Raw genomic sequence first — 133,403 nt, 5'->3', positions numbered from 1 at the left:
AGAAAAAAAGTAATTTTACTATTACTGCATTATTTTTTATTTTAGTTTTACTGTTTGCTCGTTTTACAAGCAAAATATATGATATTTAACTACTGAGATAAAAACTTTGTATAACGAAGTTAAGATAATAAAACATATAACTCGACTGAAATTAAGCCCAATTTATACATGGTGGCAGTGTCTACTGTACTGATAAGGGGAAGTAACACTGTGTTGGAGTTTGGAGTGTTATGGTTGAGTTATAGTATTAAACTTGTACTCAAAACGATAAAAGTCAATATACCCATATTTAGGCTAAAATTATTCTGCAAGAATATAAAAGGAACTGAATGGAGAATGAATAAAATATTATTACCTTTTAATTTGCTGCTTTCTGTAAGGTTACAACATTTCACAAGAGTGTCGATTTTTGTTTATGTTGTGAAAAATCGTCACTATAACAGCGAAACGAAGAATTATGCAAGAAGAAGCGACATGAACTTTTATTTTTATTTTCTTATTACTTTTTTACTTAAAATGATATGATTTAAAACCGGCTTGTTGAACAATATACCGTTGAAATATTAAAGATGATCATAATATTGCTTAACCCAAATCATGAACTGCAGTTTTCTTGTTGCTGATGGGCTAGGCATGGTCATAAATTCATGAGGAATTATAAAAGTGGTACTTTTTCTATGTTGCATTTAAACACCAATCAGAATATGAAATGATGAATGTATTGGAAGGAATTTATTATATATGAATAAAGGAATATTCTATTATGACTAACAATGCTTTAATGTTATGATGACGTCACGTCAACGTGATATTTAGCGTCATGTACGCATCAAGAAATAGCGCTTTCAAATTTCATGAAATATTTTACTTAATAACATGTTTTAAACGAAATGTCACTTTGCACAAATGTGTTGATTAATTTACAAACATACTGAGTTAGTTATTTGTTTTGCTGAATAATTCGCAATAATTTTCGCCCGAACTGAATTCTGCCGCAAGACGTATTACCATTTCCAGCTCTGGCGTGTATAAACAAAGACCTGCTATTCGCGCCATGCGTGCGCGGAGAAACAGTTCCCATCATATTTGATATAAATTTCACAATAAAGAACATATTAGAATCGAAATAATTTATAGCAAATCAGTGCTTTATCACTATTTCTACACCTGGGCGGTTATACGTCGTCCGAAATTATTACGCCCGACGTATAACCGCCCATCGTGTATAAATAGTGATAAAGCACTGTTTTCCTATAAATTATTTCTTAAATACATGTTTTAAGTGTATCAACGTCTGTAGAATGCCGTGGGATATTTTTTAACGCTGACACGAACCGTGAAAAAGAATAAATTCAACAAAAATGGCAGTATCTGACCTCATATGCCAAATCTAACGACATCTGACGCCTCTAATGATACACCAACTGTAATAAAGTTGAGAATATCACATTTATTTGCTTCAAATACTGCTTACGGAGACATAATTGATGAAAAATTATCGGCAAGGGGTTGGGCCTGGGAATGTAGTTGCTCTTATACATCATAATTTTCGGTCACTTTTTTATCTGCACATTGAGTTTTTGCCTACATATGTACTTTTAACTGTACCGTTTCAATGGAAATAACTGCCTGAATTTATTTCAAGAAGAATGGGACCATGGTTTGGATCCCATCACGGATAAAGAAATTATAATTGAATCATTGTACGCACCAATGGTACAGTGGACCCTAGAAATTTTAGAGTAATTATAATGGAAATATAGTCATGAGGAAAACTTGTATAAGTACTATTTTAAACCGCGCTTTGACCATTGTTTATAACATTTGCATAGTTATATGACAGTTAGCAGACACACAAATGGGCAATGTTTTCAGTTCTGGACTAATACTGACCAAATGCCATTGACTGCATTTACACAAATCTAATAATCCATGGTTATAGAGTGCTGCTAATGAAGTTTCTTCTCTGCATTTCTGGACACTCTTTTGTCGGAGTATTGTTATTGCAAGAATTAAAATGTTTTCCTGCACGTATTATGATTAGATTAGAGCAGGATTATGAGTTTGATTATCGGGTTAGGCGTATGGTCTCCACTATGATGAAAGACATTGAGTCTGAAATTATTTGTCCTCCAACTTCGATTCATGTGGAGAAGTTGGCACTTACAAAAAACAGGTTACTACGGGTACCGTCTCTCTGGCTGAGTTAACTGGCCACCTAAAACGGATCTGAACCCAAAAAGCCAACATCATTTTTCCTGTTCTAATGTCGATTAAGACCATTGAAGTCAAATGTTACATGTGTTTTAGCCTCTATATGAACAGTAAAAATTTAGTGTCTGCGTTGATTGTATCTTTTTGCAAACATTCAAATGGATGATCTTTATGTGTACTTTCAGCCTAGCGTTGGTCGTAAACTGCTAAGGACACTGGCTACAAAACTGGTTTCTTGCCAAAAACTAAATAAACGAAAATAGTATAAGAAGGAAACGAGGACATTGGAAAAATATTGCGATGTAACAAAAAACAGTGAGATCATATAATGTATACCAGCAACTCCATTCCCGCGGCGCAACCCCAATCCCGATTATTTTTTGTCCAAAAGCAACATTTTATTCAAATGTATGAGCCGCACCATGAAAAACCAATATATTTCATTTGCGACCAGCATGGAACCAGACCAGCTTGCGCATTCGCGCAGTCTGGTCAGGATACATACTGTTCGCTTTCAAATTCTATTGCAATTAGAGAAACACTTAGCGAACAGTATGGATCCTGACCAGACTGCGCGGATGCTTTTTTTACTTTTTGACAGTTCGATCAAGCAGAGTTTTCGTAATAACCGGGCAGGTTTTTAAATTAATAAGCTGATATTTCACACATATGTACGGAAGAGCATTAGTGCCAGGTGCGTTTTATTTACTAGTATTAGCTCGAAATTTCGAGGTACTAACTTGAAAGTTCGACTACATAACTCGAAATTTCGAGTTAATAAATAGCATACACCTGGCATTAATGCTCTTCTGATCCGTAGATATGATCTTTATTAATTTTTGTGTCGAATAGCATCTTTCATTTTTAAAAAAAAAAACACTCGTAAATATGTCATTATTTACAAAAACAAATTCCCGCCTACCTCGATATTGTATAATTATATTGATGCACAACACCAGCGCAACCCATATCAAGCGTATTCCCAGTGGGAATTGGATTGCGCTTTTACCACCCGTGAGTAGGCTTCATACAAATAACTTCTGTAAACAAACATACGGACGGAAAACAGATGACGAACAGTATCTCTTCTACGAAACGGGGAGACACAATCTCTTCAGTCACTACTCAAAGAGAAGCATAAATTTTATACTGTAAAATCATTAAATTTTGTGGGCACGAAATTTCGTGATTTTGATCAAAACGGCAATTTCGTGGGGATATAAATTCGTGGATCTCAACTTTTGAACATAAAATGAATGGGAATTTTGCTTGTTCGTTGGGAATAAATTTCGTGGATTGACTTAACCACGGAATCCACGAAAATTAGTCCCCAACGAATATTGGTGATTTCATAGTATTTCTTAGTTTCATTATTATTTACTATTACATCTACTTTCCCGATTCTGTTACAAGTTATAATTAAGTTAGGTCAATTTTGAATACTAAAATATTTGTATGGTATGTGTAAAAGGCATATGACTTGTTCAGACACGTTACTACCAAAACGATTACGTTTTAGAATTAATTATAAAGGCAAATTCTAGATAAATTACATAAATCATCGAGAAAAATGTAAAACTTGTTCTTTCAAGAAGTAATGCGAGAACATAATTATTTTGTATTTGTGTTTAGAACCAGTTTATTTTTATCGAAATGTTTCGTCAAAATACAAATAACAGATATCAAGAATACACACAATTTTAGAATGAGTATGTAATTAAATAATGTCTTCTTCTTTGTTGTCGTCTGATTTCGCTGAGATACTTGGATATTAAAAAAACAATGACAAAACCAAACAAGAAAAGCCATGTTCAAACACGCTTGCTAAGTATTTAAATTTCTGCTTATCTGAAATCTAGACCGTGGCATATCTGAATAAGCTATGCGGAGGATTGAATCATGATATAATTAATTTAAACGCTCCTACTATTTCTGAAAAGGACTTATTAGACGCAATATTACTGTTACTGTTTCAAAGAAAAATGAAATGCATGTCGTTAAAACAGTATATTGTATTGGGCTCTACTGTATTTTGCCATGTCTGGATCCTACGCGGGACTTGCGCCGAATTTGATCCGACCTGCTAAAATCAGCAAGAGCCGAATGCATTATTGCAAATCAATATACTGCTTTAACAATTCTTTTATTATATACATATTTCTACTGTTACATCAGCCAAAATGGATTATAGTTTAACATAAGTAAGGCTGAAAACTTGTTTTATCCCACCTTTATGCAAAATAGAGGGCAAAATCTAGGGGTATAATATCTATTAGGTTAGTGACTAAATTAAATTTGCCGGACTTCGTTCTTTCAATTCTTTTCAAAACGATGCTATCTTGTTTAGGGTGACAACTGCTAAAAGACATATTTATGCAATCATTTTCTATAAACGAGCTTTTATTAGGTACGTGAGACCATGACACTAATGTATCATGTAAACCAACTGTATTTGCAATTACCAAAAAATGTTTTTATAACGGAAACACTCGGAAAATGGAAAACACTCTTCCAAAGCGTTTGGCACATGATCACAGTTATTTCCCCTTGGTTGACCACAATAAAAAAGTGGTTACGCGGAAAATAATTCCTCTGTTTGATTGTGAATATTGATAAAATTTTGAGTGATTTCTTTATTGTGTTTGGTTAAACGTATCGCCGACACAATTGTAGGTCATATGGCGACTTGTTTTGAGTGAAAGACCTGCAATTAATGGCATAATTGAACAGAGGAGATATGAAATAGTAGGTACTCGTACAATTAGACAGAATAAGAATGTCAAGAGTATGCATAACTTGACTTTTTGATAGGGCCAATTTGTCTGTTTGCGGCCTTTTACAATGTAGAAAGTATTCTTCATATGCATGTGATTTGGTTCAAAATAGTGGGAAAAAGAGCCGGTGGCTGGAATTTTCTCTCTTGAATAGTTCTGTTAAGTGTAGCTATTTTAGGGGGTTTATAATGCATGCTAAAGCCTCGCTTTTATATTTTTCTTTCGCCTGATAGAATTTATAAGATTTATAAGACAGTAACCTAATATTCTCTATTGAAACGGTGAACGTTTTGGCGCTTTAGTCGCCGCAACTAAAATGTGTAGTCCCACAACTGAGTATTTTCCATATCCATCAGGAGTTGAATACAGGGTTTTGTATCCGTTTATGTTTTGAGACAGACAATGCGTTAGGAATATATTGAAATATAATAGTGTCGCTTCAATTTACCCGTATTTACACATTTTCGTATGTCTAACATGTTGATGATTTCATCCGCTCGGTCCATCTTCTCTGCAAGTGAAATATGCTCGGGTAATCTTATCATTGCTGTGAACTGAAATATTTTGAGGAAATATAAATCGTCATTTAGATAGTTAAACTGTCCAAACCTTAAATTTTCTCAACTGCTCTTATATAAAATTATATCATACACAGGAAAGCAACAGTTTAATGCTATGTTTCATATTATATAATATTGTCTAAGGTAATCATTGGAAATGATGTTTACATTATTTACATACATGGTTAAAATGCCCCAAAGTCCAGTATATATTAGATAATAATATAAATTTGAATGAGACATAAACTTTTGGAGTAACTGGCACTTACAGACGACAAGATTGGTATTTTCGCATAATTTCCAAAACAATAACTTACATATAGAGTTTCCCAGAGAGTGAGGCGAGAAAAGAAAACATCTTGTTGCAAAACGAACCCTAACCGGCGCCTCAACAGTTTGTCAAAGCTCTTTCCAGATAGAGTGATCTCCCCTGACGATAATGGCTGCCTTCCAGCAATAGCATTCAGCAAGGTTGTTTTTCCAGCACCTTCCAAACGAAATTTAAACAACTTAATAAATATGAAAATATTTCATTTGATGGACACAGCGGTTTAACAATGTGTAATTGGACTTTCACTTCTTTTCGACAATATTGTTTCCAGTGTTTCGACTCTAATTGAGTGTTATTCCCCTATCAATAAACTGAACACAGAAGTATAAAAAATGCATTTTCTTTCTTTCTTTCATATCATTTTCATTTTGATTGTCTCTGACTATAAGAAATGAATGATGAAGTTTGATTTTACGTGCCTTTACTTTGACGGGAGTTCATATTATGATAATAAATTATTTCATATCTTATAATTACATAAGTGCATTTCGGTGAATGTTACTTCGGTTATTTTCGAAATTATAATGTGACTGTATAATGCCGCTCTTTGTGACAATTATGTCCAGCTGTGATACATTCCTTTTAGCATGTTCTGCTATGGTTTTGCGGTCACATACAGTGAAATATATCTAGATCACAACAAAGTAAAAACTCAGTCAGTAATCACATAATACACATGTGTTATAAATTTTTGACGTTGATGCCGTTTCAAGCTATGAAGACGTCGATCGAATGTATTTGTCTATAACACTTTGGTGTTTTTATATTGTCCATAAGATGTTAAGAAAGCGGACATTTGGCTGTTTCAGTAGAAAGTAGTAACAAATGAGCAAATGAATCTTACATTTGTATCTTTCCACGATGAATTTATTAAAATCTTGAATCAAAATAAAAACAAATGCATGATCCAGCCTTGCATTTTATTATTTTCCTTAAATTGCGTGACAAGACACTGATGTAAGCTTCCTGATGCATATATTTCTAAAACAATATACCATGCCAAAAGTTCATATTAGAAAATATATACACTTACTATGCAGTTTCTAAATATTTTACATTGTATAATTTCATATTCATACCTGAAACTTTGGTAGAAAAAAACTCATATTAACCTGAAGGGCCCATTATCGCAACAAAATCTCCACTGCATGATGAAAACGTGATGTTGTTTTGAATCTGTGTCTTCTTGGCAACAACAGATACGTCATTGATACATAAAACTGTGTCGAAGGCAACCGTTTTCATTCTATTTGTAAACATATAAACAATATTACGTAGAAATGTATTTTCTACACGTTTTTCTTATCAAATAATCAAGGCCGACGCCACGTGGTTTGTCGTGTCTAAATTAAACCACATAGACGTTACCAAGTGTCTGCGTCTGAACGATGGGCCAAGGTTAATAAGACGATAAAATAGAAAAATGTGGAAACTTCACAGGTCGCTCAACACGACAAAAACGAAACTGTTGCAGGCGCGGTCTGATTGAACCTGTTCATGGACGGTAGTGGAAACGCATGCTACCGTCCACGCCCTCTAGCCCCGGGTTGAGCAGAACTCAACATTTACACATGTTAAAAGTACAAAAAGCAATTTAGAGACATCCGCAGATGTATTCAAACGGCGGTGAACATGGAACCTTCAATGATACACGTGTTGAGGCGTGTAATTCCATGAAGAGTGGCGTTTGGTCCCCAGATAAAGTAAAGAATTTGCACCAAACGAGAAAACAATGGACAGAACTAAACAAACTGGAATTTAGAAAGGGGATCTGAGATTATGGAGCCTGCGTATCACAGGAACTGTCAAAAGACAAAATTAAAAAGCAGGCACCATATCCAAGGGGTGATTATACAATACCCAAGGCTATGAAAGCGGGAGTATTGGAACCACCCAGGCCGAAACAGTCATGTTGAGAAACTAAACAGTTCCAATTACACGACATAAAAGTCGTGCTGAACGATCTGAGAAGATCCAACAAGCTGATAGAAATACTATGTGAAACGTATGAATAATTCATTTAAGTATTACGAGTATTGGCATCAAAATGTTCTCCAACATGTCCGAGCATCAGTCGTTGTTTATCACAGAGTACACTTGACTTCTTTCTTTGTTTAACTGATAAGCAGTTGAACCAAATTTGAACAAAATATTGTTGATACAAAATTATTAATGTATGAACTCATTGTGCTGCAGAAATGTTGATGACTGCATGGGTTTTACTAATGAAAACACCAAACATAAAATTGTAAAATGTAATTGTAACATGACAACATACCTTTCCAATAATTTTTATGCTTTAGTTCTGCCATATATTAAAGCATGTTAAAAGATATAAATACATACCTCAATTAGAATATTACTAGTTTATATTTTGTTTTATAATCCACTATTGCCTCACAAATAAGCAGTCAAAACTTGTGTAAGTACGTGACTTATATATATAATTGAACTCATTTTACGTGTTGTGGTTGAGTGATTGTAAAACTAAAGGTATGAATGTCATATTTTTTTTGTTTTACACACTTGTAAAAACCCGAAACCTCACACATATATTTACGATAGCGGCCGAAAACCCGAAACCACAGTACACATATCCGATAACGGTCGGAATAGTAGATATGTGTACGAGGTTTGTAGTATGAAGTGTGTAAAACAAAAAAATATGACATTTAGGCCATACCAAATTGATATGTCGTTCGTCGGAACTACCGCATCAATAATTTCATTCCCGAGAAAAAAAAAATAAAAATCACTCGCCCGCACGTACATAAAAATCTCCGAAAAAAATATTTTTTTTCCGATTACGCGGTCCGGAATAATAACAGCAAAACAGGTTTTATCGCAGTTTTAATGCGTCAAAGTGATATTGATCGGATTTCATGCGTCCGTAATAGATGTAGCTGATGACCCAAACTCAAAATGTCAGGAATTATGGTGTTGTTTAACATTTGTTTTAAATCTGGAGTGTCTGTGCTAGTGCCACACATGGCCTTCGATGTGCTGGTAGGTAATGGAGTAGCCATGTTCTACTTTTGTTCGATACAGTAAAAAGAACGAAGCCCGACCTGTAAGACGTGCACGGGGATGCAGTTAAAAATATTTGGATTAAACATAGAAAATATTGTTCAGATATAAAGTTTTCAAACCATTTGTTATCAGTTGTTTAGTTCAGTATGTTAGATCTAGACCCCAACGCTGAGGCCGACTCCTATCTTAAAAAAATGTTTGTTCACAGATCCTGACCGACCCATCACATTGTCTCGGCCCAAATCTATTTGAACGTAACTTCTTTAGTACAACAGTCAGATATTCTATCAAAATGCATTTAGTCAATTTAAAAATTGTTTAGCTTTTCAAATAAGTAGTGAAGATATGAAAAGTATTTCTAACAAAATCTGTCCTTTTGTAACCCCAATGTTGCTTGTTTGTATATTAACTGGCTGTGAATTGATTGAAGGGAAGAAACTGAAAAAACAGACCTCCCCAACTGTAAATTTCTAGATCAATCAAAGCACAGCAAATAACACTTTTAAGGGTGGCCATATTGGGATCATTCTTTGTCCGTCTGTTATCATTTTTGCCTGAAATGAATCTCTAACACAAAAACATAAGCTAGCCTGATCTGTTAAGAAATTATTCCAAAGAGATTCGAGCAATGTCGAAGCATCTGTATGCCCAACTCTGTTTGGTCTCATTGGTCAAGTAGTTTATTACTTCCCCTCACCTCTATGGGTTGGAGTTCCACTAGGGGCACAAAGTTGTTCATGTATCGAAGCCATCTAACTGTGTTTCAGAAGAAATGTTATTCCACACATGTGCCTGTTTTGTCTTAAATATGCCTCATCCTTTGCCGTTAAATAGGCACGCCTTCAGATTAATGTAGAAAATAAAAATTAAAAATAAGACACTCATCCCTTAGTAATTATAAGTACAAAATAAAAAAAAACAAAGTGATTCAGTGAGTTTTGGCAAGAATTTATTTGCAAAATCATTCATGTAGTCTCTAAAACATATAGAAAAGCTATATACTGTGTTACCCACACTGTAAATGTTTGATTTCTGTGTTATTTCTAAAGAAATGTTAACTTCATGTATAATTATAACCGCCTGCTCAAGGGTCCAAGCTGGGGAAAAAAAAACGCCCGCTCGCTCCATGTAAAATGTACCCGCCTCTGAAAAAATCAAAATTGAGAAGAAAAAAAAATAAAATAAAAATTTCGCTCGCTCGCTCCTATTTTTTTTTTTTTGAAAATTTTCCGAAGAACTATTAACCAATTTGGTATGGCCTTATTACTTTTGTTTCTTCTTATAGTCATTCTTACAAATGTAGATCTACAAATTATTTCAAATCTCTGTACTGGCAGTATAAATAAAAAGTGGAAAATGTAGCCCAACATCGGGAGTAGCACAATGTTATCCGAATAAATTTGTTTTTCACACTTGTAAAAAAGTTCTGTTAGCCAATCAAATTGAAGGAAACGGCCCAAAAAAAAAGAAACAAACGTATCCAAACCCAGATATACCCAAAAAGAAAAAGTTAATATACCCATATTTGGGTCAAAATTTTTCAGCAAGAATATAAAAGGAACCGAGTATGGTGCTTTGAACTATTAATTTGATGTGCTCTGTAAGGTTACAGCATTTTACAAGAGTGTCGATTTTTGGTTGCGGGTTTATCCCGCTAAAGTTAAAGTATATTTCTGGCAATCATAGCATCTTTATTTTATTCCGAATCACAACCAAAGGATGTTCATGTGCTACACAAAATAGTCCCATTCATGAACAATGCGGATGAATTATCAATGAACAAGCAGTTCTTATTCAACCTGTATCCACTCACACTGACCATTTAGATTATATATGAAGATCTATGGATGATAAGGTATTCCAGCCCATGGTTACATCACAAGCTGGGTCAGGCAGAGTTCATCTTAGATATGAGGCACATTAAATTTGTATTTGTTGCTCATTCATGTATATTCATAAACTGGCATTTAAACAGAAAATAAATCTACCAAAAACCCGCAACCGTCAGACATTTCAAGGCTTTGATTGTTTACGTTGTGAAGATTCCCGGTCTCACTAAAAAGCGACACGAAGCGACATGAAACGTCAAGAATGTCTAGTTTTATTTTTTATTACCTTTTCACTTATAACAAAAATAGTATGATTAAAGTCAGGCTAATTGAACATAATACAGTTGAAAAAATATCGTCATATTGCTTAACTAAATCATGTCAAACATGGTAATAAACTTTATGAAGAAATATATAAGTCGTTCTCTTTCTATGTTGCATTTAAAAACACCAACCAGAACATGAAATGGTGAACTTGGAAGCAATTTAATATATATGAATATAATGATAATATATTTTTGTGTGTACGAGGGCCCTGCAAAAAGTTCTTTCACTGGTTCGGATTCCTTATATGCTACGTTTTATCAAAACTATTTTTACAACATACCGTCAAAGTATTCCCCCTTTACCGAAACACATTTTGTAGCCTTTTTACCCAGTCCTGAAAAGCAGATAAAGTCTTCATCTGGAATCTGTTGGAGACACTGATAAATGGCGCTACCAATAGAACTTCTGGACTTATAATTCTTTCCAGAAAGCATTTTCTTCAGCTATGGAAATACAAAAGTCACAGAGACTCAGGTCAAGTGAATACGGCGGATGGTTTACAACCTTCACCTTTTCAGAAGCCAGAAAAAGACTTAAAAAGCTCGCACTTGTGAGAGAAGGCGTTGTCGTATAAAAGAAGGCTCCTGACCATCCTTTGCATGGAAGTTTCTTATTGTAAAACTTTTTCACTTTCTTCAGTGCAGAGGTCTTGTGTAATCTTTTCAGTGACTGTATGGCCAGATGGACAAGGCACTTGAACAACTGTCCCACTAGAATTGAAGAAAATGCCCCCAATATCTTCTTCGACCTTATGGTTCTATTGAAAATACAGAGGCGTTTTTTATCTTAATGTAAAATCTATTATATCTTTGAGAAATGGTTTGAAGCTTGTATCCGCACGAGATTTCTATGTTTTAACAACAGTAAGCCATCAAGCTGGCTTTGTGAACAACTCATTGCTATATCCAGGTACCAGTTCATGGCGCTGAATTTCTACCGGAGTCTTCCTCCCAAAATTAAACACTGTTTAAGGCTGGATAGTTCTTTTGAGACACAAACACGAACTTGTAAAATATCACTTAACGTTATAAACGTTTCAGGATTTACCTGAAAATTTTTCATGGCCTTAATACGCTTGCTTTACTTTTATTGTTCGAATGTTTCTACTTAAGTTTGCCACTTGGGATTTGGATTCATGTGAGACATATCTATGCGAAATTTCTTCTATAGAAAACTTTAACCAAGGGATGCTAAAATATACACATGTTTAATCAAGATCATATGACATGGTTATGGTAACCTTTAAAAATTCAATAAAAATATACGATATTTGAAATAATTAATATAAAATTATCGACACCACTTGTTATGTCCTTATGATGTTTGCTCACGTTTTCGCTACTGGTTACAATAATATTGACTTCACTTCTTAAAATGGATGAACATGAAAACAGCAAATTGCAACTATATTATACATAGAAAAACATTATCCGTAAGCTTCAGTCTGTAAAATTGCTTCTTTGTAAGCAGTATATGATTTAGAAAGAAGAAATAGAAATATATAAATAGATGTATCGTTCGAAGATGTTGCACAGTACCAAGTGTGTTCCTTTATCCGTTCGTTGTGTCCTCGCTGTCACTTTGTGCGTGCGTGCGTGCGTACGTGCATGCGTGTGTGTTTCTATTTGTGGCAGGCCTATTTGGCGATATGTGTCTCTTGCTGTGTTTGCCATTACGAACTTTTATAACGTCGACCTAACTGAAAATTAACAATAATTAATAGATTTGTCTGTATAAACAAGAAGGATATAATTACTTTAACTTTAATAAAAAGGGGCTATTTGAAAATTCTAAAAAGGTAACCAACAAATTGAAGACTTTTTTGTAAATATTTTTTAAATTTTGTCTTTACATGCACCAATCTCAGATCATAAGTATAGACTCTGTAGAAAGCCGAACAAAAATTTGATTTCTTCAAATATAACAGATGAAATTAGATATTTTCCGCAAATGATAAAAGAAAACGGTACCCCTTAAATGTAGATAGATTATTAAACTTTTGTTATATATTACTTGTTTTAAAGTTAATAATGGTTTTCTTGGTCCATGCACTCTTAAGCTGTTACGGAAAATATTGTCGTCTGCTAGCATCTGGTTTGCTACAGCTTGTAATACCTCAAAGCCTATTGAGTGTAGGCAATTTTTCATTTATATAAAAAAGATTATAATTAGACTAATTAAAATGAATTAATTATCAAATTAAGTTTTCAATGTCATATCTTTGGAAACGTTGTACAGCCGTTAAAACAGTAACTTCGGAACAGTTTTCCCTGAGTCACATGCTTTTCTTATATGACAAGCTTTAATTTTGATAATGAAATTTGAAAGTTTGAAAATTTCTTTCTGTTGAACTAGGTTACCTAAAATAGTTCTTTAGGGATGTTTGGATATACATAATGCTCATTATTATTTTGCGTAAAGAGTGTAAAATTCTTTTAGAACGATATTTTTACACGGACCAGCTTAAATTTTGTTATATATAATTCCTTAAGTACACAGTATATATATATATATCTTGACGATAGAAAGCGTCATGTGACTGCTTTTATTTACGAATACAGTGTGCTCTATGCTTTGCTTTCAGGAAATCTACTCTCAACTTTTATGTTTTTTTATATTCACGATTATTGAAAATAAGAAACACAAATCAATCTGATATTTAAAAAAAAACTAATTTGAAAATCTCATTAAGCATTTTAAGCCTTTTCATTTTCCCGGTGCCGAATTTGAATAACACGCACAGACGTATAGGCTTATGCCCAGATACGTCCCTGGTATTAATATTGTAAAATACAATAAATATTATGAAAAAATGGGTTATTTTACTTAAAGACCCACCACAACCTAGTGACCTACTTTTTCTTTCCACGTGAACTTTGTGAAAATCATTCTAATGATACTGGTAAAGTACAGCTATATAACAAGATGACAGACGGACAAATTACACCCTCACTGAGTTAATATGTTTCCACAACTTCCCTTCAAGCTTATTCAGCAAGTCTCTTTTTATTATAGTTTTTAAAAATGATGAGACGTTATGCTGGTATATAAGATCGGGAAAAAATTAGATTGCCCATGCTAAATTGTAGGAAACAATTCATTAACGTGAAAATATTGGCTAAAAACAAGGTCTTTCAAAATATATCACGGGAGTTATTGTCACAATATATAAAAAAAGGTGATAATTAATAATTTTTAAAATGCTGTTGGAAAAAATAGTTTCATTAGTATTAAGAAATCGAACAAGAAAATGTATTTTCTGATTTTTAATATGGTTTCTGTGGTGGGGGTATTGTAACTGTTTTATTATTGTAGGGAAAAAAAACGAATTGTTTTTATGATCTCGTGACGCTGAATTTGAGGGGAAATATTATATAATTTAACGTGTTTTTTTTTTTTTCAGAAAAGCTGCCTTTTTCACTGGATCCGGCATGTATTAATTTGCGGGAGAAAAAATTCTGTATTAACACGGAAATTCACGGTCTGTTTATACATGGTTTTTATTTTTGAAATGCTTTATCCGGGCCAGATTCTTAATTTTTCAGCTTTCTTACTATTCATGTTTACTCTCTTTCTTAATTGGTCGTTAAGTTAAAGTTCATCCATAACAGTGAATGTATTGAATCGCACGTAAGTTATGCGATTGTTTGTGTTTATAAATCATATCTACGATTTTAAGAAGTATCGATCGGTATGTTTTATTTAATATCTCACATAATTCATGTAATCTTAGGAAGCAGGTCAGCACATTGGAAACGATAGGTACTCAAATAACTCGTGTGTAAGATTATTATTCTTTAAATTTATGTTCTATTTCTTGTATTTTAAGTGATATGCAAAAATATGGTTAATGCAATGCGTGTAACAAGAAAAATAAATATAATCGTTTAAATAACTTGAAAACATGCGTCAGCTATTAGCGGTGATATGTGCGCCCCGGTTATGGTTATTTAACCATTGACAGTTTCCAAGAACAACAGAATAGGAGTTAAAAAGTGTACTGTTAGTTAAGTCATCACCTGTAAAATATTTTGTGTGTGTTAATATCTTCTGAAGCACTACGGACATCGCCAGTCCCGCGGGCTTCTGCAGACGATGATACACACAAAACAACATGTATTATGCCTATATTCATATATAATAAATTACTTCCAAATTCACCATTTGAGCCGCGCCATGGGAAACCAACATAGTGGGTTTGCGACCAGCATGGATCCAGACCAGACTGCTCATCTGCGCAGTCTGGTCAGGATCTATGCTGTTCGCTTTCAAAGCCTATTGCAACTAGGGAAACCGTTAGCGACCAGCATGGATCCTGACAGGCTGGTCTGGATCCATGCTGGCCGCAAACCCACTATGTTGGTTTTCTCATGGCGCGGCTCGATTTTCATGTTCTAATTGGTAATTAAATGCAACATAGAAATGTACGTTTTTTATAATTCCTCATAAATTTTATGACCATGCCTTGCCTAACAGCAACAAGAAAACTGCAGTTCATGATTTGGGTTAAGCAATATAATGATCATCTTATAATATTTCAACGGTATGATGTTCAACAAGCCAGTCTTAAATGATATCATTTTCTTTATAAGTACAAAACGTAATAAGAAAATAAAAATAAACGGTCATGCCGCTCCTTCTCGCCGCTATTATAGTGACGAGTTTTCACAACGTAAACAAAAATCGACACTCGTTTGAAATGTTGTAACCTTACAGAAAGCAGCAAATTAAAAGGTAGAAACATTTTATTTCATTCCCTATTCAGTTCCTTTTACATTTTTGCAGAATAACTTTGACCCAAATATGGATATATTGACTTTTTTGTTGTGAGTGCATTTTGGTTTGTGCAACTCACGCATAACACTGAACTCCAACACAGTGTTACTTCCCCTTACCAGTGCACATTAGACACTGCCACCACGTTTAAATTGGAATTGGGCTGAATTTCAGCCGAGTTATATTTTTCATGTTATTTTAATTTTTATTGTACAAAGATTTTATCTCAGTAGTTAAATATTATATATTTTGCTTGCAAAACGAGCAAAAATTATTTATACTAAAATTACTTCCTTTTTCTAGTGTTGTGGCGCGCACCTGCTAAAATGTAAACAATGAAATTATTTGATGGTATTTTGAATACAGTAAGAGATTTGACAAATGGCATACTGCAAAATATAGATACATAAAATATTTTCATTATATTCTTAAAGTTTGTGACATAAATGTCAACTAGCCTGTAGATTATGGCAAGCGTTTGATTTACCAGGTGTTGCCAAGCGTGTCATCATTTTAAGATCACATGGTTACCATCGTCACGTGATTTCCTTGAGTTTGACAATAGTCCAACACCAATGGAAATTGAATTTCATTTTTATGTAAGTCACGCAATCACACAAGCTTATTTGTGAAGTGATACTGGATTTGAATTAAAATTAAAAAACGAGTAATATTAGCATTGAGGTATGTATTCATTTCTTAACATGCTCTAATATTTGAATAAAAACTACATTGTCGTTATAGAATCCATTTAGGATGTGCTTCCGAGTTTTTGTTTGTGTTGGGTTTAACGTCACGCCGATATGGCGACTTAACAGCTTTAAGTGGTGCAGGAAGACGTCAAATGCCATTCCGGGCTGTATTTCATCATGGAAGGATACCTAAGTAGAACCAGCGACCTTCCGTAAGCCAGCTTGATGGCTTCCTCACATTTTACGCCCTAAAGGAGGTTCCAAATCGGTGACGGGCATGTGCTTTTGAAGTCAGTGACCTTAACCATTCGGCCACAGACATACACTTTAAGGCGACTGAATTTTTTTTATCATCTTTAATTAACTTGATGCTGTTAAATTAAATGTATGAACAATTAAATTTTTAATAGATCTAGTCAATTTTAATTCACACAAAATCAAGTTGAAAAAGCATGGCGTATCGTATTTTAACTTAGAGATATTTTAAACCATGTTTTAGATAGTTATGTGGTCATGTTACAGTTATTTTTTACAATTTTATCATTGGTATTTTCATGGCCGTAGCAACTATCGAGGCAACCGCGGCACATGCCTCGCCTCGTCTGCCTCGGTTAATTTTTTGCCTGACTATTATTTTTGGTCTCCGAGTTTGGTGTTGCCTCAGCTGTTTAATCTAAAAGCCGTCCTTTAAGTATTTTTCGAATAGATTTGTTGTAAAAAAATTGGAAAAAACTATAGCATATAACTACGACATCACAACTGTGTGGTGTATGCGAGATATGTCAGTATCGTACTTCGGTTGGTGCGCGCATTTCAGATTAGTGTTTTCAATATTGTCAAGCAGCATCTGAAAATACCAGCTAGTAATGTAGAGGCCACTTCCAGGCGCGTAGCGTGGTACTCTCAGTTACTCTGCTGACTGTAACATTTGTAAGGGATAAAAGACCAAAATAAGCAATGAAATAGATCAGGCGAGGGTATGGCTCGTGTCACTGTTTGCGCATATATTAGTGAACTGTATTTTTTGTATATTCTTAAATTTCAGAATAAAATACAGGATCTTAGCTTGGCTAATTTGTTTGATCTTAAACACCACATACCTCCGCCTCCTCCCCTAAAAAACTGTTCTTTGCACAAATTGCACGCGCGGTTTTATTTCATTATAAATGTCCACCGTTCTCAAATGTAAATGATATCATACTGGTTTATTTCAACAAACGTTTTACCACTATTGCAAACAAAAGTGGATGACAGGTAAATATAATTTGATATCCTCTCATGATCCTTTCATGATTCAGAAACGTATGTAAAGAAATTTTAGTAATCTTCAAAAGATTTATCAGATATAATACCGAATAAATTTTAGCGCCGATGTATCTGCTTTTAAATGTAAATAGCAAAATGAATGCCGCAAGTTGCTCAATTGCCTAGGTAAAGTTAAGAGTCTCTCGCTACGGCCATGTAACCTCCCCCCCCCCCCCCCCCCCCCACCGTCACCAAAATCTCTGCACCACAGTTAGTTCATACATAAGTAACTTTATATCAATAATATATTTTTGTTCAAACATGGTACGTTCAATTGTTTATCAGTTGAACAAAGAAAGAAGTGTTGTATAATCTGTGATAAGCAACGATTGACGCTCGGACTGTGTTTTAGAACATTATGAATGCATTTTTAATAAATTTTCACATAGTATTTCAATCAGCTTGTTAGATTTAAAAGTTCCTGCTTGTGGTTTATCGCATAATTAACCACGGTCCATCGTTCAGACGCTTGGTAACGTTTATGTGGTTTAATTCAGACGCATTTTATTACTGAACCCTGGTAAATCAGACGGCCTTGATTATTTGAGAAGAAAAAACGTGTAGAAGATATGTTACATGTAACGTTTTTGTATTTTACAAATAGAATGAAAACGGTTGCCTTGGATACCGTTTTATGTATCAATGATGTATCTGTTGTTGCCAAGACGACGCAGATTCTCAGCAACATCACGTTTTCATCATGCAGTGGGGACTTTCTTGCAATTATGGGACCTTCAGGTATAAATATAATTTTTAAGATGAAATAAATTTTCAGGCTGTATCCTGCATTTTTTTTTTTTTCATTTTGATTCAAGATTTAAAAAAAATCAACGTAGAAAGACACAAATGTTGTCCATTTGTTAATTTTACATAAAATAGACAACATAAGAAACCGAAGTGTTATAGACAACATAAATTCGATCGACGTCTTCTGAACTGGAAACGGCATCAACGTCAAAAACTTATAACACTTGTGTATTGTGTGATTTCTGATTGTGTTTTTACTTTGTTGTGATCTAGATATTTCACTTTATTGTGACTGCAAAACCATAGCAGACCATGTTCAAAGAGAGTTATAGTTAGAAGTAACAATCATCGAACTGCACTATATGTAATATCATAATATGAAATGACTTATTATAATAATATGGTATCCCGTCACAGAAAAAGCACGTAAAATCAAACTTCATCATTCAGTTCTATTAGTCAAAAACAATCAAAATGAATATGATATGAAAGAAAAAATGCATTTTTATAATTCTGTGCTCAGTTTATTGGTAGGGGAATAACACTGAGTCGAAACACCGTAAACAATATTGTCGAAAAGAAGTTGAATTGCACTCTGTTCATCCGCTGTGTCCATCAAATGAAATATCTTCGTATTTACTGTCGTTTAAATTTCGTTTGGAAGGTGCTGGAAAAACAACCTTACTAAATGCTATTGCTGGAAGGCAGCCATTATCTTCAGGGGAGATCACTCTATCTGGGAAGAACTTTGACAAACAGTTGAGGCGCCGGTTAGGGTTCGTTTTGCAACAAGATGTTTTCTTTTCTCGCCTCACTCTCTGGGAAACACTATATGTAAGTTATTGTTTCGGGAAGTACAATTTTGTCGTCTGTAAGTGCCAGCTATTCCGACAACTTGAGTCTCATTCAAATCTATATCATTAGCTTATATATTGGACTTTGGGGCATTTTAACCATATATGCCTTCAACAAAGTTTACATTGAAAACCTTAGAATGCATAGATCTGATTTTTCTGATAAGGAACGCCCTCTTGGATATGTCTCACAAGCTTTCTCCAAAATGGCGGACACACATGATATACAGCTATGACGGATCTTCTATTATTAAGTATCTAAATCTCCTATACATTATTGTAAAATAATCAAAATCCTGCCGGATCACACGCTAAATTAATCATTAAATAATTATACTAAAGGTTACATTAATTCTATAAAGAAAAGTGGTGAAATAGAGCTGTTAAATATCGATGCTCATAAGTTCTTTATAGATACGAAAGTCGTAAGATTTGATAAAATTGTTTGTTTTGGAACCGCAGACTTTTGGTATAAAGTATAATACGCATAATCAAAGAAACTCACTACACAGCTGTGTCTTTGCAAAGAGGGATGTGTCCATAAATACATTAAATTGAAATAGAAATGCATTTTCTGTTTAATAACAGTCCTGTGCATTGTACATTTTGTATGTTTATGCACGATATGTTTGTTTTTACGCAACCTATTATGATTCAAAAGTTCGTTAAACTGTTGCTTTCCCGTATATGATATAATTTTATATATGAGCAGTTGAGAAAATTTAAGGTTCGGACAGTTTAACTATCTAACTGATGGTTTATAGTTCCTCAAATATATTTCAGTTCACAGCAATGATAAGGTTACCTGAGCATATTTCACTTGCAGAGAAGATGGACCGAGTGGATGAAATCATCAACATGTTAGACATACGAAAATGCGTAAACACGAGTAAATTGAACCGACACTATTATATTTTAATATATACCTCACGAATTTTGTCTAAAAACATAAAAGAATATAAAACCCTGTATTCAACGGAAAACTCAGTTGTGGGACTACACGTTTTAGTTACGACGACCAAAGCGCCAGAATGCTCTCCGTTTCAATATAGAATAGTTTGCTGTTTAAACTCCCAAATAATGTTTGGCCAGTGATGCTGCACTGCCCCACTGTGTTTTCTAATTTTGTTGCTTTGTCCCCTATGAAAGTATGTTTGTCTGTCTGTGATGCGTTCGTGCGGGCATGAGCGCGCATAAGTGCGTGTATGTGTGCGTGTGTACGTGTGTACGTACGTGTGCGCGTGTGTGTTTCTGTTCTGGAAGACTGTGTTCATGGAACGTATCTTTTCATCCTGAATATGTATTCGTGTTTATATTTACACGCACTTGTCTTGCTTGCTTTCACTTAAAGCAAAGTAGACCTTCAATATTGCACAGTGGAAATTATTTGCCACATTACGGATGTATAAATGTAAGTGTGCTACCAACCATTGGGATGCATTCTAATGATAACTACATAATATATCATTTCAAACACTATACACATATATACAACTACGCATTTAAGGCATCGCCGCAGTCACAACTCAGTATCAGTTCATATTTTCAGGCCAAATATTTTTCTCTTTGAAAATTGCACTAAAGCCGTAACAGTCGGTCAAATTATCATCAACATAAGAAGCATATGATGATTTATAGTACATATGCCGCTTGTAAAATGTTTGAGTCTCGTTTAGACCGAAAGTTTACCCCAAAGTATTGAAATCTTACGTGCAATCAAACTCCAATATAAAAAATATTACAAAGACAAAATTTAGTTCATTTCAAAGTACAATATGTATACTGCAAACTCTTTTGGATATTTGTCAAAATTGTTCCTGGTTATTGCATTAGACACAAAAAGACAACCCCATGTCAATTTAATTTAAAATGTTGTTTGTACATGCATTACTGACCACAGGTAGCCAGGTAAACCTAAACATAATCCTATAATATCACCTGTTTATATACATGTAAATTATGTGAACAGATAACACAAATTGGATAAATTGATGGTGTTGGGATTTTTGTGTATAATTCAGTAAACAGGTAAAATTTCAAAATAATTTCTTTAGACTTTATTCTTCACAGTCTGCTTTACAATTGGCTATAATTATCTTTTAAGGACTATGCTATTTCGACAATGCAAAATTCCTATGTAAAACTGAGATTGTCGTAACAACGCAAGAAATGCACGGGGATCAAAAAGAAACTAATAATTATAAAAAAATGTATCTCCGAATAAATTATAAAGTATCAATGACACTCAAAAACATGTCCCAACAGTGCACTAGAAGAAAATGCATAAAAATTTTCGGGGTAAGTATTTGGTACCGTAAGTCTCTCATATATATACAATATATATATTCTTCAATCAAGGATATGTCAGTGTAAATGAGCTGAGCGTTAGTTTTCTAAGAAAACGCCGTTAAACTATGTTACACGAATCACACGTGCACCGCTCTTTTACAAAAATATGTCCGCCATGTTTTCTTCAGTGAACGAAATAAAAGGAGTATTTTACCTTAGATTTCCTTATTGTAGAGTACGACTGACTTTCTAATCTAAATAAAACATCACTTTTTTATAACATCCCACTGTCCGAACTTTCTGATCACTTAACGATTACTCACAATTACAAAATAAAACCAACGTGTCATCAAAATTATCACTTTACACGGCTTCATGGACATCACGGCCCACTAACATTAAATTTGTAATCATGCGCCAACCAAACAAATGATGAAAGATCGGTACTTTTTCAAAGATATGTTTTATTTCCTGTAATTTTCTGATATTCTAACCTTTAAACAACCGAATTGTCTGCACAGAAATAACGAAACATTTATACAATATCGCTTTTAGTTTAAATTCTGGATCTATCTTTTTCCAGCCCAACAACAGACATGTATATGTCACAAACCCAGCCTGTCCTCGAAATCAGTGTCAAAGGTTACTAGAACATAAATACAATAAATAAACAACCGCTTACTATGTTCTTGTAAGTCCTGTAAGATGAAACGGCTCGTGTTTATACATTCATATATATTCCGTATCGGGAACATTGACAATCACAAGTCGATCCTTACCGCGAACATGAAAACAGTTACTTTTATGCATTTGTTTACATTACAAAAGTAACTATTCACATATACGTTCAAGAACGTAAATTTCGTGCTTTCCGACCCACATGGTGTGTAAACTTTTGTATTTAAAAGTATGGTGTATTCGGCAAACCATTTGTAATTTCCGACGTGGTAAATGTCATTGAGAGTATCAGTTATGTTTACGAAAAGATTTTAATTGAATATTTATGTTTTATACTTGCAAAAGAAAAACTTGATGGTCATGGTCGCTGGCTTCGAATTCCTCGCCCATCACCGACATGGGATCAAAAACCCACTTGAGGTGTGAAACTTTTTACGTAAGGAAGCCATCCAACTGAGGTTAATGTCTCGATCTAGGTACTAGTCTGAGCCTCAAAAAATGTCTGGAGGGACCCCTGGAGCCTTTCCCCACCAACAAAACCTGGGAAAAGTTCATTGTGTCGTTTCGGTGTTACTCTCAATCAAACAAAATAAACATTGTTCCCGTTTTTGTTTGTTTGTTTTATATAAATGAATATGCAGAAAGGGTTGGTTTGTTTCAGTGTAACGTCAAAATATAATATTACAATTATATATCAACAGTGAACGCCACATGCATTATTTTTCACGAGGGGTTAATGCTTTAATCTTACAGGTAAAACAAACATATTCCTATTGTATAAAGGGTAAAGGTAAATATAATAGGGTTATTATAACAGTAGCTTGATCTGGGATGCAGTATTCGGCTCGAGTGGATTTTGCCAGATCGGATCTCACGAGGCGCGCAAGCGCCGAGTGTGATCCGACTTTGCAAAATCCACGAGAGCCGAATACAAAGTCCCAGATCTAGCTACTGTTATAATGACCCTTTTATTATATACCTTTACCATTTTGATTCTTGTTACGTTCTTGAACGAAATCTTCAATGTTTATCGATATTAAATTGAACATAGTGAAGTTTTTTATGTGCGCATTTCATAGAAATGTGTCTGGTAATGCATATTAATGAAAATAGTCCGGCAGCATACAATACGGAAGGTACAATACGGAATTTAAAAGGTACAATACGGAATTTTTGTCTGTCTGTTCATATTTAATTGTGAAATACAAGCAGATTTTTTACAGAATTTATATAGGTATATAATAAATATGTATATGTGTGTGTACTTGTGGAATTAAATGTTAAGTGTAAAAGATTCAAAGATTCAAAGTTTATTTCTTGTAACGTATACATGAAGTATCTTGTTACAAGCAGATGTAGTAACAAATACAACGTGACACATTCAAATAACACGCACGCGTACGCACGCACGCGCATACACAGTATATATTCACAGTGCAAATCATCCATGCTAAATAATACGTACGATATGTTTGCTTTCTCACTGTCTAGCATGTTCGAAATGATTTATTCGATTTTTATCATAGAGTTCTAGTTTATTTTTCACTTTAAATTAAAGCAAACATCAAATAAAATTAAAGCAATATCATTGTAAACAAACTCTGAAGTTTAGTAGGTTGTAGCATTCTCTAGGGCAATGGTATTTTTATTACCTTCTGTAGTCAGTCATTATCTATTGTAAAAAACTCTTTTTAACCAAAGTGGAAAAGTTCAGGTACTTGAAAATGCAGCTTTCTAAAGTTAGAATTTTCGATGTCATTTGTCAGACATACCTTGTAAATAAATAATATTATTACAAAATTAATACTGCTATTTCTTTTGTTGCACTTTGCGGACTTATGATAAAGTTATTTATGTGCATCTGTTCACAACGAAGCACTGACCCTTAGACTATGTATGGGAAAATATAAGAGTGAACTAAGTGTTGACTGAGAAAGGGCAATATTTATTTTGCCGAACAATACCTTAACAAATATATATTTTCACATATCTGGGCGAAAAATACCGCTTAACAAATATGTATTTTCACATATCTGGGCGAAAAATACCGAATTTGCAAAACAATATTTTAAAAAAAAAAAATTTTCACATGTCTGGGCGGAAAATACCGCCGAAAAATTCCTTAACAAATTTATATTGTCACATATCTGGGCGAAACATACCGTCCTTAACAAATAGATATGTTCTCATATATGAATGGAGTTACAGTCCAATACCATAACAAATATATATATTCACATATTAGGGCGGATGTAACCGCCGAAAAGCATATCAAGAAATGTAGATGAATTTGCATATTAAGAGAAATCTTTCAAAATTAGAAAATTGTCACTTGAAAGAGGAGGTGGAATGGGATGTGGTGGTGAGATAAAACTAAAAATTAGCCAAAATAAAATTAAAGAAAGAAGCGTGCTATTCACTCTTGAATGCTGACGAAGAAGGAAGATGCCGTTTCACGATTGGTTCCAACGGTATAAAAGGAATTCATTGATTGGCTTTTACCGTAGTATATAAATTAACATATTTCAGAATAGGACCGATTTGCTCCAAATGTACAACAATGACATAAATAATTTTATCTACCTATATATATATTTATCTGAGCAGTACAATTCCTGTAAATGACCACTACGTAAGCGCTCAGGCCCCTCTCGCACACCATACCTATAGTTCGGACTTCTTTAATGTGTAAAGGCATGTGCACAAAAATGACAAATTTTGCCAACACCTGGTAAATTGTAATGTGTGTTTTAGAAAAGTAATAAACGGAAATAGAAAAATAGCTCTCAGCTCATTTACACGGATAGTTTAGCTTTATTATGTATGTTATAGTTTTTCGCAGTTATGCACGATGACATAGAATACTTACCCCGAAAATTGTGACACGAACATACTGATAACTTTTCCCACTTTTCTTTTTAAATTAAAGTAAGAGCTCAGCACTTCATGGTTTTGATGTATTGTCACATTGTAATAACGTTTGTTTTACAGTAACTTCGAAATTCATCAGAAATACTATCATGTACCCCACCCACCTAATTCATTATTTCAAAATAACATAGGCCTTAAATGTATTGAAAATATATTGAGTTTGACTGCACGTAAAATTGCAAAATTTTGTCATTTTGGCAAGACAAAAATATCGAATAAAGGCATAATACAGGTAGTGAAATGCACATCCTTCTACTTGCATTCCACATTGATATTTAAAACATAATTATGACAAAATTATTGACTTTATTGTTACCACTTAGTCATCTTTTATTTTTATGAAAATTTGCATGTAAAATTTTGAGTAAAATGGTCGCCACTGTGGGCGATGCCTTAAGACGCATTGAAATTTCAGTGACTGTATACTTCCTGGCGAACGTGAGATTTTATAAATGAATAAATTTATTAAGTAGAACGGACAAATATAACACACACTTCAATATATAAAATATGATGCATCAGTTAATTTGACACAAGAGTAAACATTTGTCATATCTCAATATGACATTATTTTAACTGACATGTATGCTATTGAATTTCCTGCTCTAGTTATTGGAGATATGTTTGAGCGAGGATTGTCCGGAGGAGAGAAGAAAAGACTAAGCATTGCTTGTGAACTGTTGACAGATCCGGATATACTCTTAATTGATGTAAGTTAAAGGTAGTGGTCTCGTCATGACACTCGGCAATTTCTGTATGGTTACGTATTTCTATTCGGCAATTCGGCATTCCTCGGACCTAGATATAGCTCACCACACATTTCTGTATAAACCGTAGAATTCCTCGGACCTAGATATAGCTCACCACACATTTCTGTATAAACCGTAGTATTATTCGGACCTAGATATAGCTCACCACACATTTCTGTATAAACCGTAGAATTCCTCGGACCTAGATATAGCCCACCACACATTTCTGTATAAAACGAAGAATGCCGCAGACTAAGATATAGCTCACCACACATTTCTGTATAAACCGTAGAATTCCTCGGACCTAGATATAGCTCACCACACATTTCTGTAAAAACCGTAGAATTACTCGGACCTAGATATAGCTCACCACACATTTCTGTATAAACCGTAGTATTCCTCGGACCTAGATATAGCTCACCACACATTTCTGTATAAAACGAAGAATGCCGCAGACTTAGATATAGCTCACCACACATTTCTGTATAAAACGTAGAATTCCTCGGACCTAGATATAGCTCACCACACATTTCTGTATAAACCGTAGTATTATTCGGACCTAGATATAGCTCACCACACATTTCTGTATAAACCGTAGTATTCCTCGGACCTAGATATAGCTCACCACACATTTCTGTATAAAACGAAGAATGCCGCAGACTTAGATATAGCTCACCACACATTTCTGTATAAAACGTAGAATTCCTCGGACCTAGATATAGCTCACCACACATGTCTGTATAAACCGTAGAATGCCGCAGAACTAGATATAGCTCACCACACATTTCTGTATAAACCGTAGAATGCCGAAATTTCCCATAGAGAATACGTAATTTGTCAGTGTCTAAAACCAGCAGGTCTCCTGATATTATGCCAGATTTAATCCAATTTAGAAATTGCGTTCTGTTACTGGTAATTATGATAGAAATATAAAAACAAAAATGATATCATATGAATGTATGAAATACTCTTTTAATCAATAAAATATGTAAAATAATTACTCAAAACGTAACTAAAATTGATGTAAAAAAGAACTTTCTTCATTTTGTTGGGTGTAAGTTGCACTGACACAATTATAGGTCATATGGCGACTTTTCAGTTTTGATGGCGGAGGAAGACCCCAGGTGCCCCTCCGTGCATTATTTCATCACCTGGGTAGAACCCCTCCCTACATTATAGCGGACACCTGGGGAGAACCAACGTCCTTCCGTAAGCCAGCTGGATAGCTTCCTCACATGAAGAATTCAAAGCCCAGAGTGAGACTCGAACCCACATCAACGTGGGCAAGATATGAAATAGAAGGAATTTTAAAATATCTAGTTCAAATATATAGGTTTATCATCGTCGATAACTTGTATATAAAAGATTATTGCTTTGTTAATCTTTACATTCTCTTACTATTTTAGGAACCTACATCGGGTCTAGACTCCAGCATAGCGTTAACCCTTATCAAACAGATGAAAATATTTGCCACTAAGTATAATAAAACAATTATTGTGTCTGTACACCAGCCATCAAGCCAGATCTATCATATATTTGATTCTTTACTGCTGTTGGCCAGTGGCAAAGTAATAGTTACTTTTATTTCATACATTTCATTTTTACAATTTCGATTACTTAGGTGAATCATTCGTATCGTTCTTGATTATTATCTTTATAATTTTCAATTTAATGCTTAAAGATATATATTTCCTATTGTAAAAAAAGCGAACTAAATTACCACTTCGAAAAATATTTTTTTTCAAAGAAATTGTACAAAAAGATTAGCCAAAAATAATACACAATAGATCCTGTAGCTGTCTGGTGAGTAACATTTTGTATACTCTTTGTTGTGACATACTTATTGCTGTACAAAGCCGTATATAAACATTGCAGGCTGTATACTTTGGGGGTGCACACACGGAGCCGTTGGAATTCTTTGAACAAATGGGATTAAACTGCGACGAGATGTACAATCCTGCAGATTTCTATCGTACGTTTAGTTTCAATATGATTGAATGAACATAGTTTGCTCGGTATATACGAAGTGTGCTGACTTTTCTTAATGATATTATATATTCTGAATGGAGAAAAGATGCAAAACCTTTTTTCATTTGGAGTTAGAAATTTGAAATTATTTACTTTTTACATTTATGACCTCGTAAACATAACAAAAATTAAGTTAACAGAAACCACTTATTAAAATGAAAAAAAAAACGTGCATTTTATAGATATTTTTCAACGAAACAATTTTAATGACTGTCCCATTTCCTTTTAGTTGAAGTGCTCACAGGTGACCAAGCTAAAATTGACGAGATCGTGTGCGCTTTTAAACAAACGAACACGTAAGATATATTCATAGTCTCAATAAAATGTATACAATGCTCAAGGCTTGCAAGCAACAGACGTTTTGTTTGTGTATAAAACTGTAACAATTTCAACGGAAAAATATTTTAAGGTGCCATGAAATAAGGTGGAATGAAATTAAGTTAATACAAGGAACATAATTATTAACATTTTAGTAAAATGCCTACCAATATGTATGCAAACGTTTTGAATATTAACTTTTGAATTGGAAATATTTAGTCTCCTAGATGACTTAAGTAAAAAATATGTGCACTTCTTTCCACTTGAAACACGGAATATGAATATAGACCAGCTACAAACTTGATACACTTCTATAATAACAGGATGCAAGATCAGCAAACAAAATTACAATAGCAATAGTAATCAAGTGACTATTTAATATTGATGGTCTTAAACTTTTAAGTTTAGGTAAAATTTATCATCAAAATCTCGATTTCACTTTTAACGTTGATGTGAAACGGACCATTTGCTTTTACAAAAAAAAAAAAAAAAAAAAAAAAAAAAAAAAAAAAAACATTATTGTCAGTTAAAATTTGTATGTATTTTGCTTATATAGTTAGGTTTATTATATATGAACAGACCTTTGATGAACAAGTTGTCAGTGAAACAAAATATTGATGGAAATGGAACACTTCCTGCAATTGCCTCCAGTTACAGTGGTTCTTTGAAAAGGAGTGGTCCAACTTCAAGCATAATAAGCAAAAGATGTAAGTAAAACGAATTTGTTGTGTGACTTTTTTACAGCACTGTAGGCTTTTTCACGACAAAATGCGTCGGAATGAGTTGCTTTTATGTATTTAAAATTACAACACGGAGTTCATTTAACAATGTCAACATAATTATATTAGATCTACAATCGTTTTTCTATAAACCCCATGTTGCATTTTAAAGTAACTTGGTGAATAAAAGTTATGTTGTTGATTTTGTTGTTGTTATAAACATTACGAATCGAAGTTGCCTGAAAAGGAGTAGATGGTCTAACTTTAATGTATCTTTTCATATTGAATTTAATAAACGGGTTAGATGGAATGATAATTGCGAGGCTCTATATTTCTGCTGAAACATGCAACTGTTTTTCTTTATCTATTATAGACAAAGCTACATTAGTGTAATAGCAAACTTATGACATGATTTTATATTGACACTTAAGTGCAGCTAAATCTTTCATTGTTTCAAACATATTCTTTTATTTGCCTCCATGGAACTTGCCCTTTATAACGGGATAGTATCGCAAATGTACCGATCAGAAGGATAAATGCTTTATATGCCCCTGAACTAACTAGTCGATTCTACAACTACTTTATTAGTAATGACGCAAATACTAGCTTGCTGAAAACTGCTAACAATGTTTAGGAAACATTTGTGTATGTTTAATACACTGTTTCTCTACAAGCAAAAAGGGCTCATAAATTAGCCGCACTCAAAAATAAGCCCTCCACTTTTTGTATCAAAAACAGTATCAATGACCTTGTTAGGACACCATATAAGATAGCAAAAGTTACCAACCTGTACATAGCAGATTTATTTCCACGTGTTTATCACGTAGTGTGCAGGTTATTCATACCCGTTGGGCGATTAAATTCATGTGTATTTTGTTTGTTAGGCCAGACAAAACTTTTTAATGGGTAATTATCTGTTAGCATCGGATTATTTGTAACGAAACAGGTTTGTCAGAAGTATAAGTATTTACCGATGTCGATTTTTTGATACATAAAGCAAACAATATGACATCCGTATCTGCAGTATTTTGGTACTCGAAAATCTGCTGGGTTTAAACCGTTATTGGATATATGTACTCAAAACGTCGTCGGACTCAAAAATAAGCCGGTCTTGACAATAAGCCACCAAATCCTAATGAAAAGTTAAAATTAGCCGCAGCTTATTTTCGGAATTTCAGGGTACTAATATTTCACAATATTTATAAAATGCCTGTTCTCCATGTTTCAGATACAACAATGTACCTTTTCCGGCATGTTTACCTAATTTAAAGGACATCGTCTAGAATTTAGTCCAAAGATTGAAATTAGCTGGTTTGCCCCTGTCATAAATCTGTGATGCGTGGTTAACATTTTAGACCGCTACTAGACACCACCCAAATGTGAAAATGTTGTATTGACAAATCTAACAGATACCATCCAAGAAAAAGGCAATGCTTCAAATATCAGACCACAAGTACAAGTTTCTTACCTATTTCAGATTCGTGTGGAACAGTTGTTACGCTTGATGAACTTGACATTAGCCACTTGAAATCTAGTCAACAAAGATGGCCGTGCGGGTTTTACACACAGTTTCGTATGTTGTTCTGGCGCAATTTTAAGCAGTCAAGGGGAAGAATCCTACATCTTTATGATGTCATTCATTGCGTTATAATAGCAGCAATTGTAAGCATGGCGTTTTTCAAGATTTCAGCGGATGCCAAAGACTATAGAGACAAGATGGCCGTGGTACGTTTATACGGATTTTAGTTAATTATTTCTGAAAACATATACAAATTAGAAACCTTTGTATAAAACCTTTCAAGAGCATGGAAAATCATTCGTACTTCTGGATAAAAAGGGGTCGATTTGGCTGTGGAAATCAAGTACATTTAGTTTTGAAGTTTATCTATTACTTCAGTTTATCATTCGGAGCTTGTGATCTGGTTGCAGACATCAAAACATTGCTAGGCGCCAAAGCTGCCATTCTCTAATTACCAATTTTTCATTCATTTGATGTCCGTATCATTTTTAAACTTTGGACAATTCATGATCCAAAGAAAGAAAAAATCATTATCTGAAAGCTTTATCATAACTTTAACTTTAGAATATTATTTTTGAATCAGTTATGTTGAACTTAGTCTATACTTTCTTTTTCTTTTACAGTGTTTCTTTTGTGTTGCTTTCTGGACATTTGCGCCCGCGTTAGAGGCAGTTTTAGCATGTAAGTCATGTTTATATAACATTAATTTTGCTGTCGCGGAATAATGCCTATTCTGTTACAAATCCTCCATCAAAAGACAAATCTATTAAATAACATTGATAATTCTCCTAAACTGAAACTGTTTTATTTGATTAAACGCCTATTTTTACGTAAAACATATTCAGTGGCGTTTCTAGTATCCCATTTTTTTCTCGAAATATTCCCTGTATGCCTGTCCACTACCAGTTTTGTTGGTATCATTTTAAATTATGTAACAAAGCGGCTAAAGTCCACATGTCATAGCTATTTTGCACATTTTGTGCATTGTATATATATGGGATGCCCGACGAGTCGTAATTGTATGTCAATTTGCATTTTACATACAAGTATTTGAATATTGAAAGTTATTAGTGTACAAAATTATGATTAAACGAACCTGTGCATAATGTTTGATAAAATATTCGTCCCATCCAAATCTCTTTGATAAGTTCCAGCAGAAATGGATGTTGTTTCTAAGGAGCGAGCGTCAGGTGCCTATAGATTGTCTGCCTACTATTTTGCCAAAGCAGTGAGTGAGCTACCGTTGCTTTTCCTGATGCCGACGTTGTTCTATATTTGCGTTTACTGGGTGGCGGGACTTAATGGCGTGCGAGAATTTTTCATCACGTGGCCAGTACTTATAATGAGTGTCTATAGTTCGCAGGTAGTGGAAAACCTTTTTTACCTAATTAAAATCCAAGATAAAAAAATGTATAGAAATGAAACATTCTTTTGCATTTTGTTTGAACACACAGGAACCATTTTCGTTTGCTTTAGCGTAAATACAAATAAACATACAATCTATTTAGTTCTGGATGTTTCGTTGTTTTTATCAAAAATAAGAAATATCCCAATGGTTATTTAGTAAAATGTCACATGATATATAAGAGGGGTTGCATTATTTGCTTTATTTCGGGGGTGGGGGAGTATTCCTTTGTGTCCGTTCTGGAGAAAGTGACGTATTATGTTGTGACAGTAGTTTGTTAATCTGTCTGCTCGGCCATAATATTTCGTGTCTGCAGCATAATTGAGTAACCATTCAAGGTATTGATTTTAACTTGGCGGATAGGTAATTTGCGATGAGACGATTGCTAGATCGTGTGAACCGGACCGGTACGTAGGTTAAACTTTTAGGTCACATTTAGCTCAAATGTCAAATCTGTCCGTGATATTTCGTGGCAAGAGCAAAAGTTATCACCGTTCAAGGAAATGACTTCAGTCGTGGCATATAAGTAGGTGGCGACGAGTCGATGTGCCGAACGCCTGAACCAGGTCGGGAGGTCAAAGGTCATGGTCAAATGTTGAAAATGTCCTTTTTTGTGTCCGGAAACTATTCAAGGTATCAATTTTAAACTTTGAACTTAGCTGGCTGTTAATTGCGAAGAGCAAAAATCAACATTACACACATAACGCCCCACCACTACACACACACACACACGCACGCACGCACGCATGCGTGCACACCTCAAGCATTAACTTTTCCAGTGAAAAACGCTTAGTTTTTATGCCCTAGTATCCCGTCAATGCCACTGCACATGTTCCCCGACCCTCACCTGTCGCGAGATTTCCCACCCCTACGACACACATTCAGAAATATTTTTCTATCAATGTTACTTCCAGAATTTCTGCCGTATATTGCCCACTTTACAGAGCTCTTGTTTATCATTAGAATGACCCGCAGAAACTGATCTTATAGCAAAAAGTTGTTTCATTTTTTATACAAAGTAGATTTCATTTTCTTCCGCATAGACAGAATCCTTTACCTTAGAAAAATCCGTAATAAAAATTTTTGTTTCTCGTTCTTTTTCTTGGTTATCACTATTTTCAACAGCATTTTAGTTCTGTAACATGTTGTCCGCAAGTAATTGCCAAAGTCTTTACATGAGCCAGAGGCGGTAGACGAATGATTTCTGACGCAAAGTATTCTGTCAAATTGTTACTGAGACGCGTCGCCCAGGGACGGAATTCATAACCATACGCTCCGTATTTCTGGGCTCAAGTAGGCAAGACGGACTAGTAGAAATGTATTTCATAGCAACGCATTTTATCTTTAAATCAGCTATATTATCTATAATTTGATATCGCTTGAATACATGATAGTTTGTTTTTGCTGGGCTTATACAGTTACATCGACATCATTTGTGTCATTTGGCGACTTTGCCGACTCTTGATGGCTGTAAAAGACCTCAGGTGTACCCCATAGCATAAACCAGCTGGATGGCTACCTCGCAATAATAATTCTACGAATCATGCGTGCTTTTGAACACTCATAGATGAGAGTCAAATGGTTTAAAATAAGTGACTTTAAGCCTGCCATCGAGTGCATTATATTGATCTCTTGATAATCGATAATCTGTTGCAGAATGATAAATGACGGTTTTCAATTTCAGGGCATGGGTTTGTTTCTTGGCGCAGCCATATCTGATGTAAAGCTCGCTTTTGCGGCAGGGAATACAGTATTAATCTTTTCCTTTCTATTCAGTGGATTTTTAACTCAGTCCATTCCACAATGGATTTCTTGGATGAAATATCTCTCTCATATTCATTACCCATTAAGTGCAATTTGTCTTGTCGTTTTTGACAATATGGAACCTTTGTCGTAAGTACTATTTGTCATTCGCCTAATTTTATATTGTTCATACATATACGTTTTATAAAATGGGCATGTCATTATAAGTCAGTAAAATTTCGTAGAATTGTTAAGCATAACATTTTGAGTTTTATCAACCATTAAAGGGAATTCCTATAGTTTTTTATGCGCACCTTTCTGCGCAGCCGACACTTTCTATGGAAAACTAAAATGAAGTCAACATTTTGTTGAAACATGTGACAGACAATGTTAAATATGAGGAATCTTGAATGAAATAACATTTTTGATAAGTTTTATCAGTAATCAAATGTTTATATTGGTTTATATTGTATTGACAAGTATCTTGCCATTTTTGTTTTTGCGTTTTCACATCGCATTTTAGTACAAAGACAGTGTTGTTCACATAATGTAAGACAATTGACTTAGTAATGATAAGACAATATCACCTTTCAGATTATTAAGTATTCAATCATAGAAAGAATTAAGAATTTTTAAAACTCTTTTAACTTCTAGCAGATATACATGTAATCAATTTGGTCAGGTCCGCGCCATTTTTGTCCGAACAGCTGCTGTATTCAAGCGGTCTTAACATAAAATTTAGCCTGGTGACCCACACATTTTTAGCCATTTTTATGCTCACAATACAATTATTTATACACAAGAAAAACAGGAAAACATTCTATGAAACAGTTTTTTTCAAAATTAAAAAAAAACATTCTTTACTATGGGTATTTTTCATTGAAAAAAATTCACAAAAGTGAATATGAAACAATACTTTTTTTAATTTGTACCCATTATTGTAAGGTTATATTATTACAAATATGACTATGATATCAAATAAGTATATAATAAAATCTGTAAAAAGAATAAACCTTATTGTGCTGTCTTGATGTATATTTTAGTTGGTATTTATAAAAAAGCAGAAAATTATGAAAATGTTGAAAAATCGCTGGCAGTTTCAGCAACAGTGGGTGTGTTCAAAACAATTTTTCACAAAAACAAGCCTGTTGACCCATTGTTTTTTATTCATTGTTTTCAGCACAAATTTTCCTATCATATATATGAATTTGAAAGAATTCTATGAAAGGAAAAAAACTATAGGAATTCTCTTTAAGTGCTTCACAATGCACATTTTTTAACATTTACCACTTAAAATTTACTTGAAAGATGACTAAAAGATGCACAGTTGGTACATACGTCGGGCCTCTATTTTTTCAGTAATATCTCTTTTTGGCCTGTAGTATAACTTGAGCAAAAGAGCCTCACAACAATATTGAAACTTTTTAATAAGTAAGCTTCCTTTAGCGCTTGTTAGTATTTTGTATGACAATTTCTGGAAGATGCAATTAAGGGAAAGAAATAGACCTACGTTTCGTATAAAACAAAATAAAATAACGAAAAGGAAATCTGTACTATTTTCCTTAACACACTAAATGTAGTTCTGTATTATTTTCAGGTGTAACGATACCAGTGTGAAAGACTTGGCAAAATGTTCACAAAATGAGACAGCAGTGATCACGTCGACGGATATACTATATGAAGCAGGCATGGTACTTCCGGTCTACTGCTACCTCGCCACTTTTGCACTTATTTTTATTTTCTTGAGAGTTGCTGCTTATGTTGCCCTACGTTTTAGAAGTCATATTCCCCAGTAGCTTTTCTAAGAAAGGGGAAATTGAATATTCCTCAATGATACTGGATACATTTCCCCAATAAACAAATATTGAATGTATTGATTCATAGCCAGGATGTTGGATGTTTTCAAACAAGAAGCACTGTTTATTCTAACATAGGTGCAGGAAATCAAATGAATGTGAAAATGTGTAATGATAACCATAAAAGATGTTAATAAGAGGAGAAAAATAAGGACGCCTACAGAAGACTTTAAAATAGTTAGCTATTTACTAAGACATGCAAGAGCCATTCAGTTTCACGCTTGCACACTTACCAAATTGATTAGCTTTGAATCATTTAGAACTGACAATAAGTTAATTTCATATGAAAGCCATCTCCTAGCCTTTCATAACGCTGAAATAATTTTTAAAATCAGACCATTATTGAAAAAGATATTGCAGTTTGTAATTTAAGAAGATTATTGATCGTGGAGGCTGACATTTTGTGTGTTTATGACGTAATTTACACACTGCTGATTTCTTTATTTAGCAAATAACCTTTAAAACATATCAATTTTGTATGTTTCTTGAGTGTACGATGTAAAACATGGTAATTTCTTTCATCATAGCTGGAAATTATAGTGAAATCATTGTACAGAAATAATTAAATACCATTCAAATATGTGTCTAGCAATTAATAAATCCGCCATTTTGTTAAAATGGCCGTTATTTTGTTAAAATATTTAAATGCTCATAGCTATCTTATTTTTAAGTCAATTTTGAAAATTCTTTCACTTCTTAAAATGATTAAAGAAATCCCAGCAGATAGAATTAACATCAAAACAACATTCCTTTCCCTTTAACAGGTTTGTCCATTTGAAATACTTGCCTTGACTGTATTTTACCACAACTTAAATATCAACGTACAGTTTAGAGAAGCTTTATTTATTACAAAATTCAAGTACTCGTTACAAATCAAAGTATACAGTGACACGTAAGAAATGATAATAACGACAAATTTTACAGAGCAATTTAAGTCCGAAAAAGAGGGCGGGAGTCAATGAACTAATTTTCTATTAATATATGTAATGATTTTACCAGTGGTTTCATATCGGCCTTATGGGTTGTTATATTTTCTGGTCCTTCGGGATCCTTGATTTCAACTCTAGATTTGAAAATTTATTACTGCTTAAGCCGGTGCTGGGGGGCAGTATTGTATAAACCGAGTTTCACTGTTTGCCTTGTTTTCGATGCTTCCTAGGGATCTACTTTTCAGATTTTATATACTTCACGACAGCGGGTGTTAAGTGTTGTGTGGCGGCCGTAAAAAGTCGCCCCGACTTCATCTCAGTGTTGTTATATTTTCTGGTCCTTCGGGATCATTGCTTCAACTCATTTAGATTTGAAAATTGAATACTGCTTAAGCCGGTGCTTAGTGGGCGTGTGCAGTGTTGCATTTTCCATTACTGCTTATGAACAGACTCAATCAAACCGAGTCTGCAAGTTTCACTGTTTGCCTTGTTTTTGGTGCTTCCGAGGGATCTACCTTTCAGATTTTATTTATATTTTGTCGAAAGTTTGTCGTATTGGTACAACACATAAGACCGAGGGCTAATTTGACTCACGAGGACAAATACTTAGGCCAATATGAAAACACTTTATTAATGATAATATTATTATCTTTTTATATTGGCTAGAACACCACACGAACTCTTTTAGTTAGCTTACGACAATTATGCATATTCAAATTAAATTAGTTTAGTATTATAAACTAAACCCTGATTTTCAAAAGCATCATCATATAAGTCAGTAAAAAAAATAAAGGTGTGATGAAACAATGTGATGCATCAAAATGTCACATCTATCAGAGCATTATTAGAATAAAGATTAGTCTCAGGTTAAGATCTAAACTAAGTGTTATAAAACGTTCCTTTCAGTAAGAAGTTTATGATTTTTACACCAAAACTGCAAATCTCTATTTACAGAATCTGATGCTTTTCCATAGTCCACAAATGCACAGTATAATTTCTAAGTCATAATAAGTTAAAAGTCAACCAACATTTCTAACGTAAATATATGATCTACAGCTCCATAATTTTTACGTAATTTTTACAGCCTGTTCCTCGCATAATAATCCTTAATTCTCTGGAAAGGTGTCAAGTCTTTAATGAAGAAAACTTGCAAATAATTTTACAAAACCACTTGATTTTGCCATTTTATTTCATAAAAAAAATCTTCGGATACAGATTAAACAGTTACAATGAAAACTTGGTTAGAAAGAACTCGTTTTTTTTTTGGTCCGAAAGCAGTAATTCGTGCAGAAAAGCCAATGGTTATGATAAACAGTTTGTGGTGATCTCTTTTGATCATTTACGGAAATCTTTTAGTGTGAACGAAAGTAGCAACAATAGTAATCAAGTGTTTTATTTCAGAAAGTAAAATTGATGACAAAAATGTTTACCAAATGACATAAATGTAGATATATAATCACGGTTTCTTTGTTGTTATTACATACAATAATGTAAAGCCTAAAACATTATCGACTTACACATTTTTTTATAACAATCTGGTTATTTGAATCATGCATTGGCCCTGAGTTTCTCCTGTTGAGTCATTTTAGTTGGTAAAAACTTAATCTGTTTCATATAATTTGCGTAATCGTGTTCAATGTTTCATTGCTGAATAATAATCACTATTGTTAGGTGGCCTTTATACAAAATCTTTCTGACTAAATAGTCGTCTCCTCATTTACCTATCTAAGTGAAACGGAATGCAACTATATGTTCATTTAAAACAGTTCATGCAACAATGCTTTCGAGTGTTAAAACAGTTTTATATATTTATATTTGTCGATAAAAGAGGCAATATCTGTTTTTAAAAATGTTAACACACTTGTGATGTTGTGAGTAAAGTTCGTAGTGTATATCAATTTTCGGCGCAATGACTACATCTTTAAGGTTCGATTACAAAACATGCTTCCTCTTTAAATGACCTAACTATGAGAGGCGTTCAATAGATACCCGGAAACGATGCATGCATAATGAAAAATCAATGAAACTACTATATAATGTAGATTAGGGAATACATAATTGATTTGTCAAAATCTTATTTTTTATGGACAAATAATAAGTAAATGCTAGTGTCCGTGGCAACGTCATGTAACGTCATCCGGCCCAATTTTGTCTCTTTTTCTATTTTGCATTTGCTAAAACATTCTTTGCCACTTTAATACTTGCTGCATCTGATGTGTACTGAAAAATAAATTCGTGGAATCGGTTTCTCTCACCATACCACGATGTAAACAGGGACTCACACACTTCACGCGAAAATACTCTATAATAAAATATCACTTTTCATATGTGTTACGCCAGACGCACCTGTTGAAATACTTTTCCATACTTGCCCCAGACATTTCCTTAGAAGATGCATTAGATTTACATTTTTTTCCAATATACATTTCAAAAGATATGCAGTTGCATTATTTATTGACCCTCATAGTACAGGCTTTTCATTCTGTTTTCTTTTTTAACTTCATTTTGTGATGTGATGCACTTGTAAAGACATTCCACTTCTGGTGACGACATGTAAAACCTAATATTGATCAAATCTAGCAAAAACATGTTCAGCGAAATATATTATAGAGAAAGACGTATTTATAGCAAATTCTAGTCCAACTGCATCCACTTCGTCCGCAGTTTACTACGTCGTTCATATTTCATCTGGAAGGTGCTTGGAAAAAACCTTGCTGACTGCTATTGCTGGGAGGCAGCCATTATCTTCGATGGAGATTACTTTATTTGGAAAAAATCTTTGACAAGCAGTTGCGACGCCGTCTTGGATTGGTTTTGCAACAAGGCGTTTTCTTTACTCCAATTACGTTGTGGGAAACTCTGTATGTGTGTTATTGTTTGGTCATTAAGTGACACCGTATCGTTCTTGTCTGACCTTTTAAGTGGCAGGGGTCAGTTTCGTATTTGGCCCGTTACGTTTTTTAAATAAAATAGTTAGATGTACCTTATAGGCATTTATATTCAACTCTTTATTGATGTTTATTAAACTAAGGATTCCTGCATACGAGACATTATTGAGTAAAATAAGTTTAGGCTTGTGTAGACGACCTGGTCTAACATCTTACCTGGGGTAACGGAAGTCAGACGAAATGGAAATGTCATCTATCAATCCAGATTCAGCTCAAATTTGCAGAAAAAGTAAACGGTTATAAAACACTTTTCTTCCCAGCATTATTTTTGTATGGTCACATGCTTTAAAAATATACATATGTTTTAGGTCAGTAACATTTGCAGATAATACGGCACAGGTCGTGCAAAGAGTGCATTTGGGACATTTTTGCCTCAAAATCTAAGCAATTTAGTGACCTGAAACCGGAGTTTTACTCATGGTAGATTCCCCTTTTGGACGTACTGATTAATTACATTTGTCTTATCATTGCTTATGTCCTGCTTCGTCGTGCCCTTGTGTTTTCCTCGGTCCTCGGTGCTCTTGCTTCTGCAAAGTCATCGGGTACATGTGTTTACAGTTCCATTGGTTTTTATCTATATAACTTTATATGAGCCTGTTTTGTGTTTTACTATGTGTCCTGTGATTACTTTTACGTGTGTTAGGGATTCACATGGCGGGAAGTAATTATTTACACTGTTATATAGGAACATGGAAGGTCTTAAAGAGTGAGGTTTGGTGCCAGTAAACTAGTTTAAACTCCCCAATTTTTAGCCAATGCCCGTTCCAAGGCGGCACGGTGTTCCTTCCTGTTTTTTTTTTCTGTTCGTTACTTATTTGTTATAATTGTATTTGTTTGTGTTACCCTGTACATGTGCTCAGATACTGTGTTTCACTACCCATATTTCCACGTGGAATGCTATATGGGCGACTGCGTTCTTTGAATGTGTTTTCTTTTTTCCTTTTGGACTTTTGTCCTTGTGTTTTTTTAAATATTGAATACGGGCCCTTGCTTTTAAAATAAGGAAAGGAAAAAAAAAAAGAAATTGCACGTATTTTGCTTATATAATTTATAATTTAGTCCATTATATTTGAGAAGAATTTTAATGAACGTGTTGTCAATGAGACAAGACATCGACAGAAAAGGGACACTTCATACTATCAACAACGGCAAAGAAATGCCAAAAATAGTCTACATTATTCCTCGTATTAGACTGGTCCAACTTCAAGCATAATAAGCAAAAGACTGAAGTGAAGTAATATTTTCAGCTGCAAGTGAATGTCGCACATGACTTTCGTACAACAAAACGCTTTGGACTGAATTGTTATTATATATTTCGAAAACAACATGGGTTTAATGATCAGTGCCAATGAGCAATATGTTACAATCGGTTTTTCGATAAACCCCATGTTTTATAGACAATATGATATGAAGTTGTTTGAAAAGAAATACAGGATCCTAAATGAACGTCTTTCCTTATTGAATTCATTTAACGGGTTGAATAAAATGATAAAACGAGGTTCTATGGAGTATTTTATCATTCTTACTCTATTTTATACAAGAAAGAGGTATACCAATTTCAGCAAAATTGAACTTTGAAAAGCCTAAGAGACCTTACACAGGACAGTACTATTATTATAAAGAAAGCAGACACCCCTGGACCTATAGAACACGAAATGCCCCCTTGATGCATTCAGTAATTGCATAAGGAACAGAAATCATTTGGTCAATGTACACAAACGTTCTAATGCTCTGGGTCAATGTGACCTTGACCTTTGACCGATTTACCTCAAAATCAATAGCGGTCATATGCTGGTAATGATCAACCACCTCTTTAAGTTTCATGATCCTAGGCCCAAGCATTCTCAAGTTATCGTCTGGAAATGGTTTAAGTGTTCCGGGTCAATATGACCTGACCTTTACCCTACTGACCTCAAAATCAATAGGGTCATCTGCTGGTCATGACCATCCTCTCTATCAACTTTCATGATCTTAGGCCCAAGCGTTCTTAAGTGATCATCTGGAAAACATTTAACTGTTCCGGGTCATTGACCTTTGACCTACTGACCTCAAATTCTATAGGGGTCATTGCTGGTCATGATTAATCTCTCTGTCAACTTTCATGATCCTAGGCCCAAGCGTTCCTGAGTTATCATCCGAACACTGTTTAACTGTTCTGGGTCACTGTGACTTTGACCTTTGACCTACTGAACTCAAAATCAATAGGGGTCATCTGGTGGTCATGACTAACCTCTCTATCAACTTTTATGATCCTAGGCCCTAGCAATCTTGAGTTATCATCCGGACACCGTTTGAACGTTCCTGGTCACTTTGACCTTGACCTTTGACCTAATGATGTCAAAATCAATAGGGGCCATCTGCTAGTTATGACCAACCTCCCTATCAACTTTCATGATCCTATGCCTAAGCGATCTTGAGATATCATCTGGAAACCATTTAACTTTTCCGGGTCACTGTCACATTGACCTTTGACCTACTGACCTCAAATTCTATAGAGGTAATTTGCTGGTCATGATTAATCTCCCTCCTAGGCCCAAGCAATATTGAGTCATCATCCGGAAACCGTTTGAATGTTCCTGGTCAATGTGACCTTGACCTTTGACCTACTGATGTCAAAATCTATAGTAGTCATCTGCTAGTTATGACCAACCTCCCTATCAACTTTCATGATCCTAGGCCTAAGCGTTCTTGGGTTATCATCCGGAAACGGATTGGTCTACATACCGACCGACGGACCGACTGACCGACCGACATCTGCAAAACAATATACCCCTCCTTCAGAGGGGTGCATCATAATGGATCGTACAGACTATGAAAGCGAGGTAAATAGATAGCTGGAATATGACAGGTATTATGAAAAAGTTGATGCATGTATGTCAAAGACTGTTAAAAGTAATGTTTTAAACTAGGATTCCCAGGTAGGCCTATTGTATCAGCTTGTAACATATCTAAATATGTTGATTTTATACTGCCTTCTTACATTAAGGGTACTAATGATTTCCTACTTAAAGAGTGTGAATTATGTTCTGAGAAGGTTATCTGGTTATCTTGTGTGTCCTTTATACTAACTTCCCGTGGGAAGGTAGTAGGCTTGTAATTTTTCTGAGAAATTACCATTGGCAAACTGTCTATTGTCAGATTGCTGTTATGAAACTGTATTGAAACAGTCTTTCAATTTTAGATCAATACTACTTGCAAAAATGGTCTGCATGAGTGTCTAGCTCTGCTTATGCCTTATATCATTGGAAATTTGAAAATGATTCCTTGAACTTCTCAGTAGTATGCCTCCTGGATGACTTTTTTATGATCTGGATTCATTCATTGGATAAATTACATGAATTTCTGGAAAACATTAACAATATTCACCCTCATATCAAGTTTACTTATAATCTTTCTGGAACATGTGTTTCCTTTTCGGATGTCGTGTACTATTGATATCAAGTCATGTTATGTAAAGCTACAAATGTCACATAATACATTATAATATGTCATCCTAAACCATGCAAGGACAATATTCCATACAGTCAGGCTTAGAGATACAAACGTATTTATTCTGATGATAATCCTAACGGGGGAACTTCGGCATATATTCCTTGACAGAAATTATCTTAAAAAGGTTGTTGATACAGCACTGAATGAGATAATGTGTGTTACACAAAGTGATGCTTTTATCACAAATGAGACGAGGACTCAATAATGTTATACAATTGTTATAGAGTACATCGTTGTTCCTAATACTAGATAACATAATTAAAATCTGTTCTAAGTAATGAATGTTATAATTAATATCTAGTTTTCGACGCTTTAAGGGTGGTGGTCGGGATTGAGGTGGATATAAACACTTCTTTCCGTAGAGGGGACTATTTAGTTATTTTATGCAGTACAGGGCACTATTTTGACATATAGTCTCGCTAACCAGATAATAATTTCACGAAAACGTTCTCTATGGGAAAGTTCACATGGAAGCTTAGGTGGTAGAGACGACTCTATACTCGAAATCACTTGATGTATAATTAGTACGCAATCGTACAGTGAACTGCAAACTCACAGCGAGGTGGGTTTATGGTTCCTGCTTTCTCACATGCTCATGGCAGGAAAAACGTTTTACATATCCGGGGCCCAATTTTTGATTGGTCGGTTACTTTACTGGTGGGAGCAAGTATCATTTACACAACAGCCTACTCTCTGGAGCGCCGATGTGAACTTGTCCCTAATTTCACGAAAGTATATTCAATTTTTCGCGAAAAGTATTGCTTTTTCGGGAAAGTTCATAAATAACCTAACCAGTGTTCCTGGATTCTGTACCAATACAAACCTGTTCTCCGCAAGTAACTGCCAATTTTCCCACATGAATCAGAGGTGGAGGACGAAAGATTTCAGACACAATGTATTTTATCAAATCGTCACGGAGAACATACGCCTCGCCCAGGGCTGGAATTCACGGGCTCGAGATCCGTAGATATGCGCTCTCCCTTTTGAGCTAAGCGAGCGGGATACCAAAGAGTCTAGAGACAAGACATCAATGGAAGTGGTACGTTAATACAGAGTTTTAGTTTAATTACTTAAGAAGGAACTTAATTTAGTACACAAAATACAAAGACAATATAAAACAAATAAATTACTCTAATAAATTGCGATGACATAACAAACGCATAAATGGCGCCGCCGTGGACCATTCAGTGGCAACACACAATTGGGGCATTTAGTCAGGTTAATGTAAACAAAACTACACTCTTAATCACCATCAAGTTCCAAATTAATAAAATTAGTAAGATATCCCCACAATGATATCAATTTAAGACGAGCTATGCAAATCAGAAACATCTTTTAATTGTATATATTAAAACAAAACAAAAACAAATACTCAGTTACTCAATGTTTTTGTAGAAGGCGGAGAGTACATAAGAAGATCGAAGTATCTGGGATGCAAAATATTAAAGCAGTTCAGTCCTAGTGAGCTTTGAGAACTGCCCTCCATCTGTTTCTATAGAAAAGCATAACGTCCTACTATAAATGGACTAAGCAACAAACATGAGATGTGTCTTAAACTCTCAATACCAGTATCCGTCTTATTATACATTTTTTGTATAAAAACCAATTTCATGACTCTTCGCTAGTGGGTTTTAAGAACTGCATATCACAGTCTTCCACCTGTTCCATCTGACACAAGAAAAGAAGAAAGCTTCTAACACACGAATACTAAAATCCCATTTTTTATATTGATACTGTCACTGTATACAAAGATATCTTAATTTAAACAAGAAACAAAAATATCAAAATTTTATTTTATTTGAAGGATCTGCCGGTGATAAATAGAACCAACAATTGGAGCAAAATGTGGATTACATCTTTTTAGAATATTATCCTTATAGCAATGCAGCACATGTAATAACAGCTGTCTGTGTATCTAGAAAAAAAGCTCAATATCTGATCTATTTTATAACAATATAAAAACAAATCTGTGACAAGTAATGAAATAAAAAAATAACGTAACTACCTTAGGTAGAATGATTCGTTATCTATAATTTGTTTACATATTTTGCGTAGTTGTTTTCCGTGACACCGTATTCAAATGAAGAATTATATGATACTATCCGGAGCATGCCGCTTTTCGGTAATACAGTTTCATTGTGGCTGTTACTGGTCCACACAGTATTATATATTACAATGCTACCAATGAAAATACATTCAAGACAAGTAACATTCATCCCGTTTCAATTATGCAGTAAGTTTTTCATTTATCAGCTTACGTGTAAATGGGTATATAAAGTAGTATTGTATTTAATGTAATTAATTTAATGTAATGTCCAGTGGCTTACTACCAACGAATAATTCTACAAACCAAGAGAATTTCAGAACCCATAGCGGATAATGGCAAGTGACTTGAAGTCTGTGACCTTAACCATTCTGCAGCGAAAGTCTGTAACAGTAAGACGAGAAGTGAACTGTTTTGAAATACAAAACATGCTGTGAAGTTTATCATGATGATCTATATTTAGAATCAGAAACTTGAGTGATATGATTAGTAACAAGATCAAGTTAAATTGAAGGTATCTAACTGTATGCTACATAGAACTACTTAATTCGTTATGTTCAACATTAGTGTAATCTGAATTTTTAAAGAAGAATATCTTTATCTTTTTCAGGAAAAAAATACCAGTGATGACATGAACTAGAGTTAAATTGCAAAATTTTGAATATTGCATTTATAATAAATAGGTGTATTTGAAGTACATCTAAATCAGAAATTAATATATTTTCTAGTTATTTGGGATCCTGAAGCCTATTTAAAGCAGCATGCCTCCAGATCGTTCGACAACAAAAAAAAATATTTTATTTTTTTTTAGATATCTTGAAATAAATGCTATATTTCTTAAGAAGGCTTTAAAACTTAATTACTGACAAACTTTATGTTACGGAAAGACATTAGAATTTGCTGTTTTTACTACTTTTTACGATGAAAATCGAAAAGCGTTTGTCACGCTTTTACTCCAGGTAAACTGTCTCGATTAAAATATCTATAGTTCGAAATCATATTCACTATTCAGCTTAGCGTTATGTACGACGACGGGAAAATGTCTTTATTCCGGTCGGTCATATTTTTCTTATTTGGAACTTTTAAATTTTAGAACAAAAATTCATATTCTAATGTTCATAATATGACCAAACTTCAATTGAAGATAGAGTTTTTAGCCAAATCTGGAGGCATGCTGCTTTAATATTTTATGTGTGAGTTGCCAGCGGTCGAGAGGGATGTTGCACATTTCATAACCTCTCATGAACAGACTCAATCAATCTGCTTGGTTGCATTCTGAGCTTTCAAAGGATTTTCTTACAGTTTTACTATTTAGGCGTAAAAAAGTGTTTGTTTCCGGTATCCCGGCCTTCCCTAAAGTTTTGGCCCGACCCTAAATGTTTTTATGGCCTTGGAGAATATTTTTTTCAACTTTTAAACAAAAAGTTGCAAGACTGCAATTTTTATGCTTTAAACATGGCCAGTGATGTTAGAAATAAACTTACTGATGCTTTAATGGCATAACCCCCCTTATTTGTATCCATTTTTGACACAAAAATAATCCGAAAAGTCCCCTTAATAAAAAAAAAATACTTAAAAAAAATTATTGTTCCGACTACTACCTTAATTTTTTGAGCATGTTACGGAAACAACGAATTTTTTAGGCCTTATTGTAATTGAATATTATATTTGTAATAGGCGTTTCATATTTATATCAAATAACTGGAGCATCTCTAAAAATATTTAGAAACAGAGCCAAATACGAGTTTATTACGATAAAAATACCTTAATTCAAAAACAATATATTTTTCGAACATGTCTGTACTGACTGAAGACACCTTGAAATTATTACATCTAGGATTTCGCCAGAATTTTTCACTGACCAAAAATGGTGTTTCTCCACATTTTGATAAACTTCGTCACAATAGAGCGTGCATGAGAAAACATACATAGTGGTTTGGACAATGGATCAGACCAGCCTGCACATTCGTGCGTCTGGTCAGGATCCATGCTGTTCGTAACGAGTTTCTCTAATTGCATATAGGCTTTGAAAGCGAACAGCATGCGCAGGCTGGTCTGGATCCATGCTGGTCGCACACCCACTATGTTGGTTTTCTCATGGTGCGGCTCATATGTTTTCATGTGGACTTGTATAGCAATTAGACATGATGTTAACAATCTAAATATACATGTACTTAACAAAACTTCTATTGATATATTTTATTAGCTTTACATTTATGACATTTCTTGCACGTCTAAAGAAACATCTTAGTAACTACACATTAAGATATCAACAAACTCCTGTAATGCTATGATATCATGTTATTTATTTCACGACAGCAAACCAATCTTAAAACAATCACAAAATATATGTACACGTATATACCTAGAATTTACCAACGAGCAACTTTCTTTGAAAGCCTGAAAAACATTACAAAACCAAAATGACCCCAATCTTAGTAAGAACTTTGTTAAGTGTACATTAGAAATGGCACCAGACCTTGAATTAGCGATGAGTGGTACTGTTTAGTTTTTCAGTTTACGAATTTCTGCTTGCGCATTTCGGCTTGTGTTGCTCCAATTCTCCCACTTTCATAGCTTTGGTTATTGTCTAGTCACTTGTGCCTTTTTCCCCAGCTTCTGTGGAGGCTCCATGACCTCAGCTCCCCTCTAAATTCCATTTTATCTACTTCTGTCCATTTTTTTCTCTCATTTGGGGCAAGCCAATTATTTCATACGACATACGCGGCTTTTCAGGGAATTGCACTATGTGTATCATTGAAGGTTCCATGTACTCCGCTGTATGAACAAGGCTGCGGATGTCTCTAAATTATTTCGTGGTGTTGGTAAAGTATGTGCAAATGCTGAGTTGTGCTCGACAAGGGTCTAAAGGGCGTTAAAGATTGTATGCATTTTAGTTTATCTTAAGGGCAGCTAGAGCTAAAAGTATCAAATGAACTTTAAACAACCAGCTTCTTCTCATAAATCACTTGATGTATCTTCACAACATTTGGTCTGTATATAGCAACCTTTCTCAGTTTTTTTCAAAAATTCCGCTGCCGCTGGAGTTAAAAATTGGAAAACCTTCAAACAACCTATTCTAATGAATTTTCACCAAATTTTGCATGTAGCATCCTTGTATGGACCTGTCTCAAGTTTGTTCAAATACTTCTGCTTGACCACATTTAGGGGCCACACGAGCTAAAATAGAAACACAAGAAGATATCGGTAAAACCGATGGATGTTCGCCGAAATATGAATATTTCACATCAAAGGAACAAGAGTGGAATTCATTGACTGGGCACATACCTTGTGTTAGTACTAAAGCTTCCAAAGAAGTCTCTTAGAACTCTAGCAAGTATTTGCTTTGAAGTGTGCACAAAATATGTGCCAATCCTCTTGGGAGTGAAGCTTCCTTTGAAGTTTTTCTGAATATCAGCCAATACTCCAGACAATAAATTGTACTATACATGTAGTATACTAAAGTTAGATAATCAAACAGTATGTTTGTTGTTGTTTTTGTTTGTTTTTTTTTTTGTTTTTTGCCCAGTTTTCCTAGTAGAAACTACTAGGACCCCTGCTTACTTGTGAAGTAATTAACCTGATCACTATAGCAGTAAAATGCCTGGCCCCTGTAGAGTTACGGGACCACAGGTCATCACAATAGTGATTTATTGTGAAGTATTTGTATCTGGATCATTTTGATCTGTACATGTATTGTTACAGCTTGAATCTTTTACAAAAAGAAGTCTGTGTTATTTATAATCAGTATTGTGAAATTCATTTAAAAAAAGATGTGGTTGTTTATAGTTCAAAATTGTGGCAAATGAAAACTTCAAGTTGAAGTAAAATGATTATATATCTTGTAATTTCTAATTAAGCATTGAGTTTGATATTCTATATCATCTGAAAATAATATTATAAAGAAAACTATTTACACAAATTTCCATATTCTATTTCCTGATTAAACTGTATGACCAAGATCAAATGCATAGAGCATCATGTGGACTAAAAAAATAGAAATAAACATTCACGTTATAAAAGTCATAATAAGACAAAACCTTCAGTTTTAATGGCAAATCATTTTTAGCCAAAATCCGGAGGCCAGTCCCTTTGAGGAAGAATTTAGTTCTAACAGTGTTTCAGGTTCATTTACTGAAAAAGTATTAAAGGTACTAACCTTCAGAATTTGGCTAAAATGATCAATCTTTAAAATTAAAGTTTGGTGATGTTATGAACATTAGAACATGAGTTTGGGTTTCTAGACTAACTTAAAATGCCAATCAAGAAAAGAAAAAAAAAATAAGCCCGAGGCGGGAATCGAACCCGGGCAATAATATTTTCTTGCAGTTTTGACCAAATTAATACACCTCGGACAGGTATAAATACTTAATGGTCGTTAAATATAAAGTTTTATAATTAAGGCAGTTTACCTCCGATACCCCATTTCACTTTTCAATTTTGAATGGAAAAATCAGTAAAAACAACTTATTCTTATGTATTTCCATAATTTATGATCTGAAAATAACTAACTTTCAAAGCCTTCTGAAGAGCATCTAAACTAACTCATAAATTTTGTTGCCGTATGATTTGGAGGAGAGTGCATTTAAAATCATTTCTTAGCTCATCCGAACCCGAAGTGTCACGTGGAGTTATTTTATAGGCCCCGCATTCATAGTCTGTAGTCAATCGTCCAGAAGTTTCATAAACATCTTTGAAACTTAGCCAGAATTACACTAAACTTGGTCTACAGCACTCTTGCAAGTTCCGTTTTCAAGAGAATTCAAAGTGGTCTACTTTACTGCTTTTAGGGGCAGTTACAGCTAAAAATAGGAAAACCTTAATACAACGTCTTCTCATGAACCTCTTCATTGATCTTCATCAAATTCTTTGAGCTAAAAATAGAAATGCTTCTCAAAAATCGCCTGATATATCTTCATCAAGCTTGTTTAGGAGCATTACTATAAGGTCCTCTGTAAAATACTTCAAATGGTGGCACTCGTCCCATTTAGTGGATGCTAGTACTAAAAATAGTATTACTTTTTAAACTCCCTTATCGCTTGAACTGGTCGATGGATCTCCATCAAACTTGCTCTGTAGCGTCATTATAGGGTCTTCTCTGAAGTATGTTCAATGTAGGGATTTTGGCCACTTTCAGCGGCCACTAGAGTTAAAATTAGAAATACCTTGAAACCACTGCGTGGAACTTCATCATAATTGGTCTGTGGCATTATTGTAAAGTTAGTCTTCATCCAAATTTGTCCAAATGGTGGTTCTTGGTCCCTTTTACGGCCACTAATCATACTTAAGGTTAGATCATAAAGATGAACTCCTTTTTGAAGAGTATCAATTCTATCATAAATCTATTTTACGTTTACTGCAATTCTAAGGGGTAGTTCACTACTGGACCATTTTTCCTAATTCCTTATTTTTAGTAAATTTTTACTTCTTTCAAGACTAATCATTGATTTTTGTACAAAATGGGAAAAGATATCCTATAAGCGATTTCATGTTGTTTAAAGTGAATTTATTACTAAATGAAGGGGTAGAGTTACATCTTAAAATATTGAGTTCACGCGTGAAAGTCTTATTGCGTTCACTATTAATTATACATTGTGGAGAAATTTAGTAGGTTCTGTCTGCCCTAAGGTTTTTTAATGGAGCAAGCAAAATTCAAACAGAAACACAGCATTTGATCTTATTTTCAATGTTGAAGTATGAATCTGTCTCATTAAATCTTTACTGAAGTACCATAGAAAAATGATATAGAAATTTTTGATTTTGTGTTAAATGTTTACACAATAGTTGACGTTTCTTTGATTAAAAAAATGGTAAAATGATTCTCTGCAAAGTTTTGGATAGTCTAACACTTTGAAAAGTGTCTTCTTCCGTTTTAGCTGAGAGATAATATAAGTTATACAATTTATAAAAAAAATAACGGCACGGTTAATTGTTTAAAATTGCAAATAGTGCAACACGTGTACTTTTTCAGAATATACCACGTGAAGTATTTTGAAACATACTATTAGTGGTCTAATACCTTAATACAGATGTAACCGTTCCTGATCTAACATGTCATACATAATTAAGGTCAAACAGTCAAAGTCAGATGAGCGAATTCTGTTGAAAGTAATAATGAAATATCCTTATGATTCACATTATTTATGTAGTTTACATGATTTTGAAGAAAAAAAACATGTATCTTTAATTTAGATGTTGCTGTTATGAAAGTTTTGATACTGAGATGTACCAAATTGGAAATATAGATTTATATATAATTTAATAATTGTTCAGCGAAATATGATACAGCCCAGCTTTGTTCAAGTGATCCAACTTGCTCGGCCAATGGAAATTTATTCGAGCCGTAGGTAGTTCGAACCTACTGAATTTCAAATATAATTAGGTAAGACTTACTAGAGAAACATGATGTACTGCATATCTTACTAAGCAATTGACTAAAAAAAGTATGGAAATGCTATAAAATACACTTTTATGCTTATTCAAAAGCAATTACATTAATTGTATACCATATGAAGACAGAGCCTTTTTAAGGACCAAAGGTGGAATTCAAGAGTATATCAGGCTATTCGATCATTCTGAGTTCCTGAAAATGAAGTTATATTGACCATGCATGCAAAAAATTTTATCGATAAAACCTTTTTATATTTTTAACGGCTATAGTTCGAGTAACTTTATGCTGCCTTAAGGTAAATTTATCATGTTATGATTATTTTTGAAAACAATGCTGTGTTGGTAAAGAATAAAACAAAATCAAGAACTGTTAAATTCAAGTATTTTTATGCATTTGGCTTAACATTCCATACTCAGACAGGCTGGAAAACTAATGTGTATCATTGCTGGAAACTTAAGTTTCAACAAGTGATTATAAATAAATTATAAAACCATGTATCTGGTCTGTCTTATTTTTGCAATAAGCATAGCCATGCAGTGGTTTCTTAGACTATAGTTAGCTGAGGCATTGCCATTGATCATATCAGTTTGTACCTTGTCTGAATAAACAGCTTTTGATTAACTATTGTCCATTAAATGGTCATAAAATTACATGCATGGATTAGGGGAAAGCAGAGAAATTCCCTGAGATCTGGGCAAAAAGTACATACTGCAAAGGGATACAACTCATTGAAAAAGCATTCATCCCGACCATAAAGATAATATGCACATCTCATCTTAAGAGGGAAGCTTCCCATGAAGTTTCGATTATTTCCATCGAGTGGTTGCTGAGAAATAATACGGACAAGAAATTGTACTATACTAATAGTATATTATGTCAAATACTAAAAGGGCAATAATCATCCGAGTACAACATGAAGACAATATGCGTATCTCCTCTTAAGAATGAAGCTTCCTGTGACATGTTGATGAATTCCAGCCAGTGGTTGCTAAGGAATACTTCGGACAAAAAATAGTACTGTAGTACACTTTGTTAAATAACCAAAGGGCAATAACTCTATGAAAAATCATCCAACCCGAACATAAAGATTAAATGCACATCTTCTTTTAACAGGCAAGCTTCATATAAAGTTTCGCTGGATTCCATTCATTGATTACTGAGTCCTGACAAGAAATGGTACTATAGCATACTAATGTTGAATAATCAGCAGGCAATAACTCAGTGAAAAAAAAATCATTCAACCCGGACATAAAGATTATATGCACATCTTTTAAAAGGCAAGCTTTCTATGCAGTTTCGATGAATTCCATGCAGTACTCTGGATAAGAAATCAAAGGGCAATAACGTAGTGAAAACTCATCCAACAGGAAATGAAGACGATATGTACATCTCCTCTTGAGGTTGAACGTCAGTAATTCAAATCCGGATTATTTCGTATAAAAATCGACAACTTCAGGTCTTCTTTACGTATATATAGAACATCCCTTTTTCCTACACCTATTTTTCATGAAAGTTCTATTAACGAAGAAAATGAAAAGAAAGTGGGTTGAATAGTTTCTAGTGAATTGCCAGTCAGTTGTGGTCTGCTACCCTAAAAATTTGTGCATATTTGCTCTTGTCTGTACAATAAACCCCTACTTTCTGTTTCGATTTGCAAAACTTGCCATACGGGGTATATAAACAAGAAAACCTTCTCATTTCATGCAGAAAGAATATACTAGCAGTGAAATGGTGTGATTAAAGCACTCGTTCTACATGAATTTGCGCACGAGTAATGGGAAAACTAGGATCTATTTACTTTGGACTTCTTCGACCGAATTATTGACCTTTTTCCATGAAAGTGAAGCTTCCTGTGGTGAAGTTTCGCTAAATTTCAATTTATGATTGCTATGAAATACTACGGACAGGAATTGTGGGACAGACGAACGGACGAAGCGTCGACTATATGCTTCTCCTTCGGGGAGCATAAAAATTAAGCGTCTTCTTTGTATGAACCGCTCGTTTTATCTTGACCAAACTTGGTCTGTAACATCCCTGTATGAACTTCTCTCAAATGTATGAACTTCTCTCAAATTTGTTCAAATAGTTTTGGTTGACCCTAGTAAGGGGCCGTCGATGCTTAAGTAGAATAACCTTAGACACGTTCCTCTCATGAACTGCGTGGCTATTTGGCTGTGTTTGCTCTGTGCTCCTTACCTTTTATCTTTTATAATGATAATAATAATTTGTCGTGACATATGTTCACGGTCATAAGTGTCTTCTGCCATCATGACAATTCTGTTATGTAATTTAGGAATCTAATACAAACTGCCTAGTAAATGAGAACAAGTATATTTTGCTGATTATAAATCAGAAATTTACGACTTCTGAAATTTGAAACGTGAATGGTGTGATTAGAAACAGAATGCTGTTCCACAGAAGGACCACTTATACATATAAAATTTAATCATTATCAGAATACAGATGTGAAATGATAATGCTATTAATGGCAAGTTCCTGTCGAGCTACAACAAACTAAAATTCTTGGATATCCTTTCTGGGGTGTTTTAAGGAAGACCTGTGTTGGTGGGAAGGGTGTTCGTCGTAGTTAGTAGAAATATATACAAGAATAGACAATGTATATTAAATATAGAACCATCCCAATAAAATCTATAAGAAGATCCTTTAGAAGCGCAGAACGCAACCAAGCAAAAATGACAGCAGTGGTATTGTTGTTGTTGTTGTTGTTGTTGTTGAAGATGATGATGATGATGCTGTTGTTGTTGTTTGGATTCAGCAATTTTACTAAGACAAGCATGAAAATCAGTGTTTGGGGGAGGATTTTTGCGGTGGTAAATTATGAATAGGATCGATCCTACGTGTATATTCTTAATATGGATAATCCGTTTTTTTGGTCAATTGGTGGGTACTATTTATCCTAGGGAGCTTCAGTTAATTAAAACTAACAATTCGGATACTGATGCTTCATTTTTAGATTTACATCTCTCTATTTATGACAATATTATACATACCAAAATTTATGACAAGAGAGATGATTTTAATTTTAGTATTGTAAATTTTCCCCATTTGGATGGGGATTTACCTCAGGCTACATCTTATGGGGTATATATTTCTCAATTAATTCGGTTTGCTAGAGCGTGTAGTCATGTCAAACATTTCAATGAACGTAATCAATATATTACAAGTAAACTTCTTCAGCAAGGCTACCGTTATTACAAATTGCGTAAATATTTTGCTAAATTTTACTATCGTAATTCTGATTTAGTTTTAAAATTCAATAGTAATTTAAAGACACTTCTGCGAGAAGGTATTTCTAAACCCGTTTTTTATGGGGATGTGGTTTACAAACTTCGTAAGATCTTGGTCATGGTAATTTTCCAAATGTATTTGGTAAAATTATAAAACGTTTTATAAAAAGAGGTTACGACCCAACTGTTTTGAGAAATACCGCATGTTTAGTGTTCAACCGTTTACAGTTGGACACTATGCATCCCTCTTTGATTGTGTCTGATGGAAGAGGGGGAGGACTCTATGATGAGCAGTTTTTAAATCCTACCAGGACTGAACTGTTTCGATATCTGTCTTCTGGTCTGTTTCGTCGGGCCCTTAAGGGTGTTTCTCTTGTTGCTCTGTCTTCTGCAAAGGCATTGAGTACATACGTTTTTGGTTCTTAAGGTTTGCTTTTTATATTTTATATTGATACAGGAGCATTTTGTGTTTTACATGCCATGCCTTTTTGTTTCCATTACGTGTGTTAGAGATTCACCTGGAGGGGATAACTTTTATTTACACTGTCCCGTGTCTTTGGAACATGTGGGGGTAAGAGTGAGGTTGGGTGCGCACCATAAACCGTTTAAGCTCCGTGTTTTTGCACTGACCGTTAAAGGCGGTAGCCTGATGTTGCCTTTGTTATGTTCGTTTTGTCTTATCGTGACATTGTGATTAGCGCGTGTTGGATTGTGTGCGTGTCGTGGATGAACGCGTCTGTTTGGGTTAGTTTGGGAGAGCTGCGTGTTGTAATTGCTATTCTGTTGATTTGTCTTTTTTTTTAGACATGTGGGAATATATTGTGAACTACGTACTTAAAACAAGTCACTCAAAAAATGTGTGTTAAAATTAGCGTGAAATGTCCGGTTCACTTTAATCATGGTCAAATATCTCAAAAATAAGCACACGGACGTATACATTTTATTTTACCAAATTATAGTCCATATATTTATTAACAACCGTGGGAAGTTTCATCAAAATCTACATTGTAGAAAAAATTCTATTCGCGAAAATGTTATGAAAGTTATGATTTTCCCATAGACTCCCATTACGAAATATTGCATGAGGTCCAAATTTTTCAAATAAGTCTAGCAAAATATCAAGCCCACGGCCCTATCTTTCTTATTTGCTGAATTTTCTAGGTATTTTCTGAAGTTTTGAAAAATCAGAGTTTAATAAAATTCTACATTGTAGAAAAGATTTCGATCCAAACGTGCAGAACTACCTTAAGCTCCCCAGTGATGTTTTTGCCACTGACCGTTCCAAGGCGGTGCCCCACTGTGTTCCTTTGTTTGTTCGTTTTGTCCTTATGTGTTGGCTTTGTGTGTGTGCGCGTGTATGTGTATGTGTGTGCTTGTGGTGTACTCGTCTGCGTGCTGTGGGTTTCGTTTTGGGGAGGATGCGTGTTTGGTACGTGGCATTCCCTGTTGGATATTTGTCTTTGGTTTTTTTAGACATTGTGGGGAATATTGTGCACTTCGTCATCCTTTAAGAACCAAGTCAGCTATTAATTTTCTTCTAAATGATCTTTTTTACAGATTTTTTAAAAAATGTTTTGCCTTCTTTGTATGGTTTTAAATCTATCACTGTACTTACGAGGGCTTGATGTTTAAAATTAAAGTCAGACATTAAAATGCTGTGTCACTGTTCTCTCAGACAGTATGTACTGTAATAAATGCAGTAAACCTTTTTTGTACATGGGGGGTAACCTCTATCTACAAGCCTAACTTTTGTGTACATGGGGGATAACTTCCTTCTATCTGTAAGCATACCTTTTGTGTACATGGGGGTAACCTCTATCTGTAAGCCTACCTTTTGTATACATGGGGGGTAACCTCTATCTGTAAACCTACCTTTTGTGTACATGGGGGTAACCTCTATATCTGTAAGCCTACCTTTTGTGTACATGGGGGTAACCTCTATCTGTAAGCCTACCTTTTGTGTACATGGGGGTAACCTCTATATCTGTAAGCCTACCTTCTGTGTACATGGGGGTAACCTCTATCTGTAAGCCTACCTTTTGTGTACATGTCTGTAAGCCTACCTTTAGTTTACATGGGGGGTAACTTCTATCTGTAAGCCTACCTTTTGTGTACATGGGTGGATGGGGCGTGGGGCGGGTAACGTCTATCTGTAAGCCTACCTTTTGTACATTGGGGGAGGGGGGTAACCTCTATCTGTAAGTCTACCTTTTGTGTACATGTGGGGTAACCTCTATCTGTAAGCCTACATTTTATGTACTTGGGGGTAAATTCTATCTGTAAGCCTACCTTTTGTGTACATGGGGGTAACCTCTATCTGTAAGCCTACCTTTTGTGTACATTGGGGGGGGGGGGGGGGGGGGGGGGTAACCTCAATCCAATCTGTAAGCCTTGGTCAGAAGTTGATGAAGGGTAAGACGATTATGTTAACTTCAGTGAACTTTTATTTTTAAGTCATAAAGACTTTAATCAGTAAAGACTATTTAGAAGACTTTTTAAAAATATTAGATGTTTATATACTTAAAAATTCCTACATACAATTAATAAATGAAATACCATCATTTAAAAATAAATCTTTAAAAATGCCCAAAACAGAATGTATGATCCATAACACAGTCTGAAAAGTATAATATAATGCAAATATGCATCAAGTACATTACATTTTTTTATACCCTTTTTCGTGTTTATTACTCTTCTTGTCGTTTATTCAGCCTTTTCTGTGAATGAATGTGGAAATACCCCAAATGGGCCTCAATGAGCTTGACACGGAAGTGGATCAGAATTGACCCAATTTGACGTCACGGTGTATGAATAAATACTAATACTATAAGAAAATAGTTCATATATTTATTGTTCGTTTTCTTCTTGAATTCTTAGACAATTATAAATAAGTGAATATTTTTGTGAGCATATATAATTATCAATGTAATAATACCAACCAAGAAGTCCACTGTACGGAACAACGATATTAACAATAACTCACCTGGTACTACTTTCATTCTTTCATCCGGTGTCCGCCATCTTGACAAATCGGAGCACTAAGTTGGGAAGTGACTCACCGGCAAGCCGGTATTTTTCGTAAAAATACCTGTTAAAAGACTACAGGACATAGTAATATAATTAGACTGGAAACTTTTTAATTCAAAGATGTCACAAATGCTCCCGATACGGTTTCAGGAGCATCTGCAGGTAATGAAATTATGAATTATTTCGGAGACACCCCTCCAACACGCCCCTCAATTTTCATATATTTTTTAGGAATCTCCACGTATTACGTTTTTCTCAGATGCCAGTTGTTGATTATAATTGCCCTCTACAGTGAATCATTTTATTTTTTATATGTCACTTATGCCCTTGAGCGTCAAATTTACTTGAATAACTCATTTTGGGGGTGGATACCAACCATGCATATTTTGTTATAAATTTATAATTTTTATACCCTACATGACCTTAGCGGTATTTAATCACAATGCCTGCATCAGTAACATAATAATTCTGTGTACCTATAGCACTTGGATTTTTAATGTGTTGCAATTATTGGATTCTGTTGAAATAACTTTTATTGTTTGAACATGTCTGGAAACTGCTCAACCTCATGTTTCTCCTGCAATGTCAATAGGGGCAGTTAACAGGCCTTTTTTCAAGAGGAAAATACTTGCAAAATCATGCAGTTTTCACCTTTGGAAACAAATTTTATTCCTCTTTGCTCTAATAGTAGTATGTGGCAATTTCCACCGCCCTCCAATCTCCCTCGCAATTAATAGACCAACACTTCTTCCTCTCAAATCTTGCTCTAAGTAAAACAGACTCGGGTCCTGTAAGAATGTTACCTTTTGCCAAAAACAATGTGACAAAAAACAGAGTAGTGAATCGAGTGATGCTCAGATGTTCGATTACATTCGAAAATTGGTTGAAAATGTTGTGTGAGTCGGCGACAATCCATTATAGTTAAAATTGAGTATGCACTTGTTGCTTAAACAAGTGTGCTTATACACAGAACTTGCTTAGTTTTTCTGTTGATTTTGTCTCTGTGACTAACTCAGGGATATAAATTAACACTCGCCCAGTCGCCCGGTGCGACCAGATTTGAAGCTGGTCGAGTCAGTTTTCCAAAATAGTCGCCCAGCCGGCGAATGTCTTTGGATTCTCCTATTAATGTCAATAAATTATTCTGGGTTTTTCCGAGACTGTCTTATTAATATGCACTACGTCACTTAAATCGACCAATCAAAATTACCGATATATACTATGACCAATCGGAATACGCGGATCATTTACTCCGTCACTAACATTATGGCTGCGCCCATAGAAATACAGCACTAGAAAGTAGAGGTTTATTGAAGGTTGTTAAAGAGCTTAGAACGGCCGGTCGCGGCGACAAAAGGAAATATTATCAGGATTATCTAAACACCTAAAGGCTAATGAGGACTTTTAATGAAAAATGGGCTGTTAACAGACCGCGGCTCAGCATAGAACACCGACCGCAACATGGTTTGTACTTTTTGTACAAGTAATAATTTCGTAATTGCGAGTCCTGTAACCCGACAATGTAACAAAATACTAGAATTCAGATGTCCATAAGCGTGCAGCCTCTATCAAAATGCCCATAAACAACCCAAATCATCTAGTGCTGCAAAAATCATTCAAACTTTAAGTGCGTCTGTGTTTGAGAGGCTGTGTCCTATATTTAGAACATGTCATGCACTGGTTGATTACGACTTTCCTTTTCAGTGTGAGTTTGATGAGTGTTCTGTAATTATATTTAAGAAATTCATGTATTTTGGCAGGAAGCAAATTACAAGACTTATTATTAAGTATGTCGATCTAAACCGCTGTTAGTATATATTTCCGCTAATAATAGCTGGGCCCCTAACTTTTAGGCTGGGCCCCTAGAATTTGCCTGTAAGGAGCCCAGTTGGCTAATAGGGTCTGAGTGTTAATTTATATCCCTGTAACTTAGTCTTAAGTTTCTCTAAATAGCAGATCGCACAAATTGACAGCGTTTGGATGGAAATACCTCTTGATTTGCAGGTACCTGGTAGTTTGTTGTCATCGATTCGTCAGAAAACCTACGGCAAAGGTTTTTTCATGATAGACGGACAAAAATGTATTTATTCATAGAATACATAGCTTTCACATTAAGAAGCAGTAACCATTACATATACTTTCATTTTACTTTATAAAAAATTCTAAAACTCTCAGGTTGACTTGTGACAAAACAAATAAAAATTCTGCATGAAAAGTCACAATATGAATTAATGAAGAATTGCTGTTGCAATACAAGACCCAGGGTTATAGCTCCAGGATCAAGGTCACAGTTATTGGTAACTAACTATCTGTTGCTTATACATTCCAAACCTTTGTCTTTGAAACAGTTTGTCATAACTTGTCACCATATTAAGACTGCAAGACCCATCTGTTCATATTTGTGGATCAAACTTGGTCTCCAGTCCTATGTTAGTTACCATGCCATGCATTGAGCAATTCTGTGACAACTTGGCATACTGGGTCACCACTAGAAGATTACACACTGCACACAAGACCCACGTGTCAAGGTCACTCTTTGAAGTCAAATTACAACACAGTCACTATTACATGATTAATCATTATGGTAGGTACCTGTGTATAATGCGCACACATGTATAATACACTTGCTTCCACTCTCCCCCAGCATTTTTTTGCCCAAAATTCTGGGGGGAACATTTATGGTCAATTTTGGGGAGATTGAAAATGAAAGTAGGAACATCGGTGATAAAGTACTTCGCACCAGAGGGTGGAATCAGTCTCATTGTACTATTGATTTATAGAAAGATATCATTATATTTGTTGTTTCTTTTGTTGAATTAAAATATTTTTATTAATAAATAGAAAGCAGTTGTTTTCAATATTTCGGGATGGCATCTTTCAAAATGACATCAACTTCTCAATTCAAACCGTTCATCCTTTGGTACAATCTGTCACACTTTATAGATCAAATTGCCAGTAATTATCTGCAATAATAAGCGAGACGGATAATAGTCAATCTTATATTTGTATCGTAATAATGATTTTTGGTTTCTTTCTTCAAAATACATGGCCCTCCGTGTCCGAGTGGTTAAGATCATTGACTTAAAGTCACTTGCCACTCAATGACTCATTGATGCTAGTTCAAGCCTCACTTGGGGTGTTGAATTTTTCATGTGAGGAAGCGATCCATCTGGCTTATGGAAGGTCAGTGATTCTACCCAAGTGTCTGCTCGTGATGAAATAATGCACAGAGGGGCACCTGTGGTCGTCCTCCATCATCAAAGCTGGAAAGTCGCCATATGATTATGACCTATAATTGTGTCGGTGCGACGTTAAACCCAACAAAATGAAATAAATAAATTCCTCAAAATACAATTAAATTTTCATTAAATTTATTTTTTAAGGAAAATAAATACTATTAACCTAATACGGAACATGACGACAATCATGGTTTTTAGTGTAGACAATGATCGGGACAAGTAGTTTCCCTTTAGTTTTACCAGAATGGAGAAAATGGTAAATAAACTTGTTTTCGAGCTGGAAAGTCATCTATACCTGTCAGGCTGTGTATAAAATGCACCCACAATTCGAGGTGGTCCCAGGGTTAAAAAAACAAACTGTGCATTATACACAAGTATCTACGGTACTCTCCTGACAGACTGAACTTGATGATGCCCATCTGACAGTAACTTTGAATCTTATTTCAGCTCCAAAATGTGGGTATCAATGCAGCAAACATTGGGTTCAGCACCCTTACAATGGAGTCAGACAAGTTTATTTGTGTACGAGAAAAGGTTGGCGATACAGCGCAAGTTGTCATCATTGACATGAATGACTCATCAAACCCAATCAGGCGTCCAATCTCAGCTGACTCCGCTATCATGAATCCTGCAAGTAAAGTCATTGCACTAAAAGGTAAATTTATTTATATGAAATTACAACACTGTAATAAAACAAACTGTCTTGTTAGTGCCTTAAATAATTTGTATGTAGTGCTTGTAACATTGGAATGATAAAAAACATCACACTTAAAAGAGGCAGTAGCACAGGTTTGTTGAAACGATGCAATTTACATGATCCGAGTAGCTGACAGTACACTTTAGGTTAAAAATTGATACTAAGCTTAGGGTGGACAATTAGAAATTTACCTTAGACCTAGGATAGTTAGGTTATTGTTATAAAGAATAATGCAAAAGATCAGATAAATGATATATGGAATAATGAAAGACTGTTTTTGTTTGAACCATGTTGAAGTAAGTATGATTGCTGTTTTTAGAAAATAAACAATGACACTTGTTTAGCATTTTTAATGGCTCCAAGTAATGATGGTATTCACTTAATAAATATTGCTTAAGACAGGAGAAAAGGATTTACTGTAGACATAACAGTCTATATCTTCTTTAAATTACATCATTTCTAGATTTACAATTAAAGTTCATTCCCTTTGCTTGTTCTGGTGAAAACAACTTGTACAAAAATGATCTAGGTTTGCAATTTAACAATTTAAATTTAAGAAATCTTTGAAAATAAACTATAATTGATATCTCTTTCCATAACAAAACACAAAAAATATGAAGATTAACAAATACTGGATGACAATTGTTTAGTTGCCATAGGAACGAAAGATGAAGATGTTATTTTTCAACTAAGAAAACAGATGGCAAAAAATGTGATGAAATTTAAATGGAAAGATTATGTTAAGCTTCTGTTTTAATTAAGAAGACAGAGGAAAACAGATCTTGTGACTCCCAACATTGATTTCTTCACTTCTTCATAAGAATACTTTCAAAGTTTTAGTGTATGAAATTCAGAATGGTTCACATGTTCATAGATATATGATTTTTCTGGGGTCACAATTCTTAGGAAGTGTTTAAGTTTCAGTTTTTTATTGATCATCATCAGTTGATGTAAAAATGTAGAATTCTCCACTGATTGTCAATACTGTCTGTCTTGCTTTGGTTTAGTATTGTATAATTGTATGTCCTGAAGATAATGTGGATTGTGTCCTTGGTATTTCATTATGTATGAAAACTTTTTGCCATTTTACTAGTATGTTTTGGCATTCTTTCTTAATTGTTGTTTTAATTTCCTCCCATACAGAGTACTTAATTTCACATTTTTCAATGATCCAAGTTATAGATTATTTTTAAAATAAACAGAAAGAGCGATGCTTTATTTATTGATTGAAGGCTTCCTCTTTCCTTCCAGAGAGTTTGGCAGATGTTTATAGTGATTTACCGTGTTGTCTGTTATAGTACTTCTGGTTATTGGAAATCTATGTAACCGTCCCACGATAGCACTAATGTTTTCATTGATCACCTACTGGTTCGTTATTCCAAGTATATGTTATCTTAGATATGCATGTAAGTGTTCTAAAGGACTAAAGACACTTAAGTCCTTAAATGAATTGTGTCCGTTTCAGACATACATACTCGGTTTCTAAGATTTCCAAGAAGTATGATATATATTACATGTATTATATATATGTATGCTACACATATATATTCTATACAAAGGGGTGATGTCTTTTGATAGAATAAGCTCTATACAGTTTAATATTTTACAAATTGTTTCTTCTTCTGCAAAGCAAAAGGCGACACAGAACCAATGGCTTAATCACATATTTGTTTTGTTGTAATCTTAAGATGTTTCTGTCCCCTTTTATTTTTTAAGCTTAGAACATCCTTGGCTATTTTAGCTAAAATTTCTTCCTCTGTTCATTTGTTGTGAATTTTGTAATGTATCCTATTGATAAGTTATTTTTATAACAATATTTTCTTTTCCTTGAAACTTTCTTTACACTATTCTATTGTTTAGTTTACTGTTTCTGAAAAGGCACTGTAAGTTATGTTGCTGTCTTTATAAAAAAAAATTACACAAGCCTTTTAAAAAAATGATTAAATGTTTTCTAGTCTTTCCAGAATTAATTAAACACCTGCTACAGAGTGTTGAATAAAAGGGAAAAAATACAGTCTAGTTATGCAATTAAAAGTATCTTATTTGTCAAAGAAGTTTATACTCTTTTTCTTGTGCTAAGGTAATAGACACGTAATGGCAGTTAGCAATTTTCATTCGATTACATATTCTTTTAAGTCAATTTGGCATGCTTCACCCTTGAAAGTAGCTTATACAAGCAAATGGCTTGAACTGGGGGAATACTTATATCACATACATAGCATATGGAATTAAACTTAATTGCCAATTGCCATTAGAGTTTAATATTCTAAATACAAAATGCCTATTTTAACTTAAGCGTTAACACTTTGTCAAATTGGCAGTTTTTATTTGCTGTTGGACATAATCAATGTCCTGCAGCTTTTCTTGGTAGCTTTTGGGCAGAAAATCGATTTGTGAATGTGTGACATTCATGCGTAGTACAGAGCTCTATAACCGTATATTTTGGAAAGACTTTCATCATTTATACATTGTACTTGGTCATGCATCTTGCTGTGCTTGTCATACATATTTAAATCTTCCTGAGAAAAGCATACTTATGTTTGATGGAATGTAAAATAATAAAAAAAAACTGGTTGCTGTAAAACAGTGTTATTTGCATGCATGCTTGATTCATGGCCAAATCTATGCAGTATTGTAAATGCTTGTATAAGTAATAAGGCTTGTATTCATTAATTCAAATCAGTATGGCGATTTCTGCCTTAAATTTTTAGAATGGTCTGTCAGTTTTCTTGAAAAGAAATTAAACTTGAATAAAAACATGTCAATTTTGTTAGATTTTATTTTTTTTAATGAATACAAGCTTTAACAAACACCTTTTTATCATTTAACAGGGTCGGCACAGCCTGGGGATCCTAATGGTGTGTATTGTGTAACTCCTCCCACCCGGTTAATGACCACACCCACCAAACTGCCCCGCCCACTTTTACTGGTCATTAGCACGATACTATACTGTACAAGTCCCACTGTTTATTACATTCTACTAGAACCACTCTAATTTTATTAGTAATTAAAGTCATTTTAAGTTGCAGTAAAGATGTATTTAGTTGATTTCGATGTTTGGACTTGCACATTTGAGTCAACATATGTAGCTGTGCAGCATGCACTTTGAATTAATGCATGTATATATTATATGATAGGAGCGGGTTTAGAAAATTTCAAATATTCCACTACATTGCATAGCTTCCGCTATAAATTTATATGACAGGGCATTTCTCACTCAACATTTTATAAAAAAAATGTATGTAGATTGGTACAAGGTTGATACTTCATGTGTGCAGACCGCTATTACATGTATTCAAAATTTATCTTAATGATAGTCCATTGTAATCAGTTTCAAGTACATTCATGCCAGTAATTTAGGATAAGAGACTGGGTGCATTAATATTGGTTATCATTGTTTTTATCAGTTCATTATCTTATTTGACGTGATCAATGAACACTTTCCTTTGCAGATTAGTGTTAAATATAATTTGATGAATGCAAACATGTTTGTGCTATCTTTATATGCTATCAGTAGGTCATTTTACATTGATAGATACTGATGCAAATCTTTTTTAAAAAAATGAATTTCACAGCATAAGACTTTCTTTATGCCTGATTGTCAAAATTGGCTGCTCAAGTTGAAAGGCTTGAACCCCGTCTGTGCCTTGTAAGACAGTTTTGCAATGTTTTGTGGGATGCACATTCAGATATGGCCAGGCTTTCATTGATGAATAAGCAAAAAAGAACTACAACTATGTTTGATAACGGTTAATTGATAAACGTGTTTCACAAGTATTGCTCTCCAAACAACATATGATGCTTTTAGTATGCTATTCATTCTTAGCAAAACTGCAAAGTCATATAGCAAATACCAAGCCTTGAAATTGACCTTGAAACATTGATCACGTCCTTCCTGTTAAAATATACAGGAGTGGTTTTTGTCAGTCTTACTCATGACAAGAAGAAAACTATGGTGTTAGTATTGTAAGAGTTCCCAATAAAGGCGTTCACATCTTCTGGCCGAAACTATTGGTATCTGATACTATTTGAACCAATGGGATTAGAGGCTGTGGGAGAGAATCAATAAAATGATACAATAAAGAGTGGTGCCGTTCTCTAGGCCTATTGATTGAAGGCAACTAAATAGCTCAGTTCTAACGTATAATGATCATACAAACTGTATAATATATTGGGCAGTATAGGTATAGATTTTGAAGTGGTCATTTATTGCTATTAGTACTAGTAGACACCATTAAATAAGTGCTTAAGGATATTGAAACTGTGATATATATAAATTGTCTTTAATTCAATACCCTCATTTCTGTCCCATCTTATAAACAAGCCTTATCCACATTTGTCTTCCTTTCCTTTTCTACCCCACCGATTGAAAGAAATAAAGTGCCACAACTCTTAAAGTCTGCTGTTTAAACAATATAAATGCACTTACTGCTTTATCATTATTTTTCTTAAATGATTCTGAGAATTTAACGTCTAGAATATAGTGCAACCTCTCTGTAGTGACAAAAATGTGTGTTAAGGGTGTTTCTATGAAGATGTCTACATGCAGTCAAACCTGTATTAAGCAGACAACCAAGTGACTGCTTAAAGCAGGTGGCTGCTTAAGGGAAGTGAAAATTGGAACATTAAGTCAATTTGGGAAGTTACAATATAACTGACTGACTGGCTGCTTAATACAGATGGCTGCTCAGATTTAGGTTCAGCTGTATGGGCTGTAATAAGAAAAAAATATATATTATTATCATTGTCGAGAGATATTGGCTTAATACAGGTGATTTTGAAGAGAGGTTATAATTAATTTTAAAGGTTAAATATGTTCTTATTCTTAAAGAGACTCAGAGAGTAGCTGATGTAGAACATGATTCTTGTAAAATTTACTAAAAAGCTTGGAGATAAAGCAGCTACTGGGTATATGCTGGTCACTTCACAATAAGCACACTCTTTGCTTTAGAAATGTAGTAGACACCAAATATAATACCACAGTATATTATAGCAATATTTGAAAAAAATATTAGTGATATAACCGTCTGTTTTCATCCAATTAATCTTAAATTCTACACGTAACATCGTTCAACACACAGTTGATTTGTGCATATATGTATAAATTGAGTCTGCTTGTAATAAATCTTACTCAAAATTTTGAATTTGGAGTGAAATTTGTAAAAAAGATTAGTATTGTTCGGCATTTTAAGTCCACTATTTATATTGCAGCTGGAAAGACATTACAGATTTTCAACATTGAGATGAAGAGCAAGATGAAGGCTCATACTATGACAGAAGAGGTAGTGTTCTGGAAGTGGATCTCTGTAAACACTGTTGCCATAGCAACTGAGACAGCCGTCTACCACTGGTCAATGGAAGGTAGGATTGCTGTAGGAGAATGCAAGAAGTGTGTTATTTTTAAGAGCTCTATGATAATCTGGTCTGATTTGGTTTGGCTTGTTTTCTCAGGTCAATTGATTGATCGAGGTGTATATTTGGAAGTTGTCTTGTTCTTGTAGGGGACTAGGTTGAAAAAACATAGAACTGATGTTTTCAAATGACATTCCATTCTGCTTTTATGTTGTGCAGATAAGTGTTTGGTCAATATTTAATTGTATGAATTATATCAGGCAAGCTTTAAACTGTGAAAAACTATAAAATAACCATACAAATTCACAATTCTAGGTGATTCCCAACCACAGAAGATGTTTGACCGTCATTCAAACTTGGCAGGTTGCCAGATAATCAACTATCGTACAGATGCTAAACAGCAGTGGCTTCTGCTTGTCGGAATATCAGCACAGGTAAGAACTGTAGTCATCAAGGTTGTTGTAGATTTAACATTATTAACAAACAATATTATTATTTCAGAGGCATATTAGCTCTTGCATGAATGTAAACAATCATTTCTTCTCAGCTGTACAATGTCAAGATGGGAATTATCAAAACATAAGCAAAGTCTGTTGACTGTTACATAGACGAAAAATATTGTTAACAGTTATGACAAAAATAATGTTTTACAAGAAAAGGGGACCTAAAGGGTGTGCACTTGTTTTCAGGACTGCTTCAGGGCACATAACTTTTGCATATCTGCAGTAGAGGTGTAGGCAAAAATAGTATTCTTTCTGTAAATATCTCTCACAGATTAAAGCTGGTGGCTGAGTGGTTTAGGTCGTTGAGCATGAATATCGTGTCCCTCGCCACTGGGTTCAGAACCTTACTTTGGGTGTAGAATTCTTTCCAGCTTGTTTACAGATGACAGATGGTGCCCACTTGTCACTGAAATAATGCACAAAGGGGCACCTGGGATCTTTCTCCCCCACCAAAAGCAGGAAAGTCGCCATATGACCTTTAATTATGTAGATGGGATGTTAAAGTATAAACCCAACAGAAACAAAACAAAAAAAGCAGATGAAAACCATCAAAAGAGAAACAGTACACATGTTGACAATACCATTGCTGGAATCCTTTCATGTAATGCAGACAGATCAAATGTGAATTCTTTTACAGCAAAATCGTGTTGTTGGTGCTATGCAGCTATATTCTGTAGAGAGAAAAGTGAGCCAGCCAATAGAAGGACATGCAGCAGCATTTGCATCACTCAAATTGGAAGGCAACGCAACACCATCCACCCTCTTCTGTTTTGGTGTGAGAGGTGCACAAGGGGGCAAGGTATGATTGTACAAAGTTTACTTTTATACTTAAATACAATACAATCTAAATCCTTGTGCAACTGATTTGTTTACTCCAGTGTTAGGTAAAAGTCAACGGGAGCTGTTTATACAAGTTCAAATGATAGCTAGCTTCGTACTCCAACCTTCATTTAACCAAAATGCACTCATTATTTTCATTAAAAAAATGAGAGAAAGTTAACGGTAGTTAATTTGACATAGACTTACAAATAAAGAACCATATACATTCATGATATATAAAAATTACTTTAAGTGAAATTTTGTTTATTTCTGATTTCAGTTACACATAATTGAAGTAGGTCAGCCAGCACAAGGGAACACACCATTCCAGAAGAAAGCCGTGGATGTTTTCTTTCCACCAGAGGCACAGAATGACTTTCCTGTTGCCATGCAGGTAACAAATCTTTAAAAAACTTGATTTTAACATTCTCATTTGTCAGGTAGCATAACAAATTTGTGTAAGGAAATCCTGTGGTTTTACCCTGGTTCCCACCCATGCCTGAAATAATGCCTAATAGGGGCACCTTGGGTCTTAATCCACTCTAATTGAAGCTGGAAATCATCTGAGAACATAAACATTTGTGTGACTTCAGTGGCAACAGACAGAAATCTTCTTGCCCTAAGACAAGCTTTTTGTCCAAAATTTGTTCAGTATAAAAATGTCCCTTTGATTGAAACACAGGAGTCTGAAATTCTATCAATAAGACCATAGAAGTCTATCTTTACAAAAAATACCCCCTATATATATAAAATAAACACCAGGAATGAAACGTCAAAAACCCAGGGTCGCCTGAAAATACGCACGGAACACAGGGTGATCGCAATTTAGCGAGCGTAGTTAAGAAATAACACTAAAATACACCTACCGCACTCGACAGCATTCAAATCTGATACACTTTACAAGAGTAATCAGACATTTTCTGAGGTTTTCAGCTGTCGCCGAAGCCATTCGCTGACGTCAGAACAACAACAACAATTACAGCGCCGAGATAAAGATAAAATACTTATTTTATCCTTTAAAATTTGTACATCGAGTAAATAAGTATTAGAATATTTATATGTTTACATCAGTCTATAATATCCCCTAGATTCCTTTTGCAATAAAAGATAATTTACAAAATTTGATTGGGAAAACCCGTAAAGGGAGGTTACTCTTGGGATAATCCATTTTACGATGCAGCAGAATATCTAAATTTCAGTAGTAAAATTTGATACTTGGTGTACAATGACTTTATTATATGAATAGAGCAATATGTAAATGTCTGTTATGTAATTTGAAGGTAAGACAGTACGGGAATTGCTACTTTCTAATTTTATCCCGGCGCTGTAATTGTTGTTATTGTTGTGACGTCAGCGAATGGCTTCGGCGACAGCTGAAAATCTCAAAAAACTCAGAAAATGTCTACGCTCGCTAAATTGCGATTACCCTGTGTTCCATGCGTATTTTCAGGGGACCCTTGATTTTTGACGTTTCATTCCTGGTGTTTATTTTATATATATAGGGGGTATTTTTTGTAAAGATAGACTTCTATGGTCTTATTGATAGCATTTCAGACTCCTGTGATTGAAAGCATATCAATGAAAAAGGCAGGTCTTTCTTTATCTTAGTTTGGATTCATTTGATGGAAACACTGTAAAAGAAAAGTTCAGAACCGGTCCTATACTTGACCTTTAATCTATGTTATTCTTGTAATAACTCATGTTTTCTTAATGAATATTTATCAGAAGTTACGGTAGTTAAGTGGGTCAGTCAGAAATTAAACCTTTAAGGGAGTGATAAGTTAAAAATGGCCCGGAAATTGAAGTAAAAAGCAGAAAACAGTTATAAAATTTATTTATTTTTATAATTTTAACTAAATCTATATTTTTTTCAGGTGAGCCAAAAACATGGAGTGATATTCCTGATCACAAAGTATGGATACGTTCACTTGTATGACATTGAGAATGCTACGTGTATATACATGAACAGAATCAGTGGTGATACCATCTTTGTCACTGCCTCGCATGAAGCAACTTCAGGAATTATTGGAGTAAACAGAAAAGGACAGGTAAACATTTATTTGAAATATGAAAATGATGTGTTTTGGCTAGTCATTGATTGGTAACTTCTGTAGAAGTTTGTATGACCTCCCAATGTTTTCAAGTTAAAATATTTAAGTTTTAATACAAATTGTTGTGTGTCAGAACTTGTTAAAAAGCATGTACTTAAGTGTAATTCTGTCAGCCGTATGATTCTGCTTGAAGAAATTTATTGAACGGTACTACATGATTTTTTTGTGAAATTAGTAATGGTACTACCTGATAACTTGTGAAAATTTTATTGAATTTTATTATGGTGCACTTTAATACCCATCAAAAATAAGCTGTTAAAGGTAAAATTAAAAGACAAAGGATAAAGCTTAAGGAATTAATTATTGTATAAATATATTCTGGAAAAATGACAAATTTACTGTAGGTGCTGTCAGTGAGTGTAGAGGAAGACAACATTGTGCAATACATTGCCAACACGCTGCAGAATCCAGACCTGGCCATTAAAGTAGCATCACGCTCAAACTTACCTGGAGCAGAGGACCTGTTTGTAAAGAAATTCAACATGCTGTTCTCCAGTGGACAGTACAGTGAGGCAGCAAAAGCAGCCGCCAGTGCACCAAAGGTAATATAGCTGTCGTGCGTTACAGCTTATTATAGCTTCTTTACTAATTATATTACATATCATTCTAAAGAAATCTGAGGGTTGTAAATGGAAATTCCTTGTATTTTCCATTGTAAAAATCAGCTTATTTCAACAATAAAATTCAGGAAATTAAATTTTAACATTAATTGTGAATGGATTGCTATAAACTGTCAGGATAAAGATATGTCAAAGCTGTGATTTTACCCAGTTTTTCTAATGGGAAAGAAATATTTTAGGCTATAGATTTGACTTAATTATACAAACTTAAAAAAATGTTTCAAAAGATCCTACAGCTTGCCTCAGACAACTAAAGAATAATGTGTAGTTTTCTGCACTTTGTAAAATTAACCCTGTTTCGGATTTGGTTGATTGAACAGTTTAATATCAAGACAAGGAAGACTTTAAGAATATTTTCTCTGCAGATGTATGACAGTGTGTTTGTCAGGAAAATATTTCATTTCCCCTTTGTGTAATTGTATCATAATTGTCAGTTTACTAATATTAGTCATAAGAATAGTTAATATAGATTGTATCTGTTAAAAAAATCTTAAATAAATGACATGAGATTTGGTGTAACCATGGTAATAAAGAAGAGATAATATTTCTTTTTACTCTGTATCTACAGGAATTCCATAAGGTTTTGAAAAGTCTGTACTTACTTTCATGGTCATCTTAGAACAGAGTATTGAGAACTGCAGTTTATGTTGTGTTAATCTTTTACAAACAGTTCTAGAGTTTGCTTGCAACAAATTTTTGTGAAAATCATGAAATTAAATTTGAATGTTACAGGGTATATTGAGAACACCAGCCACCATTCAGCAGTTCCAACAGGTACCAGCCCAGCCTGGCCAGACCTCTCCACTCCTGCAGTACTTCGGTATCCTGCTTGACAAAGGCCAGCTGAACAAGTATGAATCCCTTGAGTTGTGTAGACCAGTGCTTCAACAAGGCAGGAAACATCTTCTGGAAAAATGGCTGAAAGAGGAAAAGGTGAAATAGAATTAATAACTACATGCCTGTGTTTACTCAGTGTAGAGAGATGTTATACAACTGAGTATTAATAAAGATTTTGATAGTTAAATATTTGTATTAACAAGTATTTGTTGGTGATTAATTTTCTGGTGATTAGGTGGTGTTGTCACTTCATGAAATTTAATCCCAACAAACATAAAAAAATTCTAACTCATTTTCTTAACTTAGGAATTCTTGTTTTGGTCAAAACTGTGAAAATTCGTGCCAACAGAAGTAAATAATTTAGCAGTATTTATGTTTAAGAGAATTGTATCTGCATATTGAATTGCCAGTAAAACAGATAGATTGATAGATTTGGGTGTAAATTTATAAAAATGCATGCACACTGTAGTAATATTTGAGTACTAATACAGAACATATTTATTACAGCTTGAGTGTAGTGAGGAACTTGGAGACTTGGTGAAGAGTGCAGATCCCACCCTAGCATTGTCTGTGTACCTCAGAGCTAATGTACCAAACAAGGTATTGTTACCATAAAAAAACAACTGAACGTTGCTTCATATGAGAATCTTTCTAAAGGTCATTTATAATATGTAAAACAGTAGAAACTTCACAACGCTGCTGTAGAAAAAACTAGCACTGCAACTTATTATTTGCTTGCTTAGTTCATAGTTCATAGTAGAATGCCTGATTGTTAATATTATGAATGGTGAAAGATTTTGAGTTATAAAGGTGTCATATTGAGCATTCATTCTGTGAATGGCATTGACCTAAGATCTGACGTGCAGTCAAATCATTTATCCCTTTAGACAGAAAGTTATCTTACTGTGAAGAATAAATTGAAACTAATCTTAAATCTGTATGAATACTAGATATAAATGAAGAAGAATTGAAAGATTAAATATTTGGGTACCATATGGAAATTTCAAGTCAGTGTTTACATGTAATACAACATGTAATAATTTCTTATTTATAGGTAATTCAATGTTTTGCCGAGACTGGACAATTCCAGAAGATAGTACTTTATGCCAAGAAAGTGGGCCACACCCCAGACTACATATTCCTTCTGCGTAACATCATGAGGATGAACCCTGAGCAGGGCCTCCAGTTTGCACAGATGTTAGTACAAGATGATGAACCTCTCGCTGATCTTAACCAGGTTTGTTTCTTTGCCATATTTCATACTTCAAAATTCTGTGGTGGATTTACTTTTTCATGGTAAAATCTGTAGACCGTTACTTAAGCAAGTAAAATTGACTTTAAGCCTGTGCTTATCAGACATCAAAGAATGATAAAATTCTCAAGATTTCTACACAGATTTAAATAATTATACATTTGCACTTGTTTGGTTGGAAGAAAAGCTGTCAGTGCATGTTTTGACTGCCATTGCTGAGTGGTTATGGTTGCTTCTCACTGTTCATGAATTGAAATCTCACTTGGGATGTAGAATTCATTCATGTTTAATTAGGAAGTAGCTTTATGGAAGGTCAGTGATTCTGTCCAGGGATTTTCCTCCTTCCTAAAATGCATAAAAGTTGCCATTTAACTTAGAACTGTGTTAGTTTGTCTCAAAACATTCACATTTACATGTACTTCCAAACATCTTGTTTCTGACTGCAAATTCACATAGAAAGTATGCATATTTGACAGGTTGTTGATGTGTTTATGGAGGCAAACTTGATCCAGCAATGTACATCATTCCTCCTGGATGCTCTCAAGAACAACAGACCATCAGAGGCTCCGCTACAGACAAGACTTCTTGAAATGAACCTCATGTCGGCACCACAGGTAATATTTCCAGTTGCAATTGATCAGTCTTCTACAGTTGTGATTTTTATGCCAAAAAAATTATACGCTGCATTGAATATCTTGCCAGTGATGAAAATTCAGATGATTGGTACAGTTTAGAGTTCTCTGCAGCTTTAGTTTCATTTAGTTAGAGTGTATGTTTGAAGCTAACTGACGGATCATGAGGCTGAACTACGAATCAGTCACTGCAAGCTTGAAATCTCGCACATTCAGCTAATATTGATTCATAATATTTTGATATGACTTTAAACTAGTCTAGACACTGTATTTTCCAGAGTTTTTGGAAGGGAAACTTTAAAGTTTTACCTGAATTATGCTTTTTCTTCCAAATAATCTTGGTTTTTGCTTTCGTTGAAAACTAATGGCAGCTGTAGTTTATGAAACTGAATTACATGTATGTACAACCTGTTTTATAAAACTGTTTATTCTCACTACAGGTAGCAGATGCTATTCTCGGGAACCAGATGTTTACCCACTATGACAAGGCACATATTGCTCAGCTTTGTGAAAAAGCTGGTCTCCTTCAGAGAGTAAGTACACGTTTACATTTCCTCAGTTGTTTATAAATATACTGGAATATATCATTAAAAAAAGTGTATGTAGTGTAGTTTGTTTGTCAATTTCACCCAGTTAATGTGTCATGTACTACATTTGCATGGTATGGCTTAAATATATATCAGTTATGCACGTATCTTAAAAAAGGTTAGAGTTTTTCTTTGTTACATGTATTTGATTCAATTAGCTTGGACAAAATTTGAACTACAAAACAATTCAATTGCTAATTTCTGCACACAAAAAAGATACGAAATGAAATGATAAAGTTTATTACTTACTACAAATGTAATGGTATATACTTGACATTTCAGGCATTGGAACACTACACAGACCTGTATGATATAAAAAGAGCTGTTGTACATACACATCTGCTGAATCCTGAGGTAAAAATCCTTCTCTAGACAGACTTCATAGCTTTCATATATCTCTTTAAGAGCAGAATGCTTCTGAGTATTAAAAAAGAACATAAGGAAATCTCTTCCTGTTTGCAAGACTGCCTGTCAAATGTTTTCTGAGTAAGTAAGGCAAGTTAAGGGAAAACCTTGAGGAAACAAAAAAAGTTCCATTGTTAACTGGAACCTTGCTCTTTATTGCTGTAAATTTTGATTTAACTTTTATCTGTTACATTTTGTAAGAATTGTTTTTCAGTAAATAGATTAAATAATGAAGCTTTTCTTAGAGTTGTGATGTGTTTTATTATCATATCTTTATGTCTCTGTATTGAACCATTACTTTACAATTGCAGTGGCTAGTGAACTATTTTGGTTCATTATCAGTAGAAGACTCCCTAGAATGTTTAAAGGCTATGTTGTCGGCTAACATCCGTCAGAACCTACAAGTGTGTGTACAGATAGCGTCTAAATACCATGAACAACTAACTACTAATGCCCTCATTGAACTGTTTGAGTCATTCAAGAGCTTTGAAGGTAGGTTTTTCTGATGATTTAATTTTAGTAACACAAATGTCATTCATTGCAGTAAAAGCTAATTATGTTGTTTAAGACTATTGGCTAATTTCTTAGAAATTATATGAGCCACACGGTATGTGTTAATTAGTGGAAAGAAATATCTTTAGAATTTCTGAGAAGTTCTCTTGCAAAAGTTTTGCTGTAAAGAGATTGCTTTTATGGCTATGGATTACATGCATCGACAGTAAATACCTTATACTTTGAAATAGTGAACATCTGTGGACAACAATTTTTTGTACAGTTTATGGTTGTGTCAATGCACAAAATTTTATTGGAACTTTGTTGAATTACATGAATTCATATTCCCATAAAATATCTATTTTTGCCAAAATCAATGTATTGTCCACAGAATTAAACTATTTCAGAGAGAATAGTTTGAAATGGCAGTAATACTAGATACACTTCAGAGAGTTGTCATCTAAAGACTTTGTTAACATAAAGAGTGCCAAGTGTAAATGTTTGCTATGTTTCCTTGCTTTCAGGTCTGTTCTACTTCCTTGGTTCCATTGTAAACTTTAGTCAGGACCAAGATGTACACTTCAAGTATATTCAGGCAGCCTGTAAGACCGGACAAATCAAAGAAGTGGAGAGAATCTGCCGAGAGAGCAACTGTTATGACCCAGAGAGAGTTAAAAACTTCCTTAAGGTCAGTCTGTGACAAATACCTTATCCTTGACTTTTGTTATGGAAGAAATTTGATAGTGCCAATTCAAGATAGTCAAATGAAAGTGTTAAATTTTGTAGTAAAAGTTAATGATTTCCCCCCAAAATTAAGCTAAATGAGGATATTTTCATATGCATTAATTTATGAAAGAAAAAAAACAACTAATGTTTAAATGTTTATTTATTTTCAGGAGGCTAAACTGACTGACCAACTGCCACTGATCATTGTTTGTGACAGATTCGACCTTGTACATGACCTTGTCCTATACCTGTACAGAAATAGTCTACAAAAATATATAGAAATCTATGTACAAAAGGTAAGATAGTTCAAGGTAACAAAATGGATACTCATTACTTACAGAATTTCTAAATGTATGTAGCTTCAAGTTTTCAGCAATATTAAGGGACAAGTGACTCCATTTCTGTTTAGATTAGCCTAAAATAAACATTGTGGTTAAGTCTGGTGAAGAACTGAATCCCCAGTTATATATCTAATGTTTATGGAAAAAAGTTTCCTGAAACATGAATCCTAAAAGAGATTATTTTTACAGGTACTCTTATTATTGTTAATTAATGCTCTCGCCAATAAGTTCTCAGTAAAAGCTAGTACTTGATGAGGTTTTCTTCTAAATGACTATGAACCTTTTCGTTGTAGGTGAATCCATCACGTTTACCAATTGTTATTGGTGGGCTGTTGGACGTAGATTGCTCAGAAGATGTTATCAAACAACTTATCTTGGTTGTGAAAGGTCAGTTCTCTACCGATGAGCTGGTAGCTGAGGTAGAGAAGAGGAACAGACTCAAACTTCTGTTGCCCTGGTTAGAGATGCGCTCACATGAAGGCGTTGTTGAGCCAGCCACACACAATGCTTTAGCCAAAATTTACATTGACAGCAACAACAATCCTGAAAGATTCTTGAAGTATGATATTTTTTTGTTTGTTTTTCTGCTCTTTTAATTTCAAGCTTAGCTACTCTTTAGACACATTGTAACAATGTGTTAATCAGGGGTTCCACTAGACCTGAAAACCCAAGAGTCCCAGGACCCTTGGGCCCAAATTTTGAAGGGTCCTTTTCCAAAATACAGGAGTCCTGTCCCAACACGTCCATATAATTGACTATATTTTTTTAGTAATACGTAGATCTTTACCTAAGAAAACAATAAACCCAAGATCATGTTACAGCATAATAAAAATGTCAGTTTCAGGTCATATATTGTAAACTAATATTTATCAAAATTCATGTTATTTTGATTAGGTTTTTCTTCTATGTTTCATTTAATTTTTAATAACAGAACAGTGCTATAACACTCTATAAAAATGTATCCAAAATGTACTATCCGGATACTGGTACACTTTCGGAATGTCACCGGAAAGTAGTTTTTGCTCAGTTAACTTGGCAAACTAAGCTGAATCAGAGATAGTTCCTCAAATAATTATGCTACTTATCATTAAAAACTGCATTGAAAGTCAGTTTTTTTTTCAAGGAATTTTGGAATTTTGCATATGACATCGGGTGTAATTAGACTCGTGAACGGACATTCTAATCTTATTTTTGCTTTCAAAATTCATCAAAATTTGTGAAGTTTCTTGTGGAAATTACGGTATGATCACTAAGCAATGGTCTAATTTAAGGTTTGCATGAAAAAATCTTTCAGAGCACTTTTCACATGCTCGGTAATCAGCTGCTTACGATAATTTAATAATTGGCGCCTTTTTTGACTGTCCACAGGATCAATACGCTTTATCAATTAATTTCAACACTTCGTTTTTTCTTGTTACCTATGTTCACTCGCCGTGACGTAACTTGCTGATAAAAAATCAGCGAGGCATGTCTACAGGAAAAAGGGCGGGATTTAGCAGAAGATCAAAGGCAGGAGGGCATGACCGCGAGCGTTTATTTTGGAATACACGTGTCTATCGTGGAAATAGTTTTACTGAAGGAAATGAATGATAAGAGAAAGGATTATCAAAGGAAAATGCCTCCGGGTCCCGAAGGACGCACAGGCAAGTATCATGCCGGGTCCTTCGAGGGTCTTTTGAAAATCTCCCGGGTCCGGACCCGGAGTCCCGGGTTAAATGGAACCCCTGTGTTAATAGTTGACACCTTGCTTATTATAAGGGGTGGAGTAAACTTTATATCATGTTACTCTGCACGTGAAGACTTAGCATTGCTTTATAGCAGTTTTCTTTTGATTTGTTTGAAAGGAAAAAGGTAAAATAACCTGATAAATGGTTCAGTTGTGTATGTTTCTGGAGTTAGAAAATAGGAGTGATAAGTCCTGCCTAGAAAGTGCTTGTCATCCGTTATTTGCATTCACTGATGTTGTAAGGATCGCTTATAAAAACAGTGTACACTTGTTTTATAGAGACATGTGCATAAAAAAGATGATGTTAAGACATGTGTAAAGATCTTTTATGAGAGATGCATGTAAAGATGTTTGTTATATATTACAGGGAGAACCAGTACTATGACAGTAGTGTTGTAGGAAAGTATTGTGAGAAGAGAGACCCACATCTGGCATGCGTTGCTTACGAACGTGGACAGTGTGATATGGAACTGATCAAGGTTAGTACTTAATTCCATTGAAAGTCTGAAAAAATATAGTAAACCAAAATGGTAACAAGGTTATTTAGTAAGCAACAATTTGTGAAAGATACTGTTCTAGTCCAAGGTTTGATATTTTTAGAACAAATTCCTTTGGGTCTCTTGGTCAAGCGGTTTAGATAAGTTCTTTGAAACACTTGCCGTTATAACCTCTGTTCTTTGAGGTCTGCCGTCTGTTCTTTGAGGTCTGCTCGGGTAGTTGTGTGAAGAAGCTATCCAGCTGACTTACTGATGGTCATTGCTTTTACCCAGGGGCTTAGTTTTGCCTGAAATAATGCCATAAGGGGCACCTAGGGTCTTCCTCCTCCTTTTATTTTCAAGCTGGAAAGTTGCCACATGATTTGAATTTTGAGGATGTGACTTAAAAACTCAAAACAAACTCGGTGCCTCCTTTCCTTTCTGAAGAACTTTAAAACAAACATATTTAATAAAGGAAAACTTGTGTTGTCAATGTCTTAATTCTTATGCTGGTTAAAACTTTGTTTCCTGTTCAATATTTTTTTTTTGTAAAAGCAAATTCGATTTTAATACTGTATTAAATATATCAACTTATTTCTAACCTTTCAGGTGTGCAATGAGAACTCTCTGTTCAAGAGTGAAGCGAGATACCTGGTACGAAGACGAGATCCAGATCTCTGGGCAGTGGTTCTACAGGAAGACAATGAGTATAGACGTCAGTTGATTGATCAAGTTGTACAGACGGCTCTGTCAGAGACCCAGGACCCTGAGGATATCTCTGTGTCAGTGAAAGCTTTCATGACTGCTGACCTGCCGAATGAACTCATTGAACTTCTGGAGAAGATTGTTTTGGAAAGCTCTGTTTTCAGTGAACACAGGTACGTTGCAGAGATAGTGTAGAATTTTGATGTCTACCTTTGTAAACATCACATTGGTATCGAGTTTCCTTTTAGAACTGGACTGTAACATAGATGTTTTAAATGAAAGTATCAAGAACACATTAATTCAGTGCTCACAAATTCTTTTAAAGCAGTTTGCTGCAGGACGTGCTGCTTAAAATTTTCACTTGAAGGGCTGCAATTTATTCTTGTCCTGCAGTTAGCCGAAGAATAATGCCCATTGTACTGAATCACTGGTAATGCATCTTTTTGTAATCCAGAAACCTTGTCATGGTGTTGGACTATTAAGTGTCTAGCTAATGCGATCATAATGCAGTAATGTAACAGAACAAGGCAGATTTTAGAGTTGTGAACAATAATCAAGTTCAGTTTTTGATCGCTGAGATGTTCTAACTTTTTTGCGGCTCCATTTTTATTGAAATAATGGGCATATAGTGTTGGTTCTTTTCATGAAGGATTCCATTTAGTATCTCAACTGAAACACTGCTGAAAAAACTGTATGGAAACAAACCATAGAGTTACTCTTACATAACTTTTCCGTGATTAAATGTATGACTTGTATGTTTTTAAAAACAAATAAGTATTAACCCATCTTTTATTACAGGAACTTACAGAACCTGCTCATCCTGACAGCCATTAAAGCAGACCGTACACGTGTCATGGAATACATTAACAGATTAGATAACTACGATGCTCCAGACATTGCTAACATCGCTATCACAAATGAGCTGTATGAGGAAGCATTTGCCATCTTCAAGAAGTTTGAAGTCAACACTTCAGCTATTCAGGTATGTGTAATATATTCTTAACTGTTACACGTTTTAAGCGTATAATTGACACAATTTTCTCTGGTTCATTTGGTTTTTTTAGAATGTTTATGTGTTATAAATTAAGTGTAGAATACGATATTGAGATCAAACAAAGGCCAAATTTTAGAGTTGTGAAAAAACAATTCAGTGATGTGAATGTTCTAATTTTTGCGGTCGATAGGATATAGTGTTTGGTTTTTTCATGAAAATTTATATTAAATGAATATCTCAAAACAACGTATGAATAAAACTAAGTTATATACATAACTTTTCCGTGAAAAAAATTATGAATGAGTAAAAACAAAAAGATATTCAATTTTAACAAATTAAATCAATTAAGCAAAACGGGAGCCAACTGTCTGGAACATTAACGTATAGTTCTTTCCTGCTATCATGGCTATCACAAATACTGTAAGATGGCAAAATTTGTAATACAATTAAAAGTGAGTTAAATTCAAGTATATCAGTATTTACAATCATACTAATGTTGTCCATTTTATATTATGTCACAAAATTTTCTCTGGTTTTATTTGATTTTATATATGTAATGCTTATATAATGGAAAGAATGATGATGTATTGCCCAAAATGTGCCATTGATTCATAGATTATACAAATGACGTATCATTTTTTATGAGTATCATTTGAACTTTTGCTAGGTTAATGTTTTGGTGTGTTCTATAAGAAATAATAGTATATAATTAACACATTGATCAATTAATAAATTCTTAATGTTCAGTGTAATGTACTATGACAAAAAAATGACATAACAGTAAACATGCTGTTTGTGCTTTAAATTGAAGCTGTCTTTGTAAACAGTTAGTCAGAATTACTTAAATTCAATTTTTTTATATTTTTGTAGGTACTTATTGAGCATGTGAACAACTTAGATAGAGCATATGAGTTTGCTGAGAGATGTAATGATCCAGCAGTATGGAGCCAGCTTGGTCGTGCTCAGCTGACTGGAGGTCTTGTCAAAGAAGCTATCGACTCATTCATCAAGGCAGATGATCCCACACAGTACATGGAAGTCGTGAATGTGGCTAGCAACAGTGGTGAGTTCTTCCAAATCAGTTTCAGAATCCAGGTTTACATTAGTTTCTTCATATGTCGAAAAGTGGATTTAAAACCTGAATTCTGTTTTAAACTGTTGTAGGCTAAAAAACAGATTTGTTTTATGTAATATTATTGATCTGTGGCAGAGTGGTAAAGGTTTATGATTTCAAATCACTTGTCTATCACCCCTGTGAATCCAGACCCTTGATTGGGGGAAGAAGTATTCTATTATTATTATTATTTAGCCATCCTTGCGAAAAGTCGATAGTTGTACCATGGTTCCGGCCTGTACATGAAATAATACCCTTTGGGTTATCTGACATGTAATTCTTTGCACCAGTGATACTTTAAAAAAGGAAAGAAACAATACATGTAATTTAAGGTCAGATAAAGAAATTTATTGCTTCTAGTTCCAGTATCATAATGACCAATGTAAAATATTAGTATGACTTGTGAAACTGTATGAATAATTGTTACCTCCTTATTCTCTTGTAGACAACTGGGAGGACCTTGTCAAGTATTTACAGATGGCACGTAAGAAGGCCAGAGAGACATTCATTGAGACAGAACTAGTGTACGCTTTTGCCAAAACAAACAGACTGGCTGACTTGGAAGAATTCATTTCTGGACCTAACCATGCTAACATTACACAGGTATAGAATTGTCAGAAGTTCTAGCTGCAAATTGATTTTATCTTTGTTGTGTATTTGCCCTACGAAAGAAGGAATTGTTTATGATACATTGTATGTGAATATAGTCCAATATATACCAGATATGTGTTGAAATACATGGTATTTAATTGAAAGAGAATCATATTTTATTGTGATACTAGATGTTTTTGCATGGATTTGTAAAGTCTGAGAAGAGGGTTTATTTTTTCTCTTAAAAAGTAATTAATTATAATAGACATTAACAAGATGAACAATTTTTCTGAAATAGATGTGCTAAATGAGAAAAAATTGATGCCTCTGAAATATTTCTGAACTACAGTAGTTACAGAATGTTTGAAAGGCTGTATATTTTAGGTCAACAAGGTTTTATGACTTTACACTTCAGTTTAAGGAGATGATGTAGTATGAAACTCTTAAGAATGATATATTGGTGAATTTGATGTTGATGACCACTCCTTTGTTTTGTAGGTTGCTGACCGTTGTTTTGATGACAAGATGTACGATGCTGCTAAACTGCTCTACAACAACGTATCAAACTACGCTCGTCTCGCCATTACTCTAGTCCACTTGGGAGAATACCAGGGAGCTGTTGATGGTGCTCGTAAAGCCAACAGTACCAGAACATGGAAAGAGGTAAAAATATATCTGTTGTTTGTGAAATATCTTAGTTTTGTCCAAAAAAAATTTCTTTTAAAGGAAATGGGTTTTTTTTTCTTGCTCTTTCTCCTGGCTGAGTATAACTTACCCTAACATAACTTAACCCTTCACTAGCGTGGGTTTAGTCCTTGCTGGAGTTGTTTTAAGTACTGAGGATATATACCTAACAGAAGTCCTTTGTTCCAACCAGTTTCAGACAGTACCTAATGTCTTGGCGATAGGAAGTCAAAATATATATGACATGAAAACTAATGGATGTGGTTAAAAGCCAAACAAAGAAAAACAATCAGTATGATAAAATTTATGCACAAAATTTGACCAGAGTCTTCATGTGTACCATCATTTGCAGAGAATATTTGTTTTTGTACAGTTGGGTACTATTATGCATGACATTAAGTACTACTTCCTGTACAGATTTGGGCATCCCATTAAAATAAGCTTGTAAAACTTGACCAAAATATGTATGATAATGATTTCTGTTGTAGGTGTGTTTTGCATGTGTGAACAATGAGGAGTTCCGTCTAGCCCAGATGTGTGGTTTACATATAGTTGTGCATGCTGATGAACTGGAGGAACTCATCAACTACTACCAGGATAGGGGCTACTTTGAGGAGCTCATAGCATTACTTGAGGCAGCATTAGGTATGTACCGTATTTGTACAGTTGTTGTCTTCATTAAAATTTTCCCAACTTAAGCAATTTTCAGGTGAAAAAAGTAAATTTCGAGTGAAAATACAAGATTTTGATTAAGTTTTGCACCTAAGTTATGACGTCTTTGGTAAGGATGCTCTTGCTGGATGTGTCAATTAGAACAAATAAGCAGTTGCAAATTTTAGAAATGCATTAAAGGCGTACGCTAGAATTCAGACAATTTTTCCAATAATAGAGTTTCTTCAAACTTCGGATATTGAAGGACAATCATCTAAGAAACTGCATATCTTTGTTTCTTAGATGATTGTCCTTCAATATCCAAAGTTTGAAGAAATTCTATTATTGGGGAAAATTTCGCCCATCTCATATACAGGGAATTCTAGCATACACCTTTAATGTACATAGTGAAACAGCATGTAGCAACTTTGGTCAAGAAAATTAAACTTTGCACTTGATCTTTGAATCTTTCCCCATTATGTAAATAATTATTATGTCTCCCCCCAGGAGACATATTGTTTTTGCCCTGTCCGTCCGTACGTCACACTTCATTTCCGAGCAATAACTGGAGAACCATTTGACCTAGAACCTTCAAACTTCATAGGGTTGTAGGGCTGCTGGAGTAGACGACCCCTATTGTTTTTGGGGTCACTCCGTCAAAGGTCAAGGTCACAGGGGCCCGAACATTGAAAACCATTTCCGATCAATAACTAGAGAACCACTTGACCCAGAATGTTGAAACTTCATAGGATGATTGATCATAAAGAGTAGATGACCCCTATTGATTTTGGGGTCACTCCATCAAAGGTCAAGGTCACAGGGGCCTGAACATGGAAAACCATTTCCGATCAATAACTAGAGAACCACTTGACCCAGAATGTTGAAACTTCATAGGATGATTGTACATACAAAGTAGATGACCCCTATCGATTTTGGGGTCACTCCATCAAAGGTCAAGGTCACAGGGGCCTTAACATGGAAAACCATTTCCGATCATTAACTAGAGAACCACTTGACCCAGAATGTTGAAACTTCATAGGATGATTGTACATACAAAGCAGATGACCCCTATCGATTTTGGGGTCACTCCATTAAAGGTCAAGGTCACAGGGGCCCGAACATTGAAAACCATCTCCGGTCAGTAACTTGAGAACCACTTGACCCAGAATGTTGAAACTTCATAGGATGATTGGCCATGAAGAGTAGATGACCCCTATTGATTTTGGGGTCACTCTGTCAATGGTCAAGGTCACAGGGGCCTGAACATTGAAAACCATTTCCGGTCAATAACTAGAGAACCACTTGACCCAGAATGTTGAAACTTCATAGGATGATTGATTATGAAGAGTAGATGACACCTATTGATTTTGGGGTCACTCCGTCAAAGGTCAAGGTCACAGGGGCCTGAACATTGAAAACCATTGCCGATCAATAACTAGCGAACTACTTGACCCAGAATGTTGAAACTTCATAGGATGATTGGACATAAAGAGTAGATGACCCCTATTGATTTTGGGGTCACTCCGTCAAAGGTCAAGGTCACAGGGGCCTGAACATGGAAAACCATTTCCGAACAATAGAGAACCACTTGACCCAGAATGTTGAAACTTCATAAGATGATTGTACATGCAAAGTAGATCACCCCTAACGATTTTGGAGTCACTCTGTGAAAGGTCAAGGTCACAGGGTCCTGAACATTGAAAACCATTTCCGGTCAGTAACTTGAGAACCATTTGACCCAGAATGATGAAACTTCAAAGGATGATTGGTCATGCAGAGTAGATGACTCCTAATGATTTTAGGGTCACTCTGTTAAAGGTCAAGGCCACAGGGGCCTGAACATGGAAAACCATTTCCAGTCAATAACTTGAGAACCTCTCAACCCAGAATGTTGAAACTTCATAGGATGATTGTTCATGCAGAGTAAATGACCCCTATTGTTTTTGGGGTCACTCCATTAAAGGTCAAGGTCACAGGGGCCTGACCATTGATAACCAGTTCCGATCAATAACTTGAGAACCACTTGACCCAGGATGTTGAAACTTCATAGGATGATTGAACATGCAGAGTAGATGACCCCTATTGATTTTGGGGTCAGTCTATTAAAGGTCAAGGTCACAGTGGCTTGTTCATGTAAAATCATTTTTTGGAAATAACTTGAGAACCACTTGACCTACAATGTTGAAACTTAATAGGATGATTGGACATGCAGAGTAGATGACCCCTATTTATTTTGAGGTCACTTGATCAAAGGTCAAGGTCACAGAAGCCTGAACAGTGACTTGAGAACCACTAGGCCAAGAGTGTTGAAATTTAGCGGGATGATTGGACATGCCAAGTAGATGATCCCTATTGCAGCCAACCATCAGTGTCTCTTTGACTTTCGCTCCTGACCCCTATTGACTTCTTGCCTATAGGACTTTGCATTGGGGGAGACATGGGCTTTTTTACAAAAGCATTTTCTAGTTTATTGTTATCTTTTCATGCCAGAATTAAAATGAAATGTCTAAAACAGTTCCTTATATAACTTTTATAATTTTACAGGTCTAGAAAGAGCACATATGGGCATGTTTACAGAATTAGCAATATTATACTCCAAATTTAAACCTGAAAAGATGCGAGAACATTTAGAACTATTCTGGTCCAGAGTTAACATTCCAAAGGTAAGACGGCATTGAAAGTTACTATGGAAACAAAGTCTCACATTTTTGAGAATTAAAAAATGTACAGTGCTATTTAGATACATTTTTAGCTCACCTGTCACAAAGTGACAAGGTGAGCTTTTGTGATCGCGCGGTGTCCGTCGTGCGTCCGTAAACTTTTGCTTGTGACCACTCTAGAGGTCACATTTTTCATGGGATCTTTATGAAAGTTGGTCAGAATGTTCATCTTGATGATATCTAGGTCAAGTTCGAAACTGGGTCACGTGCCATCAAAAACTAGGTCAGTAGGTCTAAAAATAGAAAAACCTTGTGACCTCTCTAGAGGCCATATATTTCACAAGATCTTCATGAAAATTGGTCAGAATGTTCACCTTGATGATATCTAGGTCAAGTTCGAAACTGGGTCACGTGGGGTCAAAAACTAGGTCAGTAGGTCTAAAAATAGAAAAACCTTGTGACCTCTCTAGAGGCCATATTTCTCAATGCATCTTCATGAAAATTGGTCAGAATGTTCATCTTGATGATATCTAGGTCAAGTTCGAAACTGGGTCACGTGGGGTTAAAAACTAGGTCAGTAGATCTAAAAATAGAAAAACCTTGTGACCTCACTAGAGGCCATATTTTTCATGAGATCTTCATGAATATTGGTCAGAATGTTCACCTTGATGATATCTAGGTCAAGTTCGAAACTGGGTCATGTGGGGTCAAAAACTAGGTCAGTAGATCTAAAAATAGAAAAACCTTGTGACCTCTCTAGTGGCCATATTTCTCAATGGATCTTCATGAAAATTGGTCAGAATGTTCACCTTGATGATATCTAGGTCAAGTTCGAAACTGGATCATGTGCGGTCAAAAACTAGGTCAGTAGGTCTAAAAATAGAAAAACCTTGTGACCTCTCTAGAGGGGATATTTTTCAATGGATCTTCATGAAAATTGGTCAGAATGTTTACCTTGAAGATATCTAGGTCAAGTTCGAAACTGGGTCACGTGGGGTTAAAAACTAGGTCAGTAGATCTAAAAATAGAAAAACCTTGTAACCTCTCTAGAGGCCATATTTTTCATGAGATCTTCATGAATATTGGTCAGAATGTTCATCTTGATGATATCTAAGTCAGATTCGAAACTTGGTCACGTGGGGTCAAAAACTAGGTCAGTAGGTCTAAAAATAGAAAAAACCTTGTGACCTCTCTAGAGGCCATATTTCGCAATGGCTCTTCATGAAAATTGGTGAGAATGTTCAGCTTGATAATATCTAAGTCAGGTTCGTAACTGGGTCATGTGCGGTCAAAAACTAGGTCAGTAGGTCGAAAAATAGAAAAACCTTGTGACCTCTCTAGAGGCCATATTTTTCACGAGATCTTCATGAAAATTGGTGAGAATGTTCACCTTGATGATATCTAGGTCAAGTTTAAAAGTGGGTCACGTGCCTTCAGAAACTAGGTCATTAGGTCAAATAATAGAAAAACCTTGTGACCTCTCTAGAGGCCATATTTTTCAATGGATCTTCATGAAAATTGGTAAGAATTTTTTATCTTGATGATATCTAGGTCACATGTGCTCAAAAACTAGGTCACTATGTCAAATAATAGAAATAACGATGTCATACTCAGTTGAACACTGGGTCATGTGGAGATAGGTGAGCGATTCAGGACCATCATGGTCCTCTTGTTATTAACTCGGGAGCTTACAGAAGTTGAGAAAAAAAAGAGTACAGTCATACCTTTTCTAAAGAATGCCTGACACTGAGGATCTTTAGTTTCGTTTTCACATTATTGAAATTTACATAGTTTATTTTAACCAATGAAAACCACCTGCACATAAGATTGTGAAGACCACGTTTTGGCTTTCTCATAGCATGATCTTTATACACATGTTTGTCTGTATTTAAAATGTATTTACACAAAAATCAGATGAGTTTTAAAAAATACAAAATGTGGTTACAGTATAAAATGTTGTACACTTAAGATTCCTTTAAGAATAACTTCTGTTTCAGTTTGTAAATGTATAGCATATAAAGACTGATATTTTAGCAAAGTTGTATTTACAAAATGGTTTTGAAATATTATAGGTCCTTAGAGCTGCTGAGCAGGCTCATCTGTGGCCCGAGCTTGTGTTCCTTTATGACAAGTATGAGGAATATGACAACGCCATCCTGACCATGATGAACCATCCGACAGAAGCTTGGCGAGAAAGTCAGTTCAAGGACATCATCACGAAAGTTGCCAACATTGAGCTATACTACAAGGCTATACAGTTCTACCTAGATTTCAAACCTCTCCTACTGAACGACCTACTAATGGTTCTTACCCCTCGTCTTGATCATACTCGTTCTGTTACATTCTTCGATCGTGTCAACCAGATTCCTCTAGTTAAACCATACTTACGGGCTGTGCAAAAGAACAACAACAAGGCCATTAACGAGGCCCTGAACAATCTATTCATTTTAGAAGAAGATTATCAAGGATTACGTGCGTCCATTGATGCTTATGATAATTTCGATAATATATCGTTGGCGCAGAGATTAGAGAGGCACGAGTTAATTGAGTTCCGTAGAATAGCAGCTTATCTTTACAAAGGCAACAATAGATGGAAACAGTCTGTTGACCTATGCAAAAAGGATAAACTATTTAAGGTAACTGTTCATTCCATTTTCCATTGCTTAATTCTGGATAGGATATTTAAAGGACTGAACTGAAAACTGTTAAAATCTCTTTTAGAGCCGAACCGAAAACTGTCTTAAATCCTTCATTTAATATAAGTTACGACAATTTTCTGTCTAATTTTTGATTCAGGTAGTTAAGAAGTAATATTACCATGAAGGAACGAGTAAGACAAGCGTACGTTTTCTTTCCTTTCTCACCTTAATGTCTTGAAATTTTGTTCTTAGAAGTTTGGCAGTGAATATCTGGGTAATATTTTGATTATTTATGCATAGAAATAAATTATACAAAGAAGGTTATCTTGTTAGTTGCCTGGTGTAATCTGATACTTAAACAACAAAATATTCCTTGTCGAAACATTGTTCTTTCCTAACAGTGTTGCATTATATAATGATACATGGAAAGTCTTTCATGATTATGGGCGCATGGTTAGTATTTGCTTCAGTAACTTTGTTGTATACATCAGTAATGTAAACAAAATGTTCTGCACTTTCAGGATGCAATGTTATACGCTGGAGAATCTAGAAATATAGAGATAGCTGAAGATTTGATAGCTTGGTTTTTAGAGAACAAATACCACGAGTGTTTTGCTGCATGTCTATTCCAATGTTACGACCTACTCCGACCAGATGTTATACTTGAATTATCTTGGAGACACAACATTATGGACTTTGCAATGCCATATATGATACAAGTTATTAGAGAATATATTAGCAAGGTGAGACAAAATGATGGATGTAGAATTTAAGAAACTCTTAGTTTGTTGTGCATTCATAAATGATGTAGATTAGACTGGTTGTTGCATTGTGCAGTCCAATGTTTAAAAACAGAGGAATCAGAATTTGGGAATCCTAAGTTAGATACTTTCCTCCAATGAAAGTTACTAAATATTTGTATACAAGGCTTAAAACATAGTAGGATACACAATCCTCCTTAATTCTTGAGTGAATTACTTTTGCAGGTGTATTGTAAAAAAAATCAGAAATTTTTGGGAGGGATTTATTTTGTCGGTCTGCAAAAGTAAATACTTGAAAAGGTGCTGTTTATGTTACAAGTAGACCTGTATAGTTGATGAGTTGCTTATGTATCTTTGATATTCTACCATTTCTAATATAGCAAAATTTTAGGCTTCTGATATTACCTGAAATATTACAGTACCAGGGATGTGAGTCTTCATCTTTTTTAGCTGATTTCCTTTCTGAACAGAAAAAATTGAGAGAAAAAACCCAGATAAGTGCAAAACTTGTAATGTTGGTGAAAGGCGTAGGAGTATCTTCTTATGTCCTCGTTTTTTGGTCAATGGGCAGTCACTTCCCTGAGTACTTGACCATTCTCAACTGGTACACAAGCAAATAGTGATAGTTTAATATTGTTATTTTTCAGGTGGATAAACTAGAGCAGTCAGAGTCTGTCAGAACTGAGGAAGAGGAGAAGGCTGTTGAACAACCCATCGTCTTCGGTATTTGACTTTTGGTTTTTAAATAATTGGTTTTAAATGAGTTATTGTGGTACATGTATTTTTCAGATTTACTGCTCTTATATATTCAAGAATATAAAATGAACAAGTTGTTAGGAAAGAAAAATTCTAGTAAAGTGATTTTCTGATATAGGTGTTCATCATTTAGAGTTTGTTGTTTCTACAAAATAATATTTAGATTTTAGTGAAAAAAGGTTGTGTATTTTATAAATATTTTGGGCTACAAATGTACATAAATTAAGTTGTCCTATTTTGAAGTTTGTTTGGTTTAAACATAAGACTTAGTCTGAGTTTTGTGAATATTTCCAGTGTGTAAAAAAAAGTGCATATTTGCAATTGTTGCATACAGGTAATTAACCATTTAAACTGTGTAACCAGGAATAAGAAGTTTTGTTTCATATTTGGTAGTGGTGCTAATGGTAAACATGTTTTGTTTATTTTCACAGCAGAACCCCAGTTGATGTTAACTGCAGGACCAGGAATGATGGGCGCCCCACCCCAGGGTGTCTACCCACAGCAGCCCGGATATGTTGCACCCGGAATGCAGGGCATGCCACCTGGAGCAATGCCTCAACAATATGGCTATAACATGTAACTTTCTAGGAAAACGGCAAATTTCCGTAGTTATCATTTAAACATAATTTGACTCTGTTCTGTTTATATCGAACAGAGATAAACATTCTTAGTCTACTCATGATCATTATAACTAGGAAAAAATTGTTTGACTTTGGAGACGCTGTTTGGAAATGCTGTTGGTGAAGGATGAATGGACCGAAGCGAAAGAAGGCAGTACCGAGATGTTATAAAATTGTTCTAAGACGGGACCCAGTTTTGATGTGTGCATATTTATTGTTATATTTTGAAATGTTGCAGTACTATTGAGAAGTGTGTTTATAAATATTGTTGTCAGTTAAAAATAGTGTGAATGATGACGAATGTTGATGTAATGTTAATGCTTAACCGTTGTTTGTTATGTGAAAATAGGTGTATAAAACCCTAGGATGTAAAAATTTTATGGCTAAATCGTGTATAAATCATTTGTACACAGAAATTTTATGAGTTCAATCAAGCTCATTTGTATAGCTTTTTTCAGGCATTTGATTACATGCTGACCTCACTGCACTTAATTGTATAACTGCATAACCAAAATAGATGTAGCTTATGTATAAGTTTGCCTATCTTTGTTATATGCTTGTGTACAGAAGTTGCAGCATTTTCATCACAAAACAAAGAGTGATTCCGAATTCATGTAGAATATTCCAGTTTTATTACAGGGATTAGGCTAATATGGAATATAGTTAACAAGGAAATTCCAATCATAGGTTGTTTTTAGATGTTAGTATAGATAAATTAGCCTGTGTAACCATTTAAAAAATCATGGCCAAGGACAGCCTGAAATTTAAACTTCTGTTATACATTTTTGTTTGTAATTTTGTTATTTTAAAAGATAGTTTTATTTATTCATGCCTGTTTTAACAGTTTATTTATAACTGCCCCGTATTATTTTCTGACAGTATAAAATTCTTGTGTATTCACCTCGTATTGTGATAGCTCTAAAGCTTGTTTCACCGGAGGGTGCTTCTACACTAAATCTTATATCGTACACTTAAGAATTCTTATTTACCCAAAGGTGTTTGGACACTAATTTTTTTATCTTTCTTTAAGTGCTAAATAGCAAACACTAGAAAGTAGTGCTAAATTGCACTGGGAAGTTGCATGAAGCAATTTTAAACAGTATGTAGCTATAATATTGCTAGATGATTTGTGCAATAAAGCTTTCTGGTGCATTTAAGCAGCAGCAACATTTTTGTTTCAAATTAAATTTGTGTCACAAAATTTTATAAGAATATGTATGCAGATAGAGCTGTTTATTTAAACTGATCATTATATTGTACAACACCAGCATGAGTTTAATTGTTAGAGCACATATATTAGAAAGGTATTTCATGTTGTTTCTAAACCTCATAAGGAGTTTATCTATTTGCTTTATCAGGTACCATTTAATGTCTATAGAATACAGATGGTGGAGTGGATTTGAGAATGGTGTTAGGAATTTTATCAGTATATAAAGTATTTGATACATTCTTGGCTTAGCTTTTGAAGTGAAAAGTGTTGTTTTTGGAGTTTTATGTTATTGATTCTTATTAAATATTGTGCAAACAATGATGTATATAATTCTTAGACTAAAGAAATGCAGTATAATCTATATGGTAAATATATTCCCTTTTTCCCCCCACAAGTCATTTGAAATTCATGTACGATTTCAACCAATCAAAAGCTGTGTTAGAATGTAATGGAACAAAATTACATTCGCTGTTTATTAAGATCCAATCGGATTCATTGTGAGATTTGATTCAGTTGTGTCGTGATTTCTGATTGGACAGAAATTTTAATGTGTATCAGTATGAAAATGAGTATAGCTGTAAACATGTATTTCCAATACACAAATAGTAATAAACATGAATAATTGTAAAACTGTTTTGTTTTCTTTGCCAGTCTATGTATTAAACATTGTCTTCATATGTTGAAAGTGCATTTACTGATTAAATGTTTTGAGTCTTAATTTAGTAGAAAAGCAGCTTTTGGCATTCATGTATATGTTACATTGTGTCAAAAACTATGAAAACTGTTCTTATTTGAGTGAATACTAGATGAAAGTTAGTTGATAAAGGCTTTGTAAGAATCCTCTTTAACCATGTTTGCTGCAAATCTATTTAGATGCTGGAAGTTTGTGACGAGAACTTCCAAAACGTGACTGGTATTTGAAAGTAATTTCTTGTACATTTAACTTCAGTGAATTTGATATTTTGCATCCCATATAAGAAAATCTGAGCTAAATTAATTCTCTGTTTCCCAGTTGAAGTTGTAGAAATGCTTTCCACTGGAGGATAGGATTTTCCGCACAAACGGTTCGCATTTGAAGATAATGCTTTGAGGTCAAAGACCCACTTTTTCATATTTGGTACTCTATTTTAAAGATAAAGATGTACATGTCATGGGTAATTTATGCATCTCCCCGTGCAGAAATTGAACAACAGATCTAACTAAACAACTGCTCGAAACAAAATAAACTTGTATTTACGCATCTGTAGGCAATATCTGAATTTTAAGGTGCTGTTTCTGTGGGTAACAAATACCAAGGTACTTTAAAAATTGCGCAGGTATGTCTTGGATTTGTGTTAGTACGGTCAAGTAAGGCAAGGAAACAAGAGATACCAGGTAGCATAAACAAAATAATATTGGAGAACCACGTCCATAAACCGATGAGCAAATTATACAAGATGAATGAATAAACGGCTTAAAACGAAGCACTACTCAGTAAAGTTAATGTTTACCGGTGGTATTTCCCAGTCGAAAACAATTGCTTATACAGCTATTATAAAGGGTCGAACAAAACTGTTAAAATCACAGAACTAACATATTCGTTTAGTTCATTAAGTGCATTTATAGAATTTGCTCGCTTTTCCACGGTCTAAAAATAAAATTCACGTCGCTGTTTTTTGTTTGAAAAAAATGGTATACGCAGACTAATGAGAACACTTCAACCATACAATCAATAAAACTAAAACGCTTGAGTGAAACCTGTATGACATGTAATTAAAAGCTACTAAAATTAAATGTTGACTATAAGGAATTATGAATATAACTACATACTATAAAACTTCAGTGTGAGAAGTTTTGTGGGATGAAAAGATTGACTCGGTTTGTATGTAGCAAATTAAACAAAACGTTGCAAAACACCAAAACAAAAGAAATGGTGAAAGAAAATGATACAGCATACTATTGGAGCAGCATACAGAAACAATGTATAGCAGAACAATAACATAGGTAATTCAACAGCAGATACAAAAGAAACTATTTATATATATATATATATGTATATACTACTGCAGGTGATTTTCTTCCTTTGAGTGCGAAGATCTGGTTATCATTTTGGTCTGTCCTCGGTGTCAGATCGTTACTAAATGGTGATATTCCGGGCAAATATAAGATAACTTAGTCATAAACTACTTCTTAAAGGCTTACAGTGTCCCATTTGAATGTAATTGGTCGTAACCAGGCGTGCCCCCTTGCTTTCAATCTATAACTCCTTTCTGGTTACACTTACTTTTATGAAGGTAACCGTCATAGAACAATACGATGTTAATCTTACTTTAAATGAGGCAGATCGGTATACTGAAATTAACACATGTTTGGCAACATTCTTTTAAATGTTTACGTTTCATATTTTCTTTTTATTTTCTTTTACTTAACCGGACAGAGACTGAACAAGCATGAATTTTAAGAAATGATAAAACTTATAGGCTCTCTTGCTTGACCTCCATCTGTAGATGCAATTAAAAAGGTAGTATCAGTGTTTGCATTTAGTTTGTACAATTCTTCCTTTAGTTTAAATCTTCAGCGTTTTCGACCAAGCAGCTCAGTAACATCTCAAGCTTTGCTTAGTCAACAACATTGGTCAGTAGCCTTCATAATGGAAGACGATATCGTAGATCCCTGGTGGAAGAACACTTTGCAGAAATTCCGAAGACAAAGTTTCTTGAAAAAAAAATCACAACAACACCATTGTTGAGATAGTAAATCCAAATCCCGAACAGTTTCAAGTTATAATCTAATTAATGAATTGGCTTTTCAAAGCTTGTTTCAGTGTTTCGAATACCAGAGGTCTATTATGGTTCGTCTCGGGATTAAAGTGAGCCTCTGATCGAAGGTGGTTGGTTTTTCATTTGAAAGAGTTACCCTAAATGTATCTGTATGATATGTACGTATATTTTCATTATATAACAAATATACACAGCCTATGTTAATATCGTCTAGTCCAAATAATATGACGTTTCGGGACAGCGTGAGGGTTGACAACTACAAAATATCAGGTCATCTCGATAAGCCAAATGAGTAAGGCTAAATATCGTCCTGTATGTGGTTTCATTCTCTTATTGCAGTACTTTTCAATCTCTCAGCCTTTTCACATCAATTTAAATTGAAAATAAATCTCGTTTCGCGTTTCTTTCATTCTCACTAGAAAACTGGGCCCCTAACTCAATGATTTACCAGTCTGAAGCCTAAAGTCTTGGTGTTTACAAAGTTATTTCCCTTCCATGAAATTGACCTCAATTATCTCATCGATCTTGTGATCTGTCAATTATTTATTTACAGGGATTTCGGAAGCTTTTAAACATCAATATATATATGTTTGGTAAGTTTACACATAGAATCTACATTGCCATTTAATTTTGAACCATTATATTTCGCTAGAGAAGAAAGAAATCGAAAAATTTTAGTCGGTTTCTGAGCAGAAATGTTGTAGTATTCGGACATGTTGAAGTAGACTACTGAGATTCAGGAGATCCGGTTATTGATCCAGGCAGGCGCGTATTCGAGTTAGAAATTACTGACTCATTTAAAATGGAACAGAAGACACTTTCTTGACTAGGGGAATGTTTGAACAGAATTTAAATGCTGTTCTGCAGTGAGTAAACAAATGGATTTGAAATTGAACTGACCAGGAAATACAAGTACTGTGAAGTACTGTAAATATCATTGTCCCGCAAGGTGTAAGGATGTTAAAATCTGTAGTGATTCGAGGCTTCTGGTAGAGCACCTGAGTTGCAAGCAGGAGGTTGTAGGTTCAAGACTTATAGCTACTTGAAGCCAAAATATTTTTTTTTTCAGATATAAGTAAGTATCATATAGCAAATTAAGTCCTACACTGGGTAGATGATTTTCTCATGAAAATACAACATTTGCGATTTAGGCAACAGTGGCCAATTTTACAGGGACTATTCTCTGTTGGAAACTGAACATATGATGCCCCGCAAGGCCTAAGCTTTTGATAATTGGTATGTTGCATTGCCTAGTGGTTCTCTACCATAATAATCTTGGTCCAAGATTATTCAAGTTATGCCCCTGAGGTGAAAAGAGGCCCCACCCCAGGGGTCCCAAATTTTACATAGACTTAAATAGAAAAAAATTGTCTTGCCTAAAACTGCAAGGCCTAGGCTTTTGATATTTGGTATGTTGCATTGCCCAGTGGTCGTCAACCAAAATTGTAACAAAAACTTACAAAGGTAAAAACTTCGAAAATTTTCTTGTCTTAAAGTTCAAGGCCTAGGCCTTTGATATTTGGTATTAAGTATTGCCATTGCCTAGTGGTTTCTTTTATTGAGTAACCAGTTATATAGGAAAAAATACTTAAAAATGATCTGATCATATTTCCTAGACTGTTTAATTATAATTACCTGATAACCCTAAGTAATTAGGGGTCACTTACATTATTATATGACTTAATCATGACCCTCTTGTTTTCTCTTTCAGTTGAGAAGTAAATCAAGCACAGAAGGTAACCATGACCACAAAGAAACCAACTAAGTTGCACATTGGGGAAGAAGACCTTAAGTGTAAGAATGGATGTGGTTTCTATGGTAACCAGTTATGGCAAGGTTACTGTTCTATCTGTTATAGACAAGTGTGTCAGAAGGAGCATGCTCATCAGCAACAAGATGCCCGAAAACAGAAAATGTAAGACACAAGTAGATTAAGGCTGATTTCCATAAACTTGGTTATATTGTCTTTGTTATTTATTTATTACCTACTTCCTTTTAAATGCATACAAGAGTTCATGCCCTTGTCATGCAGAGATAAAGCCAAATCAGTGGTACGTAAAGAAATGAAATTTGAAAAATTTTTTAGACTGGTTGACTAAGGGTGTAACGATATATCGAAATATCACGATACATTAGTCTGGCGATACGCGTATCGTATCATAGGTCTGTTTTACAATACAGAAACGATACAATTAAAAGTAGAGGCATTGAATGAAAACTTCCATACAATCACTGTTGAAGATAGCAACTAAACAAATGTATCATTTATAACAGTTTCTTTAAATTTAAAGCAAAGGAACATTGATTTATTTTTGTATTTTGTCACATGAATGCTTACTGTACCATATCGTTGCATCTGTATTGTATTGTGAGACTAGCGTATCATTACACCCTATGGTTGACAGTAATAAATTCTGAATTTCTACAACATTTATTGCATTGATTTATTTGAGGATATTTTAATATTTGGTGCAGGAAAAACTTTGTCTTGTGCTTCATACTATTCTCTGACTACTTAAGCCAAAAACAAAGAAGTTCAGATAGCAGGGATAGTTTCATATTTGTACTGCTAGGTGTTCAGGCAGGGTTTATTCTACCATTTGCCACCTGAGCCATTTGCTACAAACTCATGATAGACCCCTGGTTCAGAAGCCAGTAGCAAATTTAACAGATAAATAGATGAGAGAAGTAATTAGTTAATCAAACAAAAGAAACTGGTTTTGTGATTTGTTTAGAATTTGAATAATACTTTTAGTACATGTACCAAATCTTCTAACTGTACCATGAAATCATTCAGGTCTCCAGAGGGCTCAGACAAACCTCCATTGTTCTCAAAGTTTGCTGAGAAAAAGACCCAGCATATCAACAAGAGGGCTCACACGCTGAAGTCTGTTTTCAGGAAAACACCAACCAAAGGTAAGCTATCAAATTTTTACAGGTATCTTCTGGCGGCAAGTGATTCTGTCTTTGCGACTAGTGCAGATCATGATCAGCCTGCACTGTTTACTATTCAGTCAGTAAATTTTCATGGAACTCCCCCTTTGATTAATAAATGGTATTTCCCAGACTGAATAATAGACCAGTCCATTTTAGAAATTCAGCTGGGTAAGGGTTAATCAGCTGAGGCAACATATTCATTGTTTCTCTGTGTTACCTGTAGTCTGTATCAACTCATTTTAGTTTGTTTGTGAAGAAAGTTTAAGACGCGCTTTAATTACTCTCTTGTTCACTTCTTTGCAAGCGCATTGTGGCAGAGATACAGTGTCAGACTCCTGAGCCGTAGGTCATAGGTTCAAATCCTGGTGAGAGTGGACATTTGTCTGTTGTAATCACAATGCCTTACAGTGGCTGAAATTATAGTCAGAATTCCAGGAAACAGTAATGAAGCTTAGGATTGTTTATACTAATTTATTTTAGCTTGATTGTGATGAAAGCTAGATCTTAAGTCTGCTTACCGGAAAAACCAGTACCAGTACTGGTGTCACATTTTAAGCCATTGTCTTGACAATGGAGCTCAAACACACAACCCCTGGATTAAGCAGCTGACGTCTTAACCACTAAACCGCTGTTGCCGTTAATGCCGTTTACTTAATATAGTAGTAAGAAATTTCTCTACAGTTGGTACAAAAAATTTAGTTATAGACTTTAAAAACAAATCTTGAAATCTTGGGAAGTGTTATGATGGGGCACAGTAAAGCAATGTTTAAAACTGCCACCTCTGAATTGAGGGGCTTTTAGTTGATAGGCCTAAGGGAGGTTGGTTCTGTTTTTGCCTTTATTTACATTTTAAGGAGCTTGTTAACCCTTACCCTGATAAATTTCTTCTTGTCCATAGTAACATTAACTGTTAAAAGGGGCACTAACCAAGAAGATACTGACTGAATGGCGAACAGTGCAGATCATGATCAGACTGCACAGATGTGCAGGCTGATCATGATCTACACTGGGCACAAGGAGCTTGTTAATGTCTTCAACCATAATTTTATAGTAAATTAATTGATTACAGTGTATTTACAGTATCATAAGCATTGTAGCTTCGTATAAATTTTCTTGCATTGTGTCTGTGTTGTTGTTTTGCCTTTTAGATGGAAGATTTTAAGGGCCTGTCATCCAGCAGTATGAATAATTTTATATATATCTTGTCCGGCAGGTACTGGTCACTTTAAAGTCTAAACGTTAATTTGAAGGTGTGGTCTTGGTGAGACATTGTATAAATTGAAACAGACATGCAATAGTCAGCTAGGTGTGAATTAACTGATACTGTGACCAAGCCTTACGTGACATTGTATAGATAGCACAAAACTACAGATGTGAATTTGAACTACTTTAGATCTAAAATACAAGGAAATGATAAATAAGATAATTTCCCTCTCTCAGTAATGAAATTGTCTCTATCAGTAGATTAAATTAGAAAAACAGGATACAATTTAATTGTAAATTTGTTTCATGACAAGATAACATTGGTTGAAATCGGTTTAAATTATTACTTGATATGCTGAAGTGAAGTTGAAGTGATGTTTATACATAATATGGAATGTGAAACTAGAGATAAAATTTTGACTTGTTGCAATTGCTGTAACAATGTTTAGTTGATAAAAGTTTGAAAATTAAGTCTTATGTTATGAAATGTTATCTGATAACGCACATATCCAGTTTCATGCAGTCTTTTAAGGAGCACATAATGTTTAATGTATTACATTGATTTAATGTATTACATTGCATAATAATCAGTATGTTTCAAGGTATAAAGTCCTTTCATAAATTATTTATTAAGAATTTTGAAAAATGTAATAATAAATAAACAAGGTTTTCAGAAATTATGGTCAGTGGGGAAATAACTTTGTGTAAGAAAACAACATAGTCTAATGTTATTTTTTATGCCCACCCCCACTCCCAGTCAAAAATAATGTGGTATTGGGCAAAATAGTGTTACCCCAGTGTGTGCGCATTGTCTGTGAGGTCATTCTGTAGGTGTGTATCATTTCTGGCCTAAACGTTGTCATGTTTGGTTCGATTTCAAAATATCTTAACTATAACAAGTCTATAAGTAGCAGGCAAAACCCACACCCAGACCCCTACCTCAGTGGTCAAGGTTAATGATTTACCAACATTTTGTCCCCTTGCACTCATTTAATAGTATTAAGATTGCTGTGCACAGAATATTTGCCATAAATAGACTGTGTCAAATGCAAAACCTAGACCCTAAGCTTACACCTGAGAGGTAAGAAATTTAAGGTCATTTTTCTTGTCTGCTCTGTGACTTTCTTTTTCACATAACTTGTCACAAATGTTCGCCATAACAAGATGATATAATGCAACATGCAAGACTTAGACTAATACCTCAAAGGTCAAGTTCACACTTAAGAGGTCAATGTAAGGTTGTTTGTCATTTGTCTTGTCAACTCTGTAACCTGTTTATGTATGGTATGGGATATTCAGATTAGTTGATAAAAACCTTCACCATGACAAGACAAAGTGTGACATGTCCCTTTGCTTACTTTGACACCAAGTGCAGTGGACAAAATCTTAGTTCAAATGTACTTACGTGTCAGACTAAATGTTCTATTGTCAAAGTACCAGAGACACTTCTGTGTCATAGTATCACATAGAAGGGAACATCTGTGTTCTATGGACACATTTCTAATTTGGTTTTGAAAATCTGAATTAAATTTATAAAATGAGATAAGATCTTTAAGCATTTGTATTAGTTTACTCATTAAACTTTTTTTATTGATGGATCAGCATGTTGCAATGAGTGTATATCAAAATCCCCTTGATCAAAATCCCCTCCACTGAAAAATGACTGGGTGTTACAAAATCCCCTTCCACATTTGCAGGGGGTGTCATAATCCCCTCTGTGATTAACATTATAGATATATAGATATCAGTGCTCCAAATTATATTATGTTTGCTAAAGGCATTGTATTTACGTGTTTTATGCAACAGACTTTTAAGTTGTATATAGTTGTATTTGAATTTGATGAAATAAGTAAAAATCACAGAGGGGATTATGATACCCCCTGCAAAAGTATGAAGGGGGTTTTGTAACACCCTGTCATTTTTCAGTGTAGGGGATTTTGATCAAGGGGATTTTGATTGAATGAAGAATTTTCTCAGTGCACTGCGATATCATTTAATTACATGGTTTTGACCAAAATGGTCATTTCGTGGATATATGACTTTGTGGATTTCAATTTTGAATATAATTTTTTTTTATTTTTTCATTGGAATTTAATTTCATGTATCCACTCAACCTCAAAATATATGAAATAGTGATCCTTGAAATTATTGATGATTTCACAGTTGCCACTTGAGTGGTAATTATTGGTCAAAATCTTAAAATTAAAATAGGTGACATAATCAGAGAAGTGTCTGCATAAATTACGAACTATTTAGATTTAATAATTGTGTCAATAGTAATCAAGTAGATCTGATAACACTATCAAAATAATGTACAAATTGGATGCCCCTGGGTCTTGGGATGTGTTTTATGTGATGTAATAATGACAGTGTTATTGACAGTCTGACATAACTTGTTACATAAATGTCTGTTAATGACATAATTTTTTGCATAGTTGTGTACTTTGTTCATAATTTAATTATTATAAATAAATTATTTACTTAATAAATTTATGTAAAACTTATTCAAGTTGTTAAAGATTATGTGCCCATCCTGAAGGCTGAAGGTTCATCTGCCATCTTCTTTTGTGTCTTTTTTATTTTCATAAAAAAGTGTTAAATTTAAACTCTTTTGCTCTCTACCTATGTTCTGTAACTACACTGACATTCCTGAATTGAAAAAAACTTTCCTATGGCATGTTTTTTGTTGCCAACATTTGTTGTTCTTTGGGCAGCTGTTTCTTATTATTCTATAAAAGTTATTTTGAAGAATGTTTGTAACATATATTTTTAAGCTGATTTTAATTCAGCAAATCCTATTTATCTGTTACACTTAAATTTACCGATTTTATATTATCTCTTATATAGGCCTTAATTAGAATGCTTTGCAACAGATAGATTAACCTCGAGATTACAATAGATTGGAATTAATCTGGATTATCATTAATGTAAATGATTTATCGCGTTTGATCTTGTTGTACACTTGTAATACCATTTGGCTTTTACTACCAATCATTATAATACATTGTGATCCGCAAACTATTAATGTTGATTGATTGCACAAAGGTGCAGGGTGATGAAATATTCCATTCTGCTGATGCAACATATTTGACTATGGTTGTTTTTAGTGGATATGTTTAAATCTCCATCTGACGGCACTTTATGCAATCACACTATTATCATATCATGCCAAAGGGCTTGGTGTTGGTGCAAGGTGATGCAATGTTTTAGATGGCTGATGCAACACTTGACCATGGTCACTTCTAGTTAAATTTTGATAAACATGGCTAAATCTTAGAGTAATCTTTCTGCCCAATCATGTCATAAACACACAACTATTATCAAGGTGTGATCCACAAAGGCTTAGTGTTGACTGTTTATAAACACAAGCTGTTGGTGATGCAATACTCTGTATTGCAGACTTGGTTAAAGCTCCCTAGTGCTCTTAATTGGATGTTAAATTGAGATAAAGTAGCAGCTAAATAGAGAATGTGCATAATTTCATAATAAGGAAAGAACTACTTTCAATGTTGCACATGAACTTAGTTATAAAGGGAGGTAATAAAAATAATTCTGTAATACATCCTTCAGTGTCAGTCAAAATTCAGATATGTATGAGATAGCATTTATCAATGTAATAAATGAAGATCGGAAATAATAAGAAATTGATATTTTCTATATTATAACAAAAACATGTGCAACCACAGTCAAAGCCATTATGGCCTGTTGACAGTTGAATATGGTCAATGCTGAATCTTATGTCCTTCCATTTCAGTCATTTTCCTATCCAGGCGTTATAAACATAGACTTGGTGTTAGTATGTTATGCAATTTTTGATGCAGCCCAATTTGTCTATGATTACTTTCAGTTAAATGTGGAAGCTTTAGCTTGCGGTCAGCAAAGACTTGTTAGTTATTATTGCAGTTTCAAATATACACAACAAAATCATACCACTAAACCAAATTAAGCAAAGTTGTGCTATAAAACCTTTTTGTTGTTGATTTTGTAACATTAAGGATGCTTTTATTCATAGCAAGGGCTTTGATACTAATAAGTAAAATTTTATATGATAAAAAGGCAATTTTGCCCTTGATAACATACATATTTTAAAACTTCTTAGATGTTCTGCCCAAACTTTATATGCAAGATAAATTTTGATCGAGTAAAGAATGTCTTATTACCTCCCTTGATAGATAGTCTCTTGTATAATAAACATAAAATCACAGGCACTATTGGATATATTAATCCCATTGTCTTTTCTTGGTATTAAACTACTTTATTTCAACCCTTAGACTTGCTAAATTTCCATTATGAACTTATCCAACTTGAACAGTACGATTGACTGTTAAAAGGGGTGCTTACCAAAGAGATACTGACTGAATGGCAAACAGTACAGATCTTGATCAGACTGCACGGATGTGCAGGCTGATCAAGATGGATGTGCAGGCTGATCAAAATCTACACTGGTCACGGAGGCAAAATATCAAAAATCAAAGGAACTGTAAGACATTTAAAGCCACAATTTTCTTCCTTTACAGACTCTATAATAAAGTTATTTTATCTTGTTATAGAGAAAGGATTTCAGATAATTACCTATTATAGAGTCAATAATATCAATCAGATAATATAGCAGTCTAGACAAAGGGAACTGTCAATAGGAACAGCTGTTTCTGATGGTGACACATCTGTCCTATTATTATTAACAGTTATTACGTTGAAAATTTCCCACCACTGTTTCCTACATTCTTAGCTTGTGCTAATGGTATTGGACGCAAATCTGTGCAAATTAACATACTTTCAGTTCTTGTAAATTACTGTTATATCGGTTACTACGTTCATTTTTTCCCTTGTTTATAGACTTTTACCCTATTTACCAACATTTTTGGGGCAGTTAATATACTGTGAAAATGTTGATACGCAAAAAGAATTATTCTCGGTGAAAGTATTTTAGGGAAAAAATGAATATATATATATATATATTATTGGTGTATCCATTCGTTTGATGTGTGGCAGATGCAGGATGCATGATTCATGCATGCTGTTTTGTATGACAAATCAGAATTACTTGAAGTGACAGCAAATATGACAATTTCTTTTGAGGTTTGGGCAAGAATGTGCACCAATGCATTTGTAAAACTGTTTCTAAATTATGTCTTTGGAAAAGCAAGTTAAATGATTTTAAAAGTTTCATGACTGAATAAAGATTAATTGCTTATGGCAGTTACATTAATTAGGGTAATTGTTTCCTATTACACTACAGGAACTTGGGAAGACTTTTTTATTAGCTATATTTCTATAGTTGGTCAAAAACTGTCAATCAGACTGTCACCCTAGTTTTTCACACTTTAGGATGATGCAATGATAATTATCAAAAAGGGGACAAAGCAACCAGTTTGGACCATAATTTTTATTGGATTGTATGGATCTACAATGAAATTTGGAATTATTTCTTATTGTAGAAATAAAGTACAGAGGCATATGGTTTTAAATAAATAAAATAGGAACTGTGCAGGTTTAATTACTATAATTAATTATTCAGCAGAATACATTGTCAGTAATTGCTGGTATTTATAGGTAAATTAGTGCATTCTTAAGTAGGTCAGTATTGTTTGTAAACATAAGATTACGCAATACTGACAGCTGACGGACAGTGTGTTTATAGGTAATGTGCAGTTTTGAGTGACCAGTGCATAGTTAATGTGTTCAATGTGGGGTATTGTTAAATATCATTAGGCGGTAACCAAAGCAGACTAGGGTGTGCGGACGATTAGGCGTGTTATGATAGAATAGAATACCATTAAATAATCAATTTGAAGTCACCGGAAACAATCTGTTAGTGTTATATAAAATTGTTTATAATTCACTTAGTGGATTTATTGCTTCTATAAAGACATTTGATTTTGAAATCAGTTTGAGAGTTTGTTTTGTAAGATTTCAAAGGGAGAGTTAGGACGAAATTACAGTTTTAATTTTTGAATTTCAAATTGAAAAAAGAAAGAGACAAACATGGCTTTTAACAGAGGAATCAGAAATTTTGCTGTGTAATTCAGCTGTACAAGAATGACTGCTTCTCTTGCAATAATAAGAAAAAACCTTATATTTGTCACCGATAAAAATGTGAAAAAGTTGCACTTCATCATAAAGTGAGTTTTGAACGTAAGACAAAGAGAAAAAAAAAGGTCAGATAGAGAAAAGTGCTAATTATTTATTCTAACAATGGATCCTTCGGATGAGTTTGTGCTAATAGACAGTATTAATGGAACAGTTTGTACCATGGAACAGAACAGAAAATCTTTGGAAATTGAAATGTATAGAGTTCTTGCTGGTAAGAATCTTTATGAATTTAATGGCATACACTTCCATTCTCTTTATGTGTATAATATATTAACTTGTTTCATTATATACTAATTCTCTGTGACACAGTAATGAATACCGGTAGGTATCGAAATATCAAATTGCAGAAAAAAAGATTGATTTTAGATGAAATATAGGCCCTTTTTTGTTTGAAATGAATTTTTGAGAATGTGAAAATAAAACTGTTAGTTTCAACTTAACTTCTATTTAGGTAATGAACTCGTAATGACAAAAGTTAATGGAGAATTATATTTGGATGTGTATTGTCCATATACTACTTTGGCATTCTGTGGTATTGAAGGGAAGCAAGGTGAATGAGCTATATCATGTCTGCAGAATGCTGAAACATTGTGTAAGAATACATAATTGTATGGAAAGTACCAATGCATTGCCATTAGTGTCCATTGCCGTAATGTCATAATCCAGTTTGTAAGTGGTCAGAATGGCAATTGATACAGCTTTTGCTGTTAGTTATATTTTCCTTATTATACATGATAGTTTCAATAATAATTAAATGTCAGATTGAAATATCTTCCTTTAAAAGGCAAATTCATGGACATGGACATGACTGTATGATAAGATTTCCATTGTTGTTGATGCTTGTCTTGCAAAAGAGTTTTTTTACAGGAAGAAAAGTAAGGTTTTGTATTTTTCACTTACTTGATCATCACCACCTTACAAGCTAGAGGGGAATAGAACAGATTAGATTTAAACAATTGTTAAGATTTTCTGTAATTTGTTCATTAATTATCTATTGCTTTATATTTGACAGAGTCATTGTCAAAGATGAGGATCAGGAATGAACATCATCTTCCAGGAAATAAAAAAAAAGCTGCTACAGTTTTATTAAATAGATTTGTATTAACTTTCCTTGAATACGTCACAGAACCAGAGATTGTAAAGACTTTTTAAGGACGGCAAGATGAACGAAGAATTGAAGATCTTCTATGATTTTCATATGTGAATGTTATAATATTATGTTTTAATTATTTTACAGAATCGCTCCCAGAGATGAAGCCCCGAAAGGAACGCCAAGTGAACAAGGAGACACAGCAAGTGAAAGGAGAGCTGATGGAATTCTTGAAAAGATTTAAACGTCAAGTTGCGCAGGACTTTGTAAAGGTACATAACTTTGAACTTACCCTTGGCACTAATATTGCACTTGAGAAAAGCAAGTGTTTTAAGAGTTAGTTCTGTAGTGTGGGACAACAGTATTCTGTTGATTATAATTTGAGCCGCGCCATGAGAAAACCAACATAGTGGCTTTGTGACCAGCATGGATCCAGACCAGCCTGCGCATCCGCGCAGTCTGGTCAGGATCCATGCTGTTCGCTTTCAAAGCCTATAGCAATTAGAGAAACCGTTAGCGAACAGCATGGACCCTGACCAGTCTGCACGGATGTTGGTTTTCTCATAGCGTGGTTCATTTTCACCTCAGCGTTGATGTAATGAAGCAGTTATTCACTTGCACTGAGGAGATAAAATACACATAATGCTGGTCTGTATTAACCCTTACCTTGCTAAATTTTTATAATGAACTTGTCCATCTTCCAATTTGGACAGTACCATTAACTGTTAAAAGGGATGCTTACCAAAAAAGATACTGACTGAATGGCAAACTGCAGATCAGAATCAGACTGCACGGATGTGCAGGCTGATCATGATCTACACTGGTCGGAAAGGCAGAATCAGTCATGTCCAGCATGGTAAAGGTTAAAGTAAAATGAGACACAGTTTACTGTAAAAGTACAACAATCATCTAACAATCACAATATTCTGTATATTCATACTGCATGATATTTGCATTTTTAATTGGTTAAGTATATTTCAACACAACTTCATTAAATGACAATACAAGCAAAAATTGTACAGCCCAGAAAGAGCTTGTAAACTGTGCTTGCAGTTATAACCAAATCATTCCACATGTTAACTTGGGTTTTGTAAAGCTGTTCTATATAATTCTCGGTGTTAGAAATGTATAAGCAGATGGCTTATGTGGTTACTGGGTGTGCCTTGCAATGTCTTCTAGGGGAAATAATTTTTTATCACTTTCATCTCATGTTTTACAGGTAGTTCAAGAGCTTGTAGACAAGTTATACCAGAATGTTGATGCACCAGTAGATGATTTAACAGATCTGGTCCAGGAATTCTACATTAAGCTGGGAAAACGTATGGATACACATACTATGTATAAAGGTAAGTTTGTTGATGATGTTATCACTATATAAGAATATGTTTGACAATTAAGTTGTCACAATATAAAGGTATGCTTCATTTTGAAGTTTTCATTACAGAATTGATATACTAGATATTGTAGATTGGGCAATATTTGTGAGAGTTTTAGTTTTGCAGATTTTTAGGTCATGAGTGAAATGTATTGGACTGTTAAATCATTAATATTTGTAGATGACAAATTTTCTTGATTTTCAAAAATACAATCCCAACAAAGAAATAAGATTTCCACTCATTTTATTTTCAAATGTTGAAATCCACAAATTCATATCTCCACATGAAGTTGCCGTTATTGGCATAGCCACAAAATTTCATGCCCACAAAATTAAAATGATTTCACAGTATTTGTAAAGGGACAATATTTCTTGTCTTTGTAGTTATAATTTATTTCTAGTAGAAGAAATTCAAAATATTTAGTTTGACATTTTCATCCATTGCAGATGTATCACAAGAGGACATTGAGACGCTTCTAGATTTTGCTGAAAAATATGTCACAATTAAGATGTACACGTCTTTGTTCTGTCCACCGACCACGGACGATGAACAGAAAGACCTTCAGATTCAGACCCAGATACGAAGTCTTCACTGGGTCACAGGTCAACAGCTCGACACCATGATAAACGAGCACGAAACAGAAGTCAGAACTCTAGTCGACTTAGCAATTACTGGTAAAAACTTACAGGTTTTAGATTTGCATCGAGAAGTATATTCAAGTTCTGCAACAGAAATATTCATGACTTTATTTCTCAAAGCAGACCTGTTTTATTGTTATATGAATTATATAAATTTGTTCTTTGCCCGAGTGATACTGAAAATAATGTTTTTAATGAACTTTCTAGCACGACAACACAATAAAACTATGGTCACAAATGGTATCAGACATACATCGTATGATACATATGAAATTAAAACATCATATGGAAAAATACAATCCTTGTAACTTACTGAGTGAAAAAATATATATATAAAAAAATTGCTATATAATAGGTTTGCAGACTCATAAGCATGTGATTTTGACAATTAAAAAGATGTATTCAAAGGAAATTTTAACATAATTGCCTGAAATAAAAAATCTCGCACCAAAAATGTAATTTAAATTAATTAGAATAGTATATGCAAAGACATTATTTCTCTCTAAAATTAATTAAGTCAACTAAAAAAGCACCTCAAGACAACTCATGTATAGTAATGTATAAAATAATTGAAAACCCCATCAAAAGAACCACTTGCGTGATGATTTTCACTCACTTATAAAATGTCTAAGAAACCAACTCTCCACGAATAACAGTTTATACAAATTCCTTCCAAGTAGACATGAAAGCTGGCATCTTAGTACAAATTGTAAAATATATTTGAAATTACCAATCAAGAGACCACTTGCCTGAGATTTCTACATGCACTATGTACATCTTCAAATTGCATAACCCACCTTCATTCAGTCGAATATACAGTTTATTACAAGATTTTCCTGTCCAAGTAGACTGATGAAGGGAGAAGCTGGTTACATCTTCACAAACTTGGTATGAATTAGACCTTTTAATGTACAAATAGATTAAAGAACAGATTTAATGAATGCTTTAACATGAAGAAATGTGGTTATGGACAGTTCTTACAAATTTCTTTTTCAGTTTATATGTATGCAATTTGTTTGATTACAGTACATTGTATTAATTTTTTCCAAGTTTAGTTTAGTTTTGTTTATGTGACAAAATGTAATTGATAACATCTGATTACAATTACTGATTATGATTGCCTCATGTCTGGTATGCATTATCAATATGATATTATGAAATACAGTAATGTAATAAAAAAAAAAGGTTTAAAACAAAAGTGTTTTTTTTTTATGTAATTATGAATGATATTTGTTCTTGCAAGTTTAAACATTGAGGTAGTAGACCGGTAATGACAACTGATGAATTAAGTAATCTAGGTATATATTTCGATGTTTTTATTTTTTATAGAAAATTAAGGTATGAGAAATGCCAAATTACACGAGTATACGTAATTGAACAGACATTGCAGTGTCATTACGGGTCCATTACCTTAACCTGTTTAAGACAAAAAATGTCAATTTATTGTATTAGAGAAAATTGTAAATGAAAGTTTTATTGTCACCATTACGTTTCATTGTTTTACAGTGCTGTGCTGTGCAGTTTATAGAAAATATAACAGCCGACTCATTGGCACTGACTCAACATGAGTTTGACCGATACATGTCCGGTGAGGCCATTCCACCACAATCTGGGAACGAATACATGTGTGAAGGTCTCCGACTGATGTATGACAATCTTAAAACCTTAGCTGAGCTGCGTCAACGACAGGAAAAAGTCATGGCTGAAGCGTTACAGTTACAGCAGGATATGAAAGACTTTAAAGAAAATTTTAAACAAGAAGTTCAAAATGTGCTAGAACGTACACCATTGACAATCAAACCAAGGAAAGTTAAAGTAGATTTAGACGAAGACTCTGAAAGTCTCGACTTGTTACCGTCACCTCTGTTGCCATTGTCAGTGGATAATGTTGCTATGGAAACAAGAAATGAATCCGAAGCAGACTGTGTCATGGAAGCTGATAACAGTATCAGTGAACCAGTCCAGACAACTTGAATAGTTATATTAAGATTTTTTGGGGTTTTGCTTTAGTCAACAACAAAAAATGGCACAAAGTCTTGGTGGACCAATTCTTACTAACTTACAGGATCTTGCACGGTCATTTGGTGGTTTGTTTTATTATGGGGAGGTGCAGTATTACAAATTGGTGACTTGCTTTAAACTTTATTAGACCTGGAGATTAGTGCAGTGTATTTTTTTTTCCATTTTTGGCTGCAGAGTAACTGTGTAGTGGTTTAAAATTTTGTAGTATTTAAGATGTCATTTGGAAACGTGTTCTCATATATCATAAACAACTGAAGCCTGCGATTGCGTACAGTTTGATATTCAAAAAGGTAAAATTATAACTAAAATGACTTTCAAAATTACCTTCTTAATTATTTAAACAGCTTCATCTGTATTTGTTTTCAATAACTTGATGAAGTTTTGTTTAAATCTGTTAAATACATGTATGACCAGTGCAGTCAAACCACTCTACAACCTTCAGGAGAGTCAGAAAGTAGTCTTTATTTGATTTTCATGTTAATGTTAAACAGTGCCAAAGTCTAAATTGGCACTACAAGAAGTGGTCATTAGAGTCAGGTGGCATCTGTTCATAGTTGAGATCTCTATTCACAGGTTGGCTTTAGCACAGGTTCGAGAATACCTTTTTTGAACATTTTGCAGGGTGACAGAAAAATGTTGTATGAGCATAATAAATGTAAACAGATTCAAAGCTTTGCTATCAACCCTAGATTTCTTGTGTTTGATAGTAAGACCTACTTACCTGTATAAATTGTTAGAGAATTATCACATTTTATTATCATGATCTCATTTTGTGTATCTTTTAAGTGTATCATTTCAAAACAGGTTATCTGGCTTTAAAGGTGGTTAACTTGGTTTTGGTTATTTAATAAATTTAAAACTTTCATGAATGGTTTGCAGTTACTCAGCATGACCATTTAGCTGAATAGGGAGAGAGCGTAGATCTAGGAATAGTGGGGATATGAGTTTACTTTCTGGGCGTGGCTTATATTTTCTGTTACGATTTAATAGAAGATGTTGAGTCTGAAATCATTCATTCTCCATATCTGATTCATGTGGAGAAGTTGGCAGTTACTTGCGGAGAATAGGTTAGTACTGGTAGAGACTCAAGGAATACAGGTTATATTAATTGCCCGCCATTACAGAACTAAAAATCTGTAAAAAAAAAATGGTGCTTAACCAAAAAAAACAACATTTGCGCATAATCATATTCAGTGAGCTTTTTGTATGTGTTAGATATTCACTGGATATTTTCAAAATTTGATTTTTCTAGCCATGTTGCGAAGAAATATTTTTCACCTCAAATGGAGGTAATTACAAAATTATTTAAAAAACACAAGAAAATATATTTCTGTTACTAATTTATCTAGCACTATGAAATGGAACTTATTTATAGAAAATTAACAAATGGTATTTCACATTTTGAAAATTTTATGTGTTGCAAACAATGAAAAAGAGAAGATTAGTTTTGATAATTGTCATACGTGAGGACACTACAGTAGTGATTTCCAGCATTGATTTTATTTATAGAGGTTAGTTAATGTCTATTTATAATTTTAGTCTTCTGGTGAAACGTGTATATAGATATAGGGTATCTTAGATATAGTCTGTCGGGCCATCCCTAAAAAATGTTTGTTGTGCTGTGATTCACAATTTTTAAAGGTGGTTAGATTTTTTTCATCATTTTTTTTTTTAGTTTATTCAGTAAAGCTCTGATGAAAAATTTAGACAGAGCAAATTAAGTTACATTAGGGCTTATGAAAAAATTCATATATTTTACATTATTTTCAAAAGTTTGTTTAATTTCAGCAGAGGGTATTCTGACTGAACAATGGGAATAGGATATTTAAAAAAAAGATTTGATTACTTTTTTTGGCACAGATAGAGTGGAAGGAGCATGACAAACAAAAATATTTTAAAGGATGGCATTATGTCTAGATTTTTCTTCTTTCAAGTTACAGCAAGGGAGTTTGACTAGGATGTTTTTAATTTCACATTTGGTTGCATAATATGTTTTCTTTACTAGGACCTGTTACTGTTCTAGAGTTTGATTGTAGAATGATAGGGAGACCATTAGTGTTAGGAGAAGTTGTCAGTTACTTGTGGAGAACAGGTTTGTACTGGTACAGAATCCAGGAACACAGGTTAGGTTAACTGCCTGCCGTTACGTAACTGAAATACTGTTGAAAAACAACGCTAAACCCAAAACAGACAAACAAAATCCATCAGTGCTATATAAAGCATTAAATAAAAAGATAATTTTGTAATCTTAATAAATTCCATAGTCTATGATAGTTTTCCAAATGAGGAAGACTTGTAGATTTCTTGTTTGAACTCTCAAAGGGGAACTTTTCCATTGACTTACCAAATTGTAGAAGTGGCTGAAGATAGCACAATCTTTCAGTGCATTTAACATGTAAAAGCATTTATTCCTCTTATAACATTTTCTCAGTGAGGGAAGTGGCCTTTACTGCATCATTTAGTGCTTACATTGAAAGAGTAAACTCTTAATGTCAGTATATATTAATTTATTTTAAGTTATTTGTGAAGCAAGTTCTATAATTCATAATAATATTATGCTTAACATTTCATTCCTGTTGGTATCCACCACCTTGAGGGTATAAGAGAAGGAAAGCCAGCTGAGTGTCAAGCAAGGGGAACTACTTGTACCATTTTTTACAGCTTTGGTATGACTCTACCAGGAAGCAAACCCACAACTTGCCATGTATAATGATTATGTTTTGTATGATCCACATCATTCCACTTTGTACAGTACGTTATTGTTGAAAATACCTAAATATTTATTGTGCATTTAATTGTGATATTGTAAAATTGAGACTATAAATACATTTTGCTTTGTGCTGTGCAGCTAGTTACACAAATTACTCAATTTACTGAAGCTACAGTGACATGTTTGTTGAAATAAATAATTTCCTTTATTTACTTTGAGAAATGAACTGTTAAATCATTTAATTTCATGGGCCTGAAACTTTTTGGATTTTGCCAGAATGACTATTTTGTGGAGATATGAATGAATGAGAAAACCAACATAGCGGCTTTTGCGACCAGCATGGATCCTGACTAGCGAACAGCATGGATCCTGACCAGTCTGTGCGGATGCGCAGGCTGGTCTGGATCCATGCTGGTCGCAAAGCCACTATGTTGGTTTTCTCATGGTGCAGCTCATGTCATCATTTGAAAGTATATTAGATGTTGTACTGTATTTAAAAAAGCATCAGTTTTGTACTTCATAATAGGAATCCTTTGCAAATATAATCTCAATAAAATAATACAATAAGGGCACTTTCACAAAAATGTTATCTTGTGAGATTTTTAGAGAGCTTCACTTGCCTCACACAACTGTCTGGTTGGCTTTGACATTCAACATTTTTGCTGCAAAACATGTTCATACTTCTCGAGCTATAACATATGATTAAGAATTCATTTTTTACATGGTAATATTTGATATTCATGACCATTTTAAATTTGACAGTTGTCATAGATAATGTAAGGCGGTTGCTAAGATTACAGTGTTCCGTGAAAGAACTCAGTATTACCAATTAAGGCATTTATTTTAATCCCCTAGATAGATGAAAAATGTGTCTGGGTTATACATGTAGCGTGACTTGTGATGATTAATTAAATGCATATACACAGGTTTTTGGCATTTTAGCTTATTTAGGAGACAGGGTCTTAAACCACTAAAATAATGGGAGATTTTTGCACATATCTGACTGTAAGGATGTATGTATATTCATTGACTATTGAATGTTTGTATGTATACATGTTGTATTGTGTTTTATAATTGTTAAGTATTTATTTATACAATAAAGCGTTTCAAAAAGTTACAAAAAATAATATTTCTGTTCCTTTTATTATACATTCTTAGCATACAGGAATATAATACATGGAATTATGTCTCCCCCATAAAATGGAGGAGACATACTGCTTTTGCCTTTGCCATCCGTCTGTCTGTCCGCATTAAGCTTGTCGGGCTTTCACAGGTCAAACTGCTGGCCAGATTTCGAATAAACTTCTCAGGAGTGATCAGTACCAACCCTAACTGCATATCGTCGGCATGTTCCACTTCGTTTCACAAAATGGCCACCAGAGCTAAAAATAGAAACATCTTGTCTGGCTTTCACAGGTCAAACTGCTGAATAGATTTCAACGAAACTTCACAGGAGTGATCAGTACCAATCCTAATTGTGCATATTGTCGGCACGTTCCGATTCGCTGCACAGAATGTCTGCCAGAGCTAAGAATAGAGAAATCTTGTCCAGCTTTCACAGGTCAAACTGCTGGCTGGATTTCGATGAAACTTAACAGGAGTGATCAGTACCAACCCTAGTTGTGAGTATGCCGGCACATTCTGCTTCACTGCACAAAATGGCCACCAGAGCTAAAAACAGAAAAATATTGTCTGGCTTTCACATGTCAAACTGCTGGCTTGATTTCTACGAAACTTCACAGAAGTAATCAGTACCAACCCTAGTTGTGCATATGCCGGCATGTTCTGCTTCGCTGCACAAAATGGCCACCAGAGCTAAAAATAGAAAAATCTTGTCTGGCTTTCACAGGTCAAACTACTAGCTGGATTTCGACGAAACTTCACAGGAGTGATCAGTACCAAGCCTAGTTGTGCATGTCGCTGACACATTCCGCTTCACTGCACAAAATGGCCGCCAGAGCTAAAAATAGAAAAATCTTATCCGGCTTTCACAGGTCAAACTGCTAGCTGGATTTCGATGAAACTTCACAGGAGTGATCAGTACCAAGCCTAGTTGTGCATGTCGCTGACACATTCCGCTTCACTGCACAAAATGGCCGCCAGAGCTAAAAATAGAAAAATCTTATCCGGCTTTCACAGGTCAAACTGCTAGCTGGATTTCGATGAAACTTCACAGGAGTGATCAGTACCAAGCCTAGTTGTGCATATCGCTGGCATGTTCTGCTTCACTGCACAAAATGACCAGCAGAGCTAAAAAATAGAAAAATCTTGTCTGGCTTTCACAGATCAAACTGCTGGACAGATTTCGATGACAAAAACTCAGTGCTGACTTATGCCTTAAAGAATGTACATGTGGGCACTTCGGTTCAAATAAGCAAGGTTTAATTTTTTTCAGAAATTTTCTTGGCACTGTCAAAATATTCACTGTTGACTGTAAAAAAGGAAGTTCAGCATGCTGACTGGTTATAATGGAGCCATGGTCAGTCCTGTAATTGACTAAAAATACTGTGGAATAATTTTCATCGTGAAGTAATTTTTGTGGATTTCATAATCTATCTATCCATAATTCTATTGTATTTTCTCTTTATATTTGGAAATCAAAGAACTTAAGCAAAATGGCCATTCTAGCAAAAACTATGAAATTTAATTCCAATTACAGTTATAAACTAATTTCACAGTTACAAGAAATCACTTCAGGAAATAACTTCTCTCTGTATTTTCCACATTTCATTAAAACAGCCATCATAATTTTCAGTGAATATAAAAAAACATCAACAAATTCATTTTAAGATACTTTTAATTTATTCTTTATCATGTTTATAAGAAAGATACAAAATAAGGTGATTAAATAGAAACAGAAAGTCCAGATTGTATAGTTTGTGATTATTATGCTCACATTATGTTTAGAGTTAATGTGAATAAAAAAAAGATGAAGACAGTAAATAACAAAAAAGTATAAAAAAATGTTGCAATGCACACATTTCATTTGTGGTTAACAAGTATATTCAAGTCAACAAAGAATGACTGTACAACTGAATACCGGTATGCATTTCAACCTTTTTCTCCATCAACTTAAAAAGAGTTTTAATCATTGTCCAACAGTAAGTTATATACTGTCAAATCATTGCTATTTTTAGTGACTAAATTTCATGGATTTCATGCTTGAGTAAATTTGCAAAATTAAATCCTATCTCTGACTTAATTAAAAAAGAAAATTTCCTTTTAGATCATCCTTGAAACACAATATCCATGATATAATCCCTATAAAAGTCATTTTAGACAAAATGAAAAACGAAATTTTATGCAAGCGAAACAATGATTTGACAGTTACTAAGCAGAGCAGATACGTTGATAATAATTCATTCTAGCTACCTTTGCTTATGGTAGAAACGAAAAATTAAAAAAAAAAAAAAAAAAAGCATTTTACTTGTGTTAGAAGAAAAATAACACAATTTTATACTTGCATAAAATGTAAAATTGAGACAAATAATATGCAGATAAACAATTTAAAGACGTTCTTCACTTCTGCATTTAACTCGAGTCTTAAAGAGTAAACATTGTAGCAAAACTCTAGTGTATAAATAAAATAAGTCAATTAAACAATTTATATAATTTTTCTTTGCTTGAGCAAACGGTTTAATCCTTAAGCCAAAACCATAACAAAACTGTATATAAATAATTTGTGTAAACATTGTAAATATATTTTAAATAAAGAGAAAAAACACAGACACATTAACTTGTTTAACAAAGATAAAAACGAAATGGCCAAATCGTGTTTCATGTATAACAAAATCGATAAAATTTAACAAAAAAACAAAACAAAAACATCAAACAAACTGGAAACAGTTATAATGCACCTTTTAGAAGTTACAAACAAATGTTTTTATTACGGCAGAGATAGTGGGCTGCAATTAGAATTAGACATAAAGTAGTTTTTTTCGGCAGTATATAAACAAACAAGTACTTATATATAAAACTGTGCTGTTTATAAAGCTGAAACAGCAGTATTTTTAATACAATTTACTTTTTTTTTATAAAATTCCTTACCTTTAATGTTACCAGTAAGTCATGCCACTAACAAATAACTTTAACTTGAGATTCAGTTAATATAATTGGCAAGGTATTATAAGTTACCTAAAATGTTACTGAAAAGAATAAGATTACAAGATCCAAATTGCCTTAAATATGTCCCAAAATTTAGATTTAAAATTGTCTAAAAACAATATGCAATCAAAGCTCTTGATTTCAAATACAAAGTAAAACCTGAAATACAATATTTGAGCATTAAAAATATAAAGGTTCAAGGGGCACTGTTCTTACAATTTAAATATATAAACTTGAAAATATTTTTTTTTTACAATGGAACAATAATATTAATATAATAACTTAAAAGTTATGAAACTGTACTTGTGAAGAGGAAGAAAAGAGGATTAACAGAGATAAAAAATTTGCTGCAGCACGAAATATACAGATTTTAATGCTTGAACTGTAACATATATTTTAAGAAAAAATGTTCATGTTTTAATTAATTTTTCTCTACTTGTATCCGTTGTATTTTATAGGTGGAAAATGATTATATCTGATTGGCTCTTCATAATGTGGGGGGTTATATAGACCCCATTTCGGGACTGGCACTTCTTTCGGGATTGGGTCTGGTTTTGGATGTGTAGTGCACCCGGAATACGCCCTGTTTGGTGGCATAGGTTTCAACATGTCCTTCTGCATGACTTCATTAGTTACGGAAATAAAATCATCATGGACTCTGCTTGTAGGTTTGGACGGATACTCGTATACCCAGTTAATGTTCTTGTAGTCAGCTGAAAATTAATTTTGTGAATAAAGAAATCACTTCATTCTCTAAATTTTATGCATTTATTCAGTTGCTAAAATTGTAATGGCAACCCAAAACTATAAACTTATGAAAGGGCTGGAACTATTGCAATATTCTGAGTCAAAATGAATAGTGTCAAATGATCAGTCATTCTAAAAATTCAAGGGAATGAAAAGCCTTGTACAACTATTTAATTTCACAGGCTAAAAAAAGAAAATGAAAAAGGGTGGACATACCTCGTCTGATGGTGTTCACATTACGTCTGTACCAGTCTGGATTTTTAGACGACGACTTCCATGCATACCAGTCCGGTCTGTCTCCACTCCATTTACGCCAACCATCCTGCAAAAAATAATACACGTATATGGGTGGTTTTCAAAATAATGAAGCTTTTTCTTTTCTCTCACCTTACTTTAATTCAGTTTAGTTTTAGAATGCATTTTGGGGCAAATTATATCCAAATCAATGTAGTCAATAAATGTGTGCAATTTCAGCTTAATGAATCAAACAGTTTTAAAGTTATATTAAATTATATAGCTAATTTTGTCCCCTGTGCACCCAAAAAAGTGTGACATTTTACATGAAGTATAGTTTTCAACTGTGGCTTACTTTTTAAAACCATGCTTTATTGTTACAGCTTTGGCTTTTTTGTGTAACTTAAACTCTGCACATTTGAATAAAATACTTCTTTTCATTACCTACATCTTATTGTTACCGATATTTCACATCTTGTGATGGAACCCCCTTCACAAAAAATAGTGAAAAAAATACTAAATTTAAATGTTGAACACTACAATTTCATAACCCTATTACTTTTCTAAAGTTTTAATGTTTTTCTAAGATCCTTATCCCTTCAGCTGTGAAGACACAGTATGATTTTTTTCTTTAATAAATCAACTTTCTCAGAAACTTGATGGATGTCTATACACCTAAAAATGTCCCCTGTGCACCTTTTCAGTTGTAAAGTGTCAGATTTCTTATATTCTTTAAATAAGATGGGATTTTACTTTATTTTCCTTGAAAGGGAGTTACAACAGATACAAAAGCAGCATTCAACTTCACATATTACTGACCGTTAAACATTCACAGAGCCAAAAGTGATGTCCCCTGTGCACCCTTTTTTGACATATATCAATTTTCATAGCATTACTGTAATTTGTAGTGGCAGTTCTATATTCTTAACAGTCTGAAAGCAAAATTTAGGCATTACTTGATAATTTAGCATTATATAAGAAACCCTGAACAATTTAAAATTCATTGTTTGCATTTATTTCTGAAGTTGCCAATTTTCAAGTTTAAAAGTGGAAACATCAATTTCATTGCTTCTTAAGCTCTTTAAGTTTACCTTAATATGTAATGTTCACTAGTAAATAGTGTGTAGTTAAAAGAATTTTACTTACCATGAACATATTCTATGAATAAATATTTTGATACAATTTGTCCCCTGTGCACCCTTTTTAGTAACATTATAAAGTATGTATGAATTTTACTATTCCATTTTATCATGCATGGCATTTTGTCATTTTTCTACTATGAATAAGCATTGCATGTAAACTAAATGATTTCAGTGTATTAGTTATGTATAAAGTCACTTATTTTTTCATTTAAAGCATTACATTCAGTTGAATTTTCATGTTTTTATAGTGAAAATTTTCAATTTTGTAGTTATTTTGTGGAATAAATTAATTTTTTAATAGTATTTGTCTAAAGTTGATCACCATTAGTCTTTTTACGAATAGAAAACTAATAATGGATGAATATTACACTGATCTTCAGTATGTGTCCCCTGTGCATCTGTACAATAACTCAATTTTGAGTTGACAATTCTAGAAATTAGAATTACTGGACATTCTTGAAATTTGGCATGTGGTTTATAAACATGCAAAGTGAGAGAGAAAAATAGGTTTTATAATTATATGTTAGTTACTTTGCATTTAGCAACAACTTTTCTAGGTAAAGTTTTATTTTCATGTCAGATTTGTGCAAAAATTGTGATTTTAAAAACCAATGTCCACAAACATATGAGTAAATAAGTTTCAAACCATACACATACACCCATTACTTATCATTTATGTTGAAAAAATTACTGTTATACATATTTCCTTGTCATAAAACACTGCAACATTTATCACCCATCTTATGGAAAAATTCACTGAACTTTCAAATTAGAGGCTGAAATATTTTCTTATTGGCATTTCTCAACACTTTCCGAGAGTTATTTCCTTCAAATTTGAAGTATTTGCTATCATAAAAAATAGGTGACCACCCTGAAAAATAAGTTTGAATTTTCAACCCCTATGTCACACTTTTGCTTCATTATTTTGAAAACCACCCATATAGAGAAATTAACATTTAGTATACAAAGCAACACATGTGCACATACGGGGAAGCAAAATTATGCACACATAACAAACTAAAGGCAAAATGTTCAGGAAATCAGTTTAATCGGAGAAAATGTACATACCAAGTACAGTACTCAGTAATGAAATATTTAATACTGAAACATTTCTTTCATAGTCAAATAGAAAAAAACGTCACATTCAAAGAACACAGTCATCCTTACTGCACTCCGCATAGAAATAGGGGTACAAATAAATATATACACAATGTGACATGCACACTGACTGAGCACATGTATATACACACAAACAACAGAAGTAACAAACAGACATAAACAAATGTGAAGAATAAACACTGCATGGCAAAACTATCACTTGGAAGTTAAATCTAGTTTACTTGGGCAAAACCCAACTTAATCTAGAATGTTCCTAAATTACAAGTCAATGTAAATAAAGTTACTCCCCACCAGGTTAATCCCATATTGTCATATACCGATAACAAAAAAGCGCAGGAACACATTGTAAATCTCTTGTTGGCTAACATTTTCTTCTTTTATGAAGTAAACTACTTTGGATCTTTTCATCTTTTCTTTATTATTCATGAAAAAATCCTAAAAGATTTTCAGTAGTTTGACAACATTTGTCTAAAAATCTTGTTATCAATTATGGTACTTACCCTTGCAACATCTGGATGACTTGAATGGTAAACACTCCACTCATGCAGCTTCGGTTGCCTAAAATTACATACACATTAATTCTATTATGAAACAATAAAGAATCAGCTGGTGTCCTTTTTGAGATTACTTTTAATGATGTGAATTCTTGTTTATATAAAACATCTTAATTATACAAAAATGATACCATTAAACTAAAGTATTAATAGACAACATTGTACAAAACTGAATGCACCTTAATGTTACCTTCACTGAAAACAGCACAGTTGACACAATATTAATATAAATATTTCTCAAGCTATGATGATAGCAATGGATGTAACTTAATTTTAATTGAAGCTGCTGCCCCCACAATCCCACTTATGGGCATAGGCACTACCCATCAGGAACAGCAAACGAGAGTGCACACTACCCCAAAAATGTCCTGCTATAAAGAAATTGTTGAAATCAGCTATGAGAAACAGGCTATTTATCTGCAAAATAATGAGATAATGTCATCGAATATGACTACCTGGATTGAACGGTTACATAATTAAGTATGGAAGTAGCCAAACCGTAGCTCAGAGAGGTTTGTCTCTGTTTATCGGGCTACATAAATGAGCCTGCAAAACAACCATGTTTGTGGGTGGCCAGGAGGGGGTGGGGGTGGTGGCCCCATAAAATTGCATTTGCAGAGTGAGACTCCTCAATGTTTGACATTATTTAAGTTAAACGGATTTCTGTACTGTCCTGACATTAATTCATACATAAATTAACAAAACTACAAGACAGGAACTGACCACTGCTTTGGTAACTTTGCTGGAGTTGACAGAAAACCGTATGCTGCAGCCATTTTATTACTTTTCCTCTTTACAGACCTGGTATGAACACCAAACTGAATACAACTCCAACAATTAAAACTTCTGTCTGTGTAAATTAAAGATAGATTTTATCTAAAATTCACCATCATGCATTTTCACAGCTGCAGTGCAATTTCTTCCGCAATATAAGCGGCCCAATTATTTGTCATGTAGCTCCATAGCAACAGCCGTTTAATCAAAGAGAAAACGTTAGTTCTTAAATCAAAAAATAAATTTCTCGTCACTAAACATGTGATTTTTTAAATAAAACCAATGACTGTTCACTGATTAGTTCCAAATTAAGAATCTAAACGCACAAATAGTGCATGTATTCTTCAAAATATTTATATTTATTTTTATTGCTGTAAGCGGTAGGCGTAATTGACAACAACCTCCCAGCATCAAGATGTCACAGTGTAGCACATTATTTTTCAATGGAGCGCAGACAAAAACTCCTTACTGGACCAATTATCCACCAAATGTTCCTAAATATCCCAGTTCACAGGAAATGTTCAGGTAAATATAGATAGATTCTATGTGAAACTTTCGGTCGGATTCTAGTGAAAGTTATCAGTTGTCAGCAGCAATGCCTATGTTTAACAAAACAGATGTACCTCCTTTTGGAGACGTGATTCTTCAGACTCTTGTGCCCCCGTCCCAGTTGCGTATCCAGCCCCTAGTTCCGGGATGTACTGTATACTTAGTGTCTCCCATAAAATTGTCTAATCTTGACTTAAATGTATTCTAGCGAAAGTTACCAAGTTGTCAGCAGCAACAGATTATATACAAATACAAATACAAATACATGGCATTTATATAGCGCAAAAATTATAAAATATTCTATTGCGCTTTACAATTACATAACACACATGGGTGGTTTTCAAAATAATGAAGCAAAAGTGTGACATAGGGGTTGAAAATTCAAACTTATTTCTTAGGGTGGTCACCTATTTTTTATGATAGCAAATACTTCAAATTTGAAGGAAATAACTCTCAGAAAGTGTTGAGACATGCCAATAAGAAAATATTTCAGCCTTTAATTTGAAAGTTCAGTGATTTTCCCATAAGATGGGTGATAAATGTTGCAGTGTTTTATGACAAGGAAATATGTATAACAGTAATTTTTTCAACATAAATGATAAGTAATGGGTGTATGTGTATGGTTTGAAACTTATTTAATCATATGTTTGTGGACATTGGTTTTTAAAATCACCCTTTCTGCACAAATCTGACATGAAAATAAAACTTTACCTAGAAAAGTTGTTGCTGAATGCAAAATAACTAACATATAATTATAAAACCTATTTTTTTCTCTCACTTTGCATGTTTATAAACCACATGCCAAATTTCAAGAATGTCCAGTAATTCTAATTTCTAGAATTGTCAGCTCAAAATTGAGTTATTTTACAGATGCACAGGGGACACATACTGAAGATCAGTGTAATATTCATCCATTATTAGTTTTCTATTCATAAAAAGACTAATGGTAATCAACTTTAGACAAATACTATTAAAAAATAGTTTATTCCACATAATAACTACAAAATTGAAAAATTTCACTACAAAAACATGAAAATTCAACAGAATGTAATGCTTTAAATGAAAAAATAAGTGACTTTATACATAACTAACACATTGAAATCATTTAGTTTACATGCAATGCTTATTCATAGTAGAAAAATGACAAAATGCCATGCATGATAAAATGGAATAGTAAAATTCATACATACTTTATAATGTTACTAAAAAGGGTGCACAGGGGACAAATTGTATCAAAATATTTATTCATAGAATATGTTCATGGTAAGTAAAATTCTTTTAACTACACAATATTTACTAGTGAACATTACATATTTAGGTAAACTTAAGAGCTTAAGAAGCAATAAAATTGATGTTTCCACTTTTAAACTTGAAAATTGGCAACTTCAGAAGAAAATGCAAACAATGAATTTTAAATTGTCCAGGGTTTCTTATATAATGCTAAATTATAAAGTAATGCCTAAATTTTGCATTCACACTGCTAAGAATATAGAACTGCCACCACAAATTACTGTAATGCTATGATAATTGATATATGTCAAAAAAGGGTGCACAGGGGACATCACTTTTGGCTCTGTGAATGTTTAACAGTCAGTAATATGTGAAGTTGAATGCTGCTTTTGTATCTGTTGTTACTCCCTTTCAAGGAAAATAAAGTAAAATCCCATTTTATTTAAAGAATAAAAGAAATCTGACTCTTAACAACTGAAAAGGTGCACAGGGGACATTTTTAGGTGTATAGACATCCATCAAGTTTCTGAGAAAGTTGATTTATTAAAGAAAAAAATCATACTGTGTCTTCACAGCTGAAAGGATAAAGATCTTAGAAAAACATTAAGACTTTAGAAAAGTAATAGGGTTATGAAATTGTAGTGTTCAACATTTAAATTTAGTATTTTTTTCACTATTTTTTTGTGAAGGGGGTTCCATCACAAGATGTGAAATATTGGTAACAATAAGATGTAGGTAATGAAAAGAAGTATTTTATTTAAATGTGCAGAGTTTAAGTTACACAAAAAAGCCAAAGCTGTAACAATAAAGCATGGTTTTAAAAAGTAAGCCACAGTTGAAAACTATACTTCATTTAAAATGTCACACTTTTTTGGGTGCACAGGGGACAAAATTAGCTATATAATTTAAAATAACTTTAAAACTGTTTGAGTCATTAAGCTGAAATTGCACACATTTATTGACTACATTGAGTTGGATATAATTTGTCCCAATATACATTCTAAAACTAAACTGAATTAAAGTAAGGTGAGAGAAAAGAAAAAGCTTCATTATTTTGAAAACCACCCACATTTAACATATATACATACAAAATATGAACAGGATTCTAGAACTTAGATTTAAAGATTTGGACATATATAAATACTATTTTACACCACTTCTGAATATTTTGTATTTTAACAAGACTACACTCATTGTTCATAAAACTGCCTAAATAAATGTGTTTTCAGTTTTGATCTAAAGCTGGCTTCAGACTGAATGTTTTTCAGATAGCTAGGCAGACCGTTCCACCATTTGGGACCAACGACTGCCATAGATCTGTCTGCTAGTTTTGTTCGCCGTCTAGGGATGTTAAAGTTAGTGTCACTTTGTGAGCGAAGTCTGTATCGTTGTCGAGTAGGTACAAAAATTTCCCTCAGATATACTGGAGCTGTACCATTGATGACACGGAAGACTATTACTAAAACTTTGAACATGACTCTAGCCTTAACTGGAAGCCAGTGTAATTCTTTCAGAAGTTCGGTACTTGGTTTTTCATAGGAAGCATTCTTGACTACTCTAGCGGCATGATTTTGGACTCGCTGTAGTTTATTGATTTGGTAGGCTGGAATTTCTGTAAATAAACTGTTGCAGAAGTCAATGTGAGAATGAACCAATCCATGCACTAATGATTCAGTTGACTTCTGTGTGAGATGTTTCCGTATAGCCCTAAGGTTTCATAACTGTACATGAGCTATCTGACACTTTTTCTGAATGTGATGGTCGAAGTTGAGTGTATTGGTCATAGTTACACCTAGGTCTCTGACGTGATCGACGCATTTTACGTCACACCCACCAACGTTTACACTTGTGATGTCCAATTTCGCTAACTGTTGTCTTGTTCCATACATAATAATTTCAGTTTTAGACTGATTCATTTTCAGTTTGAAGGTTGTCATCCATTTTATGATTTCATTTAGACAACTGTCGAGTTGTTGAAGAACAGTTGTCTCATTTTGAGAATTTCCCGCTTGAATTTTTAACGCAATCTTGTGGTCGTCCGCGTATCCATAGAGATCAGCTGGATATTTCTGCACCACTCGGTTAAGAGCCGATATATACAGGGTAAAGATCACAGGTCCGGCACAAGAACCCTGCGGGACACCAAACCTTAGTGGCTCCGTGTCAGATGCTGACTGTTCGACTAAAACTTTCATTGTTCTGTTCGTGAGATAAGATTCTATCCATTTCAAGGGAGTGCTATGTATACCAAAGTCATCTTGAAGGATTTGAATCAGTATCGGGATATCGATGGTATCGAACGCTGCACTCAAGTCGATCATGACCACGATTGTTACTTGATTTTCATCTATGGTTTCCAAAAGATCATTATACATTTTGACCATTGCTGTTTCAACCCCATGATATGTTCTATAGGCACTTTGGTAAGCTGGGAGGAGATTGTTAGCTTCAATATGCTTGTTGATTTGATTTAGTGCAGCTTTTTCAAGAATTTTGGAGAGGAATGTTAAATTTGACACTGGGCAATAGTTTTGCAGTTCAAGTGGGAGACCTTTCTTCTTCAACAAAGGTTTTATCACAGCACGCCATATATTGGTTTCTACTTCGTAACCAGCAGATACAGATATTTAAAGATGGTACTAAATCTATTTTGGCTGGCAGTAAGTTCCACTCTCAGACTGCGAGTACAGAGAAGAAATGCTTCGATCCTTAGTTCGTATTTGCTTGCTTTCTCAATTAATTTTTTTTCCATTGTTCCTTGTAGATTGAGTATTTAGCACACAGAACTTCTCAAAATCTATGTCCTCTTTATCATTGAGCAGTTTAAAAGTTTGTATCATGTCTCCTCTAAATCTCCTAGCTGTAAGCTAGACTTGATAAATGAAGTTTTTTCAGTCTTTAAATATATGGTAAGTTCCTAACGCAATGAACTAGTTTTGTTGACCTTCTTTGTACACGTTCGATGGAATCAATATCTTTTTGAATCTTGGGTACCAAATTATATTATAACACTCCAAATTTGGTCTGATTAGTGTCTTAAATAATTTCCTGAATGTTTTTGGATTTATATGCAAAAAGGATCTTCTCACTAGACCAGATATTTTGTTTCCTTTATTTATACAATTGCTTATATGTTTGCGAAATTTCAATTCAGTATCAAATTCAATGCCCAAGTCTCTTTCACATTTGCAGTTTTTTATTTCATGTTTTCTCGAGTTGTCTGTTAAAAAGTAAGTTTCTTCTGGATTATTGTTGCCATAATGAAGGGTTGAACATTTGTCTTTGTTGAAACATAAATCTGAGTCTTTTTGAATTTGGGTTGTTCCATTACATGAGTCTACTGTATTAAATAATTTCATATTATCTGCAAATAGCCTTATTGTACTTCTGATAGAATCCTCAATTTGTTCTTGCAATTTTTGTGTTTACAGCAACTGACTTAAGCATCTTATTATCTTGCCTGTCACTGCTCTTGAAAGCATTCACAAACTTTGTTGTATGTGATTATGCACAGGCCTGTGTCTGGGAGGTGTGATGTCTCTAAATGTGTAGTCGAAATAATCTTCAACTGTCTACTGCCAAACAATTGTCTATTCGTCTAGGACATTTTGGGACTGCATGATAACTTTTGACTGTCACTGTCGTATGTATAAAATAACAGATCATAAAATAAGTCATCCTGATAAGCCAAATAATTAAGGCTACCAAATGTGCAAGGCTAGATCGGACTTTGAATGGACTTGACTGGTACTTGATTCCTTTGCAGGATGTGTTCTATACAATCACCAAAATAAAATATACCATACAGATACTTTGTGTCAGTGAACAGTGAATTTCAACCTTGTGTGACAGTGTTGTACAAAATGGTGGTTAAACAAGAGCTGTCGGAGGACAGCAACACTCGACTATTTAACAGCCTTGTTGCTTGAATGAATAAGAAAGTCGAAAAAGGGGCATAATTTAGTAAAAAGTAAAATAGGGTTATGGAACCTGCATAGTGCTTATCAGCTCATGACAGTGGACAAGTGTGTGAAGTTTCAATCCATTCCCATTAGTGGGTACTGAGATACCAGCTTACATATAAGAATTTAACCCAAAACTCCTAAGTTTAAAAAGGGGCATACTTTTGTAAATTGCAAAGATGAGTTATTGACCCTTTGCACTGCATGTCATATCATGACAGTGAACAAGTGTGTGAAGTTTCAATCCTTTCCCGTTAGTGGATACTGAGATACCAGCTTACATACAAAACCTTAACCAAAAAATTCTAAGTCGAAAAAGGGGCATAATTTTGTAAAAAAGCAAAATAGAGTTATGGAACCTGCTTTGTGTATGTCAGATCATGACAGTGAACAAGTGTGTGAAGTTTCAATCCATTCCAATCAGTGAGTACTGAGATACCAGCTTACATACAAAACCTTAACCAAAAAATTCTAAGTCGCAAAAGGGGCATAATTTTGTAAAAAAGTAAAATAGAGTTATGGAACCTGTGCAATGTAAGACAGTTTATCACAGTGAATAAGTGTGTGAAGTTTCAATCCATTCCCACAAGTGGTTACTGAGATACCAGCTTACATACAAAACCTTAACCAAAAATTTCTAAGTCAAAAAAGGGGCATAATTTTGTAAAAAAGCAAAATAGAGTTATGGAACCTGTGCAATGTAAGTCAGTTTATCACAGTGAATAAGTGTGTGAAGTTTCAATCCATTCCCACAAGTGGTTGCTGAGATACCAGCTTATATACAAAAACTTAACCAAATCGGGACGCGGACGCCGACGCATGGGCGAGTCCAATAGCTCTACTATTCTATGAATAGTCGAGCTAAAAATGGGCCTAAGAAACGAACACTATATATACTGTACTGTATAGTCTCCACAACATTGTGAACTTAAATGTGTACTAATAATCTGTTCAATAAACCAAAGAAAGAAAACAGGATTTGGGGACAGCAGTCCAGTCAAGAGTATAGAATTTGTTGAAAGTGCATATTGGTGAAATACAGGTGTTCCCTTGTTCTAAAAAAAGTGTCCGTGTACATAGCTAGAGGAAGCATTGTAAACCGGTCATGAAAGATTCCAAGATTTAAATGCTGCAGTTGGTTTCACAAGGAAATATCTAAGTAGATTTCCATCATGTTGAATTACAAAAAAAAATAACATAAATGTATTATTTGGTTTCAGATTTGAAAGACCAGAAAAACACACTGCTAAAGTTGGAAGAGCTTCATATCAGGTAAAAACAAATGTGTTTTATAATAATAGACACTTTAATATTAAACAGCAATGACATGCATGATTTGGTGGTTATTGGCATCATTGCATAGCCCGAGTGCTAATTTAGGTTTAGGAGTACCAATAAACCCTAATCCCTGACCATTGCTGTTTAATGAGCTGTTTATTATATACCTAAACACAACTTCTAGAAATGGGAATTGCACATGGTGTGTCAATACCAAGTTATTTTGCTCGCTTCCAGTTACTGGCATTGGATACATGATTCTGTCCTGTATAATTTTGTTTCTACACATATCAAACATTACTGAGATACTAGCTTACATACAAAGCTAAGCCAAAAACTGCTGAATCAAAAAGGGGCAGAACTTTGTAAGAATTCGAAATAGGAATAGAGAACCTGTGCATTGCATGTCAGATCATCAAAGTTAACAAGTGTGAAGTTCCAATCCATTCCCACGGGTGGGTAGTGAGATGCCAGGTTACATATAAAAACTTAACCAATAATTGCTAAGTTGAAAAAATGGGCATAATTTTTTAAATGCCAGAAGAGTAATGGAACCTGTGTACTGTATGTCAGTACATCACAGTGAGCAAGTTTGTGACATTTCAGTCAATTTCTACACATACTTACTGAGTTACCATCTTACATACAAAAACTTATGATGCATATCATGCCGATGCTGACAAAAAGGACAGCACAGAAGCTCTACCCATTCTTCTAATAGTTTTGCTAAAATCTGTGAAACAGAATTTGTCATTAGTTAGATTTAACAACATTTCAAATATGCTTTTTATCTATATCAGAGCATGGTTACTGCTATTTAATCCAAATCATGTTGGACATGACGATTGATTCTGCCAGTGCAGATCATGATCAACCCGCACATCTGTGCAGTCTGATTGTAACCTGCACTGTTTGCCATTCAGTATCTTTTTGGTATGCACCCCTTTAAACAGTTAATGTAATTCTTCAAAATAAGCTACTTACATGTAACAAACTATTTACTACAGCCAGTATTATAAAGGATGAGCAAGGCATGACTTATTGTTTATGGATCTTACTTGTTCATAAAATAAAAAGCTCAATGTCTTTCATACTTCTTCACTAGTATCACATAATTATTTAAATTACAGTATATCTTATTTTATGATTTGATAGCACTGGACAGATAAATGGTACGATTCCGGTTACCCAACACTGAGACGAGAAGAACTTCCAAAAGTTGCCGACAGACATGAGCCATGTTCTCAGCCATGGCAGTATAATATCGGAACATCCGCCATTAGAAAATGGGACAAACAAAACAAAGACTGGCCAATACATCCAAAATATTCGAATCAAGGATTGCCACCGACGGAGACCCAGAGAGCCAGAGGAATGAACCGACTGTCGATTCCAAAGAATGATAATCTTTACCCATTCTCTAACTACATGACCTCAACATATCGTCGGCCTGTGTATTCGATAATGGGCCCAATGCAAAGGGAACCAACATACGGTGTTACACACCAGCACAACCGCCACGGCAATATGCCATTTGAAGATTATTACTAATCCGTTTATTGAAAGATTATTAAATTGTTAGAAGGTCATGATATGACCTTGTGACGGAGGCACTTTTCATTCATTGTTTTAAGTAAATGAACTAACCAGAAGACTGCCACAATGGAATTAAGTTCTGCCACATATTTAATGCTGGGCATATATTTTTAGAAAATTAAAATTATTGTTATTGTGTTGCTTATTAAATACTGTGGTTTATGTCAATTTTTTTTCAGTGAATCACAAGTAAATTATAATTATTGTTTGTCTTTTTCATATTGTTTTGACAAAGCTCAGTAACATTTATATATATATTTATATTTATTAGTATAAAGAACTAAAAAAGAACAGTTCTTATACAGTGCAACCTCTGTAGAGCAACACTCTTTGGGAGATACAAATATTGACTGTTATATAGAGGTTGTTGTTCTGGAGAGGTAAATTTGATAGTATATTCCAGCTTAGGGAAATTTTGATGATGTTGTTATAGAGAGGCTTTACTGTATACATTTTTTTTTCATACCAGTGCGCTCAAATGTTTTTCATGTTATTGTCATTTAAAGATTTTATTTTACAGCTAAAAGTTTTGTTTTGTTTGAATTTTGTGTAACTGTGATAACTTTTGATGTGTTAAATGATATATTGTGTTGTTTTTATTATAAAAATATATCTTTAAAATAAATAACAATGCTAAATAATCTGATTTCACAATCAACGTCTTTTTAAGAGTTTTGCACTTTTTCAGATATAATTCAACAAAATGCTCAACAAAAATGATTGCATACATGCTATTTATTCATGAATTTAATATTTTTATTTTTTATAAAGCTTTTTAGAGATTTAAAATATTGTAGGTATTTTGTGCTGTTTAATTTTTTTTCTTTTTGAAATTTATATTTAGGGGGGTACATAAATTTAGTAATTCATGTTTTTTTCCTTTTTAAACCAATTAAAAGATCAGTAATATCTTTACCATTTTTTTGTTGTTGAAAAACAGTCTACTCTGCATATAAAATAGTATAAAGATTAAAATAATTATGGGTCAGCTTGGTGCATTATGTTGTTTTTTTTTTTTTCTAAGAAATTTCCTTGGCACACTTTTGTATCTGTTTATTATTGTGATGTTAAGAAAAATCCAATTCCCTCAAGTGCAATGACTCATCTAAGATGTGGCTGTGCTGTATTTAGAAACCTAAAAATTGTATAAAAAATAAATGGTATCATGAAATGATTTGTGTATTTGTATTGCAATCTTATCAATTCCCTTTTTTCTGATTTTGTGTAGGAAAAGATTTACAGCTGAATTATTCCAGGGAAAAATTGTTATGGACTTCTTGCAAAAAAAGCCTTGTGTCACAAGATCCCTTTGTTTTTGGCATGACAAATGGAAGTTGAAGGGGAATGTATCATTTACTTTAGGTACTTTTTAGCAAATGACCCCTATTGATTTTGATACCAATAGGTCAAAGATCAAGGTCACAGTGACCTGGAATAAGTATAGCTTTCATGAAAAGACCACAAGTCATAAGGGAAGTGCAGAAAGTCTCCTTATATAACACAATTTATTCTTTAAAAACACAAAAATAAAATGAAAAACTGTTCTTTTAAGACAAGCAGGCTCTTAATAGATGTGGTATCTCCAGCAAGATTATATTTTCTTTTATATTTAAACCTCAACATCTCAGAGATATCAAAAATCATTCAAGTTGATACCTTAGGACTCCTCCATTTCAGTAATATATCAAATTTTTCATGACAAATGCAGTTGATAGCTTTTCTACACTTTTTACAGATTATAAACAGTTTTAGTAAAATATACCAGCTAGTACTCACTTCATACAGGAGTTATTTTTTAACCCACTTTACCATTTATCCAGACTGCTTATTTTTTGACCAACTCTGGTCTTTCTAAGTGAAAAAAAAACAACAGGTGCACAAATTCACATGCTGGATAATATTCCCACATGATTTCATGACTAGGAGAATTTTTTAAGATATATGCAACACAAGCACTTTATGTGTAGTTTTCACTAAGTCAAGGGCCATAACTCCAATCTGGCTGAGTGAAATCCCAAACAGAACACCAGGTGCACAACTTCATATACTATATAACAATCCCCTAATGTTTTATGACTCTTAAGTCAAATACTTCTGTGATACATCTGACACAGTCTTGTATCCCATTTATGCATATTTTTGACAATCAAGGGCCGTACCAGTAACTATGGTCTGACTGACAAAAATCCAGAACAAAATCCTATGTGCACAACTTCACATGCTGAATAATATAATCCTATGATGTTTCGTGACCCTATGTCATATTGTTTGAGATATGTGTGACACAGCTTTTATACCTTTTTATGCATATTTTTTTACTGTCAAGAGCCATAACTCTGGTCTGACTGAGTAATATCTCTAACAAAACCCCAGACGCACAACTTCACATACTAAGTAATATTCCTGTAACGTTTCATAATACTGGGTCAAATACTTTTTGAGATACATATGACACAAACTTAGGCCCTTTTTATGCCTATTTTCGACTAAGCCAAGGGCCATAACTCTGGTCTGACTGTGTAAGATCCAAATTAAAAGCCCTGGTGCACAGCTTCCCGTGCTGAATAACAATCCTGTGAGATTTGATAACTGGGTCAAACACTTTTTGAGATGTGAATGCTAAAATTCAGACTGAAGGATGGAAGGACAAGGGCAACTCAGCCCCCAATCCCCTCAAAATTGGTGAGTCTCAATGACTTTGTGCATGTCTACTTCATGCTGATGAAGTAACCAAGTTACATTTCAACTGGATGGAAACTGCAGAGTTCAGTACCTAATGTTCTGATGTAGTTTTTCAGTCAGAAAAAGGGCTTCAACTTCAGAATAAATATTCTGACATGAAAGTCCCAAAAATATGCGCATGTCCACTTCATGTCAAAGAAGTAAACCAAATTTCATTTTAATTGGATAGAAACAGAAGAAGTTCAGTACACAATGTTCTGATGTAGTTGTAATATTTTAAAGTTCTAAAAAAGGGCTATAACTCCAGAAACAAGAGGGCCATGATGGCCCTATACATCGCTCACCAGAGTTGATCTGGCCTACTGACCTAGTTTTTGACCCCACATGACCAGGAGTTGAACTTGACCTAAAGATCATCAAGACAAACATTCTGACTAAATTTCATAAAGATTTGGTTACAACTCTGGCCTCTAGAGTGTTCACAAGCTTTTCCTTTGATTTGACCAGTGACCTAGGTTTTGACCCCACATGACCCAGATTCGAACTTGACCTATAGATTATCAAAACAAACATTCTGACTAATTCCCATGAGTTTCAAACTTAAATTGTGGTCTCTAGAGTGTTGAAAAGGTTTTCCTTTGATCTGGCCTA

The 133,403-nt window shown here is 34.1% G+C and overlaps 5 protein-coding genes across 9 annotated transcripts; 4 read left to right on the top strand and 1 right to left on the bottom strand.

Moving 5' to 3' along the window:
- The first annotated feature begins 16,373 nt into the window (after positions 1–16,373).
- Positions 16,374–36,254, top strand: LOC123534746 (uncharacterized). 3 transcript variants are annotated; one of them, XM_045317143.2, is made up of 14 exons: positions 16,374–16,525; positions 18,443–18,576; positions 19,250–19,419; positions 20,223–20,328; positions 25,947–26,047; positions 27,493–27,654; positions 27,962–28,058; positions 28,344–28,410; positions 29,012–29,139; positions 30,629–30,876; positions 31,294–31,351; positions 31,819–32,033; positions 33,760–33,968; positions 35,416–36,254. In XM_045317143.2, the coding sequence occupies exons 2-14, from the start codon at positions 18,444–18,446 to the stop codon at positions 35,612–35,614; spliced, it is 1,893 nt and encodes a 630-aa protein (XP_045173078.2). In that variant the 5' UTR covers positions 16,374–16,525; position 18,443; the 3' UTR covers positions 35,615–36,254. The 3 variants fall into 3 exon arrangements, with proteins under 3 accessions (XP_045173078.2, XP_053375996.1, XP_053375995.1); XM_053520020.1 differs by lacking the exon at positions 18,443–18,576 and having other exon boundaries at positions 16,375–16,525; XM_053520021.1 differs by lacking the exons at positions 31,819–32,033; positions 35,416–36,254 and having other exon boundaries at positions 33,760–33,936.
- A 21,469-nt stretch (positions 36,255–57,723) lies between these two features.
- On the top strand, positions 57,724–92,583 carry LOC123534478 (clathrin heavy chain 1). Of its 3 annotated transcripts, none has more exons than XM_053520018.1 (31): positions 57,724–57,915; positions 61,440–61,647; positions 64,521–64,547; positions 66,901–67,050; positions 67,357–67,475; positions 68,182–68,343; positions 68,644–68,757; positions 70,238–70,411; positions 70,819–71,016; positions 71,827–72,027; positions 72,439–72,531; positions 72,986–73,168; positions 73,660–73,797; positions 74,256–74,348; positions 74,685–74,756; positions 75,119–75,299; positions 75,824–75,987; positions 76,196–76,321; positions 76,660–76,925; positions 78,460–78,571; positions 79,178–79,446; positions 80,072–80,255; positions 81,138–81,330; positions 81,827–81,984; positions 82,471–82,635; positions 83,145–83,301; positions 85,852–85,970; positions 88,040–88,603; positions 89,128–89,349; positions 90,015–90,090; positions 90,558–92,583. In XM_053520018.1, exons 1-31 carry the CDS (start codon positions 57,874–57,876, stop codon positions 90,701–90,703), a joined length of 5,076 nt encoding a protein of 1,691 aa, XP_053375993.1. In that variant the 5' UTR covers positions 57,724–57,873; the 3' UTR covers positions 90,704–92,583. The 3 variants fall into 3 exon arrangements, with proteins under 3 accessions (XP_053375993.1, XP_045172690.2, XP_053375994.1); XM_045316755.2 differs by having other exon boundaries at positions 90,555–92,583; XM_053520019.1 differs by lacking the exon at positions 64,521–64,547 and having other exon boundaries at positions 90,555–92,583.
- A 2,598-nt stretch (positions 92,584–95,181) lies between these two features.
- LOC123535258 (rab5 GDP/GTP exchange factor-like) lies at positions 95,182–112,260 on the top strand. Its single transcript, XM_053520017.1, is given in 9 exon segments — positions 95,182–95,305; positions 96,424–96,627; positions 97,510–97,628; positions 106,183–106,307; positions 107,255–107,381; positions 107,858–108,120; positions 108,567–108,607; positions 108,751–108,937; positions 109,556–112,260. Coding segments are annotated over 8 exon segments (1,503 nt in total). The 5' UTR covers positions 95,182–95,305; positions 96,424–96,454; the 3' UTR covers positions 110,024–112,260.
- Positions 112,261–115,560: 3,300 nt separating this feature from the next.
- LOC123533806 (uncharacterized) lies at positions 115,561–121,596 on the bottom strand. Its single transcript, XM_045315685.2, has 4 exons — positions 121,405–121,596; positions 120,628–120,685; positions 117,849–117,954; positions 115,561–117,598 (listed from the first exon to the last, which is right to left on the bottom strand). Exons 1-4 carry the CDS (start codon positions 121,455–121,457, stop codon positions 117,318–117,320), a joined length of 498 nt encoding a protein of 165 aa, XP_045171620.1. The 5' UTR covers positions 121,458–121,596; the 3' UTR covers positions 115,561–117,317.
- Positions 121,597–121,677: 81 nt separating this feature from the next.
- LOC123533805 (uncharacterized) lies at positions 121,678–131,244 on the top strand. The gene is made up of 3 exons (XM_045315684.2): positions 121,678–121,980; positions 128,417–128,468; positions 129,630–131,244. The coding sequence occupies exons 1-3, from the start codon at positions 121,871–121,873 to the stop codon at positions 130,023–130,025; spliced, it is 558 nt and encodes a 185-aa protein (XP_045171619.1). The 5' UTR covers positions 121,678–121,870; the 3' UTR covers positions 130,026–131,244.
- Positions 131,245–133,403: the final 2,159 nt, after the last annotated feature.

The sequence above is a fragment of the Mercenaria mercenaria genome, chromosome 12 (assembly GCF_021730395.1).
Source record: "Mercenaria mercenaria strain notata chromosome 12, MADL_Memer_1, whole genome shotgun sequence".
Lineage (NCBI taxonomy): Eukaryota > Metazoa > Mollusca > Bivalvia > Venerida > Veneridae > Mercenaria > Mercenaria mercenaria.
The sequence above is the reverse complement of the archived record's forward strand: the minus strand, read 5'-3'. Positions and strand labels throughout refer to the sequence as shown.

What these genes read in the sequence shown, in the direction of transcription:
- LOC123534746 (XM_045317143.2), top strand. Translation starts at nt 18,444, where the DNA reads ATGAAAACGGTTGCCTTGGATACCGTTTTATGTATCAATGATGTATCT. An exon ending in GCTTTTAAACAAACGAACAC is followed by an intron (nt 28,411 to 29,011) that starts GTAAGATATATT and finishes ATATATGAACAG; the next exon opens with ACCTTTGATGAACAAGTTGT. An exon ending in AAGCATAATAAGCAAAAGAT is followed by an intron (nt 29,140 to 30,628) that starts GTAAGTAAAACG and finishes TACCTATTTCAG; the next exon opens with ATTCGTGTGGAACAGTTGTT.
- LOC123534478 (XM_045316755.2), top strand. Translation starts at nt 57,874, where the DNA reads ATGTCACAAATGCTCCCGATACGGTTTCAGGAGCATCTGCAG. An exon ending in ACAGCCTGGGGATCCTAATG is followed by an intron (nt 64,548 to 66,900) that starts GTGTGTATTGTG and finishes TTTATATTGCAG; the next exon opens with CTGGAAAGACATTACAGATT. An exon ending in CCAGAGTTAACATTCCAAAG is followed by an intron (nt 85,971 to 88,039) that starts GTAAGACGGCAT and finishes GAAATATTATAG; the next exon opens with GTCCTTAGAGCTGCTGAGCA.
- LOC123533806 (XM_045315685.2), bottom strand. Translation starts at nt 121,457, where the DNA reads ATGGCTGCAGCATACGGTTTTCTGTCAACTCCAGCAAAGTTACCAAAG. An exon ending in GCAAAGTTACCAAAGCAGTG is followed by an intron (nt 120,686 to 121,404) that starts GTCAGTTCCTGT and finishes ATGTAATTTTAG; the next exon opens with GCAACCGAAGCTGCATGAGT. An exon ending in GTCATCCAGATGTTGCAAGG is followed by an intron (nt 117,955 to 120,627) that starts GTAAGTACCATA and finishes TATTTTTTGCAG; the next exon opens with GATGGTTGGCGTAAATGGAG.
- LOC123533805 (XM_045315684.2), top strand. Translation starts at nt 121,871, where the DNA reads ATGTCACAGTGTAGCACATTATTTTTCAATGGAGCGCAGACAAAAACT. An exon ending in AGTTCACAGGAAATGTTCAG is followed by an intron (nt 121,981 to 128,416) that starts GTAAATATAGAT and finishes ATTTGGTTTCAG; the next exon opens with ATTTGAAAGACCAGAAAAAC. An exon ending in TTGGAAGAGCTTCATATCAG is followed by an intron (nt 128,469 to 129,629) that starts GTAAAAACAAAT and finishes ATGATTTGATAG; the next exon opens with CACTGGACAGATAAATGGTA.